The sequence below is a fragment of the Carex rostrata genome, chromosome 10, assembly GCF_964058835.1.
Source record: "Carex rostrata chromosome 10, lpCarRost1.2, whole genome shotgun sequence".
In the NCBI taxonomy this organism is placed as follows: Eukaryota; Viridiplantae; Streptophyta; class Magnoliopsida; order Poales; family Cyperaceae; genus Carex; species Carex rostrata.
The window spans coordinates 5,209,785-5,333,380 of record NC_135927.1 but is presented as its reverse complement, the minus strand read 5'-3'; the positions used below and the strand labels follow the sequence as shown (position 1 = coordinate 5,333,380).

The following is a 123,596-nucleotide window of genomic DNA, read 5'->3' as shown; positions in this document are numbered from 1 at the left end:
TATCTCTCCTCCTCATTACATTGTCATGTAAATGAACTGTCGATGTTGATGGTTACAATAAATCATCTTTATTTAATTTAAAAAACAACACATAATAGATCTACCTTGTCAATCTTGATGCTGTTACAATAGATCGCAACTGATATCATTTTATAGGAAATCTAACAAAATAAAACTTTGTCATGCCATGTTTATTTTGTAGTTAATTATTTTTTCACATTATTTTTCAATTGTAAGATTCTTCATAAGTTTGGAGTGAATTTTAGATTCTTCACACTTTCAAATCATGAATAAAAATGAATTACGTGTGAAAGACCGCTATTTTATATATTGAAGTCATATTTTTTCAATTAATTATTCGTGTTAACTTACTAGTCAATATTGATATATAACTTTTAAACGAAAAATGATAGTCTCTATCTAGATATCAAAAAAAAAAAAAAAAACTTTTAAAAGAAAAAATATGTTCGATGTAACTTCAATAATGAGATATTAGAGGAAATTAAATATTACTTATTTGCAGCTTGCTATAACTTAGATTTTATAAATTTTATTTGTTTTGACATATTAACCTTAACAGACTGAAATTATATATACCTTTATCTATTTTCTTATTATTGTTTGGGTCTAGCTTAATAGTCTTAACCAGACATTGTAACTCCCAAATTTAATTTTTATTTTATCCAATTATATTTATTTTTTTATTTTTAGAAGTTGTTAATCTTACATTTAGTTCATTTAAAATGTATGTCTTGTATGTAGGTAATAAAAACTTGCAAATAATAATAAAGTAAATTTTTTTATTAGAGAAACTTTTTCTTAGCATTTTAAACATTTACTGGTATTTCATAATTAAATAAATGAAAAATAACACCTATCATTCCATAGTAGATATAATTTCTAAATTTTTATCATAAATTTCTCCAAAGAGAAGTCGTTTAATTGACTAACTAACGAAAGTCGAGAAATATTTTATAACTTCATACAAATATGCTCAAACAATCTGTACTGATCATAACATAATATTTGAATTCGTAAGGGGTTTCAAATTATCGCATTAAAAGGTTTGGTAATATTAGATTCATAATTTTATATTTTCTTAAAAGAATTGGGTGAATTTGGGATTTTCCAACGGTTAGCTTGTAACGTACGTGTAGTCGATCGGCCAATTTTTTTATATGTATCATTTTAGAAAAATAAATTTTAATTATAACATCATTTCTAAAAAATAAAAAAATAAAAGACGGCCGTTTTTATATTTTCAGAGCAATTAAATCTATTTACTCCGTGTAGCCGTTACCAACAAATTTGAATGATAAAATTGGAATTTTAGCAGATATTACCAAACCTCGCAAATTCTGAATTTTAACCAAAATTCTCTTTTAGGGATGATAAAAACTTTGAAATTCTTTTAATTCGGAAAAGATGATATAACTATGGTTTTCACCATTTTAATGCAAATAATATTTTTATGGATCAATTAAATTTTCCTTATATTTTCACTGTTTTCATCATTTTAGCTCAAAAAAAGGAACTGTCGAGAAATTTAATAAAATTTGAAAATAATATATGGAAATGCCAAAAAAATAGATGTAGGTTACATGAAGAGAGTAGTTGATTTCAATTCTATGCATTGGCTTTTATCTTTATTTTTTTTCTTTCTGTGTTTGTGTTGAATATAAACTGAACCTATATCAAACTTAAAAAATATATATATATTTAGAATATTTTCCAAAAAAAAAGTGTGTACGTAGTTCGTATTAGCTTAATTTTATTTAATATAAATTTCAACAATTCAATATATTTTGTGATTTTTTTGGAGAAAGATAAAATTTACATGAAATTATAAAATGTTTTCTACTATGAAAATAAATTCTTATGTGATATATTGCAACACGCAAAAAGCATTTTACAAAAATATAACAAAGAAAAACTTGCAGAGCTATGTTTATTTTTATAGTTATTTTCTTTTTACAATGTTCGTCAATTGTTAGATTATTCTCACAATATTGTAGTGAAATTTAAAATAAATATGTACGAAACACATGAATAAAAATGAATTACGTGTGAAAGGCCACTATTTATTTATCTAGTTGTATTTTTCGATTCATCTTGTTGTTCATTTTTAAATTATTAGTCATTACTGATATATGCTTGTTAAAAAATTATAATTTCTAAATTTTTACAATTTAGATATCAGAGTGAATCAAATATTGCTTATTTTATTAAAATATATTAACTAGATATGAGTTAATGGAAAATAAGTCAAATGTAGGGCTTTTCATAGGCACTGACCTATAGAAAAATAGTTTAGTTACAGGAGAGAATTAAAGCAGCTTAATTGAAGAGAGATGAGTTTCAATGGTATAATATAAACAAGTGTTTTTTATCTGATAGTCCGGTTTGATTGATTCTCATTATAAATTGAAGATAGTTCACCTAACCAAATGCCTCATGATGAATTAAGAGAATGTCTTAATTTTGAACTTCTAAATTTAATCACATGTAATAGAGACCTAATTGTTTACATTATGCATTTAATAATGTTGAAATTTGAAATTGCTACAGCATGAAAGTTGCTTTTTGGAGCTGCCGAAAGTCAATAAGGAAGACATTAAGCAAATAATACTTAAATTGAATAATTTAAGTATTGAGACACATCTAGGCCGTGATGATAGCCTCAATCATCTCTTATCGGATTATAGTCTCCATCATCTCTTATCCTAAATTTTTTTTATTTTTGCACGTCCTGTCTTGATTGCATAATATATTATAGGAATGTGTAAGTTTTGTACACGTTCTGATATTTACAATTTAAATTTTGACATGTTCCAATAAATTCTTTCTTGGCAAAACAAATTGTTGAGAAAATTTAATAAAGACTTAACTTTTAATAAAAACCCATGCGATAGAAATAATTAAAACTATTTAATTATTTAGAAGACTGCTCATGTAGAATTAACATGAGGAAACTATGGTTTTCTCTTGGCAAAACAAATTATTGAGAAAATCTACAAGGACGGTGCCTGAAGAATCAAATTGTTCATTGGCACAGTAAATTAAATGTAAACGGACCATTCAATGCATTCATTATAAATCTACAACGCGCAAAGAACATTTTACACAAAATCTAACAAAAGAAAATTTGTTAGGTCATATTTATTTTTTCGTAGCTATTTTTTTTTTTTACAATGTTCTTCAATTGTTAGATTCTTCTCACAATTTTAGAATGAAATTTAGAATAAATATATACAAAATTAATGAATAAAAATGAATTACTTGTGAAAGGCCAGTATTTTTATTTATTTAGTTGTATTTTTCAATTCATCTTGTTCATGTTAAATTGCTAGTCACTACTGAAGTACTGATATAGTATTTGTTAAAGAAATTATTTGTAATATAACTTCTATTTTTTTATATATCGGAGTAAATCAAATATTATTTGTTTGTGTTATTATAAAGTAGATTTCATAAACTATAGCTGCTCTTGATGTCTTAACTAGAAAAGGTATTGCTTAATTTGTTTGATACAAAATGGAGACCAAGAGTCCCTATTTATACTAGCTTAGAGACTTGATATTTTATTTATTTCTATTTTTAATTTAACCGACATTGCAAGTCAGTTTGAATTTTCTGGAGAATTCTCTGTAGCTCTCAAATTTTTTTTTTTTTTAAATTTGAGCTGCACCTACGGTGCTGACTTCAACAGTACATAAAACAAAAGTTTGAAGTGACAATATATCTAATAGAACCAAACCATTCCAGTTCTGATTTTTTTCAGTCCACACGTCCGGTCCAGTCCGGTTTTAACAACTATGATTTCTATGGAATAAAATTTTCAAACCAATCTACCTATTATTATATGTTCTTTTTAAGTTATTTCCATTAATAAAAAAAATACTGTCCAATAATCAAGGGTAGAACATGTACATTACATTATAGTAATTTTAGTCCAATGATTTCTGAATACTAAGCAGCACAAAGTCTAATCAATGGTGTAGGCTACAATGGGCCCACATGTCATGCCGCAACTGCTTCTATTTATAGTGCGTATTCTCTGAGATATCTCAACTTTTGCGTGACCGACGTGTCCAGTGCCTATTCGGAGGTGATGTAGGGGTCAGTATTATGTGTGCTTTGAGATTCGTGCAGAGCGTATTTAAACAGTTGAGATTTTCCATAAAGTCATGCAAAGTTTGAGATATCTCAGAGGATACGAATTCTTCTATTTATGATGAAGAGGGATGCAATGCCTGAACGCATTATAGATCTATTATACAAAAAAAATATATATATTGCCATGCTATATTTATTTTCGTTAATTATTGTTTTTTTTCACGTTTTTTGCAATTGTTAGGTTTTTCTCACAATTTTAAAGTGAATTTTATAATCATTCCAATCATGAATAAAATGAATTATGTGTGAAAATCTAGCTACTATTTATATTTCAATTGTATTTTCCAATCATTTTGTTGTTCACTTTTGACATATTAATTAATCGTTAATGAAAACATGTTTAATATAACTTTTACAATTTTTCATTTTAGATATAAGAGTAAATCAAATATTACTTATTTGCAGTTTGTAGTATTTTAAATTATAAATTATAACTGGTCTAACACTTAATTTTAACACCTTATAATCAATATAAATACAAATAAAATATATTTAAATTACATATGACAGAGTAACTTGACTAGCTCAACTGCTTTTCCAATATATACCTTTTTTCAATTTATTTTAGTATTATTCAAAGATATATTAGTCTATTTTTTATTAAAATATATAATTTTGTATGGAGAATTGTTTTTCGTTCTCTTATAATATGTTTATGTTGCAATACACGGGCGCGATACTAATATATATATATATATATTATTCCCAATTAATATGAGTAATAACAGAAATTTTAGTAATAAGAATAATAATTTGATAATAAAAAAGAAAGTGTGTAACAGTTCGTATAGCTTAATTTAATTTAATTTATTTTCAACAATCAATATATTTTGTGATTTTTTTGGAGAAAGATAAAATTTACATGAAATTAGAAAATGTTTTCTACTATGAAATCTACAGGTATTATACTGACGAACGAGACTCGGTTTTTAGAAGAATCAAATTGTTCTTTGACACATTAAATGAAATGTCAACTTTGTTGCCGTTATAATTTATAGATTCTTATGTGATACATATTGCAACACGCAAAAATCATTTTACATAAAATTTAACAAAAAAAAACAAAAATTGCCGGTACATATTTATTTTTGTAGTTATTTTTTTTGAGGGGTCCACTTACAACATCTTACAACAATTTGATTTTGTAATTTGGAAAATTCAAACAATCGATTCAAACTGTTCAACATGATCTCTGTAATTTGGAGATCAAATTTTACATTTTTCTTGAATTTTTTAGTACTTTACAAAATTGTTGTTTTAAGATAATTTTGAACCACTAAAAAACAACAGTTATGTAAAATACTTAATAAATAGTAAAAAAGTTCAAAAAAAAAAATTTGATCTCCAAGTACATTTTAATATTGATATCATGCTGAGCGGTTTGGATCGACTGTTTAGATTTTTGAAAATTTCAAAACTAAAATATTGCAATATGTTGTAACGTACAAATGTTGTAAATAGGTCCCTAGTCCCTCCTCAATTTGTTTTTAGTTTTTACAATGTTCTTCAGTCGTTAGATTCTTCTCACAATTTTGGAGTGAAATTTAAACTAAATATGTACAAAAGTCATGAATACAAATGAATTACGTATGAAAGGCCACTATATTTATTTATCTAGTTGTATTTTCAAATTCAATCTTGTTGTTCATGTTAAATTGTTGGTCACTACTGATATATTTTGTTAAAGAATTTTTTTTTTAATATAACTTCTAAAATTTGACATTTTATATATAAGAGTAAATCAAACATTACTTATTTGTGCTTGTTATAACTCATATTCTATATAATTATAGATACCACCCTATCTTATTCATAATATGCAAGTAATTATCTAAGTGTTGTATAGATCATTTACAAAAAAAATGATAATAACAAACATGTTAAACAAGAAATTTACTTATTGCAATTCTTATTCGATTTAAACTATTATGTATCTGAATTTGGCATCCATTATTATCTTCATTCAAAAGTAATATAAATAAGGTTATCTACATTTTCAAATTATTATTTGGAGAAAAATTAATGTCATTATCTTGTTAAAAATAAAAATAAATACTGATTATGTAACTCCTCCTGATATTAATAAATACATAATTTATAATTCAATTACGAAAAATAGATTATCTTTTGAAGAAGAATGTAATTATCTTGTCAAAAAGTTAACAAATCCAGGTTATGTAACCTGATAATATTAATAAATATATAATTTAAAACTCAATTACGAAAACAGCAAGTTTTTCTCTTGATTTTGAAAATTCAATCGTTAATTTGGGTTTGAATTGAATGAAGGTTTCATGCTTGGCGGGTAGCCCGGTCTAGAAGTATCAGACCCAGATCCGACAAGGCTTTTTACTAGAAATCTCGGTTTTCGGATCCTAAAGTAACTCAAATTTTGAGTTAAGATCTGAACCGTCCAATATTTTTTGGCATAAATATTAAAATGTTTTTGTGCATTCCACCTAGGACAGAATTGATCCGGATTTTAATCAAACGGTCTGAATCTGAACTCAAATTTTTATTTACTTCAGAGGATCCGGACCACTGCTATAGAACCATATTCGGCTTAGCTCGACTCGTCATATGCACGATTCGAATTTTTAGTTGTGTCTAATTCGGTTCGGCTCGTTTACAACCCTAGAAAATCCTTGTTTTTTTAGATTGGAAAGGAGCAAAGAAAATTCCATTTGAGTCTAACCAACCAAATTAACCCTAATTAAGCAACAACAATAATAAATTATGAATTTTAGCAGATATTACCAAAATTATCATGAAATCAGGCCTAAGATGTAACAGTTAGTTGGAGGAACATTTTGAGTAACTTTATCATCTAATTTTATCCATTTAAATAATTAAGTATCCCAACAAATCATTATTTTCATCTCATGTTTACTTTTATCCCAACATATATATAATTAAGTATTCAAAAATTAAATTTAATCTTTTTAAATAAGGAAAATATTATTTTTTCATTATTTTAATCAAAATAATCTTTTAATTTTGTTACAACAGCAACATGATGATTTTGATACATGACTTAATTAAGTTTTGTCAAAATTTTCATTATTTTTCATCATTTTGGCTAAATAAAAGAAATTTGTGAGATATTTTATAAAATTAGAACATCAATTGGAGAAATGCAAAAAAAAATATTGTAGGTTACGTCAGCAGATCAGTAGTTGATTTCTATGCATTAGTTTCTTTCTTTTAATTATTTTCTATCTTTCTGTGAATTTTTTGAAGAAAAAAAAATACTCAACCTATATCAAACTTTAAAAAAAGAGATAAATATTGGAAAAAAAAATTAAAAAAAGTGTGTACACAGTTCGTATAGGTTAATTTAATTGCTTCTAATCAATTCAATATATTTTGTGATATTTTTGAAAAAAGATAAAATTTGCAGGAAATTAGAAAATATTTTATTGAAATATAATTTGAAGGAATAAATCAATGCAATCACAAACCGCATAACTTTTTATTTATAGAAATAATATAAAAATAATATAGAATAATAGATGGATTACATAAAAATATTGATCTCTGAAAAGAAACTGAATTTTTTTTGGTTCTTCAGACAATTCTAAAGAGAATTTTTTATTATAAAAGATTTTATAAAATAAGAGAGAAAGAGAAAATTAACATTAATTAATTTTTATACATAAAAAATCGATAAAAAAATTACTGATACATAAACTATTTTTATCAGGGTTCTAAATAGCGCGCTATAGCGTTTTCGGACCATAAAAGCTATGGCGCTATCGGCGCTATAGCGCGCTATAGCGGCGCTATTTGGGAATAGCGCTGTTTTTTCAACCGGTACGCTATGACGCGATAAACACTATTTAAACCTTTGATTTTTATTTAAATATATTATTTTATTGAATATAAGTCACAATAGCTACTTTATAATATTATACTTGGCTATTTTATAATTTTAGTAAATCAAGAAAGACTTATCTTATCTCCTAACAAAAACTCATGCAGTCAAAGTAATTAAAACTATATAAGACTGCTCATATAGACTTTGAAGACCATACAATTTAACTGTTTCTTAGAAAACTGCCACCATTAAAGTATGTGGTATCAAATTTGAAGTTGTACATACAACTCCTTAATCGCTCTGGATCTGGTGTGGTCATCATTTATGTCCGAATCTAAATCAGACATTCATTCAATATATACCGCGTTAGTGCGTTCCGTCCCAAAACTGTGACAATTGGCTGTAATTTTTAGAAATCTCAAAATTTTGAAAATAACGACTAGTTTCCCCCTAAAAAATCTCCATAAGTTAACCCTCATTTTTCTCTCATTTTCACATCAAATTATTATTATTCTCAATCTCTCATGCAGCAACACCGCAAGACAGCCAAAAACCACGTTTTCAACACGTTTTCTATTTTTAGCTCGCCAAGGACGCGTTTTAAATGCCAAATTTAGACATGATGACAATCAATTAACACCTCTATTTGTTTGATTAGACTAGATTAATCACAATTCCTCTCTAATTTTTGGATTTGAGACCAACCCTAGGTAGAAAATCGAGATTGAGATGAAATTGAGAAAGAAATTACCAATTTAACAACATAGAAGCTTAATGGATGTAGATTATTCCCAACTTACACAAAAATTTCAGATTTGATCAAAACCCTAAACAATTGAGATAAATTTCAGATTTTGAGAGAAGAGGAGAAAAATGAAATACCAATTGAGGAACTAGATGGCTACTAGAGAGAGATAATCAACAATTACTCCTAGTACGTCAATAAAATTTTCGATTATGTTTTAAACATTATAATTTTTATTATTGAAAATTTCTTAACGTAACAACGAGAGAGAGAGGGGTACTAATACTCAAAGAGGAGAGAAAATGTGTCTCTAATCGTACTCATTTCTGCCAAGGGACAAGACTCGCGTCTTTCGAATTCAAACCGTTGTTATTTTCAAATTGTTATTATTTTCATTAATCTCAAATTTTAATTTCATTATTCTAAAAAAAAATTAGTTGCAATTTTATTTCATTCTTCTAAGTTTTTTGGAATTTTTCTAATTCTTTCTATGGAATTAAAATCTCAAAACAGTCTATCTATTGTCCTATATTATTATCAAATAATTTCTATTAACAAAAAAAGCTGCCCAAAGTAGAACATGTACATGACATATAGTAATTTATTACATTGATTTGAATCTTAGTAGTACCAAGCTAATAAATATTTATGAATCCTTAGCCCACGTGTCACATATTGACTCAGTTTGCTGGTCAAAGTGGGCCCGCATGTCATGCCGCAACCACTTCAAAGTATGATGGAAATCATACTTATTTGATGCAAAAATTGAACATGTTATAATAGATTATTACATTAATTATAATTCGTAAAGCACATTTTACAAAAGTATCTAACAAAAAATTATTGTCATGCAATGTTTATTTTCGTTTTCCAATGGTTAGATTATTTTCACAATTTTAAAGTGAATTTTAGAATCATTCAAATCATTTTTATGTGTGAAAATCTACTATTTATATTTCACTTTAAGTTTTCAGTCACTATTGACATATTAATTGTTAAAGAAAACATTTTTAATATAATTTCTGTAATTTTTCATCTTAGATAAAAGAGTAAATCAAATATTACATGTTTGCAGTTTGTTGTACCTCAAATTTTATCAATTATAACTCTTCTAACATTAATTTTAATATTTATCAATATAAATACAAATAAAATATATTTAAATTACATAAGACTGAGTAACTTGACAATCATTCTAATATTTTTTTTTCTTCCTCTTTTTAGACTTCGCTGACTAAAGAAAAAAGTTCGTCTTCTAATTAGCAGCCTTCATTGCATTTTGAGAACTTGCTTATTGGAGTTTCTGACTCACATGTTATCTCTACAATGAAATATGAAAATTGTTGTTCTTGAGGTGTAAATTAATTTGAAATACTGATTAAATGAAATAACTAATTGAGATTACTTGGTTTCTCAGCCCAGAAATTAATTAAATCTTTGTGTTTTATAAAACGAGCTACCATCATAAAATTGTAAATTAGTAGATATTACAAAAATGTTTTGTAATTTGTATTCAGGCCTAATAACTGTTAAACGGTTTCCAAACACAATAATATTATAAAAATGTAAAATTTGATTTCCAAACACATAATAATACAAGATTAAGTTGAACGATTTGGACTTTAAAAGTATTTTCCTACAACAGAAAATCAGGAGAACAATTTTAGTCCACATGTCACATTGATTCTGTTTGGTTGTCCAAATGGGCCACAGATGGCCCCACATCCATGCGCGAGAGGCATGACAATGGAGCCACTTTTACGAGTTCAGAGTAGGTCCGATGTCCATCGGACCTACTTTGGTTCGATGGGTGTAGTGATCATTAGATTGCATTAAGATTAGTGCGACCGTGCGAGTCTGTATCAATTTCCGTACGTACCTATCTTAATACTAATCGTACGATATTAAAGCTAATTGAACCTAAAATAGATCCAATGTCCATCGTACCTACTCCTATCTCCACTTTTACAGATGGAACCACCTTCTTCAAATTATGATACAAATCCTTTTTATTTGATATGAAATACGACGCATTATAGGTCAACTTCATAAACTTTGGTGTCTTTAGCAGGGGTGAGAATAACTACCACGCGGGCAAATTATTTCGATACCTATTTGAATTATAGAAGGTTTGCTTTGAGATTCGTGTTAGGTAAAAACAGACAATGCAAAAAATTATCATGTCATGTTTATTTTCGTAATTATTTTTTTCACACTATTCTTTAATTGTTGAATTTTTCTCATAATTTTGGAATGAATTTACAATTAATATGTACTCTCAACTCTCAAGTCATGAATAAAAATGAATTTTGTGTGAAAAAACTAGTATTTAATTCACCCTTCTATCTTTTTGTTATATTTCTAATTCACATTATTGTTTCACGTTCAATTGTTAACCATTTTTTCTATATAACTTGCTAAATATAATATGTTTAATATAATTAAAAAAATCATCTTAGATATTAGAGTAAATTAAATATTAGTTATTTACTTTATCTTAAATTTCATTTTGATAAAATGAAAAACCAATGTTATATCAAATTTGATTTAAAGTAACTAATTGAAAAGGTTAAACCTGAGATATTTGTTGATGGATTACCGATACCATATTTAAAGTGACTGAGGTTAAGTTCTTCACACATGAGCACTTGGCAGAGTCAAGACTGTTGAAAAACTGATTTGTTGAACTAATTTTTTGACACTCAAGAGCGAGAGGAAGAATATTGACACTGTGATAGCCCTAGGCACTTGAGAGATTTTGTCAAGCTTTCTAATCAGAAAGGAAAAAAGAGAAAAAATCGTCACTCAAGTACCTAGGACTAAGTTTCCGGTAACAAGAAAAGAGAGGAGAGCGATGCATGATCGCTGTTAGATTTGAATCGGACGAAAATGAAGTAAGTTGTTACTGATAATACAGTAACTCTTGCTTTTAGGTAATAAGGTTATAACGAGCTAAGAGATTATTTATGACTTAGTAATAATGAAACACCTATATATGGATGGTTGTAATTGATTTACTGTTTTATTTATTTAAATGCACAATTTAGTAGTAACAACTAAAATTAAAAAAAAAATGGTTATAGAATTTAAATATATAAAATATCTCTCTTATCTTACCTATAATTTATTTTGTTGTATGTCTTGTTCTTTCATTTGAGCTAAATTAATTAATGAGTTAACACTTCATTATGTGTGTGTAGAGTTCGTATAGCTTAATTTAATTGATTTATTTTTTTTTATCAATACAATATCTTTTATGATTTTTTGGCAAAAAAAATAAAATTCATAGGAAAGTAGAAAATGTTTTCTACTTCGAAAAATCAAGATTGATGCAAAATCAGAATTTGGGTACTAAAATAATGGCATTAATATATGACTGCTAAGTTCATTACATAAAATCAGAATTCAGATCATCTAAGGTAACAGATATATTTTGTTTAGATCCGGGCCGTCCGATCAAAATCAACACAAATATTAAAGAAACCATCTCGTGTATTTCACTTTAGATCGAACGGACTGGATCTAAACAAAAATAATATGTTACCTAACAAATAATATGGACTCCATCAGATCTCTTGAATTTTGACATTGAAGTTGTAGCAAAGATTTTAAGAGAGCAGTTTTGGTTTCATACAGCGCACAGAGCGCACCAATAATACGTAGTGTTATTTTGATTTTATATTTTGTGCGCTGTATAAAGTCTTTTATCGCTAGAGTTGTTCACAACAATTTTGACGCTAAAGTTACTCAAAGCAATACATATATTATTGTTGGTACCAATTTGAATTATAGGAGATCCGCATTGAAATTCGTGTCAAATAAATTGGACAATGCAAATCTTATTCTACACACGGTAGAATATTTTTATTCATAATAATATATTGTTACGTGATAATATATATTGTTAATTACTAATAATATTATTGTTACGTGATAATTCGCAACTCGCAAACAACTATTTACATAAAATCTAACAAATAAATTTATCAGGTCATATTTATTTTTGTACTTATTTTTTTCACATTATTTTTTAATTGTTGGATTCTTCTCATGATTTTGGAATGAACATTAGAATCAGTATGTACTCTCAAGTCATGAATAAAAAATGAATTGTGTGTGAGAAACTACTATTTTTATCTTTTGAATGTATTTCTAATTCATCTTATTATTTATGTACAATTGTTGATTACTATTGCTATATAACTTGCTAAATAAAATATGTATGATATAACTTCTACAATTTTTTATCTTAGATATTAGAGTAAATCAAGTTTTAGTTGTTTTTGTTTTATTATATCTCACGCTTTATATATTTTATCTATTTTTAAATAGTGACTTTAACATTTTATCAATACAAAAACAAATATAATATATTCAATTGCATAAAACAGAACACTTCCAATTTATTACTTTCCTTAACTAGCTTGACTGTTATAACAATAAAAAATTAATTATCTTTTTATTTTCTTTCTATACTTTGTTTGTCTTTCTTTTCTCTCTTCGAATATCCTATGTGTCTAACTCATATATTTTGTTTTATTTTCTTCCAAACAAATACAGCGAGCACCTATTTCTTTTTAGAATTGATTAATGAAAAAAAACTGGTTTTCTTGGCTATATTCATTGTATTTTACATTTTTTTAATTAAAATTTGAAGCGTTGAGATTCCCATGTTCTATTTGTAATAAAATATTCATCAGTAATTGTAATTTTTAAGGTATAAATTACTTGAAATTAAAAATAAATAGAAAGAAACCCCCAAATTAAAAAAAAATATCGCAATATTTATTTAATTAATTGGTTGATTGCACGTACAACTTGGAAATAAAGAAGAAAATATTGTACAATTGTCATTTAAATGAATTATGAGATTAGAGATTTAGACTGATCGATGTAGAAGTAATTTCATATTATCTCACTAATTAAAGAGTTTCAATATAAAAAAGGATATTGTGAGTACTAAAAAAATCACATTAAAAGTACTCTCCTATATATTTCACATAATTAATTGTTCAAAATTATATTATAACAATACTAAATAAGAATTCAGAAACAATATACAATATTATAAAAGACCATATACAATATGAAAATACAAAATGACCAAGTCATGTGAAACAAAAATGAGGAACTTTGTAGAATTACCAAATAATACAGGTTTGAATTTAATGAATTAGGCGGGTTAGCCCGCTCTAGAAGTTCCAGACCCGGATCCGACAAGGGATCTGATGTACCAGTAGCTCAGAAATTAAATCTTTTTTTTTTTTTTTGCAGCATTTTGAGCACAATGATAAAATTGGAACTTTAAGTAGATATCACAAAAATTGTTCCATAATTTGAATTCAGGCGGTCAGGTCTAATAGCTGTTATTATGAGAAACATTTTAGTAAATTTATCATTTAATTTCATCCATATATAAATTAGTACCACAACATATCATAATTTTCGTCAAAAAACTAAACCACTCTCAAGCTCACAAATTCTGAAATTTTAACAAAATGTTCTTTTTATGGATGATAATATTTTTTTATCTTTTAAAATTCAGGAAAAAATAGGGAAAATATTATTTTTTAATCACATTAATTAAAATAATCTTCTAATTTTGCTAAAAAAAAATAAATTGATGGTTTTATGCATGAATTAATTTTTCCCTAGTTTTTCACTTTTTTCCATCATTTTGGCTCAAAAAAAAAAAGAAATGGTTAAAAATTTAACAAATTTAGAAAATAATATAGGAAAATGCCAAAAAAAATGTACGTAGTAGGTTACGTCTGGAGAGTAGTTGATTTCTATACATTGGTTTATTTCTTTTAATTATTTTTTAGCCTTTCAGTATTTTTTTGAAAATAAACTGAACCTATATATAACTTAAAAAAATAAAAAACTATTGAAAAATTTTATTAAAAAAAAAAATGTACGCAGTTCGTATAGAAAAATTTGATTTAATTTCTTTTTCATAAATACAATATCTTTTATGATTTTTGGAAAAAAGATAAAATTTACTGGAAAGTAGGAAATGATTTCTACTTTGAAAAATCAAGATTGATGCCGTACTTCGAATTTGGATATTAAATAATGACATTTACTTAGAACATCAAACCATAATTCAGATCATCTAAGGTAAAAGAAATATTATGTTTAGATCAAGCCCATCTGAAATGAATCTGCACAAATATTAAAGAGATCTCGTATATTTCACTTTGAATCGAACGGTCTGAATCTAGACAAAATAATATGTTACCTAAGAGGATATGGACTCCATGAAACCAGATCCCTTGAATTTTGACGTTAAAGTGGGAGCAAATATTTTAACAGAACAATTTTGTCTTTATACAGAACACAAATTATATATAATGTTATTTTGACGAGTAGAACTAGAGTGTTCTTAAGTTTATCAAGCCTCTTTGTGAACTTAACTTTAAAATTAATCAGATTGATTTCAAACGATGAATTCAAACTGTTGAAATCCTTCTACCTTATGAGTGACGTCTATATGTGAAATTTTTTAAATTTTAAATTAATTTTGTATATAGTCAAGTGGTCAAAAAGGCATCCAAAAAATGAATGCATTAAAATTAATTTATAAACCTTATAATTTTGTAGTGAAATTTTCACATGTAGACGCATCACTTGTAAAGTAGAATGATTTTAATGGTCTGAATTTATCATTTAAATCTAATTTGATAAATTTTAGAGTTGAGCTCGCAAAAAGACTTGAACTTAAAAACACCCTTAATTAGTTCTATACTATTTTGATTCTATATTTATTATTTAAATATTTACCTGCTCAAAACAATCTTCACGCTTAAGTTACTCAAAACAACATATATATTATTGTTTTCATACAACAGAGTATCAAGAAAACAGATTTTTGTACACGTGTCACAAACTAAACTGATTCCGTTTGCTGATGAAAATGGTCTGATATTCGCTCTTAACCGTTTGATTTTGTATTAACATTTGTACGAACTTAATTCATACAAATTAGGAAGTTGTACGAATCTTGATACAAGTCGAACTTAATTCATACAAATACTAAGAATTTGGGTCCACTAAAGTAACTTAAATTTTGAATTTCGATCCGAACTGTCTAATCTATTTTTGGTATGAATATTAAAATGACTTTGTACATTTCATCTCGAACCGGATTGATTCGGACAGTCCTGATCTAACTCAATTTTTAAGTTAATTTAGAAGATCTAAACCTTTATAATTTATATTTGAATTATTGGAAATTAATTTTAAAATTTGTGTCAAGTTAAGACACTGCTACTCTTATTCTACTTGTTACATGATAATTCGCAACACAATATATTTTACAGAAAATCTAACAAAAGAATACTTATCAGGTCATGTTTATTTTCGTACTTATTTTCTCACATTATTTTTCAATTGTTGGATTATTCTCATGATTTTGAAATGAATTTTAGAATCAATATGCACTCTCATGGTATGAATAAAAATGAATTGTGTGTGACAAACTAGTATTTCTATTTTTTAGTTGTATTTCTTATTCGCCTTATTGTTTACGTCCAATTGTTAACGTGCTATATAACTTGCTAAATAGAATATATATAATATAACTTTTACAATTTTTCAATTTAGATATTAGAGTAAATCAAATATTAGTTATTTAGTTTATTATATCTTAAATTTTATAATCAAAGTACATATACACAAAATTTAAGAACAATATAGTTTAATAAGTAAAAAAGGCTTAGTACATGGTTAATTTTGCCTTTTTAATTTTTGTTCTATAAATTTGATCCTAATATCAAAAGAATAATATATACACAAAATACTAATTTGAATATGAATAATGAAAATAAACTTAATTTACTAACCTAAACTATAGGCAAAATTTCAATTTAGATAGCAAGTGAAAATACATCATGAATATTCTGAATAAATTGGAAGACATGAATAGATAGTGTTTCTCATTCGGTCTTCAATCTCAATTTCACTCTGACTCCAAAATCTTCTCCAAAATCCTTCTAAGTTTTGTGATTCTGTTATTTTGTGCCTGAAAAGAAAAAAAAAAGATTGCAACATTTAAATATATTGTAGAATTTATTGCTATAATAAAAGTAAAAGCTGCTTTTGGAGGACCTTTTTTTTTCTTATTTATTTGGTTGTTCTTGACAATGTGTTTAATTGATACATGCTCAACTACATAAGTAACGTTCAATACAGGTTTGTATAAACAAAGCATATGAGTTACACTTCTTACTGTTATATTTTTTTTATGTCATTTAGAGGAATTGATTACCAAACAAAAAAGTAAAAGAGTGAGGCTATGAAAGCATAGCACGGATTGGTCAATAATTTTGTTTTTAAAGTCCAAATAGTCGATCTGAACCGTTCAATATGATCATATGAAGATGTGTACATGCAGACAAAATTTTACATTTTTTTTATAAATTTTTACTATTTGTTTAGATAAGAAAAAGTTCATCATTTTTAAATGATCTAGAATATTTAAATCATATGATTTTCTACAAATTTTAAAAAAATAGTAAAAAATTCTAAAAAATGGTAAAGTTTAGTCTCTGCACTATTTAAATTTTTAATCTCACTCACTTTCTCTGCATCACGAGATAAATGAAAAATTTATCATTGAGTTATTAATTTTAATGGATATCATATATAGTGAACACCCAATCTTTTAACTTCATTTTTTATATTAAGCATGTAAATGTTGAGAACCACCAACGGCTACAATTAAAATAATATTTGGAGTAAAATATTGATCTTTCATTATTTGAATATAGTGAATATTTGACCTGAGTTGTAACACTGTGAACTTTTAAAATTCAGATTTAATTAAAATAATAAGTGGTTAAATCGAATAATATATATATACGTATATACGAAATTAGTGACGTGGATGGTGAACAATAATTATACGATTAATTGTGTTAAGAAAGAGGAGCAATAGGTGTTGTATAAATCATTTAATCAATATCGAACAAATGAAGGGTTTATTTTGCAAAAAGACCACTTACAAGTGGGGGCCCTTGTCATTCTTTCCTCTTTCCCTCCTTCCTTTCCTTTCCTGCGCCCCCATCTCTTCTCTCTTTTCCTTTGTTTCCGCCAAGAGAGAAAGACAACGAGAGAGTGAGAGAGAGACAACACTAAAACCTCCCCCGGTGACCGTATTGCCCGAAAACGGAGATTTAGGAAGAGGAGCTCAAACCTCGCACATCCATCCGTTCCATTGGTAATTCCCCTTTCTATTTCTCTCTCATTTCTTGATTCCGTGTTTTTAGGGTTTCGGTGAAAACTCGTAGAATCGTACCAAACTGATTATTCCGTGCCTTTGTTGTTTTTATAGTGTAAATTGATTGATTCCGTGTTCCAAAATACAACCAAATTTCCAATTTACAGATTTTCCCAAAAATTGATTAGGGTTTAAATTGTAAAAGTGCCGGAATTTAATAAATTGACCTATGTATAGATCCTAACGAGCACGGCTAGCGGGATTGACGAGCTTACCGAGTCGCGAGATCGCGGACCCTCTATGTGCCCTACGTAACCAGGTGCGGGGGTTCACGGGATCTGTTTTGGGGTTTATTCGTAGAACTAAATAACGGTGCATATTATTATATTTATGTTGATTGTTTGATTTAAATAAACTGTGCATAGCATGTTGAATCTCTGATTGAAAGCATTTGTTGCCGCATTGCATTATTGTGATATTAGTGTAATTGAATTGTATAACTGTTATGATTCTCATGTTGGTACGGTATATCGATTGTTGATCTGCCGTTTTGAATAAGTGAGTGGAACCACAGTATGACTTGGATTGATTGTGTGAAGTGAATAGTGTATCATAGTGGAAAGTCTAGCTAGCTACTAGACTTTCATCCAGGACCCTTATGCGCATCTGGAGAATGGCCCTAGTGAACCCAGTACCGGTTGGGTAAGGAAAGTGCAGTGTAATTTTAGGTAGAACTGTGGTTCAGTGATTCAGTGAAAGTGTCAGTGATTTCTTTTTGAGAAAAGTGATATTCTGTTGCATATTCGCGGAATATGCCCGTGTATATTTTAAGTGATGAATTGATGAAATTGTATGACTTGAAACCAGAAAATAGAACTGTTAAGCCGGAGGTGATCGATAGTTGATATCTGTACCTCATAACCAGACTTATATATATTATATCTGTGAAATCAAATCTTTCTGGAAATTCGTTGATTGATGTTGATGAGATGTGAATTGAAATCCGTTTGAATCTATTCCCGGTACATGTGCATTTATTATTATTGGTGAATAAATAAATAGATACCCTTTTTCTAGTGTATTTAGTTCTGGTGATGGATTTCTCACAAATCCAGTAGCCCTTTTAAATTCCGCACTGAGAAAACGGATGACAGGTTTTCTCACCCCCTCCCCTCGGGGAATTTTTTCCTTTGTATTGATATGTGTAGGTAAACGTGAGTGAAGTGGGACTCGGGCTCGACGCGTGAGTATAAGCCGGGCTAATAGGTTATGCCAAACCCCTTTTATGCCCATTTTGAATGTGTAGTTAAACCTGTAGTCGGTTATTTTGATGTATAGGTTATTATCGAACCGTATTATGTTATAAAACCCTAACGGTATGTTTTTAATTGTTGTTATGACTTAAATGTTGAAATTGCATATTAAATGTCATTAAAATTTCTAGTGAATGGGGAATAATTGTTTAATTATACGGGGATTTGATCGGGTTTGAAAACGGGGTGAAATTTCACGAAAATGGGCAAAGGAATGAAAAACAGTACTCTTATTGCGGGCCGCAATAACCCTATTGCGGGCCGCAATGAGAGTAGACAGAGGGAATTTCGCAGATTAAAATCCAACCAGGTCATTGCGGGCCGCAATACATTTATTGCGGGCCGCAATGAATGGAGGCAGAGACGATTTGCAGAGGCTGGAAATTTTGGAACTTGTTGCTGGCCGCAACAGCCCTATTGCGGGCCGCAATGGGGATTCTGAAAAATGCTGTTTTGGGTATAACTTAGCCAAATTAAATCGGATTTGAACCAAACTTGTTTTAAATCAAATCCTATGATAGTATGATTGTATTTTAATTAAAATTTATGTGAAAAAGGACTAATCTGGACCGTCCATCTTGATCGGTAAATTTGACTAATCTGGGCCGTCGGTTAAAGGATTTTCGTAACCTCAGACAACGCTCGCAGGGGGCTGCTGCCCCCCTGCCACCCCCCCCCCCCCACCCCCCCCGCATACTCCTAGAAGCAGGCCCACATACATAAACATAACAACTTATATATATATATATATAAAACTGCATTTTAAAACACTGGCGAAAACTGCGCGACCCCCTGTTCTGGGGTGTGACATGAGTTAATTTAAAATTTTATTGGTCATTTATTAAATAAATCGTTAAAAACCAACTGTTAAAAATTAAATTATTTAATGAGAAGATAAATAAATATATAAATTTGTCTAAATTTTAACTCCTCCTTTATATCGAAGAACACATCTATAATTTGTCTAAATTTTTTTTTATTCATTTTTTTAGCATAAAACATATGTATCAGAAAAAAAAAATTAGATAAAGATTGGGATCAATGACACTATTTGCCTCATCTTTCAATTGTAGTTGTTAACATATCATGACATTAACATGCTTAATATAAGAATAGAGATGTTAAAATTGCATATAGCAGAATACTTGATATTTCTAAATACCTTGTTTCATATCTTTTATCTTTTTGAACACCCTATGTAAGCATCTCATATTTTTCCTTCGTTTCTTTCCATTCAACTCAGAACCCAGTGCAAAAATATTGTATATTGTTAGGAGACGGATCCTGACTACTAAAAATGTCGGTTTGGCAGGAAAAGAAAGATGAAGCATCTTCCTTTCTTTTTAGACTTCATCAATGAAAGGAAAATCAATATCGTATTAGCCGTCTCAATTGTAATTTGCATTTTCTCAATAAAACACCTTGAAAAATGGATAGAAAAACTCCTAAATTAGAAAGTTTTTTATTTCATATTTTGTACAACTGTCATGTAAATGAATTATGTAATTAGAGACTTGGACTGAGAACTCAAAAAACCACATAAAAAAATGATCTCCTTTTTCACATCATCACATATATGCTCCAAAATTATATTATAATTATAATACTAAACCAATAGATCTAGGAATAATGACTCAGCAAAAACTTATTCTTATAATTACCCATAAAAGATAATTGTACTTAATCAAAACAACCGATTATTGATATTATTATTATTTTTATATAAAGAAATGCCAATCTAATTTTGAATTCATAATCTCTCCACACAGAGGGTGTTGATCTTCTTTACTAGATTAAAGGTTGGTTCCAACGAAACTTATAAAATCATTCATTAACTTTAAATGCTGTTCAAACTTCTCTTAATTGGTTAGTTCGAAATTGGGTACTAATTTGATTGTCAAGTCCATTACATTAATAGCGTCAACACTAAGAATCAACGGAGTGAAGCAGTTCTGAACTAACCAAACAAACAGTCCATATTTAGATCCAGACCATCCGATCAAACCCTAGATAGAATGCACGGAACTCCTTTAATATTGGTGCAATTCTGATCAGTTGGTCCTGTCTAATCATAAATATTCTGTTACCTTAGATGATATGAATTCCCAAACAATTACGGTAGAATTTGAAACAACCATTTTTTAACAAATTGTTTCACGTGTTTTCAAATTATCTATATACACTTTCACACGCACAATAGACAATTCCATCAAAGCATTTCAAAACAGACCTGGGATCTCGAAGCTAAAGTTACTAAAAACCAATAGGGGTAAATATTTAACAGAGCAGTTTTGGTTTCATGCAGCGCAAAAACAATGTGCAGCGCTGCTCTGATTCTATAGGTCATGCGCTGCATGAAGTCAAAACTGGTCTGTTAAAATATTTGCCCCAATCTAGCATACTAAATTCCAAAGAATTATTCACAAATAAAAACATAGCACTAACATCAAAATGGTTACAAATCATCTCCAACAAACAACAACCCAAGATTTTAGCGTTACTTGCACATTCTACAAAAGTCCTTTTAAGTACAGTAAAAACATCTGTGATACAATCCTGCATTATTATATTCTTGCAATACAAGAAACAAATTGGAATATCTATACTATTTACATTATTTTGCTATAATGCTCAACATACCAGTATCATTTGAAATGTATTGTCATGTGTTCTTTATTTTTTAAGACGGTAAGTAGAGAAATCAGAAAGGATCTATACTGAGGCCTGTAAGTAGGATTTGATGTTAGTTCAAAATAGCTGAATTAGTAGATTTTGCAAAGGTAATTATTTTCACTTAAGTCTGGTAATTGTTAGCATTTATTTAATATATAACAGACAGTTGGGATTATGCAAAGATACAACAAAGAATTGTAGGGGGGTTTATTGTAAGTTTTGAAAGAGGCTTAGTTTGGTTTAATGATGTTATTGTGCAACTAACAATACTGACAAATGACCAGCAAATTATTTGGTGTTTTTATTTTGAAAACAGAAATCCTTTGGACTAAACCACATAATTACACCAAAGTACAAGTGACGTACCATCTAATCAAATGCATAAGGATCATCAGCATACGGGTTCAAAGATCCTTCGGAGAACAAGTCACCGATTGCCGAGCGTTTCTGGGTCCCACCAGCCATAGAAGGGGCCTGTATAAATCACATCATGAAGCAAAGATTTATTGCCAAGGGAAAAAAAAAATCAAAATCCAAGTTGAGATTATGAATTAATGAAGTCAGTATTGCTTGCAGTACAACCCAGTGATCATTATTTCATCTTACTGCCAATCATATAGCTCTTGCTATAATATTTTATACTTAAGAAAGGATATTTTCTGATACAAAACCCTAATTGAAAACAGCCGTACCTGACTTTGTCTGGGGGGCTTGCTAAATGCCGACTTCTGAGTTCCACCATTTGTTTCCTAAAAAAAGCGATAAAGTCGTACATAAATAAATAAACCATCACAAGACCAGAGAAGCAATAATGAGTTATCTCTTTGTACCTCAAACACAGCAGAGTTCCTTGTTTTCTTGCGTTTTGTGGAACGACCAGAACCTACTTCGACCTCATACTCTTTTTGTGTCATCTGCACACCAAAACATTAAACTGATTACATGGTTACAAACATTTATTTCCGTTTTCAAAGTCCAAACAATCGATCCGAACTGCTCAAAATAATCTTCATGTTAAAATGTGCTCGGAGACCAAATTTTATATTTTTTTGGAAATTTTTAACTATTTTTTATTAAAGAGGTACAAAATCATTGTTTTTCATACATTCTGTACCTATCCAAAAAACTAGTAAATAATTCCCAAAAGATATAAAATTTGGTCTCCGAGCACATTTTAATATGGAGATCATTTTAAGCAGTTCAGATTGACTTTTGGACTTTGAAAACGGAGATAAGATATGAGACACGATTGAGACATGAAAGACAAGGCATTTGAACTCATGTATAAATTCCTTAAATGAAGCTATAACAGAGCTTCATTGAAAGTTAGCATGAAGGAAATAATGAAACAAGTTCAAAATAAGTACCTTTCTTTCTTTCCTCATTATACTTGTTATTGGTGATGGCAAAATTGTAGGTAGGCTCGAATCCTGTTAAATATATATATATCAGCACACATGTCATTAGTGCAAAAAAAAAAAAAAATACATTTCAGCTCTGGATGGTAATAAAAAATCACATTCGGTAGAATAAAGTATGAGTCCCTTTTGGTTCTTTTCAATGTTCCTTCTCATATATTGACATTTAAACCTCATTTGAGATCTCAAAATGCTTCAATTAAGAAATTAACCAATTTTGAATAAATTTTTTTGTCATAGATGAAAAGTTACATGCTTGACAATAACAGTGCCATCTTTCAAGACATTATACAAAATTAAATGAGTAATAAAATTCCAGGTTTTATAATTACCTTCCTTTTGGCTTCTGGACTTATCAGGGAACGCTGACTTTGTCTTCTACCAAGCAATTCTCTCCTCTTTGAAGATGCAGAATATTCCTACAGAGGTACATACATCATTGTTTATTTTTTTAACATGAAGGTCAGAATATGCAAACATGTGTTTAAATAAGCAACTCAATAATTGAAGCAGAAGAAAAGGATTGCATTTCATTAAGATAGTCAAAGCAAAGAATTCCATTTTAGACGGATGTATCCCTAATTCTATAAACAAGCCTCTCAGTCGGAGCTGTTCGATCCTCATCAAGATTCGTGCCAGTAATTATAAGAATCACACTGATCGAGTTCACACGAATCTTGATGCGGATCGGACAGCTCCGACCGGGCACCGGACCGCCCCCCATGACATCGACAGTGGAATTACACACTAAGCTGCATCCTCTATCCAAACTCTACAGAAGGAAAAGCAGAAAGATATAGGAGAGACCTTGGAATTTACTTCTTGTTCGCCTTGTTGATTATCTCCCATCACTTTCCATTGCAACTGAAGTAAAGCTCTCTGTTTCTCCTCCTGGATTGAAACTAAGTAGCTTTAGAATCTATCTTGTATCGAAAATGCTCATAAATTTAAGTACAAATACCACCATGCATGCATTATTATGTCATGGTTTATTCGTCACTCCAGAAACTCATGCATTTTTATCGGTTTTTCAATATGGACAGCTATATGGTCAAACAATATAATAAAAAAATCTAGACTTGTGCAACATGTTTACGCATGAAAGGGGTAATTTATTTGTGCAGATTAATACATGTTTTCACTTGAAAAATATGCAAAGAACCTTTGATTTTTGTAGCTCCAACTCCTCCTGCAGCTTTCCATAGTCATCCTCATGTTGCATCTTCAGGGATTTCATCTGGATTTCATGCTCTTTCCTAAGAGCAGAGAGTCTCTGCATTTATTAACACATAACCATTTAGAAAAAGACCAACTTTTGTTATGTACACATGTAGGTATAGCTATCTAGAGTACATATATGGTACCAAACCCGGTAATTTCATCCTTGAAGAAAACAACTAAATTATGTTTTATGTAAATAATTGTTACAAACATCTCTCAATTCATTTTCAGCATGGAGCTCGAGGCGGTGCAATTCTTCCTTGTGATGGGTACGAATGCTGAGCTCCTTCTCATTAAATTCCTGTTGGAGTTTACTTATCTGCATATTTCAGTAAAATATTGCATCAATTATTGATAGACTAAACAATTTCAAGGATCATTTTTCTTACAACAAGAACCAGACCATTATTTTAGTAGAATCTGGAAACAAGGTAACTCCTCACGGGATAAATATTTGGAGGTTACAAGGACCATTTAAGCATATTTTGGCCACTAGAAATTGTCTTCTTTATCAAGTCTGTTTTTCTATCAGGTTTAACATTCAGCATTGGTCCAGGTTGTATTTGTATTTGAACCCAAGGATGTATTTGTATCATAATGTACCAACACTTCCAAATGAGGTTGAACATTGCTAAATATCTCAACCACTGCTAAACTGATCATAAACCTTGATTATATGTACAATGAAACAAAGCCAGTCAGACTAAATTATTAAATAAAAAAAAGATCCCAGTGGCCAAACCATACAATAAATGGTTTCCCAAAAAAAAAATACTGAAAATAAAATTAGTACAGATATTCTCATGCTAAATCATGCTATGTTTTAAAGTTCAATTATAACAAAAAATGATGTATGCATACCGTTGTAATGTTCTCCTCTCTAACACGAATTAAGTTCTCCTGTGCATCTGCCTTGTTTTGTGTCAGTTTCTCCTCATATTTTGACTCCAACTCTTTTAGGAGTTTGTCAGCCTAAACAATGTTCACCGATTAACAGCAAAATTCACAATTTTCTTCATGGTGACCACAACACAATTTTATAAAAAAAAAAAAAAATGATGTACCTTTGCCTTTTCCATGTTAACAATCTCTACCTTCTCAGACTCATAGTTCTTCCTTATTTCATTAATTGCCTACAAAATGAAGCCATCTCAGGAACTATAAAGCACCAACCAAGTTATACACATGATAGATTGTATTAGTCAAGTCAAATACCAGTATGAGCTTAAATAAAGATTTAATTATAACCTGATCGTTTTTCTGACAGAGATCCTTCAGATGTTTTGAGAGCTCCAGTTGTTTAACCTCAAGCATCATATCATATTGCCTCTTTGCCTCAGTCAATTCTGCTTCAGTTGTCGTCAGTGATGCTTGAATCTGGAGACAATATACCACATTTCATATTAAAAGGCTCCTTACCACATTTCATATTAAAAGGCTCCCAAGTGTAATATAAGGAAAGTTATTGCTCATAGGCAACACAGCTGAACAATACACGTCATATTTCCAGTTTGATAGAATACACTACAACAAAATTATATGACTTCCAAGGTGGAGAAGCAATTATGGTTCCCATGGCTCAATTTGACCTACTTTTGCTTCAGTTAACCCTCACTGTGGTAATGTTGCTTCAATACACAAACAGCGCACCAATGTACTAAACACATCAACAAACAAAACTAAAGATTGCTAACTAATATTGAAGTCAAACAAGCAAGGTTCATGCATGAATTGCACCAACTGAAACAACATCACATAGATAATTTTGAAAAAGAAACCTTTAGGATCTTCTCCTCCAGTTGTTTTTCGCTCTCAACTGAAGCCAGATGCAGCTGTTTCTCCTCATCAAGATAAACCTTGAGCTGGCCCATCTCGCTTTCGAGCTCTTCAAGCTTCTGGTCCCTTTTTGTCACCTCACAGGTAAATGACTCAATTTCCTTTGCCTTTTCTTCTAACACAGTGCGTATCTTGTCTTGTTTGTCATTAGTATCCAATTCAAAATCTGAGATCTTTTGCAATAATTGTTGCTGAAAAGTATAATTGCAGATGTGAATATCATTGGCTATGCATTGTAAAACAAGGAAAAAACAAAGGTACCATGCTCGTTCTATTTGAATCAAATGATAAAGGAAGTAAAACAAGAGAAAAATTAGGTTTATACATACCACATGACTCTCAGCTTCAGCAGATGCTTCAGTCAAATGCTTAACCTTCTCTTGTAACTCCGAGTTTGTTTTCTCCAATTCAACCTTCTCAGAACCTAAATTTTTTACCTCAAGTTGCATTATTTTTATCTTTTCTTCAGCCAGCTGACATTCCTCTGCATGTTGTACCATAGAGAACTCTTGCATCTTCTCCAAATCAGCAATTTTACCATTCAGCTCTTTGATTTGCACATTAAGACCATTATTTTCTTCTCGAGATTGGATGTACATCTTCTGAATACCATCGATTTTGCTGTTGGTAGATTCGGTAATTAAGCGTTTCTCCTCTTGGACCAACTGATAATACTTTTTATATGAGGACAGAAGGTCTGAGACATTGGTTTCTATAGTTTTGTTTTCTCTCTCTAGTTGGATTGTATTGTCTCTAAGCACAACAAGAGACCTCTCAAGGTGGCTATACTCCGCATGAGATTTCTCTAATTTCAGAGATAGATCTTCTCTTTGAAGGCATAGATCAGCCTTTTCTCTCCCTAGAGCCTCAATTGCAACTCCCAGGCTAGTACACACATCCTCTTTTAACTTCAGCTCTAGCTCCATTTTTCTCAGCTGGGAGTCCAGGTCTTGTAGCTGCGTCTTGTTTGATTCTACAGTCTCCTCTAGGTGCTTCAAATCAGAATCTGTATAAAGGAAGGAAATCTTCATGCAATGATACAAAGATCAACTTGAAATGAGCTCTCATAAAACCCACAGATCATAGTACCAGATTTTGGTATAATTTGAGTCCATTTCACTAACAAGAACTAATTAGCATTGTGTCATTTGTTCAGTTTATTATTCCTCTTTCATTTTTTATTTTCTTGTGAAGCAAATTGACACTATTTGACAAGATTGATGCTTCAAAATTACAATTTATACAAAACCAATACTACATCTATGATTAGGGCTTCAATAAAAGCTTATTCTGGTTATTGCCCACATAAAGTTACAGTAGTTAATCACAAGGACCCAACAATGTACCTTTTCTCTGTATTACAATATCAGTTGCCTGTAGCTTCTCCTTGAGATCCTTTTCCATTTCTTCTTTCTCATTTTTCATTTGTAACATCTTTTGTTTCCCTGTTAAAATTAAAGGACCTTATCAACTTCACCATACTAAAATACAAAGTGACCAGATATTGTGAAACGAAGAGAAAATTTGTGTATATCGGCCTTTATATGGGAAAATACTTTGTTATAGTAAATAACTAGCAATGCACCAATCCAGTACCATACTGGCAATAATGCAGCAAACCCTCCTTGACGTATAGTGATAACACCTCATGCAATTCATTTCAAACAAAGGAGAATAAATTGGTAGCTATGTATCATGAATAATTTAACAGTTACCATCATTGATCTCAGTCTGTGAGTGCTCCAGCCTTGTGTTCACAACATTAAGCGAATTCTTCAAATCATCCATAGCTTTTGAATACTGTTGAAACATCTCTTCATAGTGCTTCTGATCCTTCTCAGCTGTTAACAGTGTATTTGAACTAATTGACAAAGCCAACCATAATACACAAAGCTCATGGCACTTACTTTCATCACAAAGGAGCAAGTTGTGGAAACTAATAGAACTTTGGCTGTAGGCACATGAGGTATACATCCAAGCATTCTTCTAAAGAGTGAGGCTACAGTACTATGCATAGCACAATTTGGTCCGTACTATGGATTCATATCTTCATTTTCAAACTCTAAATAGTCGATCCAAACCATTCATCATGATCTACATATGAAAATGTACTTGGAGACCAAACTTTACATTTTTTAGAAGCTTTACTATTCTTTTAGATAGGTACAAAATCACCACTTTCAAATGGTCTAGAATTTCTAAAATATAGTAAAAAAATTCTAAAAAATGTAAAATTCAGCATCCAAGCACATTTTCATATTGAGATCATGTTGAGCTGAACGGATCGATCATATGGACTTCGAAAATGGAGATATGCATCCATAGTACAGACTAAAGTGCGCTATGCATAGTACCATAGCCTCACTCTTTTCTAAATACAGAAAAGGAAATAACTGACAGGTAATCTGGTGTCATAATTACTCTTTATTAATTAAGTAGTACCTTGTTGAGTCTGACTGGCCAGTTGCTTCAGTGTCTCCATCAGTTGATCGCACATTGTGTTAGTGGAGGAGAGCTTCGAATCTAACCCAAGCCAGAGCTTGGCATCCTCAGTCTGTTTTACTTTCAACTTGGCATTCTCATTTATAGCATGTTGGAGCTTGGTTTCTAAAGTTTGTATTTGCTCTGTTGCCCTTTTTAGCTTAGCATGCTGCTCAAATTGCATATAATAGAGTTGAGCAGCGAAAGAAAATTTGACGAATCATGTAGGCATTGAATAACCAAGAATTCAGCAGTGAAATGTAAGCAATAAGGTATTTTGTGCAGATAAGTATGAATCAAAACATCCTACAAAATCCTCGACAAAACTAAAATATCGTAATCACACCAGAACAGTACCTTGCAATAACACTTGATGGAAATATCTAATAGTGATAAATCATTTAAAAAGGTACAAAATTACGTACAGCCATTTCAAGGTCAGTTTTAACCGAGGCTTGATCCTTGACCATCCTCTCTGGAATAAAGTTCATTCAAAGTGGTTGTCATATACATTGTGCATTAAATAAAATGAAGTGCACTGATCAAATGAAGAGTACAAGTAATACCTAGATTGTAACATAGATATGATGTTTCTAGATTATCTTATGAGAAACTTCCATAATTAAAATGTCGTTGGAGGAACTAACAAAATCCTTGAAGAAAAATTTCATTACCTCAAACAACATGCACTGGTTACAATATTATATTTTGAATTCGAAAGGTGTACTTTTTCTCATTTACAATTTCAATAATGAGAAGGCCATCCTAAGAATTCCATTAATTACAGTTCCAAAAAAGTTGACCAATCCTTTTGGAAAGTTAAACAAAATCACATGATAATCACATCATTTATAAAATTAGGTGCATTAAGAAATATATGATTCAACTAATTTCCCCAATAAATGCTCTGTTTAACACTGCACTTGGCTAAACGAAACATGATATCTAGAATCAGAGGTTCACTGCCAAATTATCTCATCAAAATTCCAACATTCACTTAGATCCACTAGCATAATATAAGAAATGAAGTTAGTGTTTCTCAATTTGAGGGAAGAAATCAACCTGCTGTGAGTTTGATCTTTGCAATATTTTCATACGAGTTTGATTCAAATGATGGCTTTGTGTTAGGAGTGTAGCCTGCTCTAACAGCACCAGATCCTGATCCGATTAGAGATCTCATCTTAAACCCTGAAAATCCTTGTTTCTGCATCTTAAACCCTGAGATACACGATTTCTCACTGAAATTGAAAAAAAAAAAGTAAAGAAAGATGAAGCGTGAATCGATAATCATGCATATAAACCCTTCATCCCCTCGCCTTTCCCCATCCCCCGTGTTCAGAAACCTGTCAAGAAATTATCGCCATTTTTTGCTGATAATGAAGCAGAGACTCAAAGGAAATCGAAAATTTTCACAAGGAAATGCAAATTAAGTAGGTAACGACGCATTTCGAGTGTAAAACCATACGATCTCGATAATCTGCTCAGGCATCATCGATTTTATCAATTCTGCATTAAGAAAATGAAGCCTAAAACGAAAAAAAAAAGAAAAAAAAAAAGAAGACCAAATGATAGAATCAAGGGAGAAAGAGATGCTATCTCACCGCTCAAACTCGAGATTTTCGAACTTTCGATCGATTCTTCTCACTCTCTCTGTATTTCGCTTTCTCGCTCAGTCGCTCACTCTCTCTCTCTCTTTCGCGCTTTGTCGTTTTGCCTCGAAGAGGAAGGAACACTTTTAGAATGAACTGAACTGAAGTCGGGAGGAGACATACTTATAGGTCGAATTCGGATCATAAAGTTCATAAACCCAATCTTTGGGTTTGGATCCGGACCGTTCACTCTGTGTTGGCACGAATAGTAAAGGCCCCAGATTCTAATCCAACGCTGATGATGGAAAGTCAAATATTATATTACTTTAGGGGATCCGGACCCCTTATAGGTCTGAGGCGGGAGTACAGTAGCTGACAGTAATTAAGCTAAACATGGTCTAAACAGGTGTGTGGGTCTAATTTGCAGTATATGTGTATGGCATCCCAGACCGGTGTATGTATCGAAGCTGTATACTTGTATTCCCGATTACTTGGGGGTTATTCGGTGTACGAGAGTGGACCAAGTTTAGCGCAGCGCAGCATAGATGGGGAATCGTTTGTAGACCAGGAGTACATGAGTGTGTATCCTCTGAGATATTTCAACTTTTGCGTGACCGACGTGTCCGGTGCCTACTCGGGGGTGATGTAGGGGTCAGTATTATGTGTGCTTTGAGATTCGTGCAGAACGTATTTAAACAGTTGGGATTTTTCATAAAGTCAGGCAAAGTTTGAGATATCTCAGAGGATACGAATTCGAGTACATTACAATTATACAATACATCACCATTCAACTGATTCAAATCAGCTGAAATTCTAAATCTATGAACAATATTTCTGAAATTTTTGAAATTCCGAATCCAGCCGTTCAATTTTTTCTGTACATGCATCTCGGAATAGTTGATTTTTCTGTGCATGCATCTCGAAACAGTTCAACGGTTGAATTCAGAATTCCAGAAATTTCAGAGTTACTGTTGATGATTTCGAATTTCAGCTGATTTGAATCCCCATTCCACAAGTTCTATTTAGTATCTCTATATTTAATTTTTCGTCTATGATTATTTTGAGACAATGAATTTTTTTTTAGCGAAATTTAAAGTACAATTTTTTTCATCCATGAATATTTTTTTGAATGTTTTTCGTATATAATTTGGTTAATTTCATGGTGTTTGATTGAGACTTAAATGAGATCTGAGTTAATTATTCTAAATTAGATTAGTCTAAGTCATAGCTTAAACTATTATTTATTTGCTTGAAGCTTGTGACTTAAATCATAACTTAAGTTGATTTTTTCCTCTCCTTTTACATGCATGATAGAAATAAATTTAGCAAATTTATACCATTGAAAATAAAAGTGTGGATCGACGATTTGGACTTTGAAAATGTAGAAAATTGTTGTGGTAGCTTGTTGTAACTTGATCGTGCATGGTTTCATTGTTGCATGTGTTGGAACTTTATTTTGAAAACTCAAAATTTTTAGTTCGATATATTTGTATAAAGTCTCCATTTGTAATATCTGTTAAATTGAGGACCAAAAATAAAAATTATATATCTAATTAAAATATAGTTGTTAATGAACGGTAAACAGTTCATTCTTTACCCGAACCGTTGCACCTTTTTATTATTTTAACCGTTACAAATTGGACTATATACTCTCTCTTGATGATCTATTAATTAAGGTCTCTCTCATGAGATATGGATCTCTTCTTTCTCTCTCTCTTTGCTTCCGACAAAGAAAAAAAAAATGATATATTTTTTTCTTTATTTTACTTCCACATAAATTATTCTATATATCTCAATTAATTATATTATGATCAATTACTGAGTATTGCGGAGTTATCGTCGATCACTTCTATAATTGTGTCCTAAGTTGTGATATCTCCGAATTATCTTAGTGGCGATTCCAAATCTTGCACGCTAGAGACGGAATACGCTTAAAGACAGTGATGATATCACAATCCGGATATTATACTTTCAATTTGATTTACTTTATTTGATTGATTATTTTTTAACTATCCGGATTTCTGAAAATTTATCCCAACAGCATGTACATATAAACTAATAGCTATTAATTTATCTTTTCTTATGATCCATGTAACTGTTATTATGTGATAAAAACAAATTTGCAGATCTACCAATACCAAAGAAGAGGTCCGTGCAAATTATTTTTTTTGGAGAAGCGTGAAGAACGGTGGCTTAATTTTCTGATCACTGATATTTTTGGACATGTAACAAAAAAAATGTTTGATTTAACTATTAATTTTCAGATCGACCGTTTGAATTTTGAAAAGTCAAATTTAGACCGTATGTATTTCGACCCATATACATTCGAATGCACATTAGTCACTCTCTCTATATATACGTTATATTATTTTATATATACATATATTATAAAAAAATGAGTTTATAAAAAAAAAACCAAACGACGTTTATAAACAAAATACCGATCGTTATATACCTACCAAAAACTTAAACTAAATTTTTGAGGCACTAAACGACGTTTTTTTGAAATTATGATGCTTTGGATGCCCGGGGTTTTTTTCCGGTTGGTATTCGGATCTGTCTCGTCCCCCCGTGGATTTTTTTTGAAATTACGATGCTTTGGATGCCCAGGGTTTTTTCCCGGGTGGTATTCGTATGACCACTTCCCGAAAAGTGATCATACGCCCAAATTCGACTTTCATAGCCAAAGTGATGGCTGTTTAAAGTTTTTTTGAAAGCTGAACTTTGAAAATTCATAACTAACTGTAGAAAAATTCAAATAAATTGAAATTTATGTCAATTCTGTGTATTTTTGAATGCTTTACATGCTGGTGTAATCACTTTTGCAGTTTGGTCCATGTATCGGTCCAGACTTCCTGATTTACCAACAGAGGTCAAATTTGATATACATATATATACATGAGTAAAGCTAATATACACTTAAGTGTACCAAGTGTACCGTACACTTAACCTTAGAGCCATCAGATTTCTTTAAAAGTCGTGCTACCACGACTTTTAAAGAATCTACACGACTTTTACAGAAATCTGACGGTCATAAAGTTAAGTGTACGGTACACTTAAGTGTATATTAGCTTTACTCTATATACATATATTATACATGAGGGTAATTTTTTATTTATATTAATTTTTTTTTAAAATAACCAAACATGGGCTGGAATTTCAAAAGTACCCAAACCGACAAAAATTTTTCCGTTCTTAACACCAATTACCATAACAATTTAGTGCCTCAAAAATTCAGTTTAAGTTTTCGTTCAACGGTAGATAGGCATACAACGATCGATATTTTGTTTATAAACGTCGTTTGATTTTTTTTTGTTATAAACTCATTTTTTTTATAATATATGTATATATAATATAATATATGTATACTCTCTATGTATATATAATATAATACATGTATATATATGTATATATAATATGATGTTGGCTAAGATCAAAGTGGTAGTTCCTGAGCTTTGGTGCTACTAATTCGTTTTTCAATTTTTAAAGTTCAAAATGTCGATCCGAACCGTTCAAGTTGATCTCTATATTAAAATGTTCTTGCAGACCAAATTTTACATTTTTATGAATTTTTTTACTATTTATTACACTTTGAAAATCGCTGATCCAACGGTGGCTTAACAAAATAGTAAAATCAGAAGCCACCGTTGAATCAACGATTTTCAAAGTGGCTTAATAAATAATAAAAAAATTCAAAAAATATAAAATTTGGTCTCCAAGCACATTTTAATATAGATATCAACTTGAACGGTTCAGATCGACGTTTTGAACTTTGAAAATTGAAAAACGAATTGGTAGAACCAAAGCTCAGGAACTACCACTTTGATTTTAGCCAACTTCTATATAATATATGTATATGTAAATGAGTTTATAAAAAAAAAATTGGGAAATCCCATTTTCGGGGAATTTTTTTTTTCAGAATTGGATACCGGAATTTTTTTTTTCCGGTTTGAATAGTTTTGAAAATACAACCGACTTTTGGTTATTTTTTAATTTTTTTGGATATAAATAAAATAATCGGAAGATGTGTTTGACAAGAGAAATTTAAAAAAAATGAGTCTTTAGCTTTCTTAAAGAGACTCAATTGCTTAAGTCATGTAAAATTGAGACAAACTTAAGAAAGTGAGCAAAAGAAGGTCTAAAAAAGTAATTTTAAAATTTGCAAAGAAGTATTTCACAACTTAAGACTCCTTAATCTCAAAGGAGCTCTAAGGAGCTATAATGAGAGTACCACGAACGCTACCTGACCAATAAGGAATTAAGATACTTTAAAGTAACTAAAATTTTGTTTTTGGATTCGGACCGTTGGATCTGCTATCGCACGAACTTGTGCCTTCCACCTAAGATTAGATAGGCCCGAATTTTAGTCGGACGGTCCGGATCTAAACACGAAATTTGTGTTCCTTCAGTTGATTAATAAAGTTATAATAAAATAATAAGATCAAACCAAGAAAGAGAAACAAATTTCAAATTTGTATTCCTTCTTGATCAGATCAAAATAATCAAACCAAGAAAGAGAAACAAAAAACTGAAATAAAAAATATTTTAATAAAGAAAAAAACAATCTAGAAACATTACGGGTCAAAACCAATGGGTCCGGATTCCCTAAAGTATTCCAAATTTTGTCACAGATCTACACCGTTCGATAAAAATCGTACCGATTGGTTCCCTTTAATATTCGTGCCAGCGAAGATCGGACAGTCCGCATCCAAACTGAGAAATTAAGTTACTTCAGTGGTTCTGAATTCCAATTCGGGTCAATACTCATTGCCACGAATTTATCGCCTAAGGTAACATAATATTTATATTTGTATTTGGACCGTCTATCAGAATCCACACGACTATTAATGTGTCTTTCTGCGTTACACTTCCGATCTGACGGCTGCCATTCAAAAATAAATATTATGTTACCTCAGAGGACATGGATTCCTCTCTAATTCTCTCTCTCGCCGTCTGAAATTCAACTAATACTAAAAATAGGAAAAAACAAGAAATCCCAAATTATCGAATCACAAATAGAGATAAAAACCCTAGAAGAAGAAGAGCGGATCGAAGAGAGAGAGAGTTTAGATTAGGGTTTGTAGCTTAATCCTTGGAAAAAGTTCGAATCTTTTAGAAGGTAAAGGTGGCGACGACAGTGGGTGCGGCGGCGGGGCCCGCTGGCAGCGGGAGCAGCAGCGGAGTAACGACAGGGTTAAAGAGCGTGGTGAGTGGGTGGTGGGATAAATGGGTTGTTATGGGAACGACTGGATCGAAACTGGAGAAGGCGCTAGGTGACAATTTTCCCGAAGGGGAAAGGTACTTTGGCCTCGAGAATTTCGGGAACACCTGCTATTGTAACAGTGTTTTACAGGTGAATAGTTTTTTTATATTCATGTTTTTGTAAGATTCAATTTTAGAATGTTTTGGGGTACCTTTGCATAATTGCAACATCATAGTTTCTACCTTTAAAGATTCAATTTTAGAAGGTATTAAGGTAGCTTTGTAAAATTGCAACATCCTTCTCTGTTCCTTCCCATCTGAGAAGTGGGATTACTTGCTAGGTGCATAGTTTTCTACCTTCATGTTTTTAAAATATTCAAGTTTAGAAAGTTATAGGGTATCTTTGCAAAATTGCAACATCCTATTCCAACAATTTTTTACCGGGGAATAGTTTTCCACCTTCATGTATTTATAAGATGCAATTTTAAAAAGTTCTAGGTTATTGTTGCAAAATTGCAACATCCTTCTTGATTACTATATGTAGAGAATTTCGGCAATACCCGCTATTGTAACAGTGCTGTACATGTGGATAGTTTTCTACCTTGATGTATATATAAGATTCAATTTTAGAATGTTTTAGGGTATTTTGCAAAATTACAACATCCTTCTCGGTTCCTTTAAGTGTTTTACAGGTGCATAGTTTCTACCTTTGTATTAAAACGATTCAATTTTAGAAGGTTTTAGGGTAACTTTGCATAATTGCAGCATCCTTAGTTATCGGTTCCTTCTCATCTGAGATATGAGATTACATGCTAAGTGCCTAGTTTTCTACCTTCATGTTTTTCGAAAGATTCAATTTTAGAAGGTTTTAGGGGACTTTTGCAAAATTGCAACATCCTTCTCGGTTCCTTCCCATCTGAGAAGTGAATGTACATGTTATTTGTAACAGTGTTTTAGAGGTGCATAGTTTTCTATCTTTATGTATTAAAAAGATTCAATTTTAGAAGGTTTTAGGGTAGCTTGGCAAAATTTCAACTTCCTTATTTATCGGTTCCTTCGCATCTGAGAAGTGAGATTACATGCTAGGTGCATAGTTTTCTACCTTCATACATGTTTTTATAAAATTCAATTTTAGAAGGTTTTTCGGGTAGTTTTACAAAATTGCAACATCGTTCTCGGTTCCTTCCCATCTGAGTAGTGAGAATACCTTCTATTGTAAGAGTGTTTTACAGGTGCTTAGTTTTCTACATTTATTTATTTATAAGATTCAATTTTAGAAGGTTTTAGGGTAGTTTTGCAAAATTGCAACATCCTTCTCAGTTCCTTCCCATCTGAGAAGTGAATATACCTGTTATTTGTAACAGTGTTTTACATATGTATAGTTTTCTATCTTCATGTATTTATAAGATTCAATTTTAGATGGTTTTAGGGTAGCTTTGCAAAATTGCAACATCCTTCTCGGTTTGTTCCCATTTGAGAAGTGAGAATACATGTTATTTGTAACAGTGTTTTACAGGTGCATAGTTTTCTGTTCTCATGTATTTATAAGATTCAATTTTAGAAGGATTTAGGGTAAATTTGCATAATTGCAACATCCTTCTTGGTTCCTTCCCATCTGAGAAGTGAGATTACATGCTTGTGCATAGTTTGCTACCTTCATGTTTTTAAAAGATTCAATTTTAGATGGTTTTATGTTAGTTTTGCAAAATTGCAACACCCTTCTTGGTTCCTTCCTATCTAAGAAGTGAGAATACCTGCTATTGTTTCAGGCCCTTTACTTCTGTGTACCCTTTCGAGAGAAGCTATTGGACCACTATGCAAATAACAAAAACCACAGTGATGGTGAAGAAAATCTCCTCTCATGCTTGGCTGATCTCTTTTATCAGGTATATATGTTATGGTTTTTTATTTGTATATCGATCTATATTGCCATTTAATCTTGAAATCAAACTAAAATTGAATACTCATACTATATTAGGTGCTTCCTATATCATGGCACCTTCTATCATTGCTCAACATTCATTAAAATGATTTTACAAAGTTAAATACTGGCATGGTTTTGCTTGGTTTTATTTAAGTTCCTTTTATATACTGAAATTGAAAATAAGACAAAAAAAATCCATTAAGCAGTTACCATTTTGTAAATTAGCACTAGTTATATTTCTACTAAACACAGATTGAACTGAAATAAACTGGAGTGTTATCTCCAAAAACTTAATCATGAAAAGTGTTGTCAACTTAATATGGAAAATATACATTCTATTTTTGCAAATTAAGCTAAACTTGCTTATGCAGATAAACTCTTCAAAGAAAAAGACGGGTGTAATTGCGCCAAAGAGGTTTGTTCAGAGAGTGAAGAAACAAAATGAATTTTTTCGTAGCTACATGCACCAGGTACTTAATTTCATAGTTAATTTCATGGTTAGTGACTTAAAAACCTTTGTTTATTATTTAAACAATAGAAAATATCTTAGCTTAGCTAATGTGCTGACAAGTTTGAGAAGTATTTTAGCTTAGCTAATCAAGATTGAAACATTTTTTAATATTCTGATTTTACCTTTGAATTGTACCATCAAAGATAGATTTTCATAATAGATCTCTGAATGGATTGGATCAGGTCATGGCCTCCGGTAACATAGCTATTCTTTCTCTGACAATTGTTTGTTATTTTTCCTTTTCACCTCCTGTTATTTAAAAACCTTCGTTTTCAAAATCCCAATAGCTGATCTAACCATTCAACATGATTTTCATGTGAAAAATGTACATGCAAACTAAATTTTATATTTTTTAGAATTTTTTTACTACTTTTTTAGATAGGTAGAAAATCACTACTTTTGAATAGTCTAGAATCTTTAGATCAAGCGATCTTCTACCTATATAAAAAATATAGTAAAAGAAGTTCGAAAAAATGTAAAATTTGATCTACAAGTATATTTTCATATTGAGTTAGGCTAATATGACATTGGTGTTATTTCAAACTAAATAACACCACATCTTAAACCGTTAGATCTGCTTTAATATTCGTACAATCTGCTTTTACTGTTCAAGCACTTTATTTTGTACGAATATTAAAGCAGATCTAACGGTTTAAGATGTGGTGTTATTTAGTTTGAAATAACACCAATGTCATATTAGCCTAACTCTTTCATATTTAGATCATGTTGAACGGTTTTCAGATTGATTGGTTGTAACTTTAAAAATGGAGATATTTGATCCATAGTATGGACCAGTATGTGCTATGGATAGTACCATAGCCTCACTATTGAATGATTATATAATATTCTGATTATATAATTTTCATTATTTTGTGCAGGATGCACATGAATTCCTAAACTTCCTGTTGAACCAACTGGTTGAAAATGTTGAAAAGGAGTCTACTGCTAAGGGTTCTCCTGCTACCTCTTCTTCTTCTTCAGGAGGGCAAACCTCCCTTCCTAACGGGTCCCACCCTCTGGCCAATGGTGTCAAGAAAGAGCCCCACGCCACCTGGGTTCATAATATTTTTCAGGTTGAGGAGATTAATTTTCTTATTTATTTTTTGGATAGGAGAAAAAGAGCTATATATGCTATTGAAGTCTACGAGCTAATAATTTTTTTTAGGACTTCTAGACAAAGGTATAATAGCCAGCAAATTCATCCTTCTGATTTTTCAGAATTTTCAGATTCTGTTCACTCTTCTGAATCTGAAAAGAATCAGAATTGTACTTATTTAAGGGGTAATATCTTTTTAAGAAGGGATAATAGAATGATTTTACCAATTCAAAAGAGATTTGGATTAACTTGGTAATTGAATGTTTTTGTCGAAATATGAATGATGCATGCAGGGTATACTGACGAATGAGACTAGGTGCCTGAGGTGCGAGACAGTGACAGCCAGGGAAGAAACGTTCTTCGATTTGAGCCTAGATGTTATGCAAAACAGCTCTATTACCAGTTGCCTCAAGAATTTCAGTTCTACTGAGACCTTGAATGCAGATGACAAGTTCTTCTGTGACAAATGTTGTAGGTACTGTGCTGTTAACCCCTGATAAATTTTTCTTTTTCGTCAGAACAGTAGAGTTTTTTTTATGGTTGTGCTAATTTTGTTATAGTGAAAAAGAAACATGGTACAGTTTTTACTACCTTTTCTTTTTGCTGCAAGATACTTGAACCAGGGACGGATTTATGTGGTGAGGAATTTTTCAGATTTGTCCTTGAAATTCTTTTATTTTTACAACCCACCCACACCCATAAAGTGCAATTACAGAACACTTGTTTGTATTGGGGTTTGCATTTTACATGTCAAATTGGGTCTAGGGTTTTGAACTTCTGATTATTATTTAGTTTTAGGTTGCTCTTAGGTTATATCAGGCCAGATCATGCCTGGTTCTAGGGAGGATAGATTGTGGAGTTACAATTGAATCTATACCTTTTTAAATTCTACTTGTGATTAGCTTTTGCTCGACTCATATTTCAGTTTTTAAAGTTCAAACAGTTGATATGAACCATTCAACATGATCTTCATATGAAAATATACTTCCAGACCAAATTTTACATATTTTAGAATTTTTTTACCATTTTTATAGATAGGTAGAAAATCACTGTTAGATAGGGTAGAAAATAACTTGATTTTTACAAAAGCAGTCATTTTCTACCTTTATAAAAAAATAGTAAAAAAATTCTATAAATGTAAAATTTACTTTTAATATATACAAAAAATCCTGAAGTACTTTGTTAATTGTTTACAGTCTACAAGAGGCGCAAAAAAGATTGAAAATTAAAAAACCGCCTCACATACTAGTGATCCATCTAAAACGGTTCAAGTACATTGAACAACTCGGCCGTTACAAGAAGCTCTCTTACCGGGTCGTGTTCCCAATGGAACTAAAACTCACCAACTTCGCCTCAACTGGAGGAGGAGAGGAAGACTATGCGGATCGGGAATATTCTCTCTTTGCCGTGGTGGTACATGTCGGAAGTGGGCCCAACCATGGCCACTATATCAGTCTTATCAAGAGTCACTCTAATTGGTTGTTTTTTGATGATGAAGCAGTTGATATGGTCGATGAATCAAACTTGGCTACATTTTTCGGGTCAGCACAGGAGTACCCGGGAAATACCGATCATGGGTATATTTTGTTCTATGAATGCACTTCAAAAGGTAAGAGTGAGAAAACCAAAGAGAGTGAGAAAGAGGGGAAGGAGAGAGAGAAGGAGAAGGAGAAAGAGGAAGTGGTTTGATTTGTGTTGTTTTCTTTTTGTTTTTTTAAAGAACTTTTTTTTTCTTGTATAGTGAATGGAGTTGTGGGGCATATGGAATTGTGTTACTCTATTCTGGGTTTTATTGCAAGATTTCACGGTGTTTAATTGAAAAGGAAAACAAAACATGTATAAATGGGCTAAAGAAGGGTAGATTCTATTGTCTTGGTGAAACATACACTTTGGTAGAATATTTTCAACTTTCCTAATAGTTTTTCATATCATTATTTTTTGTTTGGTTTTTTTTTTTTAGGTTTAGATGATTTGGACTAATATTAGCATGTAGGTTACGGATTTTCCCTAATTTTGACCCAATAACACCTTGTTTGGATTCAGTAAAAATCATATAAATAATTGGGTAAATTTTGTTGGAGGTTATGAAATTGTTTTTAGTTATAAATTGATCACTCATGTTTGATTTGTCATTTTTTAGTCATTAAATTTTTTATTTGTTCTAATTAAAGTTACCGTGTTACTTTTTTCGTTCAAAATATTTGCATCCATTTTTATGTTACTTTCTATTTTATTAGTATTTTAGATGAAAAAATTAACATAATGACTTTATTAGAATAAGAACAAATTAAATTTGATTGATTAATTTGTAACAAAAGATAGTTTCATGATATCTGGCAAAATTTATCCTAAATAATTCCAAAAAAGATTCTTTCTATATGAGATTGTATTAATTTTGTGGTCAAAATTTTCGTATAGGAAACGATTTTTATAGAATATATGTAAACCATATCTTGTCTATGGACGAAAATAATCCTGGCCTTATTTTTAAACATTAAATAAATTTCAATACTTGTGCATCAAATTGTAATAAATGCGTGAGAATTTTACAAATATTTCATCATTTACAATATAAATTATGAAATTCTGTGTGGATAAGTTAATTTTTTTTTCCACAAATCATGAAAATCTATGTATTTACAATGTCCATTTGCATGTTTTGATATTTTTTTGCCTCAATGTAAGAGAAAATATTATATAAAAAATCACAGCATAAGTGTTGAATAATCAATTTGCAGATTAATGCCATTAATTGCTAGTCTTAACCAAGAAAATAAACATATGACTATACAATACAAGATCCTTATCTGTTGTTTGTTTGCTCAATCTCATAATTTTCAATATGTTATTTTATTCAAAATTTATCTATACAGGGTTGCATGATGCAATATGGCTTTAGATAAAATGAAACATGCTGAATTCCTATATTCTCATCTGTATAACAGCAAAAGAAAAACAATATTTATACATGCTCTAAATTGATTTTTAAATAAATCCTTGGAAAATTATTAAATTGCCAAAAAAAAAGTACCATAAGTACTATGGCCCAAAACTTTTATAGTTTAACTTCCAAAATTTCTTGATCATCTCTAAAATAGTATTATTAAGTCTCTTTTAAGTATAATAGATACCTCAATATAACCCCAAAAATTTCCACCAGAATGTACCAACAATGCACCAAATGAAAGTATTTATCATTGGTATTATGAACCCTAGTTTGAACACATCTGGTAGCTCTGTATATCCGGCTGTAATGAAATAAAAGAAACATCAGGGGCTGGTACAAGATAAATGCTTTTGTTCCTATTAAATTTCTCCTAAAGAAACATATACTATACCAGTACGCTACCTATGAGCATTTCATGGTTCACATAACCATACAACAAATTCAATAAAGGGTATTTCATGTATACCCCTGAAAAACCGTGTATGCATCAGAAGTATTGAAATGACTCATTTGCCCTTGACAACGGTCCAATTAAAAGACTAACATTTTTCTGAAAAATGCTACATATCTTTTATTTTTCTTAACAAAGGGTAAAATGGGTACTTTATAAATTTAAAATGAGTTTCACTAGAAAAGTCAATAAAATGGGTAAATATGATATTATCAATTTTAGAGGGGGAAATACCTAAATTTTGAAGTTTTTGAGGAATATACATGAGATTCCCCCCAAGTAAACTCGAAAAGTGTTCTAAATAACATAGGTCAAAATGCTGTATGAAATGAAATACCTCCAAAGTAGACTGCGCTCTGGCCGCTACTATAGTGACTTTGTGGCCCGAAAAGATTTGTATTATATGCCAAAGCAAGAGCAGCCAAAGTTTGCGGTACACCAGATGCCAAATTCATTGCCAAAAACGAAGAATAAAGCGCCCCGACATGGCCCACCTGGCTAGCAAACACATAATGCAAAAAGAAATAACTCGCCTGAAGAATGCCGAATGCTCCATACCAGTTGAGAGAGAAAGATGTGAGGAAATTTGCAACACCGTTAGATAACCAAGAGACAATGCCGAGATGGGTCAGTTGACCCGCCATACCGACTAGTACAGCAAACCACGAAAGAGTGTCCCATGCTGATTTTTCGTTTAAGCAATCGTCCCATTTTAATACGCCTAGTAAGAGGAGGATTGAGAGACCAAGCATTGCTGCTACCACATTTGGTATGGCAAGAGTGGTGCTGTGCAGTACATGAGATTTTGAAGTGAGAATGAGGATTTACATCAACAGTGTAATTATATAAAGTTCAAATAGTCAATCTGAACTGTTCAATATTATTGACATATGAAAATGTACTTGTAGATCAACTTTTAGAATTTTTAGAATTTTTTTATTATTTTTGTAGAGTAGTTGAAAATCACTTGATCTAAAGATTCAAGACCATTCAAAAGTAATGATTTTCTATCTATCTAAAAAAATATTAAAAAGTGTTATTATGATCAAAATTATACTAAAAGGTTGCAGTACTAGAAGTGTTAAAAGCAAAAATAACAAATATTGAGAGAATATATATATACCCGAGAACCCATAATGAAACAGCAAGAAGCATTGTACCCAACATAATCCATTCGTTCTTTGTCACGGGTCCCATCTCTTCAAGTCTTTTGGCTGCTAAAGCGGGTGCTTTGGGCGTGTTCTTTGTTTCGGGAGGAAATATTTTGTAAAGAACAAAGGGGATAGTAAGAAGAGATATGATTGCTGGTAAACTGGCTGCCTTGAACCAGGTTACCCATGGATTTGCAATTTTGACACCGAGCTCTTCGGCCAACCTAAAACACAGTAGATTGTGGGCCGCACCTGTCAGGAATAGTGCGCCTGAACTACCAGTACACTGAAAGAGGGGCAAACATGTAAACCGTTAGGCATACTTGTAAGGAAATAAACTGTGCAATGTGTCAGCAAAATGAACACAAAATGCTCTAGTATAAAGAAGAGTGAGGCTATGGTGCTATGCATAGCACAAATTGGTCCGTACTATGGATAACTATTTCCATTTTCAAAGTCCAAACAATCAATATGAAAATGTACTTATGGATCAAATTTTAGATTTTATAAAACCTTTTTTTTACTATTATTTAGATAGGTAGAAAATCACATTAACTAAAAATTATAGATCATTTAAAAGTAGTGATTTTTCTATCTATCTAAAAAGAGGAGGGATCAAGTTACAACAACCATTTTCTAAATTTCAAAGTCCAAATCATCGATCCAAACTGTTAGATGTGATCTCTACAATAAAATGTGCTTGGAGACCAAATTTTACATTTTTTGGAATTTTTTTACTATTTATTAAGATGGGTACAAAAACTAGTCAAATTCAGACCATTGAATTTTGTACCCATCTTAACAAATAGTAAAAAAATTTCAAAAAATGTAAAATTTGGTCTCCAAGCACATTTTATTGTGGAAATCACATCTAACGGTTTGGATCGACGATTTGGACTTTGAAAATGTAGAAAATGGATGTTGTAACTTGTTGTAACTCAAAAATTGTTGTAACTTAGATCCCTCCTCATCTAAAAAAATAATAACAAAATTCTAAAAAATGTAAAATATAGTTTGCATGTACATTTTCATATGGAGAACATACTGGATGGATCAGATCAACTATTTGCATTTTGAAACCAAAGAAACTGATTCATAGTACGGACCAATACGCTCTAGCATAGTACCATACTTTTCATTTGACATCAATTTGATCAAACTACCATACTTTTCATAATTCCTCTGCTGAAGTTCTTTAATTTAATACCCAACAAAACAAAAAACCCCAAAATCTGAAATTTTTTAATGAAATTTCGAACTAAATTCAAATGATAAACAAACCTGCAACTGAGATTGAACTAAATAAGACCCCATTTTCTTAGCTGAAGGATCATTTGGTTTGCTTCCAGCCGATTGACAAAGCGACTTAAGAATTGGAAGAAAAATGCCACCTGCTCTTGCAGTGGTACTCGGCATAGCGGGTGCAATGATAGCCTCACTAAATGTTAAACCATAGGATAAACCTAGAGTGCTCTTTCCAAGCCATTTAACAAAATAGGTGGCGATTCGGTCTCCTAATCCTGTCTTGACAAAACCCCTTGCAAAGAAAAACGAGATGACAATGAGCCATATAACCTGTATGAACAGGTGGGTTAAAAATTTATGTTAGATTAGCATGCATGAAATCCACTATTTGAGAAGGTTACTTGTTACAAGGTGTAAAATGCATGTGAACCTAATGTGGCCTAATTCAAATTTTGAATTGATATGTGGAAAATCCGGACAGTTTAAATCCTTCCTGCACAAATCTCAAAGCACAATAATACTGGCCCCTTACATTCCGAATGGTCACCGAAAAAAGTGCCCTGATTAGATAAACTTAAAACTTGAGATATATTAGAGGATACATCATTTTGGATTAAACAGTGGCTTAATGAAGTACAAAAAGAATTAATTAGCGTATGTCCCTCAAAAATCTCGAAATTATGTATTTCACCCTCTAAAATTCATAATATTGTATTTACCTCTCTAAATTTCAAATACTGACAAATTTACCCAATTAGTGTCTTTTATATAAAAATTCATTTTAAATTTCTCTACTGTGACACATATGTAGTGACATTGAGGCATACACATTAGAGGACAAAATTTCCCTTAACGTGCTTCATATTTATTATATTTTTAATAAAAGGGTAAAATTGGTACTTTATAAATTTTGCATGAGTTTATTTACAAAGACAATGAATTGGGTCTATTTGAGATTTTTTTTTCAATTTTATAGGGGTAAATAGACAATTTTGAAGTTTTTGAGGGGCAAACATGAAATTCCCCCAATTAATTAACATATCATGCATCTCCATTTGCAAATAACAATATACTGTTATTATCTTAATCACAAAATTACCTCGTCAGTGAAAGCAGAGAAGGCAGCAGAGAAGGTCAGAGTTTTTGTCAGCACAGATGTAGTGAGCCCGAGAAAAGCCCATGCACCCACCGGCAACGGGCCAAGCACGAGCCCGGCAACTGTAGACATAAAAATAGCAAGCAATTGCCATGCCTGTTGCGAAACCTCCATCGGTCTCGGTATCAGAAACCGCATAGCAAGACCAATTCCAACTGATATAGCAAAAGGAACCTGTTTCACACCGACATTCGTCCTGGCATTACCAGCAGATTCCTTTATCTTTTGGATTTCAGGTTTTGTCAAAGGGATTGATGAAGAAGCACGGAGAGGTAATGGGAGGTTGCGGCGGTAGCGGAGAGAGGTGGAGGAGGAGGTGGGGAGGGAAAGAGGGAGAGCACGGAGGCATCGGAGGTGGTGGGGACGGTGGTGGAATGGAGGCGAAAGGAGAGGTCGGCGTAGAGCAATCTTCTCCATTGGAGAGAAAGAGAATGGAGCGAGAGAGAGAGAGAGAGCGGAGAAGTCGAGGTGAGAAAAAGGCGAAAGAAACGAGGGAGTTTTGTGGCGCGCAATTACGGGATTCATATAACCTGAGGTAATACAAATTTTGAATTTAAATCTGCACCGTCAGATCTTGTTTAGCTCGAATATTAAAGTATATGTACGGTTTAGATCTGTATTCTAATATTCTGTTATCGTAGAGGATGATGAATCTGCAATGACCACCTGATCACAACATAAAAATACAAATGAACGAATGAGAAGAAGGAATATGGGCCACTGGAGTGCTCATTGGATGGTGTTATGGTCCCACTGGTGAGTGGTTATAAATAGGAAGTATATTCGTTGTAGATACTTGGTAACGGAAACGGTTTGGTGGGCCATTGTCAATATGGGCCCTACGGCCTGCTTTGGCATGAGCCCTTTTATCGTTGATACCATTCTAATTGGTCGAATTCGTATCCTAATTGTCAACTCAAATTTTAAATTAAGATCTGGACCGTCCGATTTAAATCCGCACCAATATCAAGAGAATCCATATCCTCTCCGGTATTGTAAAAAGAAATATTTTACAATTACTAAAAAAAATGATCCAGATTACTCTAGTCGGTGCCTATTCGGGGATGGATAGCGCAGGGGGGTGGGCTAGTAATATTTGTGCTTTGAGAGCCGTGCAAAGTTAAAGTGCCCAGTGTGTTATAGGCTTGGACCAGATTGGTTAAAATTTTAATTGTACGATCCGATCGAAAATTAACTTAGTACATTAATGCGGATGCAGATTCATAATTGGTTGGGGTGTGGATTTATAAAGTAACTCAAAATATTGAGTTTGAATCCGACTGTTCAATTTGAATTCAAATCAATCCAGTTCGAGATAAAATTTACAAAATCTCTTTCATATTCATGCATATTCTGACCAAATGGTCTGAAAACAAACTCAAAATTACTTTAGAGGATCCAAATTGCATTGGCCATAGGTCCTGTAAACAAGTCCCAATTAATCCTCAACTCCAGATCCTCTGAGGTACCTCAAATTATGAGTTTTCATTGGGACAGTCCGATCAGAATTCAGATCAATTATGTCCAAAGAGAAATCTACGGATCTCTTTAGTATTCATGCCAAAGCATATCGAACGGCCCGGATATATGTAACATATACTCATATACTGCTCACAGCATGCAAGTTGGACGGTAAAAGCAACACAACTAAGACATTTGCGTTGTACCCGACCCCAATTTTTGTTTTAATTTGTTCCTATCGTGTAAGAAAAGTTAACCGTGTTGGAGCTACTATTCAGTTTCAAGACAAATGAAATCAAGTCAATTAAGACTTGAAGACAGAGACAGGGAGGGGGGAGACTTGGACTTGGGAGTTGATTTAGTCATGCATGTTATAATTACCATTATAAAATGATGAAGATGGAAAAAATTAACAGACACTGTTACTGGTAGTGTGTACATTTTTGGGAAGCAAAATGAGGAGTACTGTTTTCATGATCCTCTTTTTGCTTCTCAGCACTATGACCAGGACCATGACCGTGACCACTTCTCAAGCATTCTTTACGGCCAATAAACCTGTGTACATTAACGACAAGTTTACTGCCGGTGGAGGTAAGTGTTATCTCTCTCATGCCGAGCGACTTTATAATTTTGTACAACCAAAATTAATAATGTATAACCTCGTGGTTTTTTATTTTATTTTATTTTACCGCTGTTTAATTAATATAACTCAATATTATGTTCTCAACTTTTTCACAAATTCAGCGCCTGATATTGGAGGACCTAAAAAATCTCGAATTTATGGACCACGCAAGTACGGCTCAGAGTTGCATCCTGCTAAGTCTCCTGGTGCTAGTTAAAGAATGATGGAGATTTCTTAAAACTAATAGCAACAATTGAGGATGATCTATTATGTAATTACGTACTTTAATTAAAGCAAGTTGAGAGAACATAATTGTGGGTTTTACTAATAAAGTAATTTTATATGATTTGGCTGTACTTGTACTACAAATTATTTGGATAATTGTGTTCAAATCATCCAACGAGTGTCTTGTGAATTGTGATGTGCATTGTTCCTCTTATACAATACAAACTACCCGAGTAGAAAAGAAAATGATATTGGCTCTGTAAATACTCTATCAAAAAATCAATCCAACTTTAGTTTGAGCATTTCATCAAACACCCTAACGGCATGAATCCATAAACTCTTAACTCAAAAATTTCCTGAACAGCCCATAAGGAGCTGATTGGAAGAACACGGAAAAACAAAGTAAATTATTTCCTGAACTGCACATAAAATTCCAGACAATTGATGTACGGAATTGAAAAGAATGACAAAATTAATAATTATTAAGAGAGGAGGGTTCCAATGCCTCATTTTTTTTTATACTTCATTATACCTCATATTTTATATCTTTATTTTCTTCATATTTAAAGTCTAAATTGTCGATCCGAACCGTTCAACATAATATCCATACTAAAATATAGTTAGGGATGAAATTTTATAATTTTTGAATTTTTTTTACTATTTTTTAAGATGGGTAGAAAATCACTGTTTTTTGAACGGTTCAAAAACAGTGATTTTGTACCTATCTTAAAAAATAGCAAAAAAATTCCAAATATATATAAAATTTCATCTCCAATCGACAATTTGAACTATGAAAACAAAAATATAAAATATGAGATATGATGAGGTATGAAAAAAATGAGACATTGGAACCCTCCTCTTATTAAGAACATGTCCGATTGTCACAAGATTATGAGGGAATTCAAAAATTTACAGTTATGGAAACCTAGAAATTAATTAACATATATGGGAATTTCACCTATCAGTTCATTTGCAGCTGAGAAGTCGAGATGACTAAAGATCTGTTCAATGAAGCACATGACAAGGTATCAGACTGCATCTGTTATGCAATTAACTGTAAATGGATTTGCTAAGAAAAGAAGCCTCAAAACTTCTTAAAGATCATTTGACCAGCTAATCTATATAGGATGTGAACTGGGTCGGTGACCTATGCGTCAGTTTTCAATGTCTGTTGTCGACTCAGACTGACAAAAGAAGCCAAGGCTGTGTTCTCAGATATGTCATAGAAGGGTTTTGGATAGATGCTTGGTTGCATATGCTGACATGATTTTTATGTTTATTGTATGGTAAGATAGGCAGAGGATCAGATGCAATGCAGTTATTAACAAAGATGAAGCAAAAGAGATGCCAAGCTAATTTGGTGAACCAGTTACTTAATACTGTCCTACAATAAGATCTAGTTTCATTTAAGAATAATGTTTGACCAAACCACATAGACAACATCCATCCAATACCAGGTACCATTACAATTTACAAGTGATTTGATGGAAATATAACACCTTTCTGCAGAAGAAGTATCCAAGCAACCGTTGCATATTAATTCACAATATAGCTTTCTAGCATGTAACCTTCCCAATGCAGCCATAAATACTAAGAAATTCAACTACTAAGACCAATACATCAATATACTAGCTTAATCTGCTAGGGACAATACATCAATATTCAATAACATGTATAAGCTTTCATTTTGCTGCAGGAAGAAGCATGAACAACAGTAAGAAAAAACATTAGCATGGAACAACCTACTAGAAGGATTATCTGATGATATTAAGGAAGCAAACAGTGGGTCTATCATTATTAAGGAAGCAACTAGAGCAAACTCGGTGTGAGCCATAAAGACTTCTGCCAATCCTCATTCACTTGAAATGAGCCTAAATCACCTGTTATATCAATAACCTTTCCATCATCCAGCCTGGCAAATTTGATGTTGTGGTTATACAATGTGGCTTGTCCGTTCTGCTTCTCTAACCTTACTGAGTCATAGCACAAACAATTTGCACCCCATTCTGGCAATGACAAATTAGCACTTGAGAGGGACAATGCACGGTAACCACCATCCACGAAAAGCACATTTTGGCCTACGTCCATCACTTCAGTACACTTTGGTTCTTCATCATTGCTCAACTTGTACACTGTATACTTAGTTTCCTTGAAAACTCCATTAACATGGATAGGTCCGTCATAAATGAGCAATATGTCCCCAGATACCCCTTCGACCAGATGCATGTTAATAAGATTAATGCCGCCACCCAACAATGTTCTTGAAGGCTTCTTAAGGTTATACATCTTAATTGGTCCCTTACGATCAACTGTGTACAGAAAACCATTGTTGTAGGTGAAATCACAAATATCCAACAATCGCCAAGGATACTTGAATTCAATCACTGTCCAACATTCATCCCCAATTTTACAAAATGCCAACGGCCATTTGCTAACAGTAAAAACAAAAACCATGCAATTGGGTTGTAATGGACTTGATGTCAGTATAGCCTTGCAAACCCTGACATTGTCAGTACGTTTAATTGCATATCTATCAGCATTCCAGTTCTGAAAGAAATTGGGGTACTCAGCATTTGATGCATTAAGAGCAGCAATTCCAATAGCAGAGGGAGGACCATTGAATGGGGGAAGAGAAATTGTGGCATGAGTGATGGGATTAAGCAGGGATACCAGTTGACCTTTCTGAAGAACAAGCCAGCCATGAGAAGATCCACATATAGACACCCCGCGAATATTAGACCCGCAAGTCTCAGGAAGGTCAATCTTGTGTATTTTAGAAGCAGAGAGATCGTAAAAGAGACGAGTGGAATTATCATTACCATTAGATTGATAAGGCAACATCAGCCATGGGAGTTGAGGAGGGAGGTGGCTGGGGCGCCGGGAACAGGCGGATAGCCATGGACGACAGACAGCACCGAAGCGTATATAGTCGGCAAGGGAGGTCACCTTCTCTGCCATGACCTTAAGGAGCTCCGGTGGGAGAAGAGACCAATCGGGGCCCATCGTCGCTGGATTTATCGCCAGTTGGGAGTGAATGATTGTGGGTTTCGTAGGAAGAGTCAACAGAGAGAGATCCAGAGGAGACTGGAGACTGGACATTAATTAGTCAATTTAGTTAATTCTTGGGTAAAGATTCTAACAGAGTAGTTTTGGCTTCATACAGTACACGAACAATATGCAGTGCTGTTTTAATTCTATTTTTTTTTGCACTGTATGAAGCCAAAAAGTCCTCTGTTAAAAACTTTACCTTAATTCTTTCCGTCGCCACTGGACAGAAATTTTCTCCTCAGCTGGTGCCTACCCGGGATGGTGCAGGGGACCAGTATTATTTGTGCTTTGAGATTCGTGCAAAGTTGAAATAACGGTCCGGATCAACTAATTGTAAAGGATTTCTTTTTGGGAGAGGATCTGAATTGATTGAATAGTATCACTGTCACAATTCACTATTCATATTTATCAGTTTTAGCGAATTGATTGAATAACAATTTTATTGATTTATCTCATAATTACAATATAATATTTGTTTCAATATATAGATTACATGATTCCAGGAACCGTTGGAATTCATATGGTTTGTGCAAAAGTGTCAAAAATCAAGCATGGTTATACTAAACGCCTCCAAATTTGTCATCTCCTGTTAGAAATAGAGTCGGATATGTATAGTATTCGACTATTTATCTTTCAACTGCTTAGAGTGCATGGTACCGTAATTTCATCATAATTGGTTCCACAGTTACATTAGCCTTATATGGGCGATTACAATCCAAAAATAATTAACTAAATTGACTAACTAATTACTTATAATTAATCTACGCTCGACACGTCAGATAGCATGTAAGCACTGATGCTGAGGTGTCTTAACTAACACTACTGCCGTGAATGGTTCAGCGGGTCCCTCTGTCAGCCATGGATCCTTTTAACGTCTTTGGTCTGCTTCTATTTAATTGGGCCCCATTCACAGTCTTCACCTCTTTTAATTTCTCGCCATCCTTGGTTCCCTGACTGTGCTGCCCTTCGTTCCTCCTTTCGTTGCACTCTCTGTCGACTTCAGCAATTGCAAGACTGCATGATTTGATACAATTTTCTTAATATATAGAACTTAGATCAGTTCACTATTTACATAAAAAGAGCATAGCATTTAAGACCAATTCAGAAAAGAAAAAAAATCGCACTATATGAACAACTTTAGATGCAAATATACAATAAAATTTACTTCGCACTTCTGTATGAAAGACCAAATGCATAGATCCTAGAAAAAACAAGGGGGTAGTTGAAATTTCTCATTTTCTCTTTGCTTCATAATTTCAGTTAGATTATGATGCTTGAACTTGTGGGGTGCAATTTGCAACATCTAATATCAGATTGCCATTCAAGATATTGCTTCAGTTTTGGATCTCATAGGATAATGCTAAATGGTATGAATGCTAGATATGGTTGAAACATTTAACATGCTTTAATTAAAATTAGTCTTGATATGCTTCAAAAAATGATGCTTCAGTTTGGGCCTAAAGCCTTGGTTGTTGTTGTTGTTTATATTTTCAAAACAGTCCCTATGTTTCTCATAATTTTACTTAATACAATATGATACTCCACGGGAAAATATTGAACAAATGTTCAATTGAACATCAATACACTCAAAATATAATGCTAATATAATTATCACAGCATTCAGAATTCCTTGATTTTGGACTTCTGAAGTGTAAAAGTATCGTAGCAACACAACATTTAAAATACACATCAGTTACAGTTGCTCTTCTAATGATTTGTTGTAAGAGCAGAAGACAACACAATTATGTGCCTTCATGATAAATTTTTTTTCCAAATATTCTAAAATTGAGATTTTACACAATTTTGATTCTGACCGGTACAGAAAAAAACTTAAAACTAAAACACACCAAAAGGAAGTTGAAATTGATAAGTGGTTTGCGGGGTATTCGTCCTAGACCATGGATGCTCTTGAGCTGCTGTTGGTACGCACAACCCTGAATGCTCATGGGTCGCTTGTGGTACTCCGGTTGCTGCACCAGGTTCAGATGACAGTGGCAAAATGATGAAGATTATAAAGATTTAAAGGTTTGTTAAAGAGAGCAAAAACTTTTACAGCCAACCTTTATACATCTAAATTTGCCCCATGATCCATCATGATGGTTTCAATTTACCAATTCGTGGGTATTTTACAAATCAAGTCCCTGAAATTTTGTATAGGTATACCAGTAACCAAATTAAACTGGTACTGATAGGTACCAGTTTCCAGATCATGTCAAATACCCCGCAAACCACTTATCAACGCATTAGAAAGCAATTAAACAGCCGGTACAAGGCAAGTAGAGTTTGGTACCAGAAAGGTATGATTCAGGTTGAGCTCTAAACCAATAATCAGCGAATCAAATTACCCATGTAACCTTGTTACGGCTAAAAGAAGTAAGAAAAACACTACCTTATTATCGAATTCAGAATCGATTAAAGAACACAGGGAAAAAGATATACCTGAAGCAAATATATTAGCACATAAAAAATTAACGATTTAATCATTACCACTAAATTAACTTATACATGTTTAATCAATTTCCCCAAGATTCTAAAACAGAATGATGAGAAAAGGCATACACCAATATTTGCATCATAGAAATCTTCCAGATATTTTATCTGATAAAGGAAAAGGAAAAAGAAAAAGAATAACAAAAGCCACATTTCATCATACAACATACAACAGAAAACCAACAAAAGGCACCAAGCATCTTACTGGAGGGCTTTGGTACCAGTACCAATTCCCTTACCAGCTACTGAGATATACCAACAAAATTGTTTTACACTTTTACTTTTATACAATTAATTTAAAGCCTTTGTTAATTCATCTAAGGCTGATCAACATTTCGAGTAGAACTAGGGTGTTCTTAAGCTCACCAAAGTGTTTGGTGAGCTTAACTCCAAAATCCTTCAAATCGATTTCAAATGACAAATCCGAACCGTTGAAACCCGTCTATTTTACGTGTGATGCGTCTACATGTGAAATTTTTAAACATTCGAATTAGTTTAGTATAAAGTCAATCGGTCAAAATTAGATTGTTAATAAATTAATTTTAGTGCATTCATTTTTTGAACGTTTTTTGACCGCTTGATTTTATACTAAATTAATTCGAATGTTTAAAAATTTCACATGTAGACGCATCACACGTAAAATAGGCGGGTTTCAACGGTTCGGATTTGTCATTTGAAATCGATTTGAAGGATTTTGGAGTTAAGCTCACCAAACACTTTGGTGAGCTTAAGACACCCTAGTTCTACTCCAACATTTCCATTAAAGATAATATTATGCACCGGATGTCTGGATCAGTTTTTGTCCCACAACTATTACTAATAGCCTTGATACTTAATACCATCTCTTTTGCCTTAAATGTTGCAGCATAGGTGTTTGCTGAAATGCCTCTGTTGGAATGTTCTCTAACTAACCGGAGTTGCTATTTATTTTGTCTACTTCTACCGTCTACTTGTAATTCTCGTAAATTTTAATTAAAAGTGAGATTTCTAACGATTTATCTTTGATAATTTTCATAAAATAATTTTAATAATGTCAAATAAATTTAAAAAATAATAATATAAGGATGTTATTTTTCTTATATCAATTATATATAAATTTGAATTAATTTATTTAAATATCATTTAATATTTCTTCAAATGCTATAAATTATTTATGTCATTTTTTGAACATATAAGTTGAGTCTTGTTGGATTTTAAGAATACAAATTATTTTTAATCTTTTTAGTGGCATGCACCTATATGAATTATCACCAATAATTGTCTATGTACATGATCGTCAATAAATACGTAAAATGGGTCGGGTTTATGGACAATTAATATTTTAACATCTTAATAATATAACTTTTTAATATTTTATTAAAAATTAATTGATATAATCATGACAAGTTTTAAGTCACTTCAAATCTCCTAATTGAAAGGGGATTCCCGCCAAAATGGATAGGCTGTGTGTTAGCTATCCTGAAGTCCTCAACTTCAGCGGTTAGGGTTAATGGTGAAATCACGGAGTCTTTCCCTCACGGGAGGGGACTCAGGCAAGGCGACCCGTTATCCCCCATGCTTTTCATCATTGTGGCAGATTCGCTAAACAGCTTTATGCGAAACGCGGAACAGGCCATGCCTCCGGCGGTATACATGTACCCGAAAACAATTCAATTCGCGGACGATACGGTCATTATTACGGAAGCAAACCCGGAGACCTTAAAGATCATAACTCAAATTCTCAAATTATATGAGGAGCTAACGGGGCTCAGGGTGAATAGATTGAAGAGTACATTTGTCCCGGTATCAATTCCACAGAACCTGCATCAAACGGTGCAGAATATCTTATTGTCACCGGCGGTGACACTACCAATCACCTACCTAGGTCTACCGCTTGCGATTAAAAAATTGCGCATAGTGGACTTCCATCCAATGGTACAGGCGATACGAAGAAGAATGGAAGGTTGGAAATCTAATTTCTTGTCCTATGGGGGTAGGGTAACGTTGGTTAAAGCAGTGCTATCGGCAATACCAATCCACTATATGCAAGCAACAAGGCTACCACAAGGAGTCGTGCGGCAAATTGATAAAATGAGAAGACAATTCTTGTGGCGAGGGAATTCACCGTGCAAAGGCATAAATTGCTTGATTAATTGGGAGACAATATGCACACTCAAATGCAACGGTGGAATGGGGGTCATATCCCTGGATGGCCAAAACCAGGCACTGCTAACCAAATGGCTATGGAGATTACGAACAGACCAGGAAGGACTCTGGGGATCTACGCTCCGACAATTGTACAATGTCACGGATTGCGCGCAGCTAGGTATATCCAGGGACAGTACTAGGTTTCTAAAGGAATTGGCTTTGCTACGGCCTTTCTTTGACTCCTCGGTAAAATTAGATGCTAATTCGCGAACACTACAATGGAGATGGACTGCATCCAAAACTTTCACATGTTCTTCAGATTACAGGATGATAAGTGACTCGGGGGTTCGATTGGTTCACCAGCGAGTCCTTTGGAAAATGAAGGTACCAATGAAAGTTCGCGTTTTTTTATGGCTGCTCATGAAGGACAAAATCCTAACTCAGGATGTCCTTGCCATGAGGGGATGCACAGTAACACAGGGATGCGCATTGTGTAATAATGGGTTGAGCGAGACGTCAGATCACTTAATGAGAACATGTCCATATGCAGAGCGGTTCTGGAGGGGTCTATGCGTACAGCAAAACCTGCCCATAGTAGTGGGTACCTGTCACACGGATAACTGGTGGGATGGAAGAGTCCATTTGACGGGTCAGAGCAAAAAACGTTGGGACGTAACATGGGCGGCGGGATCATGGGGTCTATGGAAGGAGAGGAACAGAAGGACCTTCACCCAAAAAAGAAAGACAATGGTTATTCTGATTAATGAGACATCAACAGACATACATAATTGGTTGTTATTTAGTTAGATGTAACAGCGCAAGGAGAGGCATGGACATTCTAGGAGCTTTCTTAATTTTATTATCAGGGCTTTTTAGTAATTAAGGGGATTGTAAGTAATTTCTAAGCTACAGGGATCACTTGATCCGTGTAGCAACAATGTACGATTTTCTTAGTATCAATCTATCTTAGTGGATCATTATCCACTAACCCTCAAAAAAAAAAAAAAAAAATAAAATAATTAAACGTGCATCACATTGCATCGTGTTATGTGCATCATATAAGATCACTTTTCAAATGTTGAATTTTAAAATCTAAAAATTATTTTTTGTTGCTACCAAAATTATTAATTTAATATATTATTAATAAATCTCCACATTAAATAAAATCTTGCCACGTCTGTAGACGAAAGCAAAATGCATTTCAGAAAGTGGAGTCGAAAAATACATGTAGATATTTTTTTTTGTATTATTTTCATTATATCTGGTCAGTTATTGCAATGAATCCCTTAATTTTGCAGTTATTCTAAGAGTTACAGGGTACATAAAATAAATTTAAGTGTTGGGTGAGAAATTGGAAAATCGATTGCAGCAAATATAAAAAATGAAGGAAATTATTTATGAATTGATTTTTTATTTATTTCAAATTTCTGAACAAATGGTGAGCGGTTGGCAATAACCTCATGACAAGTTCACAACATACAATAAATGGATAATTTTCAATGTGGCCTTTATCTGTACTGTTTCTTATTTCCTTCTAGAGACTTTTAAATTTATGTTGTTTATCTTTTTTTCTCTCTTACAATGTTTTCTTATTTACTCCTTATGTAATTAATCTCATATTAACTCTAATTAAATTATTGAAAGATCTTAGTTTTCCTCTAATAAAGAATTACAAAGTCAAAATATGCTCAATTGAAAATTATGATCATTAGTTTCTTCTTAACTGAAAATTGGACATAATTGTAAATGAAATTTAACATTAAGTGTGTAATTGAATGTGATCACTAAATCATGTGTCTGCACCTCATGTGTAACAGAATTTCCAAACATATTTTAGTAAATATTATACGGTTAACAATATTGTATCAAGTGCATAATATTAATTTTATAATTATTATTTAGAGATAAAATACAGTTTTTTTAATAATTTAATTAGAGTTAACATGAGATTAATAACACGAGTGATAAATAAAAAAAAAATTACAAAAATTGAAGGATAAATTAATAACATAAATTTATGTCTCTAAAAACAAACAAGATATCCAATAAACCAAATTACTGTGCATATACTGCTCAAATAAAGTTGGACAGTGACAGCAGCCCAAGTAAGAGTTAGACATTTGCGTTGTACCTTGATCGGAATTTTGTTATTACTCTTTTCGTGTAGAAAAAATTAACCAAGTTAGAGGTATTATTCTGTACCGAGACAAATCAAGTCAAATCAATTCAGACTTGAAGGCACAGAATTGAAGCCATTTCTCTCAACTGGATTGGGTTATCGTGATATATAGTTGCCCCTTGTTTCTTTTGCGATGAGTTTAATTATATGACTCCATATTGATATGTTCTCTACTTTTGCACAAATTCAGGGCCATATACTAGACCACAAATCTATAATTAATCAACCCAGCGGATCATGCTGTGGTATGGGTGCTGCTAGCGATGCTACTGAAAGATTGATTGAGATTTCTGGAAACTAATAGCAACAATTAAGGAGGATACAACATAAAATTTCCTTAATTAATTGTTGCTATTAGTTTCCAGAAATTGCAATCACAAAATTACCTCGTCAGTGAAAGCCGAGAAAGGCAGCAGAGAAGGTCAGAGTTTTTGTCAGCACAGATGTAGTGAGCCCGAGAAAAGCCCATGCAGAGGGCCAAGCACCAGCCCGGCAACTGTAGAGACCAATTACAGAAGCCGTATAGCTAGATCGATTCAAACTGATATAGCAAAAGTAATTGACTTCACACCGGAACCAGCTTCCTTTGTCTTTTAGATTTCAGGTTTTATAGGGAAAGGTGGCAGAGAGAGGTAGACGATGAAGAAGTGCATAAAGGAGGGAGGTTGCAGCAGAAGGAAATGCGGTGACGGAGAGAGAGGGGGAGAGAACGGAGGCATTGAAGATGGGAATGGTGGTGGACTGGAGGCTAAAGGAGAGGTCGGCGCAGAGCAATCCTCTCCATTGGCGAAGAGAGAGAGAGAGAGAGCAGAGATTTGGAGGTGAGAAGGCGAGAAAAACGAGAGAATTTGGTGCTGCCATTAGACTATTAGAGAGGTAGAGAGTGTTAATTATTGATTTATTTATGAATTGAATTTTTTTATTTTATTTCCCATTTCCTAACAAATATCGAGGGGCACGCAATTACCGAATTGAAATAATCTCAGGTAACACAAACTTTTAGTTTAGATCTGGACAGTCCAATTTTCTTTGGCATGAATATTGAAGAGTTTGTACGGTTTGGATCTATACTCAAATATTCTGTTACTGCAGTGGATGTGGACTCCAAAATCACCACCTGGCACCTGATGACAACATAACAATACAAATGCAAGAGAAAATCAGAAGGATGGTGAGTGTTTATAAATGTGAAGTATATTCGTTGTAGATACTTGCTAATAGAAACGTTTTTGGGCCAAGATCAATACGGGCTGTGCTCCTGCCTTTGGTATAGGCCCTCTTTGACCGTTCATGTAAGAGTTGGACATGCATTTGCGTTGTACCTTGACCGGAATTTTGTAATTATTCCATTCGTGCAGGAAAAGTTAATAAAGTTAGAGGTATTATTCTGTACCCAGACAAATTAATACAGACTCGGGAAAGCAGAGGCAGGGAGGGAGTTGACTTGGGAGTTGATTTAGTATTGTCCTGTTATAATTTTCACTATAAAATAATGAAGATGGATGAAATCAAGGAACACTGCTACTCCTGCTGTAGAGTATTTGTGGAGCAAAATGAAGTGTGAATTCATCATCATCCTCTATTTGCTTCTCAGCGCTATATCCATGCAAACTGCTTTTGGCAAAATCAGCTCCATTCATATATGTAAATGCTCTCTCTATTTTTTTTAAGGAAAGTAAATGCTCTCTCTTCTTTGTTCTGACTTCTGAGTGACTTAATAGTCAGGTGTTGACACCACTGCATAGAGCAGATGGTCATGACATCAAGTTCTCCTACGAGAGAACAATGGTTAATTCGATTCCTGCTTAAAGCAGGAAAAGGGTGTGTGAGTTTGCCTACGGGCTGTAATCATAAAAAATAAATAAAAAAATAGTCATGTACAACCAAATTAAATTAAGCCATGCATCTTCAAATCCATTGTATACCATTAGTGTATGAAAATAGTATTCTGGGAAGAGTATATATATTAATTAATTCAAATTGTATGAAAATAGTACTGTGGCCGGCTTATTAACATACTACTACTAAAAGAAAGAAATGTTTGGATTGCGTCAGAACTCAGTTCGATATTGAATTTTTATTTATTTATAATATATATATTCTTTTTCTTCTGAAACAGGAGTCGATTTGATTTTCGATAATTTAAAAACACTGGCCAATTTTTATGGTGCAATTAAACATGGGTATATTGGTTGGATCGCAGAAACTTTTCAGTGCAAGCAGTTTTCGGACCCGATCCCAACGTACCCCTGCCACAGTAAATTCCTGCAGATCCCTTTTCCTTTCCTTCTTGCTTACACCGTAAAAAAAGAATTGGGTGAAGGACTGATTAATGGTATTTTTTGAGGGTAATTGTTGGTATATCTACTATTTTTAAGATCTGACCTATATTTTTTGTACGGTGAAATATATAACATTAGCTAGCAATACCATTAATGTGGTAGAATGGCCTGCAGTTACAACTTAAGCTGGTAGGCTGGCTCAAAACTTGAATTCCCCTTTATATATGATTTTTTATTTTTTATTTATATATACGGTTACAACTTAATAAAGTACTTGCTCCTAATTTTTTTCTATTTTATGAAAATCAAATAGACTCCTTCCCTTTCCAACAAACTGTAATATTTTATTTCTAAATATAAAAAAAAACTCTAAATAGTGCAATTATCATGCATTTAAATATCTCATTTAATCATGTCAGGACTCGTTCTAAATATATAGTAGTCTAGTTCCATAATGGTCATGTCAGTTGCCACCTGTTCTTTGGTGATCTCTAGTAAAGTATAACTGTTGCGTTATTAATTTGTACATGAATAACCTCCATGTTTCTTTACACGCTGTTTAGTATAACTCCATATTCATTCATATGTTCTTAACTTTTCCACAAATTCAGATCCAATTTATTGAGGACCACCAGCCGGCAGAACCTATCGACCTGCCTGCAGGCCCTGCAGCGAGAGATGTTGTCGTAAAGGGTGCTGCTAGCAATGTTAGCCCTTTGGTCAGGTTTTTCTAATTTACTTAAAACCTTAACCTAGATCTATGTAAGAATTAAATAAGCACAGCGAAAACTACTTACTTTTCATCTTTATGGCCTTCCGTCTATTGCCTCTCAATATATCAAAGGAATCGATGAAGATGGCTTGATTAACTTGCTCGCACGCTCAACCGACAAATTACTTGGCTAGCGAGTCCTTCCACAACTCTTGAACTCTCTCTTACTTGTTTCTGTCTCACAAATTGAAGGCAGAATATCTGGTCTTTTATGGAGCAAGACAGTGGAGAATGATCATGATGAGTTCAAGGTTGTGGAGACCCAGCCCTTTTATAGCAGTGCAAAACTTGTGAGACAAGTTTGCCTAAATTTATCACTGCTATTATTTTAATCAACTATAATCAGTCCATTAACAATTATAATTGATTAACATTATTCTATATGTATTTGTATCCAAAACCTTATTTAAATACGTATAATGCCATGACTTAATTAATCACATTGTTTGGCATATTTTAATCATTACATAAATGTAATCTTGCGACAGTATTTGATACCATAATCATAATGCACGTATGTCTAACTTAATTATTGTAATTAGACGTCTCTAAATCCAACAAGCAATCAATGCAGGTCAAAGAATGATGAAGATTTCTGGAAACTAATAGGTGTGAATATTTCGGCTTGTATTAATATAATACACAGGTGTGATTATAGATGATATCGGCAGTACTAGTACTTTTGCTATAAATTATTTGGATATATTGTGTGAATGCATTAAAATGCTTTAATTAATTAATGATGTCGTATGTGATGCATTTTTTATATATTTAAATACATCGGTGATGTATGATACCGAGTACAATTAAAATACCGTAGACTGTCAACTCAAAATTATGATCATAATTAGTTCCGTCTCGACTAAAAATCGGACGTACATGTACAATACTTTCCTATTTGGATACATATCTATATAAATGTTTAAATTGAATATATTTTATAACATGATATATTTATTAATCCTTAATGTTCATTTATTGTTGGTAGTAGATCATATATATATATATATATAGGAAATTAAAGAATGCTACGTAACAATCATAGTTGAAGTAAATGAAATTTATTCTTATCTTCTATAGTTAAAAAAAGAGAGGTTATAACAGCCCATTATGTTATTTAATATGACTAAATATAACCACTTAATTTTTCTTTTACTTTTCAATTAGTTTTTGGGTTATGGTCATGGGCCGTCCGGCCTGCCTTTGGTCTTAGGTCCAATAAGCTCACTGCACCTATAGTGCGAATTCATATCCTCTGAGATATCTCAAACTTTGATGGAAAATCCCAACTGTTTAAGGACGTTCTGCACGAATCTCAAAGCACACAAAATACGGACCCTCTACATCACCCCCGAATAGGCACCGGACACGTAGGTCACGCAAAAGTTGAGATATCTCAGAGGATACCTATATATAGTGCTCCAAGCAAGTTAAGATTCTCTATTACAAACCTTGTAGGACATTTCCTGTTGCAAGTTACTGATGAATTGGGCTTGAGGATTTGTGCTATTATTTATGGGGTCTATTTTGTAATTCGTGCGAGATTAAAACTAACAACTCGGATCTCATTGTACTCGGTACGATATTGCACGTACTGGATCTGAATTCGTAAGACTAAGGCATTTGCATTCTACTTTGAATGGAATTTTGTTAGAGTATCCATGAAGTAACTCAAATTTTGAGTTTAAATTCGGACTGTCTGACCAGAACCTAAACCAATCTGATTCTAGATGGAATACACAGGGTCCCTTTAATTTCTGTGCCAAAGTAGATCAGGTGGTCCGGATTCAAACTAAAATTTTGAGTTTCTATCAGAGCACAAATACTCCAGTAGCACTTGAAGACTAGTCATAGGATATTTAATATATATATATATATATATATATAGAGAGAGAGAGAGAGATGGGCTATGGTGCATTGCAATGCATAGGTTATGGTGTGCATTGGACCATAAATCACCGATTCAAAGTCCAAATGACCGATCCAAACCGTTCATCTTGTTCTCCATATTAATATGTGCTTGGAGACCAAATTTTACATTTTTTGGAATTTTTTTACTATTTATTAAGCCACTTTGAAAATCGCTGATCCAATGGTGGCTTCTGATTTTACTGTTCCAAACAGTCACCGTTGGATCAGCGATTTTCAAAGTGGCTTAATAAATAGTAAAAAAATTCCAAAAAATGGAAAATTTGGTCTCCAAGCACATATTAATATGGAGAACAAGATGAACGGTTTAGATCGGTCATTTGGACTTTGAATCGGTGATTTATGGTCCAATGCACACCATGGCCTATGCATTGCAATGCACCATAGCCCATCTCTCTCTCTCTCTATATATATATATAGGATTTGGCTAATATGCTATGGGTAGCTAAGAGGCTTCCTGTGCTACGGCTCAATATTCGACTTTTCAAAATCCTAACGGTCGATCCGAACCGTTCATCTTGTTCTCCATATTAATATGTGCTTGGAGATCAAATTTTACATTTTTTGAAAAATTTTTACTATTTTTTTAGATTTATTGAATATCGCTGTTTTTTATGGTCCAGATTTGTCTGAAAAACAGCGATTTTCAATAAATCTAAAAAATTAGTAAAAAATTTCCAAAAAATGTAAAGTTTGGTCTCCAAGCACATATTAATATGGAGAACAAGATGAACGGTTCAGATTGACCGTTAGAATTTTGAAAAGTCAAATATTGAGCCGTAGCACGGGAGACCTCTTAGCTACCCATAGCACCGTAGCCAAGTCCTATATATATATAAGAATATCAGTCATAAAGGAGACATTTTACCCGCTCTATTTTTATTTGGATATATCGAATAAAAACAATATCAAACTGATAAACTAAACTTCGCTAGAAGCAATATAGCTAGATTTTGTATTCTTTTAAATAGAAAATTGTAATGGGAGAGAATGCTCTGTAACAAACATTCTTTTGACGTAAATGAAATTTGTTCTTATCTTCCAAATTTTTTATTTATTTATTTAATTTTTTAAGAAAGGCACGCTAAAACAGCCCATTATTTTATTTAATATGACCAAGTATAGCCATTTAATTTACCCAGCGTTCAAGGAGTTTGTGGGTCATGGTTATGGGCCGTTCGGCCTGCCATTGGCATTGGCCATCTTAGGTTGTAGGTCCAGTAAGCCCACTGCCCTATAGTGCTCAAAGAAAGTTCAGATTCTCTATTACAAACTTTGTAGAACATTTCCTGTTGCAAGTTACTGATGAATTGGGCTCAGGATTTTTTATTTATGGGCTCCGCTTAAATTAAGTGCCAACGAAATCCCCACATGACAACTCACAAGTTAGGAAAAAACAGTAAAGAAATAGGAGCATATTAGAAAAAGGTAACAAATTAAAAAAGAGATAGAACATGGTCCAAGGGAATAGACAGCTCCAAATTCAAATTCAAACTTCACAGTGGAGGTCACTAATTCAGCTAAGCAACCCAAGTAAGACTTAGGCATTTGCGTTCTACTTGGACCGGAATCTTGTTAAAGTTCATATCCATGAAGTAACTCAAACTTTGAGTTTAAATTCGGACTGTTTGATCAGAACCTGGACCAATCTGATTCTAGATAGAATGCACAGCGGGGTCCTTTTAATATCTGTCCCAAAGTAGATCGGATGATCCGAATTCAAACTAAAAATTTGAGTTACCTTAGGTGACATAAATTCAAACTGTTATATATAGTCATTCCGTGTAACAAATGTTAACCAAATTGGAAGTGTTCAAGTCAATATAAATTCAAACTTGGAAAAGAGGCAGGTGGGAGACTTGTGAGTTGATTTGCTCAAGTCTTGTTATAATTTACCAGTATAAAATGATGAAGATGGAAGAAATCATCGGATCGACACTGACACTGATACTGCTACTAGTAACGGTAGTGTGTAGAGTTTTAATTTGGGAGAAAAATGAGTAGTGAATTCATGATTCTTTGTTTATTGCTCAGCGCTATGGCCATCCAACCTGTTGCTTCTGTTGAAATCTCCAACCAGGCCATTAATCCGACCACTCCCGGTACCAATAATCAGGGTAAATCCTCTCTCGTTCTGAGTGACTTGATAATAATGTACAACCATATTATAGATTAATATTGCTTAGTATAACTCCATATTCATTCATATGTTCTCAATTTTTACGCAAATTCAGTGCCGACACGTAGTACAACTGGACCTCCTGGTGGTAGACAAAATCCATTCCGCACTTGCTGCACAGAAGGATGTGGTTGTAGTAGGTGGTGCTGCCACAATTAACGAAAATTTACTATGTAATTATAGTTTATAGCAAGTTGAATTAAAACACTTTACATAAGTACATTTTACATATTGTATCCATTTTATTTGGCTTGTATTAATACAGTAATAATTATTAGTTAATTAATGATTTGGTCAAAAATATGAAACACTGACCAATTTTTATGGTGCAAACATGGTCATATTGCTTTCGCCGTAGAAACTTTTTCGGCTTGTACATTTTACATATTTTTATTCTCTAACCTATTTTGTATGGTGAAATAGCATTAGCTAGCAATCAGGGGCGGATCCACTGTAGCACAGGGGGGTCAATTGCCCCTCCCTGGATTTTCAAAAACAGTGCTAAAAATATGCTTATTTCAGTTCTGCCCCTCTCTGAAATTCAAATTTCCCCTCTAAAGCCCAATTTAAATTGTCTGTAGACCAAGGTAATTTTGGCGGAGCCCAACAAACTTAAATCCATCAATTACCAAACTTTTCGGCTGAGGCGCTGAGCCCAAAGTAAACAAACAAAACAATTATTTAATGAATAAAAAAAAGGCTGCAGCTCTCCTCTCTCTCTCTCTCTCTGGAAATTGAAACGCAATCTCCAATTTTCACCCACACCAATACGGCATTCGTCGAATTGGCATCTATAATTGGCCAGGTATCTCAAAGTTGCACCCAAGTGTGCGTTAAATCTTATAAAATTCATATAAAATCAACTGTTTGGAGGTTTTTCGAGGTTCTTCATATCAAAATTCTCGGTTTAATGCATTGAATATTATTATGGATTTTATTTTCAATAAATCAAAATCTCATTTTTGTGAATTTAAAAAAAATTAGATTTTAAGGCATTGAATCAACCCGATAAGCTAATGGGTTTGAACCCGATAAACTATTTGAATACGATTCCTGCCCCTCCCTGATAAAAATCCTACGTCTGCCGCTGCTAGCAATACCATGTGGTGGAATGGGTTTGATACAACACTTTAAGAGTGAGTATGGTACTATGCATATTACGGACCAACCCGTGATATGCATATTACCATAGACTCACTCACACTTTAATGCCCCTTAATTTATATGAAATGTTTATTTTTTTTACCGTTGCAATTAACTTAACAAATGCCTGCACTGAAATCTTTCTACGGTGCAATCAATATATATAATCCTAATTTGGTGTGGTACTTACTGTGTGGGGTTTGACCAGGTTGGAAAAATGTCTTGTACCAAAATTTTTCTACCGTGCAACCAATATTTTCATGTTTGCACCGTAAAAATTGGCCGGAGTTACTGTTGCTTTATTAATTTGTACATGCAGCATTACCTCGTTGTTTTTCTATACGCTGTTTAGTTTAACTCCATATTCATTCATATGCTCTCAACTTTTCCACACATTCAGCTGGGCAGTTATACAAGACCTAAATATCCTCCAATCTGGTGGCGGGTGCTGCAGTGAGAGATGTTGTCGTAATGGGTGCTGCTAGCGATTGATGCTTGTCAAAGAATGATTGAGATTTCTGGAAAACATTTTATAGATGTGATTATAGATGATATCGGCAGTACTAATATAGTACTTCTACTATATATTATTTGGATATATTGTTCTCAAATCATCCATTTAGTGAATCTATTAAAATGCTTTAATTATTTTATGATGTAGTGAATAGTGATGCATTTTTATATATTTAAATATAGCGGTGATGTAAACTTCTAATATAAATTATGTTATGATTAAACTGGAAATAATTAACGAATGATGGAGATTTCTGAAAACTAATAGCAACAATTATGGATGATCTATTATGTAATTATCTACCTTAATTAAATTAGCAAGTTGAGAGATCACAACATAATAGTAGATTTTACATGCTGTATTCGTTTTATTTCATTAATACAGTAATTTTATATGATTTGCATGGCAGTAGTTTTGCTATAAATTATTTGGATATATTGTGTTGAAATCATCGGATGAATGTGCTGTGAATTGTGATGTGCATTGTTCCTCTCATACAATACAAACTATCCAGGTAGAAAAGAACATCGTATTGGCTCTATCAAAAAATGAATCCAACTTTAGTTTGAGCATCTCATTAATTAAACACCTTAATGGAATGAATATATTCCATGAACTCAACTCAAAACATTCATATTTTCAAGTGTTTTACAAATTATATTTTGCTAATATTACTACTACAGAAAACGCTACCATACACAGCATATCATAGATGGATAGATTATCTAGTGTGTAAAGAGAGGAGGCACTCGAGTGAAAGAGCACCGTTGACACCCCTATGTACAACATATAGCTTTATAATAGTAAAAGATTTCTAATTTAGTATTCAAACGGCACCAAAAAAGTGAAAACAAGAAGAGAAGAGATGGGATTATCATGGCGTTCATAACCGGATGGTACATACTAGCTCTGATCGATCTCGCCAGTGTGAGCTGCTACGTGGACCCCAACTGCCTGAGATAGTGGGTCGAGCACGAGTCTGACAAATATATATAGGGACACAAAACCAGTCGAATTCTTATTTTTACCATTTTAAAACAAAAAAAAATCCATGAACTCTTTTTGTGTGAAAATTCCACAAACACTCTAATCGCCATTTGAAATGGCAGCTCGACAAAATGGCGACCATCCCGTTATGGGTTGCCATTTCAAATGGTGATAAGAGCAAATCTAGAATTACGACTAAAATCTGATTATTGCATTAAAGATGGTAAAAGTAAAAAATTTTGGTAAAACCAACAAGCAATTGCCATATCTGCCTCAACACCTCAGTTGGCATCTTTCTATTTTATTAGCTTAAAAACCATACTAAATTCTATTGTATTAGCTTCAAATTCAAACTGTTGAAATCTTTCTATTTTACGAGTTATGCATCTACATGTGAAAATTTTAAAGTTTTGAATTAATTTAGTATAAAGTCAAGCAGTCAAAATTATAAGATTTCTAAATTAATTTTAATGTATTCATTTTTTGACTACTTGACTCTCTACAAAATTAATTTTAAATTTTAAAAATTTCGTATGTAGACGTATTACTCATAAGATAAAAAAAATTTCAATGGTTTTGATTCGACATTTGAAGTTAATCCAATAAATTTTAGAATTGAGTTCACAAAGGAGTTTGATGAACTTAATTAGAAACACCTAATTCTACTCCTTATTTTTTTAAAATTAAGATAATGACTGAAAAACTTGTTCCTCTTTCTCTTATCTTCATCGATCATTCTTATTTTATTCACCATATTCTAATATTAGCCTTATTATCTCGATGAGAACTTATAGCTAGCAGAGCCAAAAATCAATTTGGTACCTATTTGAAGTAAAGAGGATCTATTTTGAGATTCGTGCCAGAGTAAAACCGACGACACAGATCTCATTCTATCATGTCAGGTATTGCACTGGATTTGAATTCCCTGAATTTAGCAATCATTCTAAGAGTTAAAGGTAAATACAATAAATTAAAATGTTGGGTGAAAAATATTGAAAATCGATGGCAGGCCTGGGATATAAAAAATTGAGCAAATTATTTACGAATTGATTTTTTATTTATTTATTTCGCATTTCCAAACAAATAGTGAGTGGCATGCATTAACCTGATCACAACATATAATAAATAAATAGATAATTATTTTTGTAAGTGCCCTTTATTCGTACCGTTTCTTATTTGCTTTTAGAGACTTTTAAATTTACCTTTTTAACTCTTACAGTCTTTTCTTAATTATATATACCTCTTGTAATTAATCTCATATTAAATCTAATTAAGTTTTATAAAGTATTGCAAAGTCAAAATATTACCTCTAATTAAGAATTACAAAGTCAAAATACCGTTGACTCTCAACTGAAAATTATTATTATTAGAGTAAATAATGAACCTTTTTATTATGTTATGAGAATTATAAAATTATAGGTATATGAAAAACTGTAGTTTATGTCTAAATATTAGAGTTAAATTTTTAAAAAACTGTAGTTTAATTATCTCTAAATAAGAATTATAAAATTAAAATTATGCACTTGATGCTGTTACAATATTTTTAACATGAAATTAATTACATGAGTAATAAATAAATAAAAAGTTAGAAAAATTGTAGAATAAATTAATAAGATAAATTTAACTCTCTAACAACAAACAAGAAATCCAAGAAACCAACAGCACATATACTGCTCAAATAAAGTTAGACAGTGACAGCAGCAGAAGTGAGAGAGACATTTGCTTTGTAGCTTGACCGGAATTTTGTAATTATTCCTTCTGTGTAGGAAAAGTTGATCAAGTCAATTGAGACTAGAAGGTAGAGAGTGGGAGGGATGGGACTTTGACTCTGGAGTTAATTTAAATAGGTCGTATTAAAATTTACTAGTATAGGCCGTGCTCTTACACATTTACCATGTAAGAGCCTTAAAAAAATGGTTTGGTGGGCCGTGGTCAATATGGGCCGTGCGGCCTTCCTTTGGCATGGGCCCTCTTTGACCAAGTTAAGAGGTATTATTCTGTATCGGGACAACGTTGAGTTGTACATCGTCCAAGTGAATCTTCGTTTGTGGATGCTGCAATTCTACGGTGAAAAGACAGCAAAACACTCCAAATTCAAACTACACACTTTGATTCCAATATTTCAGCTAAGCAGCATATGCATGCAAGACTTTTGCGTTGTACCTTCACTGGAATTTTTCATCGGATGGTACAGACATCTGATTGATCTCACCAGCGCGAGCTGCCACGTAGACTACTGTCCAGCTCCTCGTTTTGGTTCGCCAATCCCAATCCATCTACATTGAAAAGAGAGCTAGACTTACACAACAAGGTCCAAGGGAATTTTTCATTTCTGGGTGCTGCAATTCTATGGTGAAAAGACAGCTAAACTCAATTTTCAAACTTGACAGTGGAAAAGTTAACCAAGTTAGAGCCATTATTGTGGACCGGAACAAATGAAGCAAGTCAATTAAGAGTTGAAAGCAGAGGCAGGGAGGGGCTTGACTTACGGGTTGACTTGCCGATGTCTTGTTATAATTCTCACTATATATATATTAAATCTTGAAGATGGAAGAAATCAAGGGACGCTGCTACTGCTACTTCTACTGCTACTGTGTAGAGTGTAATGTTTTTGGGAGCACAATGAGGAGTACTGTGTTCATGATCCTCTGTTTGCTGCTCAGCGCTATGGCCATGCAAACTGCTTCTAGTGGCTTCTCCAGCTTAAATCCAGGTTTTGTCCCTAAAGGTAAATTATCTCTCTTCTTAATAATCATGTACAACCAAAATTAAGCTTCATCTCCCAGTCCACAGTTACAGTCCATATTATTGTATTTTGATAAACAATTAAATAAGCCATGTGTCACCGTTATAATGTAATCTTTCATTTTAAGCAAAAGAAAAAGAAAGGAACAACAAACAATAAGTTTAAGGGGAATACAATAAATGGTGTTTTAGCTGTTTGGATAAATGATGATTTTAACAATTCAAAAATAAAAGAATACTAATTTTGTTCTATTCACAATAGTGCAAATATTATTTTTATTATATTTTTCGGATTGACAACTAATCTTTGGTTTAAATCTAAGACTGGTCGAGTCAGTTTCCCTGTTACATTGAGAGTTAAAAGAAAAACCGAGTTTGTGATCTCGAGGAATGTTGTGACCATTGCTTTATCAATTTGTTTATGAATAACCTCCCGAGGTTTTTTACTCTGTTTAATATAACACCATATTCATATCTTCAAATTCAGCGCAAACTCGTCAAGGACCTAAAACTTCTAAACCCTATCAACCGACCATAGTTTGTTGCGGTGATAGATGTTGTGCAAGGGGGTGCTGCTAGCAATCGAGATTAAAGCATGCCTCCATTGATTAATTATGTATTACCTTGTTTAATTTAAAAAAAGTTGAGAGACAACTTAAGTACATTTTACATATTGTATTCATTTTGTTTCAGTTTGTATTAAATTTAATAATTTAGATGCTTGGGCGGTCCTTTTACTGTAAGTTATTTGGATATATTGTGTTCTAATCATCCAATGAATGTATTAAAATGCTTTGATTTTAACAAAATAAATATATATATGTAATCCTCTGAATTGTGATGTGCGATTTCAAAGATATAAAGATGGTAAAAGTAAACAATTTCGGTAAAACCAACGAGCAATTGCCATCATCTGTTTCAACACCTCAGTTGGCCTCGGGACCAGGAACTGCAAAATGAGCCTGATTGAATTAAAACGACGAATTAAAACGGTTGAAATCCTTCTACTTTACGAGTGATGCATCTACATGTGAAAATTTTACAGTTTCAAATTAATTTAGTATAAACTCAAGTGGTCAAATTAAATTAGAATGTCTATAAATTAATTTTAATATATTTATTTTCTGGACGTCTTTTGACAACTTGACTCTATACAAAATTAATTTCAAATTTTAAAGATGTCATATGTAGACGCACTACTCGTAAGATAGACAAATTTCAATAGTTTTGATTCGACATTTGAAGTATATCTAATAAATTTTAGAGTTGAATTCACAAAGGAGTTTGATGACCTTAGAAACACCCTAATTCTACTCCTCTTTTTTAATTAAGATAATGACTGAGAAATTCGTTCCTCTTTCTCTTATCTTCACCATTCTTATTTTATTCACCATATTCTTATATTAGCCTATTATCTCGACGAGGCGGACTTGTAGCAGAGCCAAAATCAATTTGGTACCTCTTTGAAGTAAAGAGGATCTATTTTGAGATTTGTGCCAGAGTAAAACCGACGACTCAGATCTCATTCTATTATGTCAGGTATTGCACTGGATTTGAATTCCCTGAAGTTGGCAATCATTCTAAGAGTTAAAGGTAAATACAATAAGTTAAAGTGTGGGGGAAAAAAAAACTGGAAAATCGATTGCAGGGGATATAAAAAATTAAGCAAATTATTTACGAATTGATTTTTTTTTTAATTTATTTGGCATTTCCAAACAAATAGCGAGCGGCATGCTTATACCTGATCACAACATACAATAAATAAATAGATAATTTTCTCTGTGCCCTTTATTCTTACCATTTCTTATTTGCTTTTAGAAACTTTTAAATTTATCTTTTAACTCGATCTTACAGTGTTTTCTTATTTATACCTCATGTAATAATCTCATATTAAATCTAATTAAATTTTATAAAATCTTAGTATATTACCTCTAATTAAGAATTACAAAGTCAAAATACCGTTCACTCTCAACTGAAAATTAAGATTATTGGATTTAATAATGAACCTTTTTATTATGTTATGAGATTTATAAAATTAGAGTTAATATTATAGTTAATATGAAAAACTGTAGTTTATGTCTAAATATTAGAGTTAAATTATTAAAAAACTGTAGTTTATCTTTAAATAAGAATTATAAAATTAAAATTATGCACTTGATGCTGTTACAATATTGTTAACATGAGATTAATTACATGAGTAATAAACAAATAAAAAGTTAGAAAAATTGAAGATAATAAGATAAATTTACCATGTAAGAGCCTTAAATAAATGGTTTGGTGGGCCGTGGTCAATATGGGCCGTTCGACCTGCCTTTGGCATGGGCCCTCTTTGACCAAGTTAAGAGGTATTATTCTGTATCAGGACAAAGTTGAGTTGTAGGTACCGTCCAGTGAATCTTCGTTTGTGGGTGCTGCAATTCTACAGTGAAAAGACAGCAAAACACTCATAATTCAAACTCCACACTTGATTCCAATATTAATTTCCAGCTAAGCAGCACTGAAAACTTTTGCGTTGTACCTTCACTGGAATTTTGTTAGATCTACTATTTGCAGGTAGGGACTAGAGAGTTGACTTGGGAGTGACTTGCTCAGATCTTCTTATAATTTTTAAGCTTCTTATTTTTTTTTTTTTCTTGCCAAAGAGGGGTACGATAGGGAGATCCCCTATCCCCTTTCCTTTTTATACTTGTAACCAGGGTTCTAAATAGCTAGCTATAGCGGCGCTATAGCTACGCTATAGCTTTTCCGGACCATAAACGCTAAGCTATGAGATAAAATTGCGCTAACTCAGCTACGACCGCTATATCTATAATAGCTGACCGCTATTACCGCTATATGAGACCCGCTATAGCTACCGCTATGCTACATGGTTTTTATTTTGCAATTTATATGGACTTTTGTACTTCTATTCTTATTTCTAATGTCGCGTGGTCTTCTACGATAAGTATACTAAACCAAACTATATGCTTCTATTTTTATTTGTGATTTATTCTTTCATTCTATATCGAGAAATATTCAAATACTAATTCTTCATTTTGATTACTCTTTTTATAGTATTCATTTATAAAATTATTATCGTTCGTTTCAATTGAAAGCTGATTTTGATTATTATTATAATTATAAAATGTTTAATATGTATATTGACTTCATTTACCTTATAAAATTAATTGCTCTCTGTCTATTATAACATGTAATACCATGAAGTATAAACTATTAAATAATATTACTTTTTAGATTTGTTTCTTTCTTATTTGTGTAATTGATAAAAAGTATAGACTTAGATTAATTGTCATTTAGTTGTTACATCAATTTTCTAATATTGATTATGTTGATAATTAGTAGAAATATAGAATATAAAGTTTGAAAAGAAAAAATCGCTATGTGTGATAGCTTCCGCTATAGCTACGCTATTCGCAATAGCTTTTTTTTTTGTCTCCCCGCTATGCCGCTATAATCGCTATTTAGAACCTTGCTTGTAACTGATGCTTTAAACAAAATCCTACAACAAACTAATAGAGGAGGATTTGTCGATGGTTTGGGAAACTTTTCAAATTTCAAAAATGTTATGAATTTACATTTTGCAGATGATACTCTTCTTTTTCTTAAGGCTGATAAAGTAGTTTTAACACATATTAGATGGCTATTGGTAGCTTTTGAGAATGTTTCTGGTTTGAAAATTAATTATGATAAAAGCGAGATGTATCCTCTTAACTTATTAGATACTGAAACTGATGAACTCGCTTCAATTTTGAGGTGTAAGATTTTCACTTTACCTCTTACTTACTTAGGTGTTCCTATTAATAATAAATCTCTAACTGATATCGATTGGCAAATGTTGATTGATAATATTGAAAAAAGATTGCAAGGGTGGAAAGGCTCTTTACTATCTTTAGGAGGTAGAGTAACCCTTTTAAATTATGTTATTTCTGCTATTCCCTTATATTGGTTATCCATATATAGATTACCTGCTAAAATTAGACGTAAATTCTTATGGCATGGAGGTAACTCTACTAGAAGAAAATACTCTTTAGTCTCATGGAGAATTGTGTGCAAAAGTAAAGATCAGGGAGGCTTGGGGGTTTTAGACCTTAAGCTTATGAATAAGGCCCTTCTGGCTAAATGGTGGTATCGGTTTCTAGATAATTCTGTTTCTGGTAGATGAAAAAATATTTTGCTTAGTAAATATGGAACTAGAACTACTCCTTCTCTTTGTTCACCTTTTTGGCGATTAATCCTAAAAGATCATGTGATTATCAATTTAGGACTAAATAAAGAAATAGGTAACGGTAAAACAACTTCTTTTTGGTTAGATAGATGGTGTAGTGAACATGCCTTAAAAAATCAAATTCCAAACCTTTTTTCTATTGTTACTGATAGGTTTATTTCTGTAGCTGAGGCATTTTCTACTTCTAATTTAAGTATGTTTTTTCAAAGGCAAATAACTGGTATTTATAGGGCTGAATTGATTACCTTACACCACAAGTTTCAACATTTTACTTTGTCTTCTCATTTGGAAGATAGATTGATATGGCGATGGTCACAAGATGATCATTTCACTGTTCATTCTTTTTATAAATTGTTAGAATATGGTGGTATTCCAAATTCTGAATATGATACCATTTGGAAATCTCACATCCCTTTAAAATCAAAATCTTTCTTTGGCTCGTCCGACGTGATAAAATTCTTACTAAAGTTAACTTGGCAAAAAAAGGTAGGCCAGGAAATCTTACTTGTGCATTTTGTGACCAACATGAGAGCGCTGACCATTTATTTATACATTGTTCATATGTACGCTTGATATGGAATTGGATTGCCACATACAATTCATTCCCCTTTACCTGTAATTCTTTAGATGATTTATGGTTACTTGATGCTTCTATTCCCTTAAATGATAGACTCCTTGTAGAATTATTAAGGGGAGCTATCTTATGGAATGTATGGTTAGAAAGAAATAGAGTTATTTTTAATGATAATACTACTCCCATTTCTGCTAAATCATTAGGGTTTAAGATAATATCTTTAACTACTTTATGGTGTAAGTCTAGCTCTGACAATTCATACTTAAAATTAAGTCTAATGCTTCCATGTGATGTTAAGGACCTTCCAGATCAGATACTGGAGGAGGAAGAGGAGTCCACCCAAGCTCTTGGAGCTGGCAACCCCCAGATCATATGTCTGGAGACGAGATGTCAGATGAGGATCTATTGGATTACTAGTCTCCTAGGATATGATTGTTTTTTGAGACTTTTATTTTGCTTAGTATTCATTTTGTTTCTATTTTAGCTTTTGATGTGATACTATCTCTCCTTGTATGCTTTTATGTTTGTTGACTTGATGTAAGACTTTTCATATTTGATTTGGGTACCTATTTTAGGTACCATATCAGGTATGCTTGATTTCTATGAAATCGGTAGTAATACCACTATTTTTCAAAAAACTACCTCTACTATAGTTTTACATTCTTAATACATGCTTATTTATAGTGTATATTAAAAAAACAATATATAAGCTATGGGTCCTATGGGTAGGGGTGTCAATGGCACCCTTTTACCCGTTTACCCAACCCGTATCGTATCCGAAAACACGGGTAAGGGTAAGATTTTTATTCCGTTAGCTAATCGGGTACGGGTAAGGGTAATGATTTTTTTTCGTTATCTTACCCGTTTTAGTATAAGATAATTTTAAAAAAATAAAATTACATATATAAATATATATTTTTATGAAGATGATACATGATACAATCAAATTTTTGTATTTTATTAAATTTTTATAATACAAATTAGTTGTATTCATTATTATTTTTTGTTATTTTAAAAATTATTTTATCGAAAATACAAATTGAAATGTTAATGACATTTTTTTATCTGTTTACCCGACCCGTACTGTATTCGAAAATACGGGTAAGGGTAAAGATTTTTTTTCGTTATCATAACGGGTACGGGTATGAAAATGTCTCCACCCGATCCGTATCGTACCCGTTGACACCCCTACCTATGGGTCTCCATTACAATGTAGTCCTTCGTTTTCAAGAAAAGGGTAAAACAATTAATATAGTAGTCCTGTTCTATAATTGTCGAGTCATCAGTTGCCACCTGTTCTATTGCGATGAGTTAAAAGAGTAAAACCGACTTTGGTGATCTCTAGTAAAGTATAACAAACTGTTGTTTTATTAATTTGTACATGCAGCATAACATCGTTTGTTTTTCTATACGCTGTTTAATTTAACTCCATATTCATTCATATGTTCTCAACTTTTCCACAAATTCAGTGCCATATACTCGAAAACCTAAAGATCCTCCAATCTATCGATCCCCCGGTGGGTGCTGCAGCGAGAGATGTTGTGGTAAGGGGTGCTGCTAGCGATCGATGCTGGTCAAAGAATGATGGAGATTTATGGAAACTAATAGCAACATAAGTTCATTTTACATATTTATTTCGGCTTGTATTAATTAATACACAGTGTGATTATAGATGATATCGGCAGTACTAGTACTTTTACTATAAATTATTTGGATATATTGTGTTCAAATCATCCATTTAATGAATGTATTAAAATGCTTTAATTAATTAATTACTGACGTAGTTAATAGTGATGCATTTTTATATATTTAAATATAGTGGTGATGTAAACTTCTAATATGAATGTTATGAGTAAATTGGAAATAAATAATCTATGATCATAAACTGATCATGTGAACCCACTGGCGAGTGGTGATGGTCATGCTGGTTCTTCAGTAATTGAGATAAGGCTGAACCACGCGTGACACTCTCCAGTAATTGAGATAAAGAAAAAAAAAGAGACAAAAGACTAAACTGGACGGGCGGAATGGAGAAGAACAAAACAATATCAAATTGATTCACATAACTTCGGTAGAAGTAATTTAGGTAGATTGTGTATTATTTTTAATAGAAAACGGTTAATACAAGAAATCATATTAATAGGAGAGGATGCTATGTAACAATCATCATCGTTAACGTAAGGCCTACGGGCATTAATTTTCACAATAAAAAAAAGAAAAAAAAATAGAAAGGTTATAACAGCCGATTATGTTATTTTATTTATCCAGCGTGGAAAGAGATATGAAAAAGTTATATTTACAATATTAGAAAGGTTTGGTACGCATCACAAGTTAGGACAACCTCTAAAGAGATATGAAAATATTATATTTATTTTATTGAATGTTGAAACAAAAGATAGCAAACCAAAAATTACGAAATTCATGTCAAAATTAACGAAGCCGTGCGAGAAGGAAGAAACGATATTTCAACCTTTAAAAAATACCTTTTTCAATTTCAACCTCAGCGAATTAAAAAATTTCTTTTTACAATTTTAACCTTTAATTTTTTTAAAGTCTTGTAAATCAGTCCCAATAATTAAAAGAAGATTTAAGTATTATCAAGTATAAATTCTAACTTTTAACTTTTATTTCTAACTATTTCATATGCACTTTATTTTCAGACATATAGATTTTCAAATAATCTATTATCGTATTTAATTTTAAATTAACTAAATTTTCATGTTCATCTGTCTAAAAAAACACTATTTGCTCGTAAAATGTTACCTATTTTAGTTGTAATGCTTGTATTATATTGTTTTAGTAGATTATTTGAGTGTAATAATTTGTTTAAGCATAATTAAATTGTTGCCAGATTAATCCTTTAAAAAATAGTACAAAATAAGCTTCTAGCAAAATGTCAATCATCTAATTATATGGTTTCCAAGGGCAAATGACCAATTTGTCCTTGAAAATTGACCAATTGGAATACTGACATTTTTCTGAAACATGGCTACTAGTTTTTAATTTTTAATGAAGGGTAAATGAGTACTTCATAAAATTCATTATGAGTTTTAATGAAAAAGACAATAAAATGGATAAATTTGTGAGTTTTTGAAGTTTAGAAGAGTAAATATAATATTATGAATTTTACAGGGGGAAATACATAATATTTTAAAAGTTTTTTAAGTTACACATAAAGTTCTCCCAATAATAAACAATATAAGTCAGGAAGGAAACAAGAAGGGCCACTGGACTGTGTACCAGATGGCGTTACAGTAAAGTGGTTACAGCAACCCACTAAAGTAAGAATTAGACATTTGTGTTGTACCTTGATCGGAAATTTGTTACTACTCATTTCATGTAGAAAAAACTGCTAAGAGGTATTATTCTGTACTGAGACAAATTAATCAAGTCAGTGGTTGTACCTTGACCGGAATTTTGTAATTACTCATTTAATGTGGAAAAGGTTAATCAAGTCAGAGGTACTAATCTGTATTGGTACAAATCAAGTCAAGTCCATTCAGAGTTGATGGTAGAGACAGGGAGGGAGAATACTTGGACTTGGGAGTTGATTTCGTCAAGCATGTTATAATTAGCAGTATAAAATGATGAAGGTCGAATAAATCAAGAGACACTGTTACTGGTAGTGTGTACAGTTGTTGGGAAGCAAAATGAGGAGTACTGTATTTATAATCCTCTTTTTGTTGCTCAGCACTATGGCCAGGCAAGTTGCTGCAGGTTATATCAGCTAATACGCCTACCGTGTGGCCAATCCTCGTGACAACAAGTACAGAGGTAAATGTTATCTCTCGTTCTAAGTGACTTAATAGTTATGTACAACTAAAATTAATCATGAATAACCTCTTGGTTTAATATAGCTCCATTTTAATTCATATGTTCTCAATTTTTGCACAAGTTCAGTGCCAAATAATAGAGGACCTAAAACTTCTCGAATTTATGGACCCCGCAAGCTCAGTGCTGCTACTCATGAATAAATGATGGAAATTCCGGGAAACTAAAAGTAACAATTAAGGATGATTTATTATATAATTACCTTGTTTAATTAAAGCAATTTGAGAGGCAAACATATATAAGTACATTTTACATATTGCATAATTTTTATGAGGGTTCAAATGCCTCATCTCATGTCTTTCATGCTTAACTCATTTATGTCTAACACCCTTATCTCCGTTTTCAAAGTCCAAACAGCACATTTGAATCACTTAATGTGATGTCCCTATTAAAATGTGCTCCGAGTCAGAACTTTATACTTTCAGAAATAATTTATTATTTTTATATAGGTACAAAATCAGTGTTTTTGGATGGTCCAAAATTTTCTTCTTAATTTTTTTAAAGAAAGACTATAACATCCCATTATGTTTTTTCAATATGACTAAGTATACAAGTTACTAATGAATTGGTCTCCGGATTTTTGCTATTTATAGGGCCCGTTTAAATTAAGTGCCGACGAAATCCCCGCATGACAACTCACAAGTTAGGAAAAACACTAAAGAAATATTAACATATTAGATTAATTTTCTTCAATTTTGACAAAAAAGCAAACAAAAAGGTAACAAATTAAAAAAGAGATAAAACATGGTCCAAGGGAATCTTCATTTACAAGTACTGCAATTCTACGGTGAAAAGACAGCTCCAATCAAAATTTGAAAGTAACTTGATAGTAGAGGTCAGTAATTCAGCATATAAAGCAATTCAAGTAAGACGAAGGCATTTGCGTTCTACTTTGAACGGAATCTTGTTAGAGTTTGTATCCATGAAGTAACTAAAATTTTGAGTTTAAATTCGGACTGTCTGATCATTACCTGGACCAATCTGATCCAGATGGAATGCACGGGATGCCTTTAAAATGTCCTTCCCAAATTTGGAGTTACACCTTAGGTGAGATGAATGTTGGAACCTTATTGTTACACATAAACAATTCAATTCTATATGCCACTATTGATCTACCTATGCCAAAATGGCCATCATGCAAAATTCATCAATTCTTAGGGAGTAGACACAATACCTGACTCCATTAGCGTATTTATGCAAAGCTTCTCTCAAAAGCGGTTGATGAACTTGTAAGACGACGGCAAGAAAAACTTCGTACCGATGTAGAGGTTGAAGCGTCGGCGGCCTCCTTAGTGGTAGGATAAAGCCTTCCAAAGCTACAAGACTGCCCTTGTGAGATTGTGTTCACAATTTCTTAATGATCTCACCTCTCTATTCTTTAATGGGGAGAAATAGAGAAGGCTACAGAATTGACTAGATGACGGCTAGAAAATTCTGCAACTTTTTGTATATTCTTGTGCTTTGGGGACCAACCTATTTATAGAGATGTAGAGTCGGCATATTGCCAAACCCTAACCCTAACCCTAAACCAAATCCGTGCAGCAGCTGAAAATTTAGTTTCCTTAATTGCAAATTTCAGAATCAGTCCATCAATGATTTGATTTTTGCCTAAATTGTTCTACACATTTGTGGACCACATCCTAATGAATATATTGATTGTCTATTTCCTTATTTGATCACTTTAATTGACAATCATATATGACAGTAAACAATGCATAATTATATTACATATATGCTCAATGTTGGCATTAAATCCAACGAGGTTGGCAATAAATCTAACAATGAATTCATACTGTTATTAGTCATTCCGTGTAGCAAAAGTTAACCAAATTGGGAGTGATGAAGTCAAATCAATTCAGAGTTGGGAAAGCAGAGGGAGGGAGGAGACTTGACTTGGGAGTTGATTTGCACAGATCTTGTTATAATTTACCATTATAAAATGATGAAGATGAAAGTAATCAAAGGTACACAGCTACTGCTACTGGTATCAGTAGTGGGTAGAATTTTTTGGGAGCAAAATGAGGAGTGAATTCATGATCGTCTGTTTGCTTCTCAGTGCTATGGCGATGCAAACCGCTTTTGGCGATTCTGGCTTTGATCAGGGCGGATACGGAGGCGATCCTGGTGGAGGTGGTGGAAGTGAAGGTGGTGGAAGTGGTAAATGCTCTCTCTATATTTTTGTTAAAGAAAGTAAATGCTCTCTCTTGTTTGTTCTGACTTCTGTGTGACCAAAATTAATAGTCATGTACAACCAAAATTACGTCATGCATCTCCAAATCCACATTAATTGCCATATATAGTATAGTATTATAGAGTATAAAAATAGTACTGTGGAAGGAATATATATTAATTCAAATTCAATGAAAATAGTACTGTGGCCGGCTAATTAACATAATACCTCTAGAAGAAATTAAGAAAGATGTTTGAATTGCGTCCAAATAAAAATTACAATTAATACTATATATAGAGTAAGGCTTAGGTGCTATGGATAGCATAGAGGGCCACTGTGCTATGGCTCAATATTCGAGTTTTCAAAATCCAAACAGTTGATCCGAACCGTTCATCTTGTTCTCCATATTAATATGTGTTTGGAGACCAAATTTTACATTTTTTGAAAAGTTTTTACTATTTTTTTAGATAGGTAGAAAATCAAATATCTTAATGGTGCATAATTTTTTAGATTAAATGATTTTCTATCTAGCTAAACAAGTAGTAAAAAAATTTCAAAAAATGTAAAATTTGGTCCCCAAACACATATTAATATGGAGAACAAGATGAATGGTTCGGATCGACCATTTGGATTTTGAAAACTCGAATATTGAGCCGTAGCACGGTGGCCCTCTATGCTATCCATAGCACCCAAGCCTTACTCCTATATATATATATATATATTTAGATCAGAACTCAGTTCTAAATAGAACATTTGTTGTTTAGAGTTTTTTTTCTGCTGAAATAAAAAAAAAATTGATTTGATTTTCGAAATTATGTAACACTGGCCAATTTTTACGATTCAAACATGACCATATTGATTGCCCCGTAGAAATTTTTCGACAAAAGTTTTCTGACCCGGTCCCAACCCCTGCCACAGAAAATCCCTGCAGATCCCTTTTCCTTCCTTCTTGCTTACACTGTAAAAACATTTCGGTGAGGGCCGGATTGATGGTTTATTTTGCGAGCATTTCTTGGTATATTCTCTGACCTATTTTATACGGGGAAAAAACATTAGCTAGAAATACCATTAATGTGGTGGAATATATAGGTTTGGTACAACACTTTAATGCCTCATTAATTTATATGAAATGTTTCTCTTTTTTACCATTACAATTTAGTAAAAAGCTTGCACCGAATTTTTATACGGTGCAATCAATATAATCCTATCGGTGCATTTTTTTCTAAGATGCAATCAATATATATAATCCTATCGATGCTTGCACCGAGCATTATAATTATTAAATACTAATATGAAAAATATCAATAAAAATAATTATTTTCACTAAAACTATTTATTTTTAGGATTTATTTATATATATCTGCTTTTGGTCCACTATGTTTATAGATTTTCTATTTACAGTTGTGTGCATGGGAAAAATTAGGTGGAACGAACTGGAATTTTGTTCATCCCCTATTTGAACCGAAATTTTTATTTGGTTCTTACTATTTTTGTAAAAAAAAGTCAGTTGGCTAATTTTTTATTTTCTAAAATGAAAAAAAAAATCATAAATAGAGCTTGTAGTCTATTAGGCTCCTAAAGGAGTTGGTCTGTGCCCAGGGCCCCTCATGTACGGCACAGGGTTTGTTATTAACTTTAGCCCTTTCAAACTAGAGTGGGGTTCAAATGTCTCATATCTTTGATGCTTTACTCATGCCACACATTCTTGTTTACGTTTTTAAATTTTAAACAGTTGACTCGAATCACTCAACATGAATCTCCTTATTGAAATCTGCTTGGAGATCAAATGGATTTTTTTTTAATCTCTCAACCATTCAAAAACAATGATTTTGTACATATCTATAAAATAGTAAAAAAAAAATTCTAAAAAATAAAAACAAACAAAAAAAACACTTTCTTCGTTCAATCCAAATGATATTTTTCTCTTGAATTCTTTCTAAGAATTCAATCCAAATGATATTTGTTTATTCAGAATAGCTCAAATTTAGCACTTTCTTTGTATTATTCAAATTAACACTTTTTGTCACACCCCGCGGCCACGGGTCGTAACAGTCCCCCGCCGTAAGCATACAACGCCGTGTATGCTTACAAGGCTACTCACATTTCAAACCAAACAACAAGCAATTCAAAACAAGTTTCTAATATATAATCAGAGTACACGGTCTGGACAGTAAATAATACAATATAAGTATCTCATCCGGATACCAACCACGAGGCCTACCCTAAATCTATACAACAAAACACATCTAGGGTAATGCTGGTAAGCTACTAAGGCCTACTACTCTCGTGCCTCTCCGGAATCGGTCGCACCAGTACCTGTAAAATAACCGGGAAGGTGGGGGTGAGAATAAATTCTCAGTGCGAATTTGCCACAGTTTAGACTATTGGACTTGCAATCAAACTCTATATTCAACAATGAAACCCAAACAATAACAATGCAAACAGATATACATATAATCATAAATAACAGAATGCCAATGCTCGACAACAGTTAAATCAACCTGAAACACAGTTCACGGAATTTCCAAGATGAATCTCAAACACAACAGTTCTTTTGGCTTAACTCGATTCCTAACTCAGTTCAGTAGGGCTTGTAGCAATTACAGATGTTCTTTCGAGCTGAACCATTATCAAACCCACATCTGTAGGGTTACTGACACCTACAGATGGCCAACCGCTGGACCCTTTATCTGACACCCATCTGCAATCGCTTGGCTTAACAGTTTATTAAGGTATGGTTCGAATCATATAAAGAAAATCCATTTTTAGAATCGTTTCCAATATTCGTCATGTTCAATCGATCGTTCAAATGCATTAACACGTAGGAAAATGCTACCAAGCCACAGACGTTACACAAGTCAACCACGATTTCCAATCACACATCTCATAACATAATCACCCTCCCTCGTCCCAACCGGTACTGGGAATATCGAGGGCCGTTCACCTAAGGCCATTTAGGATCCTGGGAATCCAAGTCAGCATACAGCCCGACTTGGCAAATTCATTGGATCCAAGTGCTTAACTTCGTAAATCCATTCACATACATTCACATACACAGTTCGTGGTGACTTTCAATCAAAATCAGATCACAATAGATCAACATAACCTATAACCATACCAGCATGCAAATCATTCAATTCAGATCAATTAGAGTTTAATTTGATTGGGCTATGCAAATACTCTACGCAATTCAGTGATGCAATCAATGATATTCAACATGACAAACGAATACACAGTTTAATTCCTGAAAATAAAGTATCAAACAAGTCCAAGAATCCCGCACCTTAGTATGCCGAGCGTACCGCTTAATTTTAAGGATCGGACGTCTCGAATTGCCTCGTTAAGTTTTGCTCGACCGAGCCTACACCTATATTATACGTATACTTGGTTTAATTCGGGTTCAGTGGTCTATACGTTTACTTAGGGTTTGTACAGTCCTAAATCAGTTCTCATGTTTTGGTATCGATTCTTTTCGGTTCCTTCTTTCTTACCAAAATCTCACCAAACGGTACACAATTCCATCTAGGCCCTCTAGCCTTATACTATTTCACTTTGGTAACCATCAATCACCGTTTTACTACTTTGGTTCTCGGTTCATTTCAATTTACCGTTTGGTTAACCCTAATTTGGTCAAAACCTCAAATCAGTCGTTAAATGTTCTAGAAATTCACGATCAGGAGGCAACCCTACCGATTACAAGTCTAATTGGTCTAGTTAAGCAAATCAAATCACGATTATGCCAACTTTCAATTTTGGCACGAAACCCTAGAAATCAGATTTCACAAATCGGAAGAAATCGGGAAAAAAATTGGCAAACAAACTAGTAAGAAGTGTAGAGGAACTAGTCCTCGAGCAATTCGAACACAAATCTCGGGTTTAAAACGAGAATCTGAGAAATCGAGAAAATTCGAGTTTTCGAAAGGAATAAGGAGAGAAAGAAATACCAAATAGGAGGGTTCGGAGAGATCCTCGGCTGCCTACTCGGTTCCAAACTCGATTTCTCGCAACAATCGAGAGTCTGAACGAAACGGAAACTCACGGGCTCTTTTTCTTCTCTCTTGGACGAAATTAACTTAGAAATGGTGAAAATGGTGAAGTGAGAGAGAGAGAAGGTTTGATTTGGATTTTAGGGTTAATTTTACCCTAAATGCGGATGTGCCCATCCGCACTGCGGGTGGCTTGATCCGCACTCGAGACTTAGTCGGTTGTCAACAGAATCCAGGAAAAGTCCGAGCCTACTGCGGATGAATCCCATCCGCACTGCGGGTCAACCTCATCCGCACTCACTACTTAGCCAATTTCAGGAAAATTCCAGAAAAGTCTGAGCCACTGCGGATGACTTCCACCCGCACTACGGGTCCATCCATCCGCACTCAGTACTTAGAAAAAAATACAGACCAACTCAGAATTGCATGAGTGCGGATGCACCCACCCGCACTGCGGGTCAATCTCATCCGCACTGAGCCTATAAAGTTCCGAAATCTCGAAATTTCGACGCGATTTCAATTCACAATTTACTTACTTATTTAGGGAAACCTTAATTAAGGTTTAAACTTCCATTTTATTAACACAATTAACTTGATTCTTGTTCTTAATTCATTACAATTTAATTGTAAAAATTTCATAACGTAACATTTCTCCCCCCCTTAGAATAAAGTTCAGTCCTCTGAACTAAATTGCGCGCCTGATTCGTTGAATAGTTCCGGGTACTTCTCACGAATGGTTTCCTCATGTTCCCATGTTGATTCCTTAGTCGAATGGCGTCCCCATTTGACCAGGACAAGCTTACACTACTAGAATCTGATTTTTTTACATGACAAGGAAAATGGCTTTTTGCAAGGAGATACGCTTGCAACAAGCCCAAAAAGGCTATTTTCAAGGAGATACGGTTGCAAATGTACCCTTGGAACTGCATTCGTCACAAATACTCAGTATTTGCAAGGCCTCTCTTGAAAATACGCTGATTTGACCTTTTGCAAGAGATTTGCCTTGCAACAACTACGCATGAAAATACTTTCAGAGTTGGCCCAGTTTGAAGTATTTGCCAGCGAAGTGAAGGTGGGTCCCACCTAACTATTTGCAAGGTTGGAAAACGTGGGTCCTACTTGACTAAATGCAAGGCTAACACAAGTGGGTCCCACCTGACTATTAGCAAGACTAGTGGACGTGGGTCCCACCTAACTATTAGCAAGGCCAGCAATGATACTTTTTGCATGCTTGCAATTCTTAATATTTGCATTTATATACCAAAACACAAATAATAACCATAATTATTGCAACATATCAACATATTCCCTAATTCTACAATCCTCCCTCCCTGTACCATTTTGGTACTAACCTGATAAATTTTATATTCCTCATTTCCCATTGAACCGAATTTATATAAACACATTGAAATATAAAGATAAAACATATAATAAGCATTAATCTACATAGTATAATCATCATACATTGTATCAAAATATCAAAAAATATTACAACAAAAGTACTAAAAGAAACTTCTATATATACTAAAAATACACCCTAATTCATCTCGTTGTAAGTACTAGTAGTAGTACTTGCTTCCTGCTGCTTATTTTGTCAAAAGCTCCATTTAGTGCATGGGAGTGTGGGTAGTAGCATGTAATAAAATCAACATCATCTTTTCTTTCAAATCCTGTGCATGCATTTGTTTGGAGAGAAATTGTTAGATTTCCAACAAAGATGCCTTGCTTCAATTCACTATATCAAACCTTCATGGAAATTTCTAAAGTATAACCAAAGTATTATGCAAATTCATAAATTAACCATCCAACTATACAAGTATGTGAAGAGTCGCTTGTGTCGAAATCTTATACTAAAATTAGAAACAAGGAGTATATTTTTACAGCATATGACGAGCATTACCGGTCTTTGTCATCTCTGGCCCTAGGCTCCTCCGATCGAGTGCACGTTGTTGCTGCCACTTGCGGCTCCATGGCAGAATACAATTATCTTTATTAGTTTTATGGCCACATAACAAAGTTCCAAGTAAAAAAGTCAGCTCCCAAATATATCACTTGAACAATCAATCTACCCTATTCAAATTTCTAATTTCTAACTGTTTTCCGATCTAATGTCACCAAATCAGATCCTAATTTGGGAAATAAGAATTAAGGAACAGCTCTAACCTACAAAGACTTGGTTCACCTTCTCCATGTACCAATTTTACTATAGAAAATTAGAAATACATATAGGAAAATAAGAGGATATAGTAAGTACTTGGGAGCTTCTTTACCAGCAATTCTACTTGATCCAAGCCCCCCGCCTAATCTTCTTGGACGCGAGTTAGGGACGGTTTTGCCACTCTCAATCTTCCTCCCATCAGCTTGCTTATAAGCATCTATAATTTGACCAAAAGAGAACCCAAGTCTTCATAATAACAATGTAGAACCCAAGTGTTAATTTACTATAAGACACCAGCAAATTAAACTAACCAGAGATCAGCCAAGGGCCCAAACCTCTAACTCCCAAACGGGAAACCGAAAACAAAGTCCAGAGAAAAAAAAAAACTACAATAAATGAATGGAACATCGTATGCAATCATATACTGGTACAAATTGGTTGACATTCTCTCATGAAAAACTTGAGACCACAATTGACTTACATCATGAAGGCTTTCATCTGAATGCAACCCAGAAGGTCTAGAACACTGCATGAAAACATAATAAAACAGTTAATGTAGGTATCTTGTATAATTTCTTAGTTAATCGTGGTTAGTGAGATAAAAATAGATCATGGTTATGAATCAATGTATTATTATACCTTAATGGGAAAAGTAGTGAAATAAGTAGTCATTGGCTTGAGCATTAACCTCATGACATAGAATCCACATCTCTTAACATCACCCTTCGGCTGTTGAGGGCACTGTATAGCATATTTAAGACAAAAGATTAGTATTGTAAAAAACTACATGTAGCAACAATATAAAGAATCTTTTTCAAGCTTGATTAATTTAACCGTAGATAAGAAATGTGCAAACCTCTACTATCAATATGTCTATGATACAAGGTGAAAATTGCGAAACAAACATCTTGCAGTCTTGACTGACAGCTCCAGTGGCATGCATTTGTCTATTTTACATAATATACTTGGATTTCATACAACAATACAAAACATTACATGAAAAAAGATCAGGTAAGCATGCTATAGTCATTGAAATAAACACCAATTAATTGTTAGATTTTAAGAAATATTAAAAGGGCAAAGAAAGGGGAATAATTGCAATCTTGTACATGTACATGTACAGTGTCATTTATATAGAGTTCTCTCACTGTCATTTATATAGATTAGTATTTGGCTTACTGTTGTGGAACAATTGAATGCTTTCTTGCTATTTGATAAAATGCCTGAATCAAAATGGTTCAAAATTGTCATGCTTTCTTGCTATTTGATGAAATGCTTCAATCAAGAGTTTATGTTTGGTAAGTCTTCAATTCAAATGATAACCAACAGTGCTAAACCAATTACAATAAAAGAAAAAAATAAAAATAAAACCCATTATAGCAACCCAAAATTAAACAAGAATGAATCAATTTCAAAGATAATAAGAGAAAATCACTATAAAGATATATAATTTAGAAAAACATTTATCGTCTTTAGAAAAACACTTTAGAAAAACAACTAATTATATACAAAGCTGTGTTCTCAAGCAGATTCTAAAATCTGGTAAATATACTGATATAATAACAGTATCAATGTTTTATAGTATCAAAAGATAATGAGAGAGAGAGAGAGAGAGAGAGACCTAGCAGTCCATTGGAGCAAATGGCAAGAATCAATGTGGTTATAGGGGGAGTAGAGTTGCTTCTCGCTCTCCATTCCGGCCATTCGAGCGGCCTTCTTTGCTACCTCCACAAATTTGGCAACTACACGCACTCCACTCAATTGAGATTGTGGTGGTTTAGAACCAGTCCATGGTAAATTTTGCTCGAGATCGAGAGAGAGCAGGAGGACCGACTAGAAGGAGGAGGTATCGACTGTCTAAAGAGAGAGCGGGGAAACCCTAGATCGGGTTGTGAGTCAATTTTACCAAAAAAGAGAAGGGAAAGAGGGGTGGGGAAACGAAAACCCTACGAAAATTTGGTGAAATTCCACCGAAAAAGGGGAGGGAAAGAGAGGCGGGGAAAAGCAAACCCTAGGCGAAAATTTTGAGAAATTTGGGTGAAATTTTGGGAGGGGGACGGTGAGGCTAAGGAGGGAAGTGAAATATCTGTCCACAGAGAGGAGAGATAGAAGGGACTTTCATATACTCGAAGGTAACGTAATATCTGTGTTTATATCGGACCATGTATTTATTGTTATGCACGAATATTAAAGGATCTTGTGCACCATCTAATACCAGATCTAAACAGAAATATTATGTTACCTCAGAGAATATCTACAGCCTCTTAAATGAAGACATCAGGACCGTTCTTAGCTTATCGGTCAACAGACTTTGATATTTACTGATTACTAACATGTACAACAATATATATGAAAAAAATTCAAAATTTTTATTTTGATTTTTTTTACATCTTATATGGCCAAATAATACTTAAACATATAATTTTTATAGTCTTCCATTATTATATGCCCCTTCAAATTTAGAAAACATTTTCGGACCGTTCATTTTCACGCGGAAACTCAACGGTCGATTTGCAACGAAATCATTCCAAATCTATTTTAAAATGATCAAGGTAGAATATTGAACGTAATCAACATAAAATTTTGAAAGTTTTATTAAGTATGAGTTTTGATCCAACACGAAGTAGTTATGACCATACGATTCTTCAATTTTCAATCAACTAGATAGATGGGTAAATAAAAATAAAATTTGTTCAAACTTGGGTGCATGACAATAAATATAGTACTCTTTAATTTAAACGGTTCCGATCGACCAACAGACGATATATCCCCGTGCGTCTCCATTAACTCACAAAACAAGAGTTTACGAATAATGTCGTACATGAAACATAAACTCTTGTTTTGTGAGTTAATGAAGACGCACCGGGATATATCGTCTATTGGTTGATCGGAACCGTTCAAATTAAAGAGAATTGCATTCATTTTATTGTACCAAAGTTTGATGAAATTTTATTTTCATTTATATATCCATCAAGTCGACGGAATATTGAAACATCAAAAGGCTATAAACATTCAACATTGGATCGAAGCTTAGACATAACTAAACTCAATAATTTTTATGTTGTTTATGTTTAGTGCTTTCTCTTGATAATTTTTAAACTGATTTGTACTCATTTCATTGCAGATCGACCGTTGATTGATAACGTATAAATGAACGGTCCGAAATTTTTGGTTCAATTTTAAAAGGCAAATAACAATGAAATTATATAAAATTGACATTTGTAAGTATTATTTGGTCATATAATATATAAAAAATAGAAAATATTTATTTTAATTTTTTTTCATATTATTTGTTGTACAATTATTAAATTATTACTTAAATTGTAGATTTGTAAAATTATTGCCGTCCGATGGGAGATGAATGGTCTTGATTTCAAAGGAGGTGTCCATTTTAAAGGATGTGGGTGGGAGTTCATATTCTCTAAGGTATCTTAATATTTCTGTTTAGATCTGCCCTAGGTGAAAGACAATGGATCCTTCAATATCGTGCCAAAACTGATCCGACGTCCCTGTGTAAAATAGAGAAATTTTGTTACCTCAGGTGATTCAAATTCGTTGGTAGATGTTTCTAAGCAAATGTGTTTTTTAATATTATTTGTAAAATTGTAAATAGTTCCAGAATACAAGCTATAGTTGTATTTTCATTATTTTTCTTTCAAAATACAAGTTAAATTTACTCCACTTGTACTATAAATTTTATTTGAATTTTTTCATATTATTTGTAAAATTGTAAATAGTTCCAGAATACAAGCTATAGTTGTATTTTCATTATTTTTTTCCCTAAAATACAAGTTAAATTTATTCCACCTGTACTATAAATTTTATTTGAATTTGTTCATATTATTTGTAAAATTGTAAATAGTTCCAAAATACAAATTATAGTTGTATTTTCATTATTTTTTTCCCAAGATACAAGTTAAATTTATTCCTTGTACTATAAATTTTATTTGAATTTTTTCATATTATTTGTAAAATTGTAAATAGTTCTAGAATACAAGCTATGGTTGTATTTTCATTATTTTTTTCTCAAATTACAAGTTAAATTTATTCCACTTGTACTATAAATTTTATTTGAGATAAGATTTTGTAATGCAATTTTGTTTTTTGAGATAAAACTTTGTATTATAAAATATCCACAAATTTTACACCTTCATACATGACATATAATTATTATTCATATAACTTTGTTTAATTTATTATTAACTATTGTAATTTTTCAGAAAATTTTCAAATATCCATACTTTACTACAAATTTTACTTAACATACAACTTTGTCCTACAAATTAATTTTATAATTGAAGATAAAACTTAGAATACGTACACATCTTATTTTGGACCTCCCTCCTAGTTTTTCAAGTCACGCAGTCAAGATGTTTGATGATATGCTTGAGCTAACAGATCCTCACTGCTCCCTCCAAAATTTTGGCAACTTCCCTCCTCATTTTGGATTCCCCCCTAATTTTGGCAACTTCCCTCCACCTCTTTTAGCTACCGCCAAACCATTTTGGATTCCCACCTCCTAATTTTGGCAAATAAAGGAGTCAATTCATATTATGAGATAGGCTTCCAGTACCAAACCGAAAGCCAAAACTTCAATTAATGATTCTAGTGGAGTATTTACACTGACCTTCAATAAAATATTATATAAACAGGTGGTGTAGTATTTGCAAGCGAATGGGGTTGAGTATTTGCAAGTACTTTTAATAAAATATAACATCTAAAATGTGGTAAAGTATTTGCAAGCGAATGGAGTTGAGTTTTTGCAAGGACGTTCAATTAATTATAATATCTGACTTTCAAAATGTATTTACAAGGGCAGGACGAAAATATTTACAAGGTTGCAGATCACACATTTCCCTGCGATACAATTTACAAGGGACTAGCCTGGCAAAAAGTTTGAGGATTCCAGAAATGTCATTTCTTTTGCAAGGGCCGTCCTTACCTTGAAAAAAACCAGTCCTACACTTGCAAAAAACTCAGATTCTAGTAGTGCTAATCGTCTTGCTCCGAAGTTGCTGTTCTTTTCGGTCCAATATCTGCATTGGCTCTTCTTGATAGGACAAGTCACCTTGGACATGCAGGTCCGAGTGATCAATGCAATGAGATGGATCTCCTACGTATCGGCGCAATTGTGACACATGAAACACCGGATGAACCCGGTCCAATGCTGGTGGCAATGCAAGCTCATATGCCACCGGTCTCATTCGCCTCAAAATCTGAAACGGTCCAATGTATCTAGGACTCAACTTGCCTGATACGCCAAATCGGTGTACACCCCTGACGGGTGAAACTCGAAGCCACACGTGGTCCCCTTCTTGAAACTCCAACGGTCTTCTATGCACATCTGCATATTTCTTTTGTCGCTCTTGGGCCGACGTAAGCCGACTCAAAACGACTTTCGTCTTTTCAGCAAGCTCTTCTAACATTTGAGGCCCGGTAGGTGAATATGTACCTGCGGGTCCCCACCACAATGGTGTGCGACACTGCTGTCCTGTAAGTGCCTCTTGTGGTGACATTCCGATACTCGAATGGTAGCTATTGTTGTACGCAAACTCTACCAAGTACAAGTGGTTGATCCAAGATTCTCGGAAACTTAAAGCACAGGATCGAAGCATGTCCTCCAACGTTTGTATTGTTCGTTCAGATTGACCGTCAGTTTGCGGATGATGCGCTGTACTGAATCTCAATTTTGTGCCCATGGCTTCTTGAAAGCTTTCCCAAAAGTGAGATGTAAATCAAGGGTCTCGGTCGGAGACGATGTGCCTCGAACATCCGTGGTATTTAAACTGGTATTGCAAGAACAAATCGGCTAGCTCTCTTCCGGATGTCTCGATTCGGAGTGGAATGAAGTGTGCAATCTTCGTCAGCCGATCCACTATCACCCATATGGCATCATACCGTCCAACGGTTCTCGGAAATCCAGTCACGAAGTCCATAGTGATCGACTCGAATTTCCGCATGGGTATCTCCAAAGGTCTTAGTAAGCCCGCCCTCTTCCGTCTATCTGCCTTAACTTGCTGACAGACCTGACATTTCTCCACATAGTTTTGCACGTTCCTTTTCATCTTTGGCCACCAGAAATATCGCTTTAGATCTTGATACATCTTGACTTCACCAGGGTGAATGGTATACCCCGAGTCATGCGCTTCTGACAGAATCAGATTCTTCAGTTCTGAGTCATTCGGAACGTATATGCGGTCATGGAACCGCAGAATACCATCTTCGTGGAGTTGAAATGGCGAGTCTGCATTTGACTCGAAATGTTGTCGGAATTTCTGGCACTTTGGGTCCTCTTGTTGTGCTGCTCGAATCTGCTCGTGTAACTCTGGTCGAACCTCGACCGCAGCCAAGATAATCGAGGCAACTGTAGCTGTACCTGCACTATTGCTCGCTCCAATCAATCGAGATGAGGTTTCCAATGCAAACTCACGGGATGCACCCACGTGCAGATTCATTCTTCTCATTTCTTCGAGAAGGTGTGTCTCCCTGGTGATAATCGATGCCAGATTGATCTGACTCTTCCTGCTTAGCGCATCTGCTACCACGTTTGCCTTTCCGGCATGATACTGGATATCCAGATCGTAGTCCTTCATCAGTTCCAACCATCTCCTCTGTCTCAAATTCAACTCCCTTTGAGTGAAGATATACTTCAAGCTTTGGTGATCCGTGAAGATACGGCACTTCACTCCATACAGGTAATGCCGCCAAATCTTTAAAGCGAAGATCACTGCAGCTAGCTCCAGATCATGGGTTGGATAATTCTGTTCGTGTGATCGTAACTGCCGAGAAGCATATGCTATAACATGGTCCTTCTGCATCAATACACATCCCAAACCAGATCCGGATGCGTCGGTGTAGACGGTATACTCCTCGTCGGTGATGGGCATGGCAAGAACCGGTGCAGTTACCAACCGATTCTTCAACTCCTCAAAGCTTTGATCTTGCGTGGCACCCCACTCGAACTTCACACCTTTATGCAAAAGTTTCGTAAGGGGAGCAGCTAACTGTGAGAATCCAAGTACGAACCTCCTATAATAACCTGCTAGCCCCAGAAAACTGCGAATCTCCGTAACTGTTTCTGGCCTCTTCCAATCGGTCACAGCCCGAATCTTTTCTGAATCCACGGCCAACCCTTCACCTGATATCACGTGCCCAAGGAAGGCCACTTTCTCAAGCCAGAACTCACACTTCGAAAACTTTGCGAATAGCTGATGATCTCTCAATCTCTGCAACACTATCCGCAGATGTACCTCATGCTCCTCACGTGACCTTGAATATATCAGGATGTCATCGATGAACACCACCACAGTTGAATCCAATAGGTCGTGAAACACTCGCTGCATCATGTCCATAAATGCAGCCGGAGCGTTCGTTAGCCCGAACGGCATCACCATATATTCGTAATGTCCATAGCGCGTTCGGAAGGCTGTCTTTTCCACATCAGTCGGACGTATTCTCAGCTGGTGGTACCCCGTTCTCAAGTCTATCTTGGAGTAGATCGAAGATCCTTGCAGCTGATCAAACAAGTCATCGATTCGGGGTAACGGGTATCTATTCTTGACGGTCACCTTGTTCAATTCACGGTAGTCGATACATAACCGCAAGGTACCATCCTTCTTCTTCACAAACAGCACCGGAGCACCCATGGAGATGTGCTCGGTCTAATAAACCCGCTTTCCAGCATCTCTTCTAATTGGGCCTTGAGTTCTTTCAATTCAGCAGGAGCCATACGATACGGACTCTTTGAAATTGGTGTCGTACCTGGCACCACTTCTATGCCAAACTCCACTTCTCGTTCCGGTGGTAATCCGACTATTTCTTCCGGAAACACATCCACGAATTCCGACACCACTGGAATCGTATTCATCTCAGGAACTTCCGTATCCGTGTATACTATTGCTGCCAGATATGCAGTGCACCCTGAATCGATCAGGTGCCTAACTTCCACAGCCGAGATGCACGGTATCAACCCTCCAACCTTTCTACAGTTCAGCATGCACGACATACCACCTTTTGCGGTCACAAAACAAATCCTGCGGTGCGGACAGTCGATCGTTGCGGCATGTCTTGTTAACCAATCCATCCCCAATAGAACGTCGTAACCTGTGATCTCCATAACCAACAGGTCTATCTCGAGATCCCTTCCATCAACTCTGACTTTTCGGTTTCGGCATATGGTTATTTTTCGGTCAGTTGAACCGAAAGGGGTTTGGACACTCAGGACTTGGTTATTGGTTTCAGTTGACCAGTTATACTTTTCTACCCAAGCCTTCGATACAATGGAATGGCTACACCCAGTATCTATCAAACAATAGGCACTCTCATCCGAGATAGAAAGTATACCTGTCATCACATCAGCTCGAGAATCAGACGGTTGCGAGCCTTCACCTCCCTCCAGAGTCCTCATTGCGTCATATGCAACCTCTGCTATACCGAGTGCGTGGGCAGCCACTCGACCTCCAATCCTGCCTCCGCTGGTCTGAGAAGCCCCTCGACCACGGAATGGTGGTCTACCAGATCCACGTCCCATGGGCCCTCTGCCACCGCTGTTCCTCTGGAACCCTAGTGCCGCATTCGGGCACTCTCTTGCCCAATGCTCCATGCTGCCGCAGGTGTAACACGCTTGGTTGCGGCGTCTGCAATCGATCTCAGAGTGTGCCTGGTTGCATGAACGGCACCACACAGAAACGAAGCCCGGCCGGAGTACCGGTGCTGCTATCTGCCTCGGAGGGGGTCTAGGTGCCATGAACTGTCTCAGGGGTGGTCTAGCTGTCGACGGTCCTCCCCTTGACCTAAATGGTCGGTTTTGATCTTCCCTCTGCTTCACACTCCTCTCGGTCATTTGCAACCTTCTTCTCTTACCGTGCAACTCTACTTGCTCGGCATGATCCATCATGGCCTGCAGCTCCGTAGCCATAGGGGTATCCACGATCATAGAGATCTCCCCATCCAGCCCATCCAGGTATTGCCTATGGTATCTCACCACATCAATCTGCACATCCGTCGCATACCTGGATAGGGCGAGAAATTCGTTGTTATATTTTGTCACCGCTCGTCCATCCTGCTTCAACTCCAGGAACTTTCTCCGCAGCGCCTCTCGCTGTATGTTGCTCAGAAACCGTCGAGTGTACTGTAGTTCGAACCACTCCCACGGAATCTTGGCCTCCTCCCCGACATAACTACGTCGGGCTCCGTCCCACCAGTACCTTGCACCATCCTCCAACTGCTGCTCTGCCAGCTCCACCATATCTTGTTCTGGTGCTCGGCACAGAACCAACTTCGCGTTTATGCTTGCGAGCCACTCTTCAGCAATGGCATACTCGCCCGTGCCATTAAACCGAGGTGGATTAAGGCGCATGAAGGAGTCGTACAACCTCCTAAACTCTTCCGGACCTCCTCGGGGAGCCTCCGGTGCCACCTCACGTCTCTCGGCTTGGCGACCTCTCTCGTACGCCGCGATCAACCTATCGTCTAAATCTCGATCCCGGTTCTGCGCACCTCCAGGTCCAAGATCAACCCTCTGGACCTCAGGCCCTGCAGATCCGGCCTCGCTCGCATGAATGATCGGTTCGTTCAGTGGGTTCCTGGTTCTAGGTCGTCCCCTACCTCGACGTCCTTCCATAATTCTTAAATAAGAAGACACAATTTATTAAGTTTGCATACACTTATCTCATATAACAAACTAGTCGTTAACCGTAACGACCCCAAGTATAACGTACCCCACTCACGTATCCTATCAGTCTGGTTAGGGCTTTAAACCTATGCTCTGATACCACCGAAGAGAGCTGTCACACCCCGCGGCCACGGGTCGTAACAGTCCCCCGCCGTAAGCATACAACGCCGTGTATGCTTACAAGGCTACTCACATTTCAAACCAAACAACAAGCAATTCAAAACAAGTTTCTAATATATAATCAGAGTACACGGTCTGGACAGTAAATAATACAATATAAGTATCTCATCCGGATACCAACCACGAGGCCTACCCTAAATCTATACAACAAAACACATCTAGGGTAATGCTGGTAAGCTACTAAGGCCTACTACTCTCGTGCCTCTCCGGAATCGGTCGCACCAGTACCTGTAAAATAACCGGGAAGGTGGGGGTGAGAATAAATTCTCAGTGCGAATTTGCCACAGTTTAGACTATTGGACTTGCAATCAAACTCTATATTCAACAATGAAACCCAAACAATAACAATGCAAACAGATATACATATAATCATAAATAACAGAATGCCAATGCTCGACAACAGTTAAATCAACCTGAAACACAGTTCACGGAATTTCCAAGATGAATCTCAAACACAACAGTTCTTTTGGCTTAACTCGATTCCTAACTCAGTTCAGTAGGGCTTGTAGCAATTACAGATGTTCTTTCGAGCTGAACCATTATCAAACCCACATCTGTAGGGTTACTGACACCTACAGATGGCCAACCGCTGGACCCTTTATCTGACACCCATCTGCAATCGCTTGGCTTAACAGTTTATTAAGGTCTGGTTCGAATCATATAAAGAAAATCCATTTTTAGAATCGTTTCTAATATTCGTCATGTTCAATCGATCGTTCAAATGCATTAACACGTAGGAAAATGCTACCAAGCCACAGACGTTACACAAGTCAACCACGATTTCCAATCACACATCTCATAACATAATCACCCTCCCTCGTCCCAACCGGTACTGGGAATATCGAGGGCCGTTCACCTAAGGCCATTTAGGATCCTGGGAATCCAAGTCAGCATACAGCCCGACTTGGCAAATTCATTGGATCCAAGTGCTTAACTTCGTAAATCCATTCACATACATTCACATACACAGTTCGTGGTGACTTTCAATCAAAATCAGATCACAATAGATCAACATAACCTATAACCATACCAGCATGCAAATCATTCAATTCAGATCAATTCGAGTTTAATTTGATTGGGCTATGCAAATACTCTACGCAATTCAGTGATGCAATCAATGATATTCAACATGACAAACGAATACACAGTTTAATTCCTGAAAATAAAGTATCAAACAAGTCCAAGAATCCCGCACCTTAGTATGCCGAGCGTACCGCTTAATTTTAAGGATCGGACGTCTCGAATTGCCTCGTTAAGTTTTGCTCGACCGAGCCTACACCTATATTATACGTATACTTGGTTTAATTCGGGTTCAGTGGTCTATACGTTTACTTAGGGTTTGTACAGTCCTAAATCAGTTCTCATGTTTTGGTATCGATTCTTTTCGGTTCCTTCTTTCTTACCAAAATCTCACCAAACGGTACACAATTCCATCTAGGCCCTCTAGCCTTATACTATTTCACTTTGGTAACCATCAATCACCGTTTTACTACTTTGGTTCTCGGTTCATTTCAATTTACCGTTTGGTTAACCCTAATTTGGTCAAAACCTCAAATCAGTCGTTAAATGTTCTAGAAATTCACGATCAGGAGGCAACCCTACCGATTACAAGTCTAATTGGTCGGGTTAAGCAAATCAAATCACGATTATGCCAACTTTCAATTTTGGCACGAAACCCTAGAAATCAGATTTCACAAATCGGAAGAAATCGGGAAAAAGATTGGCAAACAAACTAGTAAGAAGTGTAGAGGAACTAGTCCTCGAGCAATTCGAACACAAATCTCGGGTTTAAAACGAGAATCTGAGAAATCGAGAAAATTCGAGTTTTCGAAAGGAATAAGGAGAGAAAGAAATACCAAATAAGAGGGTTCGGAGAGATCCTCGGCTGCCTACTCGGTTCCAAACTCGATTTCTCGCAACAATCGGGAGTCTGAACGAAACGGAAACTCACGGGCTCTTTTTCTTCTCTCTTGGACGAAATTAACTTAGAAATGGTGAAAATGGTGAAGTGAGAGAGAGAGAAGGTTTGATTTGGATTTTAGGGTTAATTTTACCCTGAATGCGGATGTGCCCATCCGCACTGCGGGTGGCTTGATCCGCACTCGAGACTTAGTCGGTTGTCAACAGAATCCAGGAAAAGTCCGAGCCTACTGCGGATGAATCCCATCCGCACTGCGGGTCAACCTCATCCGCACTCACTACTTAGCCAATTTCAGGAAAATTCCAGAAAAGTCTGAGCCACTGCGGATGACTTCCACCCGCACTGCGGGTCCATCCATCCGCACTCAGTACTTAGAAAAAAATACATACCAACTCAGAATTGCATGAGTGCGGATGCACCCACCCGCACTGCGGGTCAATCTCATCCGCACTGAGCCTATAAAGTTCTGAAATCTCGAAATTTCGACGCGATTTCAATTCACAATTTACTTACTTATTTAGGGAAACCTTAATTAAGGTTTAAACTTCCATTTTATTAACACAATTAACTTGATTCTTGTTCTTAATTCATTACAATTTAATTGTAAAAATTTCATAACGTAACACTTTTCTTTTACAAATTTCCATATACTAATCTAATTACCATTATGTTTTCATTATTTCTTTAATGGCCCAAACACATCATTTTCAAGAAAAAAATGGGTTTGTTACGTTCAAATGCAATATTATTTGTACAACTCAGTTCTAAACAGTGCTATTATATATCATGCATCTGAACATATCATTTAATCACATAATTAGGAGATCGTTCTAAATAGCAGTCTAGGTCTAGTTCTAGAATGGTCGAGTCAGTTGCCCCTGTTCCTTTGAGATGAGTTAAGAGAAAAAATGATTCTGGTGATCTCAAGTAAAGTATGACCGCTGATTTATCAATTTGTATATGAAAAACCTCGAGGTTTTTTTATATGCTGTTTAATATAACTCCATATTTACATGTTCTTAACTTTTGCACAAATTCAGGGTATAATCCTAGTGGACCTCCACTTACTAATCCCCATGGACCCATCAGGAGCTGCGGTAAACAATGTTGTGATAATGACAGTGGCTGCTAGCGATCGATGCTCGTGAAAGAATGATCGATGGAGATTTCTCAAAGCTAATGGCAACAACTAATTAATTAAGCATAATTTATATATTATGTATTTACCTAGTTTAATTAAAGCAAGTTGAGATACGACATAAGTATATTTTACATATTGTTTTAATTTTATTTCGGTAATTTGTATTAAATTCAATAATTTAAATGCTTAGCCAGAACTTTTACTATAAATTATTTGGATATATTGTGTTGTAATCATTCGTCCAATGTATTAAATGAAATTCCAATTAATCTTGTGGATTGTGATCATCACAACGAAAAACTTGATGAAGCTTTCCATGAAAAATTCGTTTATGGATCAATTAGTGCATTTAAATTAGTTGGCTTATGTGATTTTGTCCTGTTTAATCAAGTCCACTCGTGTGTTCATTAATTTGATCATCATGTTGCGCTATGGTGATCCAGAATTTTTCTACCTTCATATTTAAAAGGTAAATATTACCCAAATATTACCTTCATATTCAAAGCTTAATGATGTCGTGATGCATTTTGGCATGGGCCGTGCGGCCTGCCTTTTGCATGGGCCTTCCATCTTATCGTTGATACCATGTTTGATCATATGTTTTAGTAAGCCCACAAACAAGCCCAAATACTGCTTAAAGCAATTTTAGATTCTCTATTACAAAATTTGAAGTACATTTCCTGTTGCAGCACAAATACGGATTCCCCGCATCACAAGTTAGGAAAAACACTAAAGAAGTTTGAAAATATTTGATTAATTTTATTCAATTTTGAAACAAAAGCAAACAAAAACTTAACAAATTAAAATTAAAACAGATAGAACATGGTCCAAAAAAAATAATTTTTTATTTATAGAAAATAAATAAATAAATAAGAGAGGCAAATAGAAAGGCGACTTTTTTTTTATGTATAAATTGATTGGTGGAATTTTTATCAATCCAAATATATATTTTTTTATTCCATCCATTGTTGGTTTGAATGGAGAATGAATAGATTGTTTTTCTATTTTTAGAAATTATTATTAAAAAAATATAGAAAAATATAAGGTGTATCTTAGAATTTCAGAGTTAATAATCTGGATAAAAACATATTTAAAACCAATTTTTTTGTTGCTAATATCTTCATGATATTGTTGAAAGGTGGTGCATGGTGTGCTGCTGGAAAAAAATAAAAATATTTGAATTCGAGCTATTGAACTCGCGATCCTACATGTACATCAAATTCTATGATGTTTTATCTATTTTTCTATATTATATAATATTAACTTCTAAAAATAAAATAAATTCTTCACTCTACTCATTCAAACCACCTCTACAGACAAAAAAAAAATTGAAAAAAATTGGATCGGTGAAATTTTTACTGGTTAAAAACTTAAGATCCGTAAAAAAATCTACCCTATATATGTATCAAAATATTAAGGTACTCTTTCTATTTTTTTTCGTAATTTATAATATTTTCTAAAAATAAAAAATTCTCTCCATGGGAACTTCATTAATTATGTATGCTAAAATTATACGGTGAAAATTCAGCTCCACTTCAAATTCAAATTAATTAACTTGATAGTGGAGGTCAGTAATTCAACAAAGCAACTCAAGTGAGACTAAGGCGCGCATTTTCGTTCTACGTATCTTGACCTCTTTTTAGAGTTGTATCTGTGAAGTAACTCAAATATTGATTTAAAATTCAGATCGTTTGATCAAAATGTGAGCCAATTCAGACCGAGGTGGAATGCAAGATCGGATGGTCCGGATTGAAACTAAAAATTTGAGTTACCTTAGGTGGCATATAATTAAATTCATACTGTTATTAGACGTCATTCCGTGTGACAAATGTTAACCAAATTGGCTGTTTGGATGATAATATTAAGAGTGTTTAATATAAGACCATATTCATATGTTCTCAACTTCTGCACAGATTCGATCAGACCGGGTTGGTCTAACCAACGGAGAAGACCGTACATCTAAAATTTGATGAAGCTTTCCATCAAAATTTTATTTATGGATCAATTACTGTTGTGATGCATTTTTGGCATGGGCCCTTCATCTTATCGTTTTTTTTTTCTGAAATCTTCGCAGAAGCTACGAACTATTGGATCGGTGAAATTGAAAACAATTGGATCGGTGAAATTTTTACTGGTTAAAAACTTAAGATCCGTAAAAAAATTTACCCTATATATGTATCAAAATATTAAGGTACTCCAAATTCATAATATAGTGAAATGACAGCTCCACTCCAAATTCAAATTAATTAACTTGATAGTTGGAGATCAGTAATTCAACAAAGCAACTCAAGTAAGACTAAGGCTAATTCAAATTCAGACCGTTTGTATCTGTGAAGTAACTCAAATTTTTAGTTCAAATTCAGACCGTTTGATCAGAATGTGGGCTAATTCAGGACCAGGTGGAATGCAAGATCAGATGGTCCGGATTCAAATTAAAAATTTAAGTTACCTTAGGTGACATATAATTAAATTCATACTGTTATTAGTCATTCCGTGTAGCAAATGTTAATCAAATTGGGACTTGGAAAGCAGAGACAGGTGCGGAGACTTGATTTGGGAATTGATTTGCAAAAGTCTTTTTTTTTTTTTTTTTTTGAAGGTTGGCGGAAAACCGCCAACAATATAATAATAAGAAAAAGGTTTCATGTACAAAGATTTGTTGAAGTCTTGTTATGAATTACCAGTATAAAATGATGAAGATGGAAGAAATCATGGGTTTTAATTTGGGACAAAAATGAGAAGTGAATTCATGATCCTCTATTTATTGCTCAGCGCTATGGCATTGCAAACTGGTGCTATTCATGACTTCTCCTTAATACCAACGTTCCCTGGCTTCCAGGGGCGAAACCAGGACTTGAACTTGGGGGGGGGCCGAGCTGCCGAAAGACGAAAGAACAATTGCCTGGGGGATGCCAATCGGTATGCATCTGTAAAAAACCACATAAAAATAACCACCCCAGTAAGCACTTCCGCCTCAGTTGGGGGGTGCCTGGCCCCCCCTTGCACCCCCCTGGTTCCGCCCCTGCTGGCTTCAGATGTCAAAAAGGTAAATACTCTCTCGTTCTAACTGAGTTGATAGTCATGTACAGTACAACCCATATTAAGCTTCAAACCCATTCCACTGTAACAGTCTATATTATAGTGTATTTTAAAAAACAATAGACAATCCATCAATCTCCAGGTTACGCGCTTCAGCATTTTTTTTGCCGAAAATCGGCTGAATTGGGTTGAACTGGCCGTGTCAAGCACTCCTCAATAAATATGAAATGTTTGCTCGTAATATAGTGATTAAAGCTCTATTTTATGGTTGTTGAAAAAATATAAATTCAAATTTCACTCACCATATTGTGCATTTTAATTTTAGCCTCAACAGATACTATTTTTTCCGGTCCATATACTAGAGGTAATCGAAAACCTGCAGCTCCAAGAATCTATCACCCCTCCAAGTGCTGCACAGAGAGAGGTTGCTAGCAGCTATCAGTGCTCCTGAAAAGAATGAGGGAGATTTCTGAAAACTAATTAATAGCAACAATTAAGAATAATTGATTATGTAATTAATTACCTTGTTCAGAGCCAAGTTAAGGCACAACATAAGTACATGTTACATATTGTATCCATTTTATTTTGGCTTGTATAAGTAAAGTACTTTTATAAATTATTTGGATATATTGTGTTTCAATGATCCAATTTAATGAATGTATTAAAATGCTTTAATTAATTAATGATGTAGCTAGTGATCACAGTTCCGGTAATGATATTGGACTGTTGCTACTGGGATTGTTCAGGCCGCAAGGTTTGGCAGTTTTAAAGGTTGGAGACGACAAGTGGACTTGATTAGATACATATCTGAAACTCGGAATTGGAATCAAAATCAGATTTTTGACCGTGAAATCGGAATCAGATGAATCAGTCAGAATCAGAAAAAATCGGATCGGTAACTCGGATTTTTTGGCAGAAGCTTGTTTTGTAGCCAAAAAGTAGGAACAAGTTGGTAAAAAAATAATTTGTAAAAAAATTATAATAAAACAAAATATTACACTCAAAATATACACTAAGTACATAATGTAATACAAGCATTACAAATAAAACACACTTTTTAAACATAGGTATGTGTATTTAAACATATTAACTTTGTAATCAATTATGTAATATTTTATTGTTTATGCATTTTTGGTTTGTTTGTGCAGTCAGTTCATGATTTATGCAGTCAGTTGATGATTATAATTAGATACAATGAATTATCTAAAGGCAAAAACTCAATCAGTTTCTTTCCTTTCAGTCGCTTTTTTTATTTTGCAATGCACTTTTCAACCACTAGAATTTGAAACGTATAGTAATTCGCCAGTGGTTTTTGGTTTCACTCATTATCTATTGGATATTATTCTCATTTTATTGAGTAAACATTTAAAAATAATTGAAAAAATTGTTGACTCGGACAGACTCGTATTGACTCAGTCTAAAAATCAGATGACTCGGCCGAGTCAAACACTATTCAATTGAGTTTTGGGGAAAAAATCGCTTGGGCACGAGACTCGGGTACTGAAACTCAGACCAGACACGGCTGATACCGAGTTGACTCGGAATCAGTCGAGTTTCCAAACCATGGTTAGATATTAGAACATGTTACAATGATGCCATCATTTTTCGAGGGAAGATCTACGCCATGTCTAAACAGACTCTCCATTGCTGGGAACTGAAAGATTTCTCTTTTAAAGCAGAAGGTTCTCACCATACCCAATACTATGTTGGACGGCCTTAAGAAGGGGTACCTCGTCAAGTGCGGAGGCAAATTTCTGATGGTATGTAGGGAGAGGAAATGGGACAATTAATATAGGCCACACAATGAGTGTGTATCAGCTAAACCTTGACCAAAGAGACCGGTTGTGGTGCCTGCTTAAGAGCATAGGAGATAATGCAGTGTTTATCGGTCTCGGATATTCACACATAGCATCGACTGTTGGTCTTGACGACATACAACAGAATTGCATTTATTACACCGACGATGATTACCTATATAAACTCCATGAGACATTTTATGTTTTTCATGATTCTGGAGTTTACAACCTCAAGAAGGGAACTTTTGAGATCTTCCCCGTTGCCTATCGACCACCGGCCTGGTTCTGGCCTTGTAATGTGAAATAGGATTTGTCCTGGTTAGGCTTATTTATCAGATAATAAGATCAAGAAACAGTGTCAAGTTTATTGTAATAATTACTAATTATTATTATTTTTATTTGGTATTTTTCAAAGTGTTATCATTGATGAGTTAGAACTTAATTTGCGATTAATTGCCAAACAATTTGTTTGTTGCGGGAGTTATATTAAAGGTCTTTCTGATTTTGTTTGTAAAGTCTCTCTGACTTGGTTGGAATTGTTACCAACTCTTAATTCTACCATTGTAACTTTACTTTGTTATTATGTATTTGGGATGAATTCAACTCATCAATTAGGACTTTGCTTCCTTTCAGAAAATTATAATTCCTTTCAAAGAATCATCCAGTGAAACAAAACATGCCCAAAACTCATTGAGAAATCATTCATCATGCATGAAAACACGCTTATCAATGTGAACACGTCAAATATGTTGTAGCCTGTACATCGGCCAAATATGTTGCACATTTCACATTGATCTGATCTTAATCAGAGAACAAGACTCAGGACTGGAAGCTCGATCCCACCTGTCCGAATCAGGCCGCATCAGGTTTAGGCCACCCAATATACCCGGGACCTTGGTTTCCTCCATCTCTAAATATTATTAAACGTATCCCTGTAGTATTGCACTATTACTAAATGAGACAAGACCACCTAGCTTGTTTATTAATCACCAAATTAAGTATCCCTCTGTGGAATTCTTCAAGTTCATTGACATTTTTTTTTCTGTTACTCTCACGTCATTTTGCAAATCTACCCCCATTTGTTCTTTTGTTGTGAACTTGAAACTAAAAAAATCAATAACTACTAATTAAACTCTAATCTACATCATTGTTATTTACTTATTTTACTCTTGCCAAATTCCATGTTGTGATAGGTTTAAAGAAGAGAGTCGGGGGTGTTCTGATTTGATCTTGCCAATTTAAGTATCCCACGTAGTTTACGTATTGTGCTACATACACAATCAAGCAAGGTGTTAAAAGCTCATACCACCCCAATCAAGGGGAGCAATTCTATGGTCCAAGCATCCTTCATTTATGGATGCTGCAATTTTACGGTGAAAAGACAGCTACAATACTCGACATTCAAACTTCACAGTGAGGTCACTAATTCTGCTAAGCATCCCATTTATGAGTGGAGATAACATTTTCCTAAGTTGGGAGTGATGGAGTCAAATCAATTCAGATTTGGAAAGTAGAGGCAGGGGGAGACTTAATTACCAGTATAAAATGATGAAAATGGAAATTAATTATAGCAACAAATAAGGATGATCTATTATGTAATTACCTTGTTTGCCTATTGTATCCATTTTATTTCGGCTTCTATAAATACAATAACTATAGATGATTGGTTATTACTTTTACTATAAATTATTTGGATATATTATGTTCTAATCATTCCATCATTGTATTAAATGAAATTCCACTCTTGCACAATGTTCAATGTCAAATACTGTCCAATCAAAGGAACTATGATTAACTTAGTAAGAAACTATGATTAACAAGGCCCAGTGAGAAAGGCCTGCTAGGAGAAACTATACTACGTAGTTACTGTTTTCCACTGGGCCTTGATGGCCCAATTATGATAAGCGTTTCTCATTAAAGCAAACACTGATGGTTCCATCAAATGAATTAATGTCTCAGGCTCAGTGAGAAAGGGCCGTGTGTTAAGAGTTTCTGAAACGAAATAATTAATTTTAATTTAATGCTCTGTAAACTGAAGGCCCATGAGACTCTTGTCTCAAATTTGTTGCATGGACATCTTTCAAAGTTTTGCTCTATTTATTCATATCAAGTAACAAAATAATCATTTTTTAGGTACTTTGTTCATATCAAGTTAGAAAAGAACTAATTAATGTACTATATTTAACAGGTACTTTGTTTCTTTCATATTAGTTCAGATGTTACTTCCGTTAGGTCTCACAATGTGAACTGGCTACCTAATTTGTCATTGTTTTCAAATAACCTTGCAATCAATGATGTACAAACGAAGATTAGTAGTTTGGATATGCTTATTTGAACGACTAAATGTTGTACAATTAAACGGACTAAAAAAATTATAAATTTAGTATTATTGTATGCTCATGTAGAAAAATAAGATAAGTACTTTGAATACACTTATTTGAATTTCAAATTTGAAAGATTGGTAAAACAAAAACAATGGCGATATGTGATGTTAAAACATTGACAAACTGAACCACACCACAAATGAATATGCAAAACAGTTATGCGAATGCTTCTCCATTTCCCTTGTTTACCATAACTCTTCCAAAACAAGATTGAGGTAATGCATACTTGTACATTATTTGACATTTTGTTTTAAGAAAAAACGTTGGAGATCGAGTCTTGACTAATGAAATATTATTTCATAATCCAACAACTGTGTTAGTTAATTTATTTTTTCCTATTTCACAATCATAAAAAGTCGAACTAATTAATACCAATTTGCTTTCCTTTCCCCTTTCTTTCCACCAACCCAACTCCTCTCCCCACATCTCGTCGCACCATGAGCTACACTGTGACCAAGTCCTCTCCAGTCCTGGTCCCTCCAGCCATCTCGACTCCCACCGGTTCTCTCCCTCTCTCCTCCATAGACCGCACTTTAACCATCAATGCCGCCATCGACTTTGTCTCGATCTTCTCGCATGGCAAGCAACCAGGAGAGCGAATCAAAGAAGCCTTCGCTAAGGCGCTGGTGCCTTACTACCCTGTCGCAGGGAGGATCGCTGAGCCCATTCCGGGAGTTCTGGTTGTTGACTGAACTGGAGAGGGTATCTGGTATTGTGGATCTTTCTTTTTGTGAGCAATGGTCACCGATGGAGCCACACTTAGGCTGGGTCTGTATTTATCAGATCCATATATATATAGTACGTTAATTTGGATTTGGATTTTGCCTACTCTTATTTTTTATTTTCAAAGGAACGAGTCTAATTTTTTAAAATGACCCGAATTTCAAATGAATGATGACCAAGTCCTTGTCTTGCAATTAAAATTTATTACTTCAGTGCTTTACATTATTTTTTATCTTAATTTAATTATGCATAAAAAAAAATCGTGTTTTCGATTTGATTCGACTGATTCCGGTTCTGATATAAATTAATGACAATCTTTTAATAAAAAAATAAAAATGAATTAAAGAAAAACTAATAATATCTTTATTGCATACCCTTGATAAAAATCTTAGCTATGCCCTTGTGAATGGTTGGGGGTTTTGTCAAATTAAAGAAATAAAAGAAAACCGAGATCAGAGTTCAATCCAGGGTGTTGGTTTGATCTCTGACATGGCTCTAAAACTCAGAATGGGAATTGAAATCGGATACTTGACTGTGAAATCAGAATAAGATGAATCAGCTGGAATCGGAAGAATCGGATCGAAAACTCATATTTTTTTTGGCAGAAACTTGTTTTGTAGCAAAAATATAGGAAAAATTGATAAAAAAATAATTTGTAAGAAAATTATGTAGACAAAAAAATTATACTCAAATAATCCACTAATTATATAATATAATATAAGTAGAACACATCTTTTAGCTTATTATAATATAATATAAGTAGAATTTATAATTTATACATAGAAAAGTAAAAAATAAATAAAACAAGCCACTGGTTACCATTTACTTTAGAGTATGGCTAATAGGACACTAGTGTTGTATTAAACTAAATAACACCACATCTTAAACCCTTAGATCTGTTTTAAGATTCGTACAAAATGAAGTGCTTGAACAGTAAAAGCGGATATTTCGAATCTTAAAGCAGATCTAAGGGTTTAAGATGTGGTGTTATTTAGTTTGATATAACACTAGTGTCCTATTAGCCTAACTCATGGATAATATAACATCAGTGTCATTTCAGTCTATATAACACCAACTCCAAAACCTATCAAATCGAATTCAAATGGTGAATCCAAACCGTTCAAACCGATATACTTCATTAGTTGTGCGTTTACGTGTAAAATTTATAAGTTTTTGAGTTTATTTGATATCAAGTCAAGTGGTCAAAAGTGTGAGTTTTAAGTTAATTTTAATACATTCATTTTAAAATATTTTTACTGCTTGATTTGATATTAATATAACTCGAAAATATAATAAAAATTGTATGTAAATACATCACTCGTAATGTAAATCGGTTTGAACGGTTTGGATTAGTCGTTCGAAGTCGATTTGATAGATTTTAGAGTTGGTGTTATATAGGTTAAAATGACACTGATGTTATATTAGCCAAACTCTTTACTTTAGTTAAATGTTTAATAGAAATAATACTTTAGTCAAAATAATAATAATAATAATTGATTCATAGAAATAATACTTTAGTCAAATAATAATAATAATAATTGATTGAGACCGTACACTCCATTTTTAATAAAATATTGATTCTTGTTTAGACCGTACACTCCTTTTTAATGAAATTTTGATTCTTGTTTAGACCGATCTAATATTTCAAAACAGTTGATCTCTATTTAATAACCGGTATGGACATGGTCCACAATAAACCATGCTATATTTTCAATACAAAACCGTACACCATATGTGTACCAAGACTATTGAAAATTTTATAATCATTTAACAACCTCCTCCTCCTTTGTGAAACGCGACTGCCCCTTTCAAAACAGCGACTCCCCCAAATCCTTCCATTGTCTTGCCAAAAATACAAAATTGTTCCGATTTGAGTAGAAAAACAAAAAATTTTGCTCTAGAGACATGAGAATGAGTGAAAATTCGGCCAATTATTTCGATTTAACCCTGATTTTATCAATTTTCTGCATTTAACTTGTCCAACCGAGATAACTCACTCTAACTCGGCTCAACTCGGCCTAACTCAGTTGAACTCGGTCTAACTCGGCTTGACTCGGCCGGAAAATCGGATGACTCGGCCGAGTCAAGCACTGTTCATCCAATTTTTTATTATTCTACGGTGAAAAGACAGCTACACTCCAAATTCAACTTAACTTGATAGTGGAGGTCAGTATAACTCAATAAAGCAACCCACTTAAGACTAAAGCATTTGCGTTCTACTTTGAATGGAATCTTGAGAGTTCTTATCCATGAAGTATATCAGATTTTGAGTTTAAATTCAGACCGTCTGATTAGAACCTGAACCAATATGATCCTAGATAGAATGCACAGGGTCCCTTTAATATCCGTCCCAAAGTATATCGGATGGTTTAAATTCAAACTAAAATTTTGAGTTTAAATTCAGACCGTCTGATTAGAACCTGGACCATATGATCCTAGATAGAATGCACGGTTCCCTTTAATATCTGTCCCAAAGTAGATCGGATGGTCTGGATTCAAACTAAAAATTTGAGTTACCTTAGATGACATAATTAAATTCATACTGTTATTAGTCATTCCATGTAACAAAAATTAACCAAATTGGGACTTGGAAAGTAGAGGCAGGTGGAAGACTTGACTTCCCTAGAAGCGATGTAGCTAGATTTTGTATTCTTTTTAATAGAAAATTGTAAATTGACAAAATCACATAAATGGGAGAGAATGCTTTGTAACAATCATCCTTGAAGTAAATGAAAATTATTCTAACTTTCCATTCCTTTTTTCTTCTTATTTTGTTTTAAAGAAAGACTATAACATCCCATTATGTTTTTTTCAATATGACCAAGTACAAAAAGCACTATTTAAAGTATCCAGCGTTGAATTAGGTTTTGGGCCGTACGGCCTGCCTTTAGCATGACCGGCCATCTTGGGTTGTAGGTCCAGCAATAAGCCCATATTGTACATATATATACTGCTCAAAGCAAGTTCAGATTCTCTATTTCAAACTTTCTTGTCCATTTCCTGTTGCAAGTTACTGATGAATTGGGCTCAGGATATTTTGTTATTTATGGGGTCCGCTAAAATTAAGTGCTGACGAAAATCCCCACATGACAACTCACAAGTTAGGAAAAACACTAAAGAAATATTAACATATTAGATTAATTTTCTCCAATTTTGAAAAAAAAGCAAACAAAAAGGTAACAAATTAAAAAGAGATAAAACATGATAGTGGAGGTCATTTACAAGTGCTGCAATTCTACGTTGAAAAGACAACTCCACTCAAAATTCAAATGAACTTGATAGTGGAGGTCAGTAATTCAGCATATTAAGTACCTTTAATTTGATAGTGGAGGTATTATTATGTATCGAGACAAATTAATTCAGACTTGGGAAAGCAGAGACAGGGAGGGAGGGAGTTGACTTGCACAAGTCTTGTTATAACTTTCAGTATAAAATGATGAAGATGGAAGAAATCAAGTGACACTGCAACTGGTAGTGTGTAGAGTTTAATTTGAGGAGCAAAATGAGGAGTGTAATAATGATTCTCTGTTTGCTGCTCAGCGCTATGGCCATGCAACCTGTTGCTTCTGATGGAATCCCCAACTCTAACACTGGCGAAAGAACTTTAGGTACGGTAAATGCTCTCTGTGGTTCTGAGTGACTAGATAATAATGTGCAACCATATTATAGATTAATAGTGTATTCATATCTTACAAAAGAATAGATAAGTCATAGGTCTCGATATTTACTATGTAGTCTATCGTTTTCAAGAAAGGACAAAACAAGTAACAGGAAACAATTAGTTTAATTAAGGGGGAAAAAATAGTGATTTAGCTGTTTGGATCGTTAAATGAAATATCAGGAAAAATATCAGTAAAAATAAAAATAATTTTTTACTAAAATTATTTGTATTTACGATTTATTTATATATATATTAAACCAAAAAAAGAAGGTTGATCGAACCAAATACTACTATCTAGTTTATGAGAATAGTGTTGAAGGGAGTTAATCTAAATAGTGTGGAAAAAATATATTAATTTGGTGCAATTCATAATGTGTGATGCTATGGTGCCATGCATAACACATATTGGCCAGCATTATGGACTCAAATGTTTGGTTTGAAAATCATAACGGTCGATCCGAACCGTTCAACATGGTATTTGTAAACTAAATTTTACATTTTTTCGATTTTTATTACTATATTTTTAAATGTGTAGAAAATCACTTGATCTAAAAAATTCTGGAACATCCAACAACAACGATTTTCTACTCATTTAAAAAAATTGTAAAAAATTGTAAAAGATGTAAAATTTAGTTTACAAGTACATATTTATATGGAAACCATATTGAACTATTCAGATTGATCGTTATAATTTTGAAAATAAAAATATTGATCCGTAATACGGACCAATCCGTGCTATGCATAGTACCATAGTCTCATGCACTCATTCATAATAGTGGAAATATTATTTTAATTATATTGTTCAGATTGAGAATTAGCCTTCTCTGAGAGAAATCATAGCTTCGGATTGAAATAATACACATGGTTATGTAAAATTGATATTTTTTTTAGAAATTGGACTTGCTCTCTTAACATCAGCACCATTTAATCCAAATCAATTTATTTGTTCACAATAACACAAAATTAGCACCTTTTTCATACTATTTGAATTAACACTATTCTTGCACTAGTTTTTCACATACTAACATATATACCATTATGCTCCCATTATTCCTTTAATGATTCAAACACACACTCTTAGTTAAATTTGTAGAATATGCATCGCGCTAATTAATTAAATATTAAAGAAGAAAAAGTACTTTTGCATTGCGTCCAACTAGGAAGCGTCTAATTGTCCACAGACATTTGTCCACCATTTGTTCACAAAAAAACTGTCATTTGACCTGTCCGAATCCTGTAAATTTAATAATTCAATGCTGTAACTTATAAGATCAATCTTATAAAAAACGTAATAAAAAATTTCAAACATCCAAAAACTTTCATTAACGGTTTGCAACTTGATCAACTTGGCAAACTAACTGTACTTCGTGCGGGACCACTTGGCAAACTAATTATACTTTTCTTACTAACGGTTAATGGAAGTTATTTGCGGTTAATGACAATTTACAAAAACTTCTAGAACATTCCACAAAAAACTTATAGAACATTCCAAACCCGAACAACATCTACAACTGGCATTTTTTTGTTCAAAATAAACCAAAAAAATATTCAAAAATAATTTTCTTCCTCAAAATTATAATTTTTAATTTTTTTTTAAATTTCATAATTTTTTCCTTCAAATGTGCACTGTAAAATTCAATACTACAAAATTAGAAGTTGTGAACAGTAAAATAAACATATGTCACTATAAATTTCAACACTGCAAAATTAGAAGATGTAAAAAGTCAAATAGACATATGTCCATTGCAAATTTCAATACTGCAAATGAAAATTGATAAGATCAATACTCCATATCACATCTCTATTATCTCTTTTCTCCAGATTTTTACAAGATGAATACTGTAAAATTACAAGATAAATACTGTAAAATTAACAAGGAAAATACTGTAAAATTAACAAATCAATACTCCATATCGCCTCTCTATCATCTCTTTCCTCCAGATTTTCACAAGATAAATACTGTAAAATCACAAGATGAATACTGTAAAATTAATAGGGGAAATACTATAAAATTAACAGATCAATACTCCATATCGCCTCTCTATCATCTTTTTCCTCCAGATTTTCACAAGATGAATATTGTAAAATCACAAAATGAATACTGTAAAATTAACAGGGAAAATACTTTAAAATTAACATATCACTACTCCATATCGTCTCCCTATCATCTATTTCTGTACCAAAGCCATTAAGTGTCCTTGTAGCACACACGAAGCAATACATATTATTACTACTAAATAATGGATCAAATGAAAATCTAGGCTGTAACTTGTAATTCAAATTAATAGAAGCAAGGAAATCATGATTATCAATTCAAATCAATAGAAGAAACAAAACTTAAATAGATTAGTAAATAAACAAGTTGTTTTGAATATTGTAAAACCACAAGATGGATATTGTAAAACTACAAAGTGAATACTGTAAAATAATCCGATTATGCTCCAGATTGTCTCGCTCTTATCTCTCTTCTCCAGATCGCCTCGTTCTCATCTCTCTTCTTCAGATCGCCTCATTCTCATCTCTCTTCTCTAGATCGCCTCGCTCTCATCTCTCTCCACTAGATCGCTCCTCCAGATCGCCTCTGTTAGATCGTTTCTCTCCATTTGAATCTAAGAGAGATGCCGGAGAATTCCGTCGAAGAGAAGAAAGCGCCGGCGAGCGGTAATGGGAATTGGAGGAACAAAAGTCGGAGGCTTAGGTGTGGTTGAGACCGGGACGGAGATGGGGATGGTGGCGCGAGGAGGCGATGGGGGACGGGCGGGATGAATAGTGGCGAAGGTAGCGGCGTAGATGTGAGACTCGATCTCTTCGACTCAAAAAATAGAAATAAATGATCGGGGAAGAAAGAGAGGTTTAAATAGGCATGACGGTGGTCTAACGGTGGAGAGCGATGGTAGTTAAACTGGGAGTAGATAATGTTTGTGGACAGATGATGAACAAAACAGTGTGGATAGAAACCTTTTCTCAAATTAAAATACTATATTCAGACCAGAACTCATTCTAAATAAGATTTTTTTTAATTTTATAAATTAATAATTTTCTTCTGAAAAGGGAAGGATTAGATTTGATTTTCGAAAAATATGAAACACCGACGAATTTTTATGGTGCAAACATGGTCATATATTGATTTAGCCATAGAAAAATTTTCGGTGCAAGCAGTTTTTCGACCCGATCCCAACCTCTGCCACAGAAAATTCCTTCAGATCCCTTTTTTAGTCTTGTTGCTTACACCATAATTTTTTTCTGAGAAGGCCTGCTTGATGGTATATTTTTAGAGCGGAGGAATCCCATGAATTCCAAGACTGTGCAATTCATTTTAAGATCCGTGTGCATGAAAATTAAAGCAAAGCTCACAAATATTAGAACAGAGAGCATGGATATTAAAGTGAATCAGACGGTCTTAGAATCCATCAAACTTGAACATGTACACTGTGATCGGAAACAAAATGAGTAAGAATTCAATAGAATAGAATAGAAAAGAATAGAATATACATGATTTTAGATTGAAATTTTATGATCGGTTAAACTGTTATCTGAGAAAGAAAGAATTCTCAACAATCTTATAGTTACCCTCAAATTTCTTTCAATTTACAAATAATGCCATCAAAACCTAGCTTCTAGGATTTGAGTTTGTAAGAGAAAATAAACATAAAAAAGAGATATTGACAGTGGATAGGAAGAAGAATGGAGGAGAATAACTAAAAACACATAGTCGGAGCAAAACGGCAAATGAAAAAGGAAGAAGAAGCGAACGGGAAGAAGAAGTGAACAGGAGAAGAAGGAAGGCTTTTTGCGTCTCTTCACCCGTTCCGTACAATTCTCGCCAAATTCCTTTGTTTTGGCGTGGATTTCCCAGCGGGATTTCGAAGGAAAAAAGTCACGCGAACTCCTCTCTTTTCCTTCGTCTCCTCCGCTTCCGATCAAAAACGCGACACGAAATCTGATTCTATTTCTTGTTTTATGCGGGGTTACCCCTTTCCTATCACAGGGGTAACCTACTCCGCGCGCTCTAGTACATTTTGCGTGTACTTCTTGCTGTATGTACTATTTTTATTCTCTAACCTATTTTGTATGGTGAAATAACATTAGCTAGCAATTATGTGGCGGAATGGGTTTGGTACAAACACTTTAATGCCCCTTTATATGAAATGTTTATTTTTTTACCATTGCAAATTGCAATTAACTTAACAAATGCCTGCACCGAAATTTTTTTACGGTGCAATCAATATAATCCTAATTTAGTGTGGTACTTACTGTGTGGGGTTTGACCAGGTTGGAAAAATGTCTTGTACCAAAAATTTTCAACGGTGCAACCAATATTTTCATGTTCGCACCGGAAACTAAATTTTATATTTTTTGAAATTATTTTACTATTTATTAAGCCACTTTGAAAATCTGAAAACCCGGATGAACAGTAAAAACAGTAAAAATTTCTAGACCGCTGGATCGGCGATTTTCAAAGTGGCTTAATAAATAGTAAAAAAATTGCAAAAAATATAAAATTTGGTCTCCAAGTACATTTCAATATGGAGATCATGTTGAGCGGTTCGGATCAATGTTTTGAACTTCAAAATTGCAAAATATGAGCGTGAAGTAAAATAGTCGCTTTACTTTGCAACTCACCGTAGCTCATCTCTCTCTCTCTATATATATATATATACACATACACATACATACACGGTGCAAGCATGGGTATATTAGTTGCACTGTAGAAACTTTTCAGTGCAAGCAGTTTTCGGACCCAATCCCAACCCCTGCCACAGTGAATTCCTGCAGATCTCTTTTCCTTCTTACACCGCTAAAAAATAATTCAGTGAAGGACTGATTAATGGTATTTTTTGCGGGTACTTGTTGGTATATCAACTATTTTTAAGATCTGACCTATATTTTTTGTACGGTGAAATAACATTAGCTAGCAATACCATTAATGTGGTAGAATGAGCTGGTTGGCTGGCTCAAAACTTGAATTCCCCTTTATATATGATTTTTTTTTTTTTATATACAGTTACAACTTAATAAAATACTTGCACCGAATTTTTTTCTATTTATGAAAATCAAATAGACTCCTTCCCTTTCCAACAAACTATAATATTTTATTTCAAAATATAAAAAAAATCTCTAAATAGTGCTATTATATATTATGCATTTAAATAATATATCATTTAATCATGTAAGGACTCGTTCTAAATAGTAGTCTAGTTCCATAATGGTCGAGTCAGTTACCACCTTTTCTTTGGTGATCTCTAGTACAGTATATATGTTGCTTTATTAATTTGTACATGAATAACCTCCATGTTTCTTTACAGCTGTTTAGTATAACTCCATATTCATTCATATGTTCTTAACTTTTCCACAAATTCAGATCCAAGGTCTGTTGGAGGATCTCAAGGAAGCAGACCCTATCCACCCAGCAGGTGCTGCAGCGAGACCAGATGTTGTGGTAAAGGGTGCTGCTATTGATGGATGCAGGTCAAAGAATGATGGAGATTTCTGGAAACTAATAGGTGTGGATATTTCGGCTTGTATTAATATAATACACAGGTGTGATTATAGATGATATCGGCAGTACTAGTACTTTTGCTATAAATTATTTGGATATATTGTGTGAATGTATTAAAATGCTTTAATTAATTAATGATGTCGTGATGCATTTTTATATATTTAAATACAGCGGTGATGTATGATACCGAGTGCAATTAAAATACCGTAGACTGTCAACCCAAAATTATGATCATAATTAGTTCCGTCTCGGCTAAAAATCGGACGTACATGTACAATACTTTCCTATTTGGATACATATCTATATAAATGTTTAAATTGAATATATTTTATAACATGATATATTTATTAATCCTTAATGTTCATTTATTGTTGGTAGTAGATCATATATATAGGAAATTAAAGAATGCTACGTAACAACCATAGTTGAAGTAAATGAAATTTATTCTTATCTTCTATAGTTAAAAAAAAGAGAGGTTATAACAGCCCATTATGTTATTTAATATGACTAAATATAACCATTTAATTTTTTTTACTTTTGAATTAGTTTTTGGGTTATGGTCATGGGCCGTCCGGCCTGCCTTTGGTCATGGGCCATCTGGCCTGCCTTTGGTCTTAGGTGCAATAATAGCTCACTGCACCTAAGTGCTCCAAGCAAGTTAAGATTCTCTATTACAAACCTTGTAGGACATTTCCTGTTGCAAGTTACTGATGAATTGGGCTTGAGGATTTGTGCTATTATTTATGGGGTCTATTTTGTAATTCGTGCGAGATTAAAACTAACAACTCGGATCTCATTGTACTCGGTACGATATTGCACGTACTGGATCTGAATTCGTAAGACTAAGGCTTTTGCATTCTACTTTGAGTGGAATTTTGTTAGAGTCTGCATCCATGAAGTAACTCAAATTTTGAGTTTAAATTCGGACTGTCTGACCAGAACCTAAACCAATCTGATTCTAGATGCAATACACAGGGTCCCTTTAATTTCTGTGCCAAAGTTGATCGGATGGTCCAGATTCAAACTAAAATTTTGAGTTTCTATCAGAGTACAAATACTCCAGTGGCACTTGAAGACTAGTCATAGGATATTGCAAAAAAAAAAAATAATATCAGACATAAATGAGACATTTGACTCGCTCTATTTTTATTTGGATATATCGAATAAAAACAATATCAAACTGATAAACCAAACTTCGCTAGAAGCAATATAGCTAGATTTTGTATTCTTTTAAATAGAAAATTGTAATGGGAGAGAGTGCTCTGTAACAAACATTCTTTTGACGTAAATGAAATTTGTTCTTATCTTCCAAATTTTTTATTTATTTATTTTTTAAGAAAGGCGCCCAGCGTTCAAGGAGTTTGGGGTCATGGTTATGGGCCGTTCGGCCTGCCTTTGGCATTAGCCATCTTAATTCGGTTGTAGGTCCAGTAAGCCCGCTGCACATATAGTGCTCAAAGCAAGTTCAGATTCTCTATTACAAACTTTGTAGAACATTTCCTGTTGCAAGTTACCGATGAATTGGGCTCAGGATTTTTTATTTATGGGCTCCGCTAAAATTAAGTGCCAACAAAATCCCCACATGACAACTCACAAGTTAGGAAAAACAGTAAAGAAATAGGAACATATTAGAAAAAGGTAACAAATTAAAAAAAGAGATAGAACATGGTCCAAGGGAATAGACAGCTCCAAATTCAAATTCAAACTTCACAGTGGAGGTCACTAATTCAGCTAAGCAACCCAAGTAAGACTTAGGCATTTGCGTTCTACTTTGACAGGAATCTTTTTAAAGTTCATATCCATGAAGTAACTCAAACTTTGAGTTTAAATTCGGACTGTTTGATCAGAACCTGGACTATGTCCTCCTGGATTAGCGTACCTGGATTAGCGCTATGTCCTCCTGGATTGTTTGAATTTGGATTTCGGACTGTTTGATCCAAACGTACCTGGCTATGTCCTCCTGGATTAGCGCTATAGATATATATTTGTACGAAGATGATATATGATACATTAAAGTTTGTATTTTATTAAATTTTCATAATAATAATTAGTTGTATTCATTATTATTTTTTTTTACTTTTTTTATTGTTTTGAAAAATATTTTAACCAAAGCACAAAGCGAAATGTCAATGACATTTTTTATCCATTTATCCGACTGGTACCGTGTTCGAAAAAACAGATAAAAGTAAAAAAAAAAATTGTTATCATTACTGATACTGGTATGAAAATGTCTCCTTATATGGGTATTAAAAAACTGCACATATAGAGGGTGTTTGGCCAGTTCAGATTCTCTATTATAATCTTTGTAGTACATTTCCTGTTGCATGTAACTGGTGAATTGGGCTCCAGGATTTTTTTGTTATTTATAAGGTCTGCTTAAATTAAGTGCTGACCTATTCCCGGCATCACAAGTTAGGAAAAGCACTAAAGAAATATGTAAATATTATAATTATTTTATTGAATATTGAAACAAAAGCTAGCAAACAAAACATTAAGAAATTCATGTCAAAACGAATAACAAAATAAGAGAAGTTGACTTATACATTAATGAATCTTCGTTTGTGGGAGCTGCAATTCTACAGTGAAAAGACAGCTACAGTCGAAATTCAAACTTCACAGTTGATTCAAATATTTCAGCTAAGCAGCACATGCATGTAAGACTTTATTGGCAGATAGTTGACTTGGGCGTGACTTGCTCAGACCATGTTATAATTTTTAGTATAAATGGGGAAGATGAGAAGAAATGAAGGAACACTGCTACTGCTGCTGTTACTAGTAGAGCAACAAAATGAGGAGTGAATTCGTGATCCTCTGTTTGCTTCTTAGCACTATGGCCAAGGAAACTGCTTCTACTGGCGGCTCCACCTTAGATCCGGATCGTCCACCTAGCACCCCACAAACTGCTGGAGGTAAGTGTTAACGTTATATCTCTCTCGTTTTTAAGTGGTTAGATATAACACCATATTCATATTTTCTCAACTTCTGCACAAATTCAGGTCCATCGCCTCCGCCTGCTCCAACCACTGTAGAGCCACCATCTAGAATCCATCGCAGGTCGTGCTGCAAAGAGAATTGTTGTGGTAAGGGGTGCTGCTAGGGATGCAGATGAAATAATGATTGAGATTTCTGGAAATTATTTAATTACCTCGTTTCAAGCAAGTGGAGAGACAATATATATACAAGTACATTTACATATTCTAACATTTTATTTTGGCTTGTATTAATACAATAATTATAGATGCTTGGGCATTACTTTTACTATAAATTATTTGGATGTGTGTGTATATATATATGTATATATAGGACTTGGCTACGGTGCTATGGGTTGCATAGAGGCCTCCCGTGCTACGGCTCAATATTCGACTTTTCAAAACCCAAACGGTCGATCCGAACCGTTCATCTTGTGCTCCATATTAATATGTGTTTGGAGATCAAATTTTTCATTTTTTGGAAATTGTTTACTATTTTTTTAGATTTATTGAAAATCGCTGTTTTTCAGACATAGAAAATGTATAAAAACCTAAAAGAGAGATTTAGGGTTTATAAAATGAGCCGAATTAATGGTGCTCCATCTAACATCAAACTTAAGAAAAAAGATTATCGATCAATTAATGAACCTAACAAAAGAAGAGAGATAGCTGATTAATGCCGTCAAAGATAGCTGCTGCGCTAAGTAATGGAGGCGAGGTCTGAGGATGAAAGAAAGACGATTCTGTGATGAATCGGACTTAGCAATGCCTTTAAATGAACTATCAAGATCGGTTTCTAAGATAAGAACCGATGCTGATACTATCAAGATCGGTTCCTAGCTTAGAACCGATCCTGATACTTACTAATCAAGATCGGTTCCTAGCTTAGAACCGATCCTGATACTATCAGAATCGGTTCTAAGCTAGGAACCGATCTTGATAGTGCATGACCTGTGATTTTATTAGTTTTTAGTATCGGTTTTAGTATTAAAACCGATCTAGATAGGTATTAGTATCGGTTGGTTAGTACAACCGATCAAGATAGACCGATCCTGATTCCAGTTTTTCCACTAGTGCTTCAATTTCTGTGCCAAAGTAGATCGGATGGTCTGGATTCAAACTAAAATTTTGAGTTTCTATCAGAGCACAAATACTCCAGTAGCACTTGAAGACTAGTCATAGGATATTGAAAATATATATATATATATCAGACATAAATGAGACATTTGACCCGCTCTATTTTTATTTGGATATATCGAATAAAAACAATATCAAACTGATAAACTAAACTTCGCTAAAGAACTTGCATTTGGTCTAGTGGCAAAGGTACACAGCTCCCATGTGAGAGGTTACGGGTTCGAAATCCACAAAGTGAAGAATCTTCTATAATATACATAGAAGTTTGAAAAATGTATTAGGTGGCTTGATCTCCAACCCATGATTTAAAAAAAAAAAAAGTTAAACTTCGCTAAAAGCAATATAGCTAGATTTTGTATTCTTTTAAATAGAAAATTGTAATGGGAGAGAATGCTCAGTAACAAACATTCTTTTGACGTAAATGAAAGTTGTTCTTATCTTCCAAATTTTTTTTTAATTTTTTTTTTTAAGAAAGGCGCTCTAAAACAGCCCATTATTTTATTTAATATGACCAAGTATAGCCATTTAATTAAAATACCCAGCGTTCAAGGAGTTTGTGGGTCATGGTTATAGGCCGTTCGGCCTGCCAATTACATTGGCCATCTTAGGTTGTAGGTACAGCAAGCCCACTGCATTATAGGGGCCGTTGAGCAACAAAGGATTAAGCCCCCTTAAAGCTTAATTTACTTTCTTTAGCTTCCTTAGCCGCTTAATTCTACCGAACACTGGTTCCTTAGCGCGAATTAAGAACACCTCCTTTAGCTTCCTTTTGCCCGGATCTTAATCCTCTGCCCAAACTTTATATTATTTATAACAACGGTTTTTAACCAGTTGTAAAATATCTATATTTAATTTTCAGCAACCGTCCTAATAGCAGCGGTACAAGAACAGGTGGTAAATGCCAATTTTAACCAGTGGTAAATCTGATTTCTAGTCTCTTCTCTGCTCTTGTATTGTGTTGATATGAAACGATTCAAAGAGAGAGAAGGTAGAAAAACAAATTATTGGTGGAGTGACTAATGTAACGTTAGTGATCTCTTTATTCTTTAAACATATATATTACTTGGTAGTGCAAGCGGTGGTCATAGAGATCACTTTAATTTATATATTACTTTGTAACTTTGTAGTGGAAGCGGTGGTCATAGAGATCACTTTAATTTATATATTACTTTGTAACTTTGTAGTGGAAGCGGTGGTCATAGAGATCACTTTATTTAAAAAAAAATTATGTATTGGGGAAATAGATCTCGGAATTCTGATTCTAACTGTTTTTTTATGTATGAATATCAACAAAGACTACTGGTTGGGATCAAAATAACAGGTGACTGTTATTTACAAGGAATAACAACAGAATTATTTCCATATATATGTTGGAGCGTGACATATGAAGTGACGACAAGATAATATATATATAAAAACAGTGATTTTTAAATCATTTTAATAAGTTGTAACAAAATTTTTAAAAAATATAAAATTTAGTCTCCAAGCACATTTTAATATAGTTTAAACATCTAATAGTTCGATTCGGCTGTTTGGTCTTAAATCAAAAAACCAAATCGTTTATTTCGAATGCTAGGAACAAATATTTTAAGCAAGTAGAGAGACAATATATATACAAGTACATTTACATATTGTAACATTTTATTTTGGCTT

The 123,596-nt window shown here is 33.6% G+C and overlaps 4 protein-coding genes and 3 long non-coding RNA genes across 9 annotated transcripts; 3 read left to right on the top strand and 4 right to left on the bottom strand.

The window, feature by feature from the left end:
- Window positions 1-21,673: 21,673 nt before the first annotated feature.
- On the bottom strand, window positions 21,674-30,635 carry LOC144560993 (synaptonemal complex protein ZEP1-like). 3 transcript variants are annotated; one of them, XM_078310213.1, is made up of 20 exons: window positions 30,502-30,635; window positions 29,963-30,138; window positions 29,326-29,375; window positions 28,862-29,069; window positions 28,135-28,260; window positions 27,766-27,864; window positions 26,749-27,425; window positions 26,362-26,610; window positions 25,832-25,960; window positions 25,648-25,716; window positions 25,445-25,555; window positions 24,795-24,902; window positions 24,525-24,635; window positions 24,170-24,253; window positions 23,695-23,781; window positions 23,312-23,374; window positions 22,775-22,858; window positions 22,637-22,693; window positions 22,311-22,418; window positions 21,674-21,995 (listed from the first exon to the last, which is right to left on the bottom strand). In XM_078310213.1, the coding sequence occupies exons 2-19, from the start codon at window positions 30,108-30,110 to the stop codon at window positions 22,314-22,316; spliced, it is 2,565 nt and encodes an 854-aa protein (XP_078166339.1). In that variant the 5' UTR covers window positions 30,111-30,138; window positions 30,502-30,635; the 3' UTR covers window positions 21,674-21,995; window positions 22,311-22,313. The 3 variants fall into 3 exon arrangements, with proteins under 3 accessions (XP_078166339.1, XP_078166341.1, XP_078166340.1); XM_078310215.1 differs by having other exon boundaries at window positions 24,182-24,253; XM_078310214.1 differs by having other exon boundaries at window positions 29,963-30,118; window positions 30,502-30,521.
- A 4,833-nt stretch (window positions 30,636-35,468) lies between these two features.
- Window positions 35,469-41,153, top strand: LOC144560552 (ubiquitin carboxyl-terminal hydrolase 4-like). The gene is made up of 6 exons (XM_078309780.1): window positions 35,469-35,842; window positions 37,461-37,577; window positions 37,987-38,085; window positions 39,005-39,199; window positions 39,516-39,697; window positions 40,419-41,153. Exons 1-6 carry the CDS (start codon window positions 35,726-35,728, stop codon window positions 40,909-40,911), a joined length of 1,203 nt encoding a protein of 400 aa, XP_078165906.1. The 5' UTR covers window positions 35,469-35,725; the 3' UTR covers window positions 40,912-41,153.
- On the bottom strand, window positions 36,301-37,449 carry LOC144560553 (uncharacterized). Its single transcript, XR_013513417.1, has 3 exons — window positions 37,206-37,449; window positions 36,569-36,599; window positions 36,301-36,440 (listed from the first exon to the last, which is right to left on the bottom strand). It is a non-coding gene; the product is annotated as an uncharacterized LOC144560553 (long non-coding RNA).
- A 974-nt stretch (window positions 41,154-42,127) lies between the features above and the next one.
- LOC144560162 (dicarboxylate transporter 2.1, chloroplastic-like) lies at window positions 42,128-46,665 on the bottom strand. Its single transcript, XM_078309344.1, has 5 exons — window positions 46,116-46,665; window positions 45,053-45,346; window positions 43,744-44,057; window positions 42,958-43,406; window positions 42,128-42,470 (listed from the first exon to the last, which is right to left on the bottom strand). The coding sequence occupies exons 1-5, from the start codon at window positions 46,587-46,589 to the stop codon at window positions 42,355-42,357; spliced, it is 1,647 nt and encodes a 548-aa protein (XP_078165470.1). The 5' UTR covers window positions 46,590-46,665; the 3' UTR covers window positions 42,128-42,354.
- A 3,413-nt stretch (window positions 46,666-50,078) lies between these two features.
- On the bottom strand, window positions 50,079-51,533 carry LOC144560621 (F-box protein At2g26160-like). Its single transcript, XM_078309857.1, has one exon. It carries the CDS (start codon window positions 51,481-51,483, stop codon window positions 50,290-50,292), a length of 1,194 nt encoding a protein of 397 aa, XP_078165983.1. The 5' UTR covers window positions 51,484-51,533; the 3' UTR covers window positions 50,079-50,289.
- A 6,718-nt stretch (window positions 51,534-58,251) lies between these two features.
- Window positions 58,252-117,975, top strand: LOC144561050 (uncharacterized). Its single transcript, XR_013513565.1, has 3 exons — window positions 58,252-58,333; window positions 112,008-112,284; window positions 117,700-117,975. It is a non-coding gene; the product is annotated as an uncharacterized LOC144561050 (long non-coding RNA).
- On the top strand, window positions 59,043-59,491 carry LOC144561049 (uncharacterized). Its single transcript, XR_013513564.1, has 2 exons — window positions 59,043-59,200; window positions 59,417-59,491. It is a non-coding gene; the product is annotated as an uncharacterized LOC144561049 (long non-coding RNA).
- Window positions 117,976-123,596: the final 5,621 nt, after the last annotated feature.

Excerpts from the sequence above, each read along its gene's own strand:
- LOC144560162 (XM_078309344.1), bottom strand. The coding sequence starts at position 46,589 with ATGGAGAAGATTGCTCTACGCCGACCTCTCCTTTCGCCTCCATTCCAC. Across the intron at positions 45,347-46,115 it reads TCTCTGCTTTCACTGACGAG|GTTATATGGCTCATTGTCAT; the intron begins GTAATTTTGTGA and ends CTGTTCATACAG. Across the intron at positions 44,058-45,052 it reads TAGTTCAATCTCAGTTGCAG|TGTACTGGTAGTTCAGGCGC; the intron begins GTTTGTTTATCA and ends CCCCTCTTTCAG.
- LOC144560552 (XM_078309780.1), top strand. The coding sequence starts at position 35,726 with ATGGGAACGACTGGATCGAAACTGGAGAAGGCGCTAGGTGACAATTTT. Across the intron at positions 38,086-39,004 it reads TTCGTAGCTACATGCACCAG|GATGCACATGAATTCCTAAA; the intron begins GTACTTAATTTC and ends TATTTTGTGCAG. Across the intron at positions 39,698-40,418 it reads TTCTGTGACAAATGTTGTAG|TCTACAAGAGGCGCAAAAAA; the intron begins GTACTGTGCTGT and ends AATTGTTTACAG.
- LOC144560993 (XM_078310213.1), bottom strand. The coding sequence starts at position 30,110 with ATGCAGAAACAAGGATTTTCAGGGTTTAAGATGAGATCTCTAATCGGA. Across the intron at positions 27,426-27,765 it reads TATTGTAATACAGAGAAAAG|ATTCTGATTTGAAGCACCTA; the intron begins GTACATTGTTGG and ends TCCTTTATACAG. Across the intron at positions 24,903-25,444 it reads GAGAGGAGAACATTACAACG|ATAAGTAAACTCCAACAGGA; the intron begins GTATGCATACAT and ends TGAAATATGCAG.
- LOC144560621 (XM_078309857.1), bottom strand. The coding sequence starts at position 51,483 with ATGGGCCCCGATTGGTCTCTTCTCCCACCGGAGCTCCTTAAGGTCATG.